At 47.2% G+C, this 122,895-nt stretch overlaps 2 protein-coding genes across 4 annotated transcripts; both read left to right on the forward strand.

Moving 5' to 3' along the window:
• The first annotated feature begins 20,170 nt into the window (after positions 1 to 20,170).
• PSMD9 (proteasome 26S subunit, non-ATPase 9) lies at positions 20,171 to 42,576 on the forward strand. 2 transcript variants are annotated; one of them, XM_046025793.1, is made up of 7 exons: positions 20,171 to 20,365; positions 24,109 to 24,211; positions 27,231 to 27,442; positions 29,777 to 29,878; positions 40,278 to 40,366; positions 40,903 to 40,946; positions 42,263 to 42,576. In XM_046025793.1, the coding sequence occupies exons 1-6, from the start codon at positions 20,228 to 20,230 to the stop codon at positions 40,928 to 40,930; spliced, it is 672 nt and encodes a 223-aa protein (XP_045881749.1). In that variant the 5' UTR covers positions 20,171 to 20,227; the 3' UTR covers positions 40,931 to 40,946; positions 42,263 to 42,576. The 2 variants fall into 2 exon arrangements, with proteins under 2 accessions (XP_045881749.1, XP_045881748.1); XM_046025792.1 differs by having other exon boundaries at positions 20,172 to 20,365; positions 40,903 to 42,576.
• A 2,447-nt stretch (positions 42,577 to 45,023) lies between these two features.
• CFAP251 (cilia and flagella associated protein 251) lies at positions 45,024 to 110,156 on the forward strand. 2 transcript variants are annotated; one of them, XM_046025304.1, is made up of 21 exons: positions 45,024 to 45,218; positions 46,465 to 46,701; positions 49,627 to 49,767; positions 51,193 to 51,302; positions 57,157 to 57,268; positions 57,536 to 57,616; positions 64,094 to 64,171; positions 65,810 to 65,860; positions 68,388 to 68,602; positions 70,946 to 71,140; positions 71,881 to 72,131; positions 72,474 to 72,625; positions 73,754 to 73,927; positions 75,106 to 75,290; positions 81,147 to 81,261; positions 81,821 to 81,984; positions 86,214 to 86,304; positions 86,515 to 86,658; positions 106,629 to 106,857; positions 108,063 to 108,164; positions 109,911 to 110,156. In XM_046025304.1, the coding sequence occupies exons 1-21, from the start codon at positions 45,156 to 45,158 to the stop codon at positions 110,045 to 110,047; spliced, it is 3,027 nt and encodes a 1,008-aa protein (XP_045881260.1). In that variant the 5' UTR covers positions 45,024 to 45,155; the 3' UTR covers positions 110,048 to 110,156. The 2 variants fall into 2 exon arrangements, with proteins under 2 accessions (XP_045881260.1, XP_045881258.1); XM_046025302.1 differs by having other exon boundaries at positions 45,073 to 45,218; positions 46,495 to 46,701.
• The last annotated feature ends 12,739 nt before the right edge of the window (positions 110,157 to 122,895 follow it).

Here is a 122,895-nt window from a genome sequence, read left to right on the forward strand (position 1 = left end):
TGCTTCAGTTTCTTTCATGAATGTTCTATAGTCTTCTGAGTACAGATACTTTACCTCTTTGGTTAGGTTTATTCCTGGGTGTCTTATGGTTTTGGAGGCAATTGTAAATGGGATCAACCCCTTAATTTCTCTTTCTTCTGTCTCATTGTTAGTGTATAGAAATGCAGCTGATTTTTGTGTATTGATTTTATATCCTGACACTTTGCTGAATTCCTGTATGAGTTCTTTTAGGTTTTCCACATAAAGCATCATGTGATCGGCAAAGAATGAGTCTGACTTCTTCTTTAACTGATTCAGATGTCTTTTATTTCATTTTGTTGTCTGATTGTTGAAGCTAGGACTTCCAGTACTGTTCTGAACAGCAGTGGTGACAGTGGACATCCCTGTCGTATTCCTGACCTTAGGGGGAAAGTTCTCAGTTCTTCCCACTGAGAATGATATTTGCTATGGGCTTTTTGTATATGGCTCTTATGATGTTGAGGTATGTTCCCTCTATCCCTACACTGTGAAGAGTTTTAATCAAGAAAGGATGTTGTACTTTGTCAAATGCTTTTTCTGCATCTATTGAGAGGATCATATGGTTCTTGTTCTTTCTTTTATTAATGTAGTGTATCACTTTGATTGATTTGCGGATGTTGAACCACCCTTGTAGCCCAGGAATAAATCCCACTTGGTCTTGGTGAATAATCCTTTTAATGTACTGCTGGATCCTATTGGCTAGTATTTTGGTGAGAATTTTGGCATCCATGTTTGTCAGGGATATTGGTCTGTAATTCTCCTTTTTGGTGGGGTCTTTGTCTGTTTTGGGGATCAAAGTAATGCTGACCTCATAGAAAGAGTTTGGAAGTTTTCCTTCCATTTCTGTTTTTTGAAACAGCTTCAGAAGAATAGGTATTAATTTTCTTTAAATATTTGGTAGAATTCCCCTGGGAAGCCATCCAGCCCTGGACTTTCATTTGTTGGGAGATTTTTGATTACTGCTTCAATTTCCTTGCTGGTTAGGGGTCTGTTCAGGTTTTGTATATCTTCCTGTTTTAGTTTTGGTAGTTTATATGTCTCTAGGAATGCACCCATTTCTTCCAGATTGCCTAGTTTGTTGGCAGATAGTTGCTCAGAATATGTTCTTATAATTATTTGTATTTCCTCAGTGTTGGTTGCGATCTCTCCTCTTTCATTCATGATTCATTTCGGTCCTTTCTCTTCTCTTTTTGATAAGTCTGGCCAGGGGTTTATCAATCTTATTAATTCTTTCAAAGACCTAGCTCCTAGTTTCGTTGATCTGTTCTACTGTCATTTTGGTTTCTATTTCATTGATTTCTGCTCTGATTTTAATATTTCTCTTCTCCTGCTGGGTTTAGGCTTTATTTGCTGTTCTTTCTCCAGTTCCTTTAAGTAAAGTTAGGTTGTGTTTTTGAGACCTTTCTCGTTTCTTGAGAAAGGCTTGTATTACTAATACTTCTCTCTTAGGACCGCCTTTGCTGTATCCCAAAGGCTTTGAACAGTTGTGTTTTCATTTGTTTCCATGAATTTAATTCTTTAATTTCCTGGTTGACCCATTCATTCTTTAGTAGACTGCTCTTTAGTCTCCATGTATTTGAATTCTTTCCAAATTTCCTTTTGTGATTGAGTTCCAGTTTCAAAGCATTGTTGTCCAAAAATATGCAGGGATTGATCCCAGTCCTTTGGTACTAGTTGAGACCTGATTTGTGACCCAGTATGTGATCTATCCTGGAGGATGTTCCATGTGCACTCAAGAAGAATCTGTATTCTGTTACTTTGGGATGGAACACTCTGAATATATCTGTGAAGTCCATCTGGTCTGGTGTGTCATTCAAAGCCCTTGTTTCCTTGTTGATTTTCTGCTTAGATGACTGTCCATTGCAGTGAATGGGCTGTTAAAGTCCCTTACTATTATTGTATTGTTATCAATGTATTTCTTTAATTTTATTATTAATTGGCTTATATAATTGGCTGCTCTCATGTAAAGGGCATAAAAATTTACAATTGTTAGATCTTCTTGTTGACTAAACCCTTTACTTATTTTATAGTGTCCTTCCTCATCTCTTATTACAGTCTTTGGTTTAGAATCTAATTTGCCTATTACAAGGATTGCTACCCCAGCTGTCTTTTGATGTCCATTAGCATGATTAGTGGTTTTCCACCCCATCACTTTCAATCTGGAGGTGACTTTGGATCTCAAATTAGTCTTTTGCAAACAGCATATTGTTGGGTCTTGTTTTTTAATCCGCTCTGATATCCTGTGTCTTTTGATTAGGACATTTAACCCATTTACATTCAGAGTAACTACAGAAAGATACAAATTTACTGCCACCGTATTACCTGTACAATAATTGTTTCTGTATATTGTCTCTGTTGCTTTCTGGTCTTTGTTACTTTTGTCTTTCTTTCTGCTCAATGGGTCCCCTTTTAATATTTCTTTTTTTTTTAAGATTTTATTTATTTATTTGATAAAGAGAGATCACAAGTAGGCAGAGAGGGAGGCAGAGAGAGGGGAGGAAGCAGGCTCCCCGCCCAGCAGAGAGCCTGATGCAGGACTCGATCCCAGGATCCTGGGATCATGACCTGAGCTGAAGGCAGATGCTTAACCATCTGAGCCACCCAGATGTCTCTGTTCCAGTTTTTATTAAAAACACATCCCCAGGGCGCCTAGGTGGCTCAGTGGATTAAGTGTCTGCCTTCTGCTCAGGTCATGATCTCAGGGTCTTGGGATCGAGCCCCACATTGGGCTCTCTGCTCAGTGGGGAGCCTGCTTCCCCCTCTCTCTCTGCCTGTCTCCCTGCCTACTTGTGATCTCTATCCATCAAATAAATAAATAAAATCTTGAAAAAAAAAAAAAAAACACATCCCCAGAGCAAGTTCAAAGGAATAGAAGGGAATTGTAGAGACCAGCTGCGGATTCCCAAAGGGGCGTCCCACCAAGGGGAATGGAGCTCAGACCATCAAGATTTCAGGCAGTGTGCCCCACTTGGTGGAAGGAAGAGAACTTTGCTGTGACTCCTGGCAGGATTCCTGAGGCATGCTGGTTGTAACACTCCTACAGCTCCCTCAAGAACTTCCTTTAATGTTTTACCTCTAGAGATTTGCTCCTGTCAGTGTTCCCTCCCTCCCGTAACCCACCCTCCTCTCCCGCCTCCCCCCCCACAAAAGATACATGTTAGCAATCACCTTTCAAACATGCAGCCCACTGATAGACATTTGAAGGGTCTCATGACTAATGTTTTACTAAACCATAAAAGCAACCTTATCTTAACAATAGCTAGCCCTCCAAGGTCCTGGAGACCTTGCTTTTAACATGCATAAATTCCTAAGAGACTTACACTGTCCCCTAACCCCCACTAACTAACAAGTCTATAATCGGTCACTCCTCACAATCCCAGTGCAGCTCTTACTGCCCACGGGTCCTGTCCCTGTACTGTAACAAAAGCACCTTTCTGCAACCAAAACGTCTCAAGAATTCATCCTTGACCACTTGTTCCTGGCCCTGCATGGCCACTGACCTGAGAAAGAGCTAAAAGTTATATGGGGCGACTGGCTGTAGTAGGGTGTCCCACCAAGGAGAGGGTCCTGGCAAATGACAGTAGCAATCCTTGTTGGGGCAACAGGGGATGTGTTTTGCCTATAGATCAAGATGGTGGCTGGATCTGCGGGAATAAAGGGAAAAGGCGGGGGGCGGGGGGGGGGGTGTTGCCTAGAAGAAGCAAGGCGGCTGACAGTCGTTTGGCATTAGGAAAGGGGCCCAAAAAGACCACACCAGGAAGCCTCCCTAGCCCGAGGACTAACCAGTTCTCGAAGCAACTGGAGAGATCATCAGTTCTCCAAGGAATCCTAGGGGCCATGCACTGAGGCAAAGTCCTGAGAAATTCCTAGAGAATCTGGGGAGAGTCCTAGGCCCGCAGAGGTCCCCCAGATGAGCCACTAAATTGTGGGGCATCCCAGCTGGGGAAGGCAGAGCAAAGGGACATAGAAGTTTATTGAACACACTGCAAGGAGGCGGTGGGCACCGGGGTGAAGGAGACACGGTCTGCCATGAGGTGGTGGTAAGGACCACAGTTAGTTACAGGGCGGGCTTCGGACGTATGGGAATGTATGGAATTGTCCCTTTTTTGCTACCTGTGCCTGGTTGTAAGTAGCCCAGTGATTATTAAGGCCTGTGGCTATTTCGAGGTGGGTGGCTTAGTGAGCCTGCTTGCATTCTGGCCCCTGGTGTGATCACTGGGGGCCTTTGTGCCTTGTGCCTTGCTCCCGGTTCCATTGCTTAAGCCTATCGCCTGAACATGGCCTCCTCCTCTGTAAAGTAGGAATTAAACTAGTACTCCTTCCTAGCGTTGTTATGAGGTTCGTCTGATCTGACGTGTGCAGAGTGAGTTGCTGGCTACCTGGCCCACAGTGAGAGCCAGTTAATGATTACTGATGATGTTGCCTATTACAAGGAATGTGGGAGGGTCTCAAATGTCAGATTACGGTATTTGGGTTTTATCTCTGAGGCAGCAGGGGAGGGGGGCTTTTTCCGAGTTTTATAGCTGCAACAGCATTAGGACTTGAAAGGCTCCTCTCTTCAAGGTCAACATAGGGAGGAGGGCTGAGCAAAAAACCCAGCTGTTCCTAGCTGCTGTGCTTGGACTGGATCGGCCCAGTGGCCTATTTGTGAATCTTTATTATATTCAGAGAACATAAATAAACCAAAAGGCTTTAGTTGCACTTTAAAATTGGACCTAAAAACAGCCAAACGGTCCTGTGCTCTGCTTCCTAGAATCAACACAGCTACAGAGCCCCCAAAAGAGAGAAGGAGGGTTCAAAGGCGCATGGATAGAACTTCTCCTTTCTGCCTCAGGCCCCACAGCCCTGCCAACAAGGGCAGACAGCAGTCTGAGAGCAGGCGAGGGCTGGCCAGGGGGCTTGTCTGTTATCCGGTAGCACAGTGCAGTGGGGTGCTGGGTGTGGCTCGTCTTTATCTCTTAGGGCACAGAGCCCACATGCCTGAACTTTGGGGGGACAGGGAGCTGTATCACCAGTTATCAGTGATGGCCGGGAGTGTCCAAGAGAGTTGCTGGCACGGGACACAGTATCCCCGGGCTCTGGACACCTTGAACTTGGGCCGCTCCCAGATCCTCTCTGATTCTCAGTGTTCCAAGCAGTGCAAATGATGTGGGATGAAGGATGTCTTCTGGGCTTGGCTCTGGGAGCACTGAGGAATATCCTGGATAGTTGCTGCCAGCGTCCATTCCTACTATGTGGTTAGAGCACTCACTTTTCCTTTCAGGAATCATTCCTTCCTCCTTCCTGTCCATGTGGTCTGGGGCTAAGCGAGCCAGGACCAGCCAGGGAGAATCCAAGTGATTGCTTCCGGGATCAGACCTTTACTCTGAGCTCTGTGTGGTTAAGCTTATGGAATAGAGCTTTGGGGGCCATCTGCCTCCATGGAGGGAAGAATGTGCCTGGGTATGAAGCCAGCCCAGGGAAAGCAGGGATGGGAAAGAAATACGCCGATTCCTAATACCTGAGCACCTTGTTCCAGGTACGCGTTTGGGTGAGCCAGAATCTTCCCTCTAATGCTTTGGCTAGTTTGAGTTGCGTTTCCAGCCTTTACAACCACTCATCCTGACAAACACTAGGAGAACACTCATATAATAACAGCAAGAACACCATCCATGAGCACTTACCCAACATCAGCTACCAAGGTGGTGGGGAGCGGGAGCTGTCTGCTCCAGCAACTGGCACTGACGTTGTTTCGAGTTTCTGGTACCAGATGATAAAACAAAGTGGCAGACTTTATCAGTTTTTATTGTTCTTTAAAAAATTCTCTACAGACAGTGTACCGCTGTGGTAGGCACACAGATATCCCATCCCAGCTCCCCTCAAGGAAGGAAATTTCTGCCCAGGTGCAGGGCACCCGGCGACCCCGTTGGAGCCGTCAGTGCGGCTGCCGTCATTCTCAAGTCTCGGGTGACAGATTTTCTGGGCTCCTCTGCCCAGAGGAGTCAACCTCTGGTTGACTCTGGTTCCTAACCAGACTTGAGGTTGGGAATGTCGGTTTGGTAAAGACTCAACTCCTCTCGGCGCAGATTGCCGGATGTGAGGGACCTAGGGAACACTGGGCAGCAACCGAGGGGCTGACCAAGGCTACCCTTTGGACACTCAAAGGCTCTTGGAGGCACCTGGTTCCTTACTCTCCCACCCAGGTATCCGAAGAGAAAACCTTCTCCTACTATTTTCTTGGTGGATTCTTCCCCCAGGAGAACGAGTGGGGAAGCCCAGGAGAGTCCCCTGGGCAAGGGACCTCACTCATAGTTCCCTGTTACCGTGAGGAACGGTCTCCCATTTCTGACTCCTCCTATCCTGGGTACGACTCGGATTCCCATCAGACTGACCACAGCAGCTGTGTGCAGGAATGGCCAAGCAGCGCAAAAGAACTGTAATCTAGGGGATGCTCCCCGACTTTTCGGTCCCACTGGGGCTTATCCCAGGTGGATTTCCCCTCCCTGGGTGTCCCATCTTGTCCCTCCATGTGGCTCTGTCAGACAGAGCAGTTCTACTAAAAGACCATTAGGTGCCTACGCCCGACACAACGTACTTGGATGCCTTCCTGGTTTTAACTGGATGAAGGCAACTCATTTTCTTTTGTTCTGCGGCATGGCTGCAGTACAAGTTGGAGGACAAGACTTGGCCACCTGAAGGACTTTGCCTTCCTGGTTTTAACTGGGAGAAAGGTGGCTCGTTTACTTTTGTTCTGATCTCAGCTTTGTAGGATCAATCCCAGCCTCCTGGCGGCTTTCTTCTGGAAACCTCCCCGCGGCAACTCTGGGAGGAACAAAGGAATACCAGATCCACATCAAAACTTGGTAGGCTGGGCACCTGGGTGGCTCAGTGGGTTAAGGCTCTGCCTTCAGCTCAGGTCATGATCTTAAGATCCTGGGATTGAGCCCGGCATTGGGCTCTCCACTCCCCACTCAGTGGGGAGCCTGCTTCCCCATCTTTCTCTGCCTGCCTACTTGTGATCTCTCTCTCTGTCTCAAATAAATAAATAAAATCTTTAAAAAATTGATAGGCAAATGGAGTCTGCAGGGGAAATCTCCACTCCTTCCTCTATCCTTCTTAGCAGGTCCCTGTACCTGTCGCACCCTATCTGGGAACCCCCGCTGGTGCTCGAGGGTTTCACCGTCTCCAAGAACAGGGAGTGCTCCAAGGGGGATCAAGGGGGAGGGGCTGCTACAAGACCTGAGATGAAGGGGGAACCTCAAAGTTTTCCAAACTTGAGCATAATCTTTCTGTTAAATCCTCTCTGAAGCAGGAAAATGTGGGATTCTGGTCACTGTTGAAAGATATGGGTGTCAAGGGATGGGTGAGCCCATGGGTGGCTTCCGTTTCCAACGGGAGTCCCCACTGTACTTCCTTAAGACCCCAGTTAGGATCCTAAGGATCTCCTTGGAAATTGGTATCGCCGTCACTCCCAAGCTCGTATCCTAGAGGGACTGAGCAGTCTATGGGGGTTTCTCCCTCATTCATTTCCCAGCTTAATGGGTACAGTTGGAGCCAAATGTGGTTAGTCTCCCTCAGGATAGAGACTTGAAGGATATTCCCAAGCAGCGGCCAAAACTCCCTTTGTTTCAGGGAAATTGCCTGTCTTCTCTGGCCTGACATGGACTGCCTCTTTCCACTTTGGTGAGAAAAAAAAAAAACACGGCATCTACTCACCTGTCCCACGCTCATGAGGTTTAGAGCTGGGAGTGATCCTGTCTTGGTTTGCTGAAGGTCAAAAAAGCTTGCCTTAAAATAGCAGTTAATCTTGTCTGTCTCAAAAGCTTTCATGGGTTGGGGTTCCTGGGTGGCTCAGTGGGTTAAAGCCTCTGCCTTTGGCTCAGGTCATGAACCCAGGGTCCTGGGATCGAGCCCCACATCAGCCCCACATCGGGCTCCCTGTGCAGCAGGGAGCCTGCTTCTCCCTCTCCCTCTGCCTGCCTCTCTGCCTACTTATACTCTCTCTCTGTCAAATAAATAAATAAAATCTAAAAAAAAAATAAAATCTTAAAAAAAATAAAATATTGTTTCCTTAGGGGGAAAAAAAGAAAATATAAGTAAATAAATAAATTTTTAAAAATCTTAAGAGGAGGGGCGCCTGGGTGGCTCAGTGGATTAAGCCTCTGCCTTTGGCTCAGGTCCTGATCTCAGGGTCCTAGGATCGAGCCCCACATCGGGCTCTCTGCTTGGCAGGGAGCGCAGGAAGGGCGAAACCGTCAATGCTGACTCCAGGTACGCCGTCCTGCTCGTCCATGTGCCACGGCACAGTGTGGAGACAGACGTGTTCTAACTGCTTTAGGTTCTCCTAAAGTATCATCAGGAATTCACACGGTTCTATAAGCCATACACAAACCTCAGAAGTAGCAGGTGTACACTACAAAGGGCACAAAAAAGGAACGGAGGGGTATAGATTGGGTGAGCCTGTAGCAAAATAGGCTGTCAGGTCAGAGACCCCTCTGGTCGCCGCCTCCCCTCCCCCCCATCAGGGATGGCTCCGTAACCCAGGAAAGACCCGGCTGTTCAGTTGAGAAAACACAACTGGCCACAGAACAGGGTTATACCCCCGCAGTCAACAGGCAGAGCCGCTAACCCATGAAAGATCCTAAAACCCTACACCAAACCCGCTGTTTAGGTCAAAGATAAAACCCTACAAATGACCCCCAAACTCTTTACAGGGAGAAATTTAGATAGGACTATTAAAAACACGTTAAACACGTGTGGAGTCTGCCTGAAGAAGAACCCATTCCCCCCCATTCACAATTCCCCGGAGGCACACAGCAAGTGGGAACTTTCCCCGGGGAAGATCAGGGAATGAACGTCACCCGTGTCTAAAATGCATGACTACGGTACCTCCTGGTGTGGGTAGATGATCCCTCCATGCCCTGGGCTGAGGCCTTCCCCTGTAAAACCGGAAAAGCCTCAGCAGTGGTAAAGACTCTGGTAAATCCCTTGGTCTGGACTCCTGCGATCCCTTCAGAGTGAAAATGGAATCATTATCCCTCTTGGATGGAACTTCCTAACTCCCAGCCCCAAAATAACCAGCCCATCCCCTTACACCCCGGGGGGACCAAGTGCTTGTTCGAGCCGGGCTGGGAAGGCCTGCATATAGCGATTTTAGCCACTCCAGCAGAGCAAAGCCTGGATCCACCATTCCAGCGTCAAATTCTGGTCCCCAACGGGGCCTTACAGCAAGGAACCCAAATCCCTCTGTAAACCCATAGAGGACCTCCAACTAGTCTGGAAGCAACAAGACACAGATAAATGTTACTTCCCCTCTGTCCCTTCAAATCGTCATCCTTATTGCATTCCTTTCGCCCACCCTCTCCTCACATTGTCGGGGGAGTTCACTGAAATACGTTTTATCTTTCACAGGACTCTGGGCCATCCTTGGTCTTGCACTGCGCTCTGGGCCTTGCCTCCTAAGTGCCCTAACCCGCTGTTTTTTCCAGAATAAAGGTCAAACTCCAAATGGTATTTCAGATGGAGCCTCACTTGAAGGTCAAAACCAAACATCTACCAAGGACCCGCTGATAGATTGGGAGGAGAGGACCCCTGACTGCCACCCCATCCAAGTCTCCTGACCAGCAGAAGGTAGCTGCCATCGGTCATCGCCCTTTTCCCCTAATAGCAGTTAGGGTTACCTCTTCACAGGGGGGAATGATGAAGGGGAGTTGGAAAGCAGGCAGGCAGGGACAAGGGCCCCCGTTCTAAGAGGAAACCCCCCTTAGGAGGGTTTTATACTACCTGGAAGGAGCCCTCCTCTCTTTCCCATGATAGATAGGTGACAAAAATCTGATTGGATAACAGGTGCCCGAAGGTTAGTCAGATTAAAACACCCCGCCAACAAGCCCGTAAAACCCCCAGACATAAAAACTCCAATGGCAACCCCCTCGAGTCCCCGACCTCTCTTTTTGGGTGCTTTGGTGCTATCACTTTGCTATCGCTCAATAAACCTTCCTTGGCTGCCCACCAGTCTGTCTGGTCTACCTCTTCACTCTTCAGTGTTCTGGAAGACACTGGCATGACCAAGCACTGTGGGCACCGACGGAGAAGAAATCTCGTAAGAATTTCTAGTGGGGGGCACCTGGGTGGCTCAGTGGGTTAAGCCTCTGCCTTCGGCTCAGGTCATGATCTCAGAGTCCTGGGATCGACTCCCGTGTTGGGTCTGCTCGGCAGAGAGCCTGCTTCCTCCTCTCTCTCTCTCTGCCTGCCTCTCTGCCTACTTGTGATCTCTCTGTCTGTCAAATAAATAAATAAATAAAATCTTAAAAAAAAAAAAAGAATTTCTAGTGGGGAAGACTGACCGGCAAGTGTGTCTTGAATCACTGGTGGGGCTGGACACCTACCGCTCCTTCTCAATCTGGTTTCCCCTCTTCCTTTCACCGAGGTGAAGCCCTAAAATCTTCTCATACCCCTGCTTTGTCTCAGCGTCTGCTTCCAGAGAACCCATCCCATGATCACGCCCTCGCTGCCTGCACCTCTCCCCCACTGAATTTGCCACTGTCGAACCCTCTGCCCGTGTTATCCTCTCAACTTAATATTATTGTTCATGTTTTTTTTTTAATTTTTATTTATTTATTTGACAGACAGAGATCATAAGTAGGCAGAGAGAGGGGGGAAGCAGGCTCCCTGCTGAGCAGAGAGCCCGATGCGGGACTCGATCCCAGGACCCCGAGATCATGACCTGAGCCGAAGGCAGAGGCTTCATCCACTGAGCCACCCAGGCGCCCCTCTCATGTTTTATAGATAAGGAAATGGAGTCTCAAAAGCTTGCCCAAATAATTTATTTTGGTCAGAAAATGCCAAGCCAGGGGGTCCCTGGCTGGCTCCGTCAGTAGAGTATGTGTCAGTTTCGGGGTCGTGAGTTTGAGCCCCACATGGGACATGGAGCCTGCTTTAAAAAAAAATAAAATAGGTAAGGACAAAGGTAGTAAATGCTCACCTTTCACCACCTCCTAGTTATTTTATTACTTTTTCATTCTTTTTTCTTTATTATTATTATTATTTGATCGAGAGCACAAGTAGGCAGAGAGGCAGGCAGAGAGAGAGGGGACTCAGGCTCCCCGCCGAGCAGAGAGCCCGATGAAGGACTCGGTCCCAGAACCCTGGGATCATGACCTGAGCCGAAGGCAGAGGCTTTAACCCACTGAGCCACCCAGGCGCCCCCTACTTGTGCTTCTGAGGCGGCTTCTATCATATCTGTGTGATATGTTGGTGCACATGTTGTTCTCAACTCCAGGTTTCAGGGACTGACCTCACAGTGGCAGCTCGAAATTGGCCATGGGGAGTATTTACAGCACAGAATTCAGCAAATGCTACAGACCAAGGCTGGATTTGTTTTATTGATTGTCAGGACAGGAGTGGACAATCTACAGTCCCTGGTCCAAATCTGGCCCACGATCTATTTTTTCCCCCTCACTGCCTGTTTTTGTAATAAAGTTTTATTGGCACACAGCACTACCAATCCGTTTACAAACTGTGTATGGCTGCTTTCACGGTACAACGGCAGAGTTAAATAGCTACAGATACTTAAAAAAAAAAAGATCTTATTTATTTATTTGACAAAGATCACAAGTAGGCGGAGAGGCAGGCAGAGAGAGAGGAGGAAGCAGGCTCCCTGCTGAGCAGAGAGCCTGATGTGGGCCTCGATCCCAGGATCCCAGGATCCCAGGATCACAACCTGAGCTGAAGGCTCAGCTTAACCAACTGAGCCACCCAGGCGCCCCTAAGTTTTTGCATTTTTAACGTTTAATTTTTAGTAGAACTTAATTTTAGATGATGCTGGTGTGAAAAAAAAAATCGGTTTGCAAACTTCCTGAAGAATCCATAATGGGCTTTCCTGAGCCCGTAGGAGTGGCTCAAGGGCTCTGGTTGCTTGAGGTTAGGGAGTGGGAGGCCTTCGTGCCTGGGGAGTGGGCAGAGGAGAGCAATGGCCGGGAGGCCAAGCAAGTGTTCTGGCTTGAGGCCCAGGGCACATCAAAGGGGTTTTCTTTATCCTTTCAGATGAAACCACTATCATCACGTCAGTGGCTCCAGCATTGCGTAAGCTGGGGGCGAGGTTACTCAAGATTAAACACGGATGCCTTCCAGACTGGACCTGTGTCCTCATCATCCAAAGTCCCCAAGCTTTGAAACATCATTCACCCTTCAGGTCAGACGACTGACTTTCCTTCTCCACAAGGGCAATAGGGGAGTTAGCTTTGGCCTATGAGTTGCTGTCAATGCACTACTTAACCTCTTTGAGCCCTCTTTTCCCATTTCGGAATACTGGGGAGAGCTTTGAGTCTCTACTAGCTATAGAGATGGGAGTGACTCTGTCTAATACTATGCATTTAACTTGACAAACTGTAAGGTGGGTATTATTATTACTATACCCATTTTACAGTTCGGGAAACTGAGGCTCAGAGAAGCTAAGCGGTTCATACTAGTAAATGGTAGAGTTGAGATTCATTCCCTTTATTCTCAGTCCCATTTTCTCATTTTTCCTGGTGTGTCCCACAGTTTGTGGAGAACCTTAGGAATTTTACAAATGAAAAGGGTCGGAGAGGTTATTAATCTCCGCAGACACTCTGGACAGTGTCATGAAAGAGAGAAGAGCTGCTTGGGGTTGTGGAGTTTTACACTCATGTTTTGTAACTTCTTAGTTACAACTTCTTAGACGTGTGCTTTGTAAACACTTTTCATAGTAATAAACACCTGTGTTCATTGTGTGTCTATGTGTGTTTCACTGAATGGCTATATCATAATTACTTTAACCAACCCCTAGAAGCAAAATCTTGTCACTCATTAGAAACAGCATCTACAATAATCTATCTTCCTTGGATATGCTGTTTCTTTAATAATTATTTTCTTTGTTAAATTACTCGGAATTCCTATTCATAAATAATCCTGTTTGTGGGTTGTTGTTTTTTTTTTTTCAATCATCTTCTCCCCTGCCCCATACTCTGCCCGGGTACTAAATATTAACAATCTCATGTATAAAATCCCCTGCCTTTCTTCTTTCTTATGCAATCAGTTTTAGTTTATGGGCTGCCGAAGTGAATACAGAGTTTTTTTTCTCTTAAGTTATGTCTACACCCAACACAGGGCTCAAACTCACGACCCCAAGATCAAGTCTCGTGCTGTACCGACTGAGCCAGCCAGGGGCCCCTCACTCTCCTGCAGTCATATGCAAGCAATTACATAGGCATGTATGGGAGAATTGACTTCGCTGTATAAAGATAGGACCATACGCTCTGTGGGGCTCTGCATCTTCCTTCCCAAGTGTTTAAATATTGACGACTGTGCTGGATATTCCTGTCCTTTCCAAGCCTCTTCCCTCCCTGCCCTTCTCTGTGTCCCATACCCTCTTGCCGTCAGCTTATCAGAAGCGCTGGCAGGAGGGGAGAGGAGGCAAAGGAAGGCTATTTACTCCAGATGTTTGAGCAGCAGCTGTGTTCCACTGAACACCACACTCCTGCTGGGTGGCTGCACCCTCTCTGGGTCCTGAAACTCTTGTCTCCCCTTGTGCCTTTAGGTCTGGGGGTGGTAACCGACCTCCAGGATTGCCAGTCCTGGAAGGTTTCTTTATCCCTGATTTGCTCGCTTAAGTTTACCCATGACTCTATAAACAGGCCTTTCGTTAAATGCCCCTTAAATAGCCTTCTGAGTGTGCCAGCTGTATCAGTAACTAATTTAAAATTCTTCTTTTTTAAAAAGATTTTATTTATTTGACAGACAGAGATCACAAGCAGGCAGAGAGGCAGGCAGAGAGAGAGAGGGGGAAGCAGACTCCCCGCTGAGCAGAGAGCGGATGCCGGCCCGATCCCAGGACCCTGAGATCAAGCTGAGGGCAGAGGCTTTAATCCACTGAGCCACCCAGGTGCCCCTAATTTAAAACTCTTAGTGAATTGGTGTGTTTGGCTGGCTCAGTCAGAAGAGCATGTGACTCTTGATCTCAGGGTTGTGAGTTTGAGCACCATGTTGGGTGTGGAGCCTGCTTTATTTTATTTTGATTTTAAAAAACCACCTTTCTAAAGATTTATTTATCCATCTATTTCAAAGATTTTATTTATTTATTTGACAGAGAGTCAGATGATTAGGGTGGGGAGGGGCGGAGGGAGAGGGAGAAGCGGGCTCCCCACTGAGTGAGGAGCCGGATTTGGGACTCCATCCCAGGATTCTGGCTGGGATCGTCACCTGAGCCGAAGGCGAATGCTCAACTGACTGAGCCTCCCAGGCATCCCAGATTTATTTGTTTATTTTAGAGAGAGAGAGAGAAAGAGAGAGAGCAAGTGGGGGGAGGGGCAGAGGGAGAGGATGAGAGAGAATCTCAAGCAGACTCCCCACTAAGTGGGGAGCCTGACTCAGAGCCTGATCCCATGACCCCAAGATCATGACCTGAGCCAAAAATCAAGAGTCCGATACCCAACCGACTGAGCCACTTAGGTGCCCCTGGAGCCTACTTCAAGAAATAAATAAAAACTCCTAGTGAACCATCTCATAACAAACACAACTCACACGATTTGGACCCTGAAGTCCCTCCCCTTGGTTTATCGCTGCAGGACTGAAGGTAATTGACTCGCTAGTTTGTCTGACTCCCAGGAATGGGAGGGGAAATAAGGAGAATGTGCCGAGTCCTGAAGGCAGGCTGTGTGAAGTATGACCGACTATGTCTTCCTGAGGTGGCTCTAAGCTTCCTGGCTCTATTTCCAAATTCTTTATCTCTTGGTCTCCTTGCTCTGGCGAGCCCAATGTGGATGTTTGGAAGAGACAAACAATTTAGATTCTGCTCGATTGTGGCAGCTTTCTAGAACAGAGGCTTTGTTGGCTGTCTGTGGCCACTGCAAATAAGATGAACCAGAACAACAGGAATAGGGAAAGAGCACTTTGTTCCCTCAGCCTGTTCCCTTGTATCCTCTGTTAAACACTCACAAGCATTTGAAGATAAGCTTCAGCCCACGTACTGTAAGAGTCCTTAGTGCATGGGACATCGGGAAAACATGCATTTACAAAGCCAGGGGGGAAGTGCAGTAAACAACACCCCTAGCTTTGGGCTGGGTCTGAGAATGATTTCCAGGGGAGGACATGTTTGAGCTGGATCTTTGTTTTGGAAGATTTTATTTATTTGACAGAGATAGAGAGAGATCACAAGTAGGCAGAGAGGCAGGCAGAGAGAGAGGTGAAAGCAGGCTCCCTGCGGAGCAGAGAGCCAGACGTGGGGCTCGATCCCATGACCCTGAGATCACGACCTGAGCTGAAGGCCGAGGCTTTAACCCACTGAGCCACTCAGGTGCTCCTGCGCTGGATCTTTGAAAGAGGAGCTGGAATCAGCCTGGCTTGAGATGGTGTTTTTGTTTTTATTTTTTTAATAGATTTATTTATTTGCCTAATTGTTACTTTTTTAAAGATTTAACTAACTTATGTATTTAAGAGAGAGAGAGAGTGCAAGTGGGGGAAGGAGCAGAGAGAGAGGGATAAGCAGACTCTCGCAGTGACCATGGAGCCCGACTTGCGGCTCAAACCCAGAATCCTGAGATCATGACCTGAGCTGAAATCAAGAGTGGAACGCTTAACCAACGGACCCACCCAGGTGTTCCCTGAGACGGTGTTCTAGAGGAGGGATGAGCAGGTGCTAAGACCCAGAACTGAGAGAGACTGAACAATAAATGTGCCAGAAACTGCTAGAAGTTCAGTGTGATTAGAAAATAAATTTGTGTATGTGCTGGTGTGTGTGTGTGTGTGTGTGTGTGTGTGTGTGTGTGTGTGTGTGTGTGTTTCCAAAGGCAAGCAGGGATTAGAAGGATCATGAAAGCCAAGAGAAGCACACTGGAAAGCCATTGAAACATTTTAAGCAGCAGAGTGACCATGTTACTTTTCCGGGATGTTGTTCTGGCTGTTAATGTGGCGAATGAATGAATGAGGTGACCTAGAAGCTAAGACCACATCAGAAGCTGCTGCAATCTGGAAAAAAATTGGGATGTTAGGATGAGAGTGGAGGAGAAGGCAATGGATGGATTTGAGAGCTAGGAAAGCGCTGGCAGACACTGGATCTAGGTTTATAATAATAACAAGATGGACAGAAACATCATATAGTGACTTAAACCATAGCTCTGGTTTCAGATCAGTGGAAATCTTCCCATATGTGCAGCACAAGAGGCATGGGTAGGAATCTTCACTCTGCCTTTTTTTTTTTTTTTTAAAGATTTTATTTGTTTATTTGACAGAGATCACAAGTAGGCAGAGAGGCAAGCAGAGAGAGAGAGATGAGGAAACAGGCTTCCCGCTGAACAGAGAGCCTGATGTGGGGCTAGATCCCAGGACCCTGGGGTCATGACCCAAGCCGAAGGCAGAGGCTTTAACCCACTGAGCCACCCAGGCGCCCCATTCTGACTTTTTTATTTGGAAAAATTTCAGACCTCAAGAATTGCAAGATAATTTCCACAAATATCCTTCCCTTACCTGCTGTTACATTTTGGCTTTCCCTCAATGTATCTCTCTCCCTCTCTATCCCCCCACCCCCACCACCTTTATATTGAGGCATGTGTATGGATAGCTTTTTTCCTGAGCCACTTGCAAGTTAGTCGCAGAAATTATGACACTGTATCTCTAAATACTTCAGCATTCATCGCTTTGAATAAGGAGATTCTCTTATATAATTACAATACCATCATTTTACGGAGGAAATTTAACATACAATACTAAAAAGGTCATATTAAACATTTCAACAGTTGTCCCGATAATGTCTTTTATTTATTAATTTTTAATTTTTATTTTTTTAAGATTTTATTTATTTATTTGACAGACAGAGATCACAAGTAGGCAGAGAGGCAGGCAGAGAGAGGGAGAGAGAGAGGAGGAAGTATGCTCCCCGCTGAGCAGAGAGACCAATGTACGCCTTGATCCCAGAATCCTGGGATCTTGACCTGAGCCGAAAGCAGAGTCTTTGACCCACTGAGCCACCCAGGTGCCCCTTATTTTATTTTATTTTTTAAACTTTATTTATTTATGACACAGAGAGAGAGGGAACACAAGCAGGGGTAGCTGGAGAGGGAGAAGCAGGCTTCCCATAGAGCAGGGAGACTGATGTGGGGCTCGATCCCAGGACACTGGGATCATGACCTGAACCAAAGGCAGATGCTCAATGACTGAGCCACTCAGGCGCTCCTCAATAATGTCCTTTAAAGCTGCTGCTTTTGATTTTTAAAAATTTAAAAATTTAAAATTTTTTAAAATAATCTTTACACCCAGTGTGGGGCTGGAGCTCACAGTCCCAGGATCAAGAGTCGTATGGGTTCTCCAACTGAGCCAGCCAGGAACCCTGCTGCTTTTTGTTTTTTAAAAGATCAAATAACCAATTAGGGATTGTGCACTGTGTTTAGTTATCATGTCTCTCTCTTTTCTTCCTTTTTTTTTTTTTAGGGAGGGTGTCTGTGTTAGAAATGTTAGTTTATTTCAAAAAGATAATTGAGGGGTTAAGCATCTGCATTTGTCTCTGGTCATGCTCTCAGGGTCCTGGGATTGAGCCCCACGTTGGGCTCCCTGCTCAGTGGGGAGTCTTGTTCTACCTATCTCTTTGCCCCACCCCTTGCCTCAGCTCTCTCTCTCTCTCTCAAATAAATAAATAAAATATCTAAAAAAAATAAAATAATAATTGAACAAAATATAGGAGGCCTAATGTAATCAATTTTACTTTTTTTTCTGTGTAAAGATTACTTTTTAAAAAAGATTTATTTATTTATTTATTTATTTATTTATTTATTTGACAGACAGAGCTCACCAGTAGGCAGAGGCAGGCAGAGAGAGAGAGAGAGGAGGAAGCAGGCTCCCCGCTGAGCAGAGAGCCTGATGCGGGGCTCCATCCCAGGACCTTGGGATGATGACCTGAGCCGAAGGCAGTGACTTTAACCCACTGAGCCACCCAGGCACCACTAAAGATTACTTTTGTAAGTTTTTATTTTGAAAGAATTTGAAGGTTACAGGAAAGTAGCAAAGGTAGTAAGGAAGAATGTTAGTATGTTTCACTCGGAATCACCAATCATTTACACTTTATCACATTTACTTTATCATTCTCTTGTCTACCAATATATATTTGTCCTTTTTTCTGAAGCATTTGAAAGTAAGTTGCCTTCTTGCGCCTAAATACCACAGCTGCATTTGCTAAGGACATCGTCTTATCTAACCACTGTACAAAGTATGAAACTTGGGAATTCCCATCACTACTACCCTATCCATATTCAATTTCCTCCAGTTGTCCCACAAATGTCTTTTATAGGGTTTTTTCTTTTCTTTTCTTTCTTTCTTTCTTTTTTTTTTTGAGGGGAACTGGGATTCAATCAAGGATCACAAGTTACGTTTAATTGTGTCTGTTTAGTCTTTAAGCTAGGCAATTGCCTAGCTTGTATATGTGTATTTACAACACTGACCTTTTTTTTTTTTTTAAGATTTTATTTATTTATTTGACAGAGAGAAATCACAAGTAGGCAGAGAGGCAGGCAGAGAGAGAGGAGGAAGCAGGCTCCTGGATGAGCAGAGAGCCTGATGGGGGACTCGATCCCAGGACCCTGAGATCATGACCTGAGCCAAAGGCAGAGGCATTAACCCACTGAGCCACCCAGGTGCCCAACACTGACCTTTTTTGAAGAGTTCAAGCCTGTTGTTTTGAAGAGTGTTCTTTAATTTGGATTTGTGTTTATTTACCATGATTAGATTTAGGACAAACATGTTTGAATACTACATAGGTGACGGTGTGTCCTTTCCGGTGCAAAATGTTAGGGGGCACATGTTTAGTTGTCAAGTTTCATCATTTCATTAAGCTGGACTGAAAATTTGGAAGCTTATTCTGTTTGAGGAAGTTGGTTACTGAAAGGGTTTTCTCAGTTGTCAGATGAGGACAATAATAAAACTGGTTTCAAAAGGTTGTTGGATTGATACATGTAAGGCGCTTAGAACAGTGTCTGGTGCGTTGTAAGTGTTTGATAAATTATTGTCACTATAAATTTTTTAAAGATTTTATTTACTTATTTGACAGACAGAGATCACAAGTAGGCAGAAAGGCAGGCGGGGGGGTGGTGGTGAAGCAGGCTCCCTGCTGAGCAGAGAGCCCAATGTGGGACTCGATTCTAGGACCCTGAGATCATGACCTGAGCTGAAGGCAGAGGCTTTAACCGACTGAGCCCACCCAGACGCCCCTATCATGATTATATTTGGAAAAATTTATAGAGGCCTTCATATGTAAGAGGCACTGAGTCATAACTCAATTCTTTACCTTTCCAGCTTCTGGGGCAGCATATGACATATAGGAGACATTCAATAAATATTTGTTGGCAAAATGACAGTGCTGAGATATATTGCAACCATTTTATAGATGAGGAAACAGGCTCAGAGCAGCGAAGTAATTTACCTAATGTCATGTATGTTGCAGTAAGTGGCAAGAACCAGACTTGAACCTAAGCTTGTAGGGTCTGTAAAATGGGGGATAAAGCGGGGAACCTGGCTGGCTTGGCCAGTGGAGCATGTGCCTCTTGATCTGGGAGGTTCCAAGTTCCAGCCCCACATTAGGTTTGGAGAGTACTTAAAAACAATAAAATCTTAGAGTGCTTGGGTGGGCTCAGTGGGTTGAGCATCTAACTCTTGATATCCACTCAGGTCCTGACCTCAGGATCGATCCTGAGATACAGCCCCCTCCCTCCCCACCGCTCCCGGCATGGAGCGTGCTTAGGATTCTCTCTCTCCCTCCCCATCTCCCTATCTCCATAATAATTTTAAAAATACAATCTTTAAAAAAAAAATGGGGGATAAGGCATCTGAATGTGTTTTGTTAACTCTGAAGGGCTGGGTAGATGTGAGGAGCGGAGCTGGAGCGCCCCGCACGGCGCTCTGGCACGAGCATATGGTAGGCACTCAGTAGATGTCTGCTGAAGGAACGCAGAAAGCAAATGAGTCACGGAGGGAGAGATCATCCTGTTCTGGCTGATGAGGGACCTGGAACCCCTGCCTCCCTATCCTGTTCTTCCCTCGTCACCAAAGGATTTGTTCCAGCAGGGTGTGGCTTCCGGCGACCGCCCCCCCCCCGCCCCCTTCGCTTCAACGCCGGCTCGCGGGTGGGGAGGAATTTTGGCCCGCGGGCGGAGCCGTAGCCGCAGTTTCCTCGTGCGTCCGCATCCAGGAAGCCGGGAAGCGCGGCGTTCGGGATCCCGCGCGGAGGTACGCAATGTCGGAGGGGGAAATTAGGCAGAGCGAAGGCTCCCCGCAGGCGGGCGTGGTGACTGTCAGCGACGTCCAGGAGCTGATACGGCGCAAGGAGGAGATCGAGGCGCAGATCAAAGCCAATTATGAAGTGCTGGAGAGCGTGAGTGTGGGCTCGGGGCTCCTGGGCGGCCTGCGTCTGAGCTCTCCGCGGTGGATCGCTACCTGCTGGGGAGGCTCATAGCGGGACAACTGCGGCCCCTGTCGGCAGCAGGCGGGAGGCAACAAACGGGAGTAACTAAGCAATGGGTGTTGGTATTACTGCAAGGGTTTATGGAGCACTTACCGTGTGCTGGGCGCTGTTTTAATTGCTTTACATCGGTTAGCTCATTTAACCCTCGCAGCAGCCTTTTGGGGCTGAGGTTTGTCATTCCCTCCATTTTAGGGGTGAGGAAACAGGCGTTACTTGACTTAAACCTGCCTCAGGCCACAGAGCTAATATATTTGCAGCGGTAGGGTGATAATCACCACCAGCTTCAGTGTTGAACGTGTACCAGAAGATCTGTGCTTTGCTAACCCACTTTACGTCAGAACGTCTTAAACTTTCATGTGTTTGGCAAGCACCTGGGGACCTTGTTAAAATTCAGTTTCTGATGAGGACGGGGCGTGCAGGTGCTGATGCTGTATTTCTAGCAAATTCCCAGCGATGCTGATGCTGCCGCTCTAAAGACCGAATTCTGAGTAACAGGTAAGGCTCATTATCATTATTGTGTAGGGAGGGAACTGAGGCCCAGGATGATGCTAACCCTTGTCTAGGGCTGTGGTGGGCCAAGTTCCCAGGTCTGACTCCCAAACCGGTAGTTTTTCCTAGGCCAATGAGTGTAAAATCACAAATCAGTTTGCAGAGGAAAAATAAGTACATCCTAGGTAGGTTGAATGGAATGCATTTTAGGTGATTGGAGTAAAATGGAAGCATCAAATGAAGGCCGGGGTACCATTTTACTCGGTGCTGGTTAAATGCCTGAGGGGCGCTGGTATGTGTGTTATATTATGAAATCCACACAACCACCTGTGAAGTTGGTGTGTTACCCTGAGGCTCAGAAAGGGGAGGTCACTTGCTTGGAGTCACAAAATGAGATTCAGATCTCAGGCCTATTGAATCCAGAACTTGTGTTTTCAAGTGTTATGCTAACAATTTTCTGAACTTTATTTTATACCTCAAACAGGGTGCTGTATCCATAATACGTCCTGTACTGCCATTCCCTTGGTATTTTTCTTCATGTTGATCCACTTTTTTACTTAAATAAGTTTATCTCTTTTTTTTAAAGATTTTATTTATTTATTTGACAGACAGAAATCACAGGTAGGCAGAGAGGCAGGCAGCGAGAGAGGGAGAAGCAGGCTCCCTGCTGAGCTGAGAGCCCGATGCAGGGTTTGATCCCAGGACCCTGGGATCATGACCTGACCGAAGGCAGAGGCTTAACCTACTGAGCCACCCAGGTGTCCCTAAATAAGTTTATCTTAAATGAAAATTTTATAACTCTCCAGCATATGAAAAAACTGGGAATTTTTTCCCCTTAAATATAAGAAAAAAATGCATATCACATTGATATAATATGTTCATTCCTTTTGGCTGTTTACCACTGTTGGCTGAAAGCTTTAAGCCTGAAGCCCTGCTCTTTGATTTTTTTTTTTTTTTTTTTAAAGGAGGTAGAGCTAGAACTATAAATCTCTTAGGAAAAAGCCTAGGAGTAAATTTTTGTTACCTTGGATCAGGCAAAACCTTCTTAGATGTGATGCCAAAATCACAAGCAACGAAAGAAAAAATAGATATACAGACTTCATTAGAATTTAAAATGTGTGTCTCAAAAGACACAGTCAAGAGAGGGAAAAGACAGCTAGCCATGTGGGAGAGGATATTTGCAGATACCTAACAACGATGCAGAAAATACAAGAACTCTTCCATCTCAATCCTAAAAAGGCAGATCGCTTGATTTAAAAAACTGGCCAAAGACCTTAACAGACGCCTCGCCAGAGAAGATCTGTAGATCGCAAGTGAGCATATGGAAAGAGGCTGCAGGTCATACGTCGTCAGAGAAAGGCAAATTAAAACAACCGTGAGGTACTACTACATAGGTGTTAGAATGGCCAGTATTCACCACAATTCCGACTCCAGATGTTGGTGAGAATGTGGAGGAACTTTTGATTCAGTGCTGGTGGGAATGCAAAAGCAGGGCAGTTTCTGGCCTAGTTAAACACACTGTCACCATACCATCCACAATTGGGTTCCCTGGTATGTACCCAGAGGAGTTGAAAATGTATCCATACAAAAACCTTCGTGATGGTCACAGCAGCTATTTTCACAGCTGCCAAAACTTGAAGCCATCCAGATGTCTTTAAGTCGGTGAACAGATAAGTAAATTGTGGTACCTCTAAACAATAGAATATTATTTCATGCGAAAAATAAGTGAGATGTCGGCAGGGGTGGTTTCTTCTGGGGCTCTGAGGGAGAATCTGTGCATGTCTCCGTCCTAGGTCATCCCTGGCTTACAGTTGGGTAACTCCAGTCTCTGCCCTTGATCACACTGTCTTCTCTGTGTTGTGGATCTCCCTCTCTTCTTTTTTTTTTTTTAAAGATTTTATTTATTTATTTGACAGAGATCACAGGTAGGCAGAGAGGCAGGCAGAGAGGGAGAGGGAAATAGGCTCCCCGCTTAAGCAGAGAGCCCGATGTGGGGCTTGATCCCAGGACCCTGGGATCATGACCTGAGCCGAAGGCGGAGGCTTTAACCCACTGAGCCAGCCAGGCGTCCCTCTCCCTCTCTTCTTTGCAAGGGTACCTGTCATTGCATTAAGAGTCCACCCTAAGTCCAAGATGATCTTATCTTGAGAGCCTGAATTACATCTTCAAAGATCCTTTTGTCCCCCTCCCCCCCCCCCCAATAAGGTCACATTTACAGGTTCTGGAGGGTTAGGACTTGGGACACATCTTTTGGGGGCCACTATTCACCCCACTGTCGGTGTGCCTTGCACTGTGCTAAGCACTCCACAGGTCAGCTCATAATTCTCATGACAGGTGGAGAGGGAGCAAGTGCCATTATTCCCATTTTATAATTGAGGAAGCTGAGGCTTGGTGAGGGGAAGGTCTTAACCAAGGGCACCCAGATGGTACACAGCAGAACAGATTCAAATCAAAGTCTAACCGACTGGAAACTCTGCCCTCCATCACATGATGCGTTTCACTGCCTTTGTGCACCCTGCTCTGACTTACTTGGAAAAGACTTTAAAATGTTAAATGTATTGTTTTGAATAGGGAATACATGTCCATGGTCAAAAATCAAAAAGTCTACAAAGGGATAGAAAATGAAAAGTCCCTCTTCCTTCCCTCTCCCTTAGCCACCCAGTTCCTTACCCCGGAGGCGGCAATTGATATCAGTGTGTCCTTCAAGGGATAAAAACCTCTTTGAAATCCCTTTTAGGTCCCTTTTTACTTTCTGAAAGAACCAAAGTCCTGCCACAGCTGGATGCTCTTTGGGGTTTTCACTCCCCTCCAACTTCCAAGGCCACCAGCCAGGTGTCAGCCGCTGTAGGAAGGAGGGTTTGGAGGAGTCCAGGAGGCTGGCCTTGGGGACAAAGCTCCAAAGAGTCTTCAGTTTTATCTGCCCTGTTCTAACTTCAGAAGAGGAAAATGGATTCTTGCATTACTTGTGTTATTAAAAGTCAATAAAAAGCAACAGTGCCCTGCCCAGAGGGTGGTTGCGGGAGCATGTGGGGAAAGTATGTGTCCCGTGCTCTGTGTGTCACATGTGACAGCTTTCGTTCCTGTCCCCCGGATGATGCTGCAAAGAGAAAAAGGTCTTGAGGACTTCATACCTTTGGAATCTGAAGCATGTTTCTTCCCTCCAGCAAAAAGGCGTGGGGATGAACGAGCCGCTGGTGGACTGCGAGGGCTACCCCCGGTCAGACGTGGACCTGTACCAAGTCCGAACCGCAAGGCACAACATTGCCTGTAAGTGGTGGGTGCACACAGCCGAGCCCCTGGCTGGTGGCAAGGGATACTGAGGCACACGAGTGAAATCTCACTCGTCCATGTTCTCTGCTTCCCTCTCTTCTACCTTCATGGGATGAGCTCACTGTCCCCATCCAGGGATTGAGACTGAGGAAATGAAGTTGCCTCTAGGGTTCAAAATTGATGGTTTCAGTGTTCATTTTGCTTTTAAAGGACTTGACTTCACTGTGGAAACTTTGCTGAAATGATGATGGAAACCCAAGTCACAAATGCCTTACAGTCCTAATCAAGAATCAGTTATGTGTTAGGAAAGACGTTCGCCTGGGAAGGTTAGTGACCTGACTGCGGTCACTCACACAGGACTGTTCCGTCCCTCAGTACAGACATGTGGAGGTCACCAGTGGGGGGCTGACCATCACATCCCAGGCTCTGCCATCCATAGGACATGTCGTCCGTCTTTAGGGTCACCATGTCCATGTGCCAAGCAGGAAGGAAGGGAAGGAAGAAGGTAGGAAGGGCGAAAGGTCCTTTGCCAGCCAGTAACTTCCCTTTAAGGATCTGTCCTGCAGGTCCCACTTCCGCCTTGTGGCATTGATTTCTGCTTTCCCCTCCTAGGCCCCTCTGCCTGCAAGACACACTGGGGAATGTACCCCGTGGTGGGCATGTCATTGTCCTAAATAAAGTCATTTGTTTGTTTGTAGTTGAGGAACAAGTTGAGAGTAGCGGTGGGGCAGTATATGAGTTTTCTGTTTCTGCTGTAACAAATATCCACAGACTCAGTGGCTTCAGAGGTCACGAATTTATTGTCTTAAAATAATCAGATATCCAAATGGGTATCACGGGGCGAAGATGGAAGTGTTGGCAGGTCTGTGTTCCTTCTGGAAGCTCCAGGGAAGAGCCCAAGCCTTATCTTCCCCAGCCTCTGGAGGTGCCCGTGCCATGGCTCGGAGCCCCTCCCTTCTCCAGAGCTGCACCTCCCAACTTCTGGTCCCCCCAGCCCTCCTCTTTCTCTCAGTCTCTGCCTCCCGCTTTCACTTACGAAGACCCTTGTGATCACAGTGGACCCCCCACCTAGGTAATCCAGGGTGATCTCCCCAGTCAGGGTCCTGAACTTAACCACATCTGTAAAGCCCCATGTTGCCCCTGCTAACATACTGGCAGGTTCTGGGGACTAGCACGAGAACACGTGTGAGGCTGTTTTTCACCCCTGCCGTGGGTGGGCAAGTGGCAGCCTCTCCCACAGAGTCCTAGTAGAGGGGAATTTATCAGGCACGTTTTCACTTAATGAGCTTTGGTTTATGTGTCTGAATCTTGATTCCATCCGTAGCCTGTTTTGGCATAAGGCTGTGCTGCTCACTGGAGACACAAGTAACCATAGGAGTGAGGTACCTCTCAAGCTGTCGAACGTTCCTCAGAGCTGCCCCGTGATCCTAGAACAGCATCTTAAAGCATCACTTTTCCTTGGGAAAAGAAGCAACCTTTTTTTGTATTGAAGCAAGTGGAAGATACATAGTAGGGAAAAACCATGTTAAGACTGGAGGGAAATTCGGGGCTTTTGGCTCAACCCTCAGACTCCCCAGGGCTGTGGCCTGCTTTCCTTGGCATTTAGGATTCTGAGGGAAATTCGAGAAGCAGAGCCTACCATGTGAGAGAGAGTGCTGACTTATTTTTTTTCCAGATGGTTCCCCTGATGTTCTAGCACCATTTATCAAATAGCCTGTTCTTTCTCCATTAATGTGAAATGCTAGCAGTATTACATAGGAAATTTGCAGACCTATTTAGGTCTCTTAGTTTTTTGTATTGTTCTGTTGATCTATCTCTTTGTTAATATCACACTTTAAAAAGATGCTTAACTGACTGAGCTATCCAGGTGCCTCTGAGCAATTCTTTTTTTTTTAAAGATTTTTTATTTATTTATTTGACAGACAGAGATCACAAGTAGGCAGAGAGACAGGCAGAGAGAGAGGAAGGGAAGCAGGCTCTCTGCCGAGCAGAAAGCCCGATGCGGGGCTCGATCCCAGGACCCTGGGATCATGACCTGAGCTGAAGTCAGAGGCTTTAACCCCCTGAGCCACCCAGGCGCCCCGCCTCTGAGCAATTCTTACTGATCCTCTTTTGAAAAACTATTCTCAAAAGTTGTTTTTTTTTTTTTTTAAAGATTTTATTTATTCATGAGCGTTAGAGAGAGGCAGAGGCAGAGGGAGAAGCAAGCTTCCCTGATCGGGGAACCCGATGTGGGACTTGATCCCAGGACCCTGGGATCATGACCTGAGCCAAAGGCAGATGCTTAACCATCTGAGCCACCCAGGCGCCCCTCTTTGTTTTGTTTTTAACTAAGCTCTACACCCAACATGGAGCTCGAACTCACAACTCTAGAGATCAAGAGTCTTGTGCTTTTCCAACAGGGCCAGCCAGGCGCCCCAGTTTGCCACATTTTGGATTAGCCATCAGTACTGCAAAACAGGATTTTACCCCCAAATTTCTAATTTCCAGCTTTTCTCCTGTTATTTCTCCCAGACTGAACATTGCCTGACGCGTATTAGCGGATTTAGGCATCCATTTTTTCCTTCCGGGGCATTAGGTGAAAGGTGAAGTCCTTCTTAGACCCAGCTCACGTCACTCATTTGCGTGGCCAGTGCACTTGCCCCATGTATGCATTTGAGATGCCGGCTCTGGATTCACCAGGGCAATTTCTTGTTTCTCTGCACCTTTCCGGTCTCAGGTGAAACAGCACTGCCCTTGGGAAGTCTCCCCTGATCTAGATTGGCGAGGTTGGTCCTGGCTGGCTTGCCCTCAGCGGCAGTCATCAGCAGGTCCAGCAATGACTTGTTCCTGAGCCGCTTCCCTTGCTGGACTGTGAGCATCGTGGGGGTGGCCCCCTGTCCTGGCCACAGGTTTGTCCTCAACCTCTAGTCCATTGGCCAGGAGTAAGTGCTTGTTAACTATTCAGTGAACGGGTGTGGGTGTCTGGTGTCCTCAGCTGTCTTCCTCGTCCCCTGATGTGGCATTCTCCTCCCAGGCTTGCAGAACGATCACAAGGCCATCATGAAGCAGGTAGAAGAGGCCCTGCACCAGCTGCATGCTCGCGACAAGGAGAAGCAGGCCCGGGACATGGCTGAGGCCCATAAGGAGGCCATGAGCCGCAACCTGGGCCAGAACGAGGGCCTCAGCCCCCCACAGGCATTCGCCAAAGTGAACAGCGTCAGCCCGGGATCACCTGCCAGTACTGCGGTAAGCCAGAACCCCATCCCCTAAATCCATACCCGGAGGGTACAGTGGGTCAGGTAGCCTCGGGTGGGGGTGTGGGGGGAGCGGACCGGACTGTGGACAGACAGACAGACCATGCCATAGCTGGACTTCACCCACTTATTTAGCAAACACTGACCAAGGCCTGGGGGCCCAGCCATGTGCTGGGACTGGGGCTCTGGAGGGGAGTCGGCCCCTGCTGCCCACTAACCTGCTCAGGGAGAGACCCGAGACGCAAGGAAGAAGGTGATAAGTATTCCGAGAGAGGGAAAGAGGCTCTCTTCTTGGGCTTACTTCAGCTGGACACTGAGTCGTACACATAAGAAGGACAGTAGTATTGCCATTTACTGAGTCCTTGCTTTGCACCGGCTGTCCCGCCAAGTGAGTTCTGGATCTTACCTGGCATATTTTTGAAAAGTTTTAAACAGCTTTATTGAGAAACCGTTCACGTACCATACAGTTTACCCATTTGGAGTGTACAGTTCCGTGGCTGTTAGTGTAGTCCCAGAGCTGGGCAGCCGTCACTGCCAACAGTTGGAGAACATTTTCATGCTTCTGGAGGGAAACCTATGCTGGTTAGCCATCAGCCCCTAGTCCTACCTCCCCCCAGTTCCTGGCAACCACCAGTCTGCTTTCTGTCTCTGAATTTGCCTATTTGGGATACTTGATCTAAATGGAATCATATATGGCCCTTTATGACTGGCTGTTCCCACTTAATATCATGTGTTCAGGGTTCATCTGTGAGAGAACATGTATCTCTGTTTCTTTCCTTTTCATGGCTGAATGCTGTTCCGTCGTGTGGATAGATGCCATTGATTTTATCCACGCATCAGTTCATGAACATTTGGTTTCCGTCTTTTGGACATGATGAGTAATGCAAGTCTGAACATCATGTTCAAGTTTTTATGTGCCTGTATAGTTAATATTTAATCCCACAGCCGCCTCCTGGGGTAAGCACTGATCTTAACCCCATCTTACCTAGGAAAAAAGCTTCTGAGACCAGAAGTAACTGGTGCCAAGACACGTAGCTCCTCAGCTATGGAACTGGGTCCTAAATCCGGATCCTGCCCACTGTCTGTAGTGATCACAGGATAGTAAGTTATACTCGAGCCTCATTTTACTTGCTCTGTCCATAGCGTCTAGCACAGGGCTGTAGTTGGCCCATGACAGATACTTGTTGGGAGTGAGTGAATCGTGATCAGTGTGTTCTTAGAGTGAAAGGGTCACAGTAGTCCTAGGTCAGCCTTGTGCCTGTGGCTGCTTGTCTGGGGACTTCCAGGGCAAACTTTTCTAAATTCTTTTTTTTTTTTTTTTTTTAAGATTTTATGTATTTTTTAACAGAGAGAGACAGCGAGAGAGGGAACACAAGCAGGGGGAGTGGGAGAGGGAGATGCAGGCTTCCCGCTGAGAGGGAACCCGATGTGGGGCTTGATCCCAGGATCTTGGGATCATGACCTGAGCCGAAGGCAGGCGCCCAATGACTGAGCCATCCGGGTGCCCCAGATGTGTCTAAATTCTGACCTCTGGGGGTGCCTGGGTGGTTCAGTCATTAAGCTTCTTGAGTTGGCTCAGGTCATGATCCCAGGGTCTTGGGATCAAGGCCCACATTAGGCTCCCTGCTCAGTGGGGAGTCTGCCTCTGCCTCTGCTCTCCCCTCTGCTCATGCTCTTTCTCTGGCTCACTCTCTTTCAAATAAAAATCTTAAAATTAGTTAATTAATTAATTAATTCTGACCCCTGAACAAAAGAGGCTGAAGTTGGTTGGCCTGCCTCTTTTCGCCCCTAACCCCAGAAAACAGCATTTGGCTTTTACTTCGCATTCTTTTTTTTTTTTTTTTTTTTTTAATTTAATTTATTTATTTGACAGAGATCACAGGTGGGCAGAGAGGCAGGCAGAGACAGAGAGAGGGGGAAGCAGGCTCCCCGCCGAGCAGAGAGCCCGATGCGGGGCTCGATCCCAGGACCCCAGGATCATGACCTGAGTCGAAGGCAGAGGCTTTAACCCAGAGCCACCCAGGCGCCCCCACCCCACATTCTTTACGGCCTGTACCGCCACCAGCTTTTATCTGACATTGAGCCGATCTGGCCCTCTTTTACTAGATCTGTCCTAGAAGGAACCCACAGGAGGAGGTGGCCCAGTTCCCCACCGCCGCCTCCCCCGTGTGAGATAGCTAAATGCCTGACCTCTTTGCTTTGCACCTGCCACTCTTCTGGTGGAAAACAAGCTCTTGGCCTGGACGTTAAATTGGACTTGGAAAGGTAAAGAACACCAGAAGAACATTTAACCTCTACCCTGGTTTTCTATTTTCTCTTTCTTTAGGGTCTGCAAGTGGATGACGAGATTGTGGAGTTTGGCTCTGTGAACACCCAAAACTTCCAGTCTCTGCATAACGTTGGCAGTGTGGTGCAGCACAGTGAGGGGGTGAGTTGGAGGTCACGTCTGCTCAGTAACCTTAGAACGGCCCGGGCCCAGGAATCGCCACCGGGGTCTTTGCTGCCTTCAGAGAGCAGTTGCTTAAGCACAGGGCCTTTGCGCTGTTCTCTCTGCCTGGAGAGCTTTTTCTTCCTTATGTCCGTCCCTCATCTTGTACAAATGACACCTGGGAGAGGCCTTTGCAGCCATCCTGTATCAATACTCCCACCCTGCTTCCCATCCCTGCTTGCAGTGTTTCTTGGAGAGCTTTGCCTTTTCACATACCTTGCTCTATTGTATTGCTCATAGCACTCCTGGTACGAACGGACCCCAGCTTGTCCATCCCCTGCCTTATCAGGGGACGGTTTGGTTATTTTTGATTTTATACTAACACGAACAGTCGTATATCCTTGTTCACATACTACTTCTTGATGTAAATACCAGAAAATAGAATTATAGGCTCTCAGTGTATTAAACACACTTACAGTAGGTAATCCAAAAAAGTTTCACTAATTTGTACCCTGACCAACAGTATGTGAGTGCATCATATCATCCATAGTACTCTTTATTGCTGATCTTCTAACATTTTTGCTGAAACAGCATCTTATTTTAATTTGTATTTTCCTGATTACCAGTGAGATGGAGTATCTTTATTTTATATGTCCATTAATGTTCCTATTTTCATTTCTGTGGATTGTCTGTTTACCTTTTTCCCCATCTTCTTTTCTCTTGGGTTATTTGTCTTTTTAAAAAAAAAATGATTTGTAGGAATCTTTTGCATACTCCAGATACGAAACCTTGGCCTGTTTTCATGCTATATATGTTTTTCCCGTTAGCTCCTTGTTTTTTAACTTAGTTTATGGTAACTTTGATTACTTGGAAGTGTTTTGGTTTTTTTTTGTTTTTTTTTTTAAGTTACTTAGATAACCATTTTGTTAAATTTGTTAAGATCACAAGGTCTTCCCTGCCCAAACCATACCTGAGAATTTAAGGAAATACGGGACAGGAATGAGTATGTTAGAATGTGATTCATGAGCAGATGGACAGTTTCAGTCCTTGAAAATACAGCAAGGCTTAGGATTCAAAATTGTTTGCGTTCAGTAGGCTTTTACACAGCATTTCCACCTGATGACCTCGGTGCATGGCCCAGTAATGTAACTTTAACAGAAGTTATCTTGGCAAAGATCCACATTTTGTCTTTTTGGGTTTTGTTTTTTTTTTTTAGATTTTATTTATTTATTTGACAGAGAGAGACAGAGCGAGAGAAGGAACACAAGTAGAAGGAGAGGGAGAAGGAGAAGCAGGCTTCCTGCAGAGAGCAGGGATCCCAATGCGGGGCTCGATCCCAGGACCCTGGGAACATGACCTGAGCCCAAGGCAGATGCTTCACTGTCTGAGCCACCCAGGCGCCCCTATTATTATTATTTTTTTTTTTTTTAAGAGAGAGAGAGGCAGTAGAGGGAGAGGAAGAGGAGAGAATCTTTGGCAGGCTCCATGCCCAATGTGGAACCTAATGTGGGGCTCGATCGCACAACCCTGAGATCATAACTTGAGCCAAAATCAAGAGTCAGCTGCTTTACCAACTGAGCCAGCCAGGTGCCCCAGTCTTTTATTTTTTTTTAATAAAAGTTTCAAGGTATAATTCACATACTGTATAGTTCCCCCATTTAAAGTACGTAGCTTGGCACACCTGGCTGGCTCACTTGGTGGAGTATGTGACTTTTGATCTCGGGGTTGTGAGTTTGAGCTTCACATTGGGTGTAGAGATTATTTAAAAAAGTAAAATCTTTAAAGAAAAAAAAGGTACATAACTTCGTGGTTTTTAGTATATTCATAGAGCTGTGCATCCATCACCACAGTCAATCTTAGAACATTTTCACACCTTGAAAATCAGCCCCAGGGGTGCCTGGGTGGCTCAGTGGGTTAAGCCTCTGCCTTCAGCTCAGATCATGGTCTCAGGGTCCTGGGATCGAGCCCCGCATTGGGTTCTTTGCTCAGCGAGGAGCCTGCTTCCCCCTCTCTCTCTGCCTACTTGTGATTTCTCTCTCTCTCTGTCTGTAAAATAAATAAATAAAATCTTTAGGAAAAAAAAAATCAGCTCCATACCCATTAGCAGTCACTGCCCCTTCCCCCTACCCACCAACCCCTGAAGCACTAAACTTTTGGTCTCTGTAGATCTGCTTATTCTGGACATTTCGTTTAAGTGGGGTCATATAATATGTGATATTTTGTGATTAGCTTCCTTTGCTTAGCACCGTGTTTTCAAGGTTCACCCGTGTTGTAGCAGGCGGCAGTACCATCCCTTTTGTGGCTGAGGAATACCCCTTTGTATGGACATACGTTACTTACCCATTTTATTTATCCATTCGTCAGTTGATGAGTATTGGGTTTGGTTTCACTTTTTGGCTGTTGAATAATACCCCTGTGAACATTCATGTAGAAGACATTGTGTGGACATTTGTTACATATACAGCAACTTAGTATATACCTCATCTGGAATTAATTCTGTGAATGGTGTGAGGTAGGGTACCAAAATTTTTCTTCCCCCAGATGGGTAGGAGTTGTCCCCAAACCCTTAGTAAATAGTTAATACTTCACCCACTCATTTATATTGCCACCTCTGTTATATATCAAATTTTTATGAGTGAGATTCTTATTCCTTATGATCCATTGGTCTGTTTGTTCTAAACCTTTCTGGGGTTGCCTAAAACAAATTCATTTGTTCTTTATCAGCTTCTTTTTTTAAAAGATTTTTTTTGTTTATTTGAAAGAGAGAGAGCGAGCATGAGCAGGGGGAGGGAACAGAGGGACAGGGAGAAGCAGGTTCCCCACTGAGTGTGGAGTCCAACATGAGGCTTGACCCAGGACCCTGAGATCATGACCTGAGCCGAAGGCAAAGGCTTAACCCACTGAGCCACCTAGGCACATGTATCAGCGTCTTTTTAACCTGTTTCCATGAATGGTTTATTAGTTGTTTATTGGTGATTTAAAAAAAAGTCACTGTAAACTTACAAGCTTAAATTTATTATCTCTCACAGTTCCTGAGGGTTGGCTGTCCAGGTGTGTTTTAGCTGGGTGGGTCTGGCCTACAGTCTTATGAGGTTGTAGTCAAGATGTTGGCAGCAGCTGCGGTCATCTGAGGGCTTGACCGAGGTTAGAAAATCTGTTTCCAGGGTGCCTGGGTGGCTCAGTGGGGTAAAGCCTCTGCCTTTGGCTCAGGTCATGATCCCAGGGTCCTGGGATCGAGCCCCGCATCGGGCTCTCTGCTCGGCGGGGAGCCTGCTTCCCCCTCTCTCTCTGCCTGCCTCTCTGCCTACTTGTGATCTCTGTCTGTCAAAAAAAAAAAAAAAAAAAAAAAATCTGTTTCCAAAAAATCTCACATGGCTGATGGCACGTCAGTTACTCGTCGCTCAGGCCTCTGTAGTGGCCCCACAACATGGCGGCTGCTCCCCACAGAGTGAGGGTCCTGGAGAGCGCAGAGAGGAGGCAGCGGAGCCACCTTAGACCCAGTGTCTGAAGACACATGTTATCACTTCCACATGATTCTGTTCATTAGAAGCAACTCACCCAAGTCCAGCCCACACTCAGAGGTAGGGGAATTAGCCTTTACCTCTTGAAGGAATATCTTTTTTTTTTTTTTTAAAGATTTTATTTATTTATTTGACAGAGATATCACAAGTAGGCAGAGGCAGGCAGAGAGAGAGAGAGGGAAGCAGGCTCCCTGCTGAGCAGAGAGCCCGATGCGGGACTCGATCCCAGGACCCTGAGATCATGACCCGAGCCAAAGGCAGCGGCTTAACCCACTGAGCCACCCAGGTGCCCTCTTGAAGGAATATCAGCGAATTTATGGGCACTTTCTAGAACCCACCACACGGGGTTTCTGCTGTTTTCTCTCCTTGCTCAGTTACCACTTGCCGGTTTCTGTTGGCTTTTCATTCTGGTGCCTTCTCTCATCTTTGTAGTCTCCTTTCATGTGATTTGTTTGTCCTGTGGTGGTGTTCCTTCGCTACTGTCGGCTGTCCTGTCATGTTAGTAAGGGTTCTAGATGTAGCTTTCTTCTGTTATGTTTACTCTGAGTCTCTCCTGCTTTCTCACTCCTTTTCCCCAGACTTTCCTAGGGTTATGGTTTTCTCACATGTCCTGTGCACCTTGCTGCATACGCTTCTAAACTTTGCAGTTGCCTGGGCTCATTGTTACTGGTTTGTTTTGTAAATATGTCTCTGTTTTTCTGGAAGAGGTAATACATACACATGTTTAAGACCGTATCGTATCAAAGAGCGTATAATGAAAAATCCCTCCTCCAGAGGTAGCCACTTTGCAGCTGTGTGTTCTTCTGGGGTCGGTCTGTTCATATAGCAGCATATAGAGCTATTGGCTGTTTTTATTAGGGTAATTTACCTACAGCAAATTTCACCCTGTACGGCGTATGGTACTGGGAATTTTGACACATGTACATAGTCTGGGAGCTGCCACTATAATGATGATACAGAACAATTCCATCATCATCCTCCCCAAAATGGCCTCATTATCTGTGGTTAACCCCCCCCCCCCAACCCCCACCCCACAATCTATGCCCTACAGTTGTTCCTTTTCAGGAATGTCTTATAAATGGAACCACACAGTCCGCGTCGCCTTTTAACTCTGGTTTCTTGCACTTGGTGGCGTACATCTGCGATCTCTTCCGTATTGCTGTGTGTGTCTGTTGTTCATGCTTTCTTACTGCTCAGACCTGCCCTGCAGCGTAGATGAGTGCCAGATGGTTTGCCCATTTACCAGCGAGGGACAGTTGGGTTGTTTCCAGTTTTTGGTGATTAGCGATAACAGCTACTGGTTTTTAGTCTGTCTTTTCTAGTTAAATATATTCATAAACTCTTCATAGATCTGTGAATCCTTTTTCTTTCTTACTGAGGTATAATTGACATAAAACATTATGTTAGTTACGAGGTACAGTGTAATGATTCAGTATCTGTATATGTTACAAAAACGAACATCACAATAACTCTAGTTAACATCCATCATCGTAGCTACAACTTTTTTATTGTGATGAGAACGTTTAAGGTTTACTCTCTTAACAACTTTCAAATAGGCAGTACAATATTATTATCAGCTATCACACAGGGCATGGCGACTATGAATCCTTTTTTACAAAAGTAGTTACTGAACATTTTTAAAGTAGTAGTACCTTTTCTTTCTTTTTAAAGATTTTATTTATTTATTTGACAGAGAGATCACAAGTAGGCAGAGAGGCAGGCAAAGGCGGGGGGGGGCGGGGGAGGCAGGCTCCCTGCTAAGCAGAGAGCCCGATGCGGGGCTCGATCCCAGGACCCTGAGATCATGACCCGAGCTGAAGGCAGAGGCTTAACCCACTGAGCCACCCAGGCGCCCCATTAGCACCTTTTCTCAAATGAAATTCCTTGGGGAATTCCAATATATCAAACTGCTGGGGTGGGGAGACCTCACCCCTCAGGGCCCTGGATCCTCCCAGAACCAGAGTCCAACTTGAGAATCAAGAGTCTGCTTTGTGACTTTAGAAAAATGATATAAAAAACCCCCACCACATTTCTGTTTTTAGATATTTAGGTAGTTTCCAATCTTATGGAAACCTGGAAATCAGTCCTGTTGTAGACAAATCTCTTTCTTTTGGTAACTTCCCAAAGCTCAGTTTCTGCATCAAATGCATGTACTTTCAAAGGAAAAAAAATCTTAAATTTAAAAAAAAGTCATCTTTATTATAAACAACACATGTTGTATTGAACTGTAGAAAAGAACGGAGTGCGACATGTTATAACATGGATGAGCCTTGAAAGGATTTGTGCTGAGTGAAAGAAGCCAGACCCAAAGGGCTGCGTGTTTTAGAATTTAGTTTATGTGAAGCATCCAGAACCATGCAGATCCGTGGAGACGGAAAGCAGGTTGGTGGTCGCCCTGGGCTGAGTGGAGGACGGAGTGGGGAGTGACAGTAATGGGTACGGGGTCTTCCGAAAATGTTCTTCAGTCAGGTGGTGGTTATGTTGTACAAATGTCTGAATATACTAAACCCCCCTGAATTTATCCTTTAAAATGGATTTGGTTGTATATTAATTACATTTCCCATAAATAAAAATCATGCATTTTTAGTGTAAAAGTAGCAGGTAGGGCAAACATTTTTGAAGAAAGAGGGTCTGTCCCTCCTAAGTCCCTTCCCTGCTCTGCTTGAGTGCTGGACAACGTGTGGGCACTGGAGTGGGAGCAGCACAGAAAAACAGAAGGCCCTTGCCTCGGGAACGCTTTTGTGGGGGAGACAAACTAATCAGACGTAGTTATACACTCTCATGAGTGTCATGAAGGGAAAGTTCGAGAAGGCTAGGTGAGCAATGATGGGGCTTGGGATCACCTTCCTGAGGACATGACCTGTGAGTGTTAGAAGTTGATCAAGGCCTGGGGTTGCCTGGCTGGCTCAGTCGGTGGATCATGTGACTCTTGATCTTGGGGTTGTGGGTTCGAACCCCATGTTGGGTGTGGAGATTACTTAGATAAAATCTTAAAAGAAGTTGATCAAGGCCAGAGACTGGCAGGGAGATGGCAAGAGGAGCCTTCCAGCAGGGTCATGTCCCTGAGGTAGGAGGGCCAGAGAAGATGGTTGGAGCCCAGAGCAAGGAGGAAGGGAGTAGGGAGAGAGGAGGTAGATCTGGGAAGTTGGCAGGGGCCAGACTGTACAAGGCCTTGTGGTCCTATCAAGATTTCATTGTCTTTTCCTGAAGAACAGTAGAGAGCCATGCACACTTCCAAACTGAGGGTAACAAATGTAGGCGGCTTTGTGTCTCGGAAGGATTTCTCCAGATGTTGGGTAGAGGTAGAGAGCTGATTGGAGGGCTGACAGTTTTAGCAGCCTGGTCAAGGGGTGATGGTGGTTTTGGTGTATGGGCTGGGGGTAGAAGGAAGTGGGTAATTTAGACTTTTAGGATGAAAGTATATGGGCTTTAATATGACGCCTATCTCACGTCAAGGATGACCTCTGCGTTTCTAGCTTGTCTAGGGATATCATTTCTAGAACCAGAAGCACATCAGTGTATCTCTCACACATTTCTTAAGTATGAATGAATATGCCTATAGTGATTTCTCTTTGAAAAAGAAGACGAACAAGAGCTACTATACATTGTGTTCTGCATTCTCCCCCCAAGATTTCCATGTGGGTATATTCCCATATTCCATTGCTTGGTCCGCCATCTTTTACGACACCATTTAGGTTGTGTCCAATGTTTGGCCATCTCCAGCAAGGGGGTAGCAAATATTCTTGTTTTGTGTGAGGGTTTCTGTCAGAGAGATTTCTGGAAGTGGAATTACTGGGTCAGAGGCAATGCACATTTACAGATTTGATAGATGTTGTCAGGTGCCCTCCAGAAAGCTCAGATCAGTTCATATGTTCTCGAGCAGTGTAGGTGAGGGCTTGCTTCTCGACACCTCTCACCTGTGCTCTTGGTCTTCTTCTTTGACCATCTAGGTGAAAAAAAATGGCATCTTTCTCTTTTCTTCTTCATGCCTTATTTTGTCAGATTTCAGAAATTCCATCGCTAGATCTGCCATAATTTAAAAAATTGTGATAAAATATACATAACATAAATTTAACCGTTTCTAAGTGTGCAGTTCTCTGGCATTAAGTACATTCCTATTCTGCAGCCATCTTCTCCATCCATCAGCAGAACTTTCTCAACTTTCCAAACTGAAACTCTGTACCTATTAAATGCTAACTTCCCATTTTCCTCCCCGCAAGCCTCTGGAGATCACTCATCTGTCTTCTGTCTCTGTGAATTTGCTCTCAGTGGGATTTGCACCTGCCAGTGGATCAGACTCTATTTCTCCTTCTGTGGCTGGTGGATGTACTTAGCATACTGTCTTCATGGTCCGTCCACATCGTCGTATGTGTCCAAGTTTCTTAAGGCTGAATAATCCGTCGTTGTGTGAATAGACCACGTTTTGTTCATCCGCTCGTCCATTGATGGACACTTGGTTGGGTTCCATCTCTTGACTATTATGAATAATGCTGCTGTGAACAGGGCTACACAAATACCTGTTCAAGTCCCAGCTTTCAATTCTTGGGGTGTTTACCAGGAGGTTTAATTGCAGGATTATGTGGGGGCATCTTGATGGGTGGCACTGTCAGTTAGGCATCTGACTTTTGGTTTTGGCTCAGGTTGTGATCTTCGGGGTCATGAGATCAGGCCCCGCTTGGGGCTCTGTGCTCAGAGCAGAGTCTGCTTGGGACTCCCTCTGCCCCTCCCCTTGCACGCTTCCTTGCTCTCTTAAATAAATAAGTAAATCTTTAAAAAAAAAATTGCAGGAGGGGCACCTGGGTGGCTCAGTGGGTTAAAGCCTCTGCCTTCGGCTCAGGTCATGATCCCAGGGTCCTGGGATCGAGCCCCACATCAGGCTCTCTGCTCAGCAGGGAGCCTGCTTCCTCCTCTCTCTCTCTGCCTGCCTCTCTGCCTACTTGTAATTTCTGTCTGTCAAATAAATAAATAAAATCTTTAAAAAAATAAAAAAATAAAAAAAATTGCAGGATTATGTGTTCCTTCTATCATCAGTTTTTTTTTTTTTGAAGATTTTATTTATTTATTTATTTGACAGAGAGAGATCACAAGTAGGCAGAGAGGCAGGCAGAGAGAGAGGAGGAAGCAGGCTCCCCGCTGAGCAGAGAGCCCGATGCAGGGCTCGATCCCAGGACCCCGAGATCATGACCCAAGCCGAAGGCAGACGTCCAACCAACTGAGCCACCCAGACACCCCTTGTCATCAGTTTTTTGAGGAACAGCCATACCGTTCTCCACAGCGACTGGCCATTTTTCATTCCCCCCAGCAGGGCACAAGGGTTCCAGTTTCTCTACATCCTCGCCAACTCTTGTCATTTTCTGCTTTTGGACAGTAGTCATCCTAGTGGATGTGTAGTGATACCTCATTGTGGTTTGGATTTGTATTTCTTCAGTGGTTAGTGATGTGATACATTGTTTCCTGTGCTTTTGGCCATTTGTTTATCTTTTTTGGAGAAATGTCTACTTGAGTTTTTTGCTTATTTTTTAATTGGGTGGTTTGCTATTGTCAGTTTTAGGAGTTCTTTACATATTCTGGATTTTTTCTTTTTTTTTTTTAAATTTGACAGAGACATATCAAGAGAGGGAACACAAGCAGGGGGAGTGGGAGAGGGAGAAGCAGGCTTCCCATTGAGCAAGGAGCCAGATGTGCGGCTCGATCCCAGGATCATGACCTGAGCCAAAGGCAGCCACTTAAATACTGAGCCACCCAGGCGCCCCACATATTCTGGATATTAATCCCTTATTGGATATATGATTTGCCAATATTTTCTCCCATCCTGTGAGCTACTTTTCACTCTGTTGATAGTGGCCTTTGATGCACAGAAATTCTAGACTTTGATGCACCTTGTTGTAGTTTGTTTCCTTCATATGTATTCTGTTTTAATTCTTTACATCAAAGTAATACATACACATGATAAAAACAAATTAATGGTATAGAAAGACATAAAAGTGGGGTGCCTGGGTGGTTCAGTTAAGTATCTGCCTTCAGCTCAGGTCATGATCCCAGGGTCCTGGAATTGGGTTCGGAGCCTAAGCAGGGAGTCTGCTTCTCTCTCTCCCTCTGCCATTTCCTCTGCTGTTCCCCCTGCTTGTACTCTCTCACTTGCTCTCTCTCAAATAAATAAAATCTTCAAAGAAAAAGAGAAAAAAAAAAAGATACACATGTCATCCTCTTTCACTCCAAACTCCCAGTGCTTCTCTCTGCAAGTAACCATTGTTAACAGGTTTTTTTTTTATATCTTCCAGAAAGCTTTGTATGCATGAAGCAATTTATATCCCCTTTTAGAAGGTATATTCAGGGGTGCCTGGCTGGGTCATTTGGTAGAGCATGCACTTCTTGATCTCAGGGTTGAGAGTTCGAGCCCCCCCATTGAGCACGGAGCCTTCTTAAAAAAGAATTAAAAAAAAAAAAAAGCTTATATTCAAAGGGGTTCATACTTCGCTTGTTTTTACTAAAACTGCTCCATTCACTGTGGTATATTTGAATAACACCTTATTGAGGGATAGTTTGGGTGTTTTCAGGTTTTGAATTTATAAACAGCCCTAGAAGGAACACTTTGTTCGTATGTCATCTTGTACGTCTGCAAAATGTATCTAGTGTTCACCTTTTTAAAGATTTTTTTTGGTGGGGAGACACGTTTGTCCAGGAAGACCCTACCAGTTTGTGACCCATCGGCTGCCCCAAGAGTGTCACGTCCCCCACACTCTTGACAACTGCGAGACTATGTTTAATACAAGCATCCTTACTACTCTGGTGTAAAAAGTCAGTATTTCGGCTTGTTAGTCTGAATCTCTTTGAATACGAACCACGTGGACTATAAAATGAGCCTCTCTTCCTTTCAGAAACCCTTGAATGTGACAGTGATCCGCAGAGGGGAGAAACACCAGCTTAGACTTGTCCCGACCCGCTGGGCAGGAAAAGGACTGCTGGGGTAAAGTATCATTTCTGCTCGCTGACAACACCCTGTCAGCTGTCACTTGAGTGCGTGTCAGCCCTAAAGCTCCGGGGGAGGTGGGGGTCCACTGGGAAATGAGGATTTCCCCCAGATCGCCTGATAAACACCTACAGCAGCAGTGAGATCACAGGTATGGAGGCAGAGGGAGCCCTGGTCGCTCTGGTTCTCGCCTTACCTGGGCATTTGCTCTAAAAGAATTAAAGAGCACAGGCGAGGGGCGCCTGGGTGGCTCAGTGGGTTAAAGCCTCTGCCTTCGGCTCAGGTTGTGATCTCAGGGTCCTGGGATCAAACCCCACATCAGGTGCTCTGCTCAGCAGGGAGCCTGCTTCCCCGTCTCTACCTCTGCCTGCCTCTCTGCCTACTTGTGACCTCTCTCTCTGTCAAATAAAGAAATAAAGAAATAAAATCTTTGGGGGGAAAAAAGCACAGGTGAAACACTTAGAGGGCTCACTTTCCGGTCTTCTGAATGGAGCCACCAAACTTACGTTGTTGCTTTTCTTTTTTTCTTCCAGCTGCAACATTATTCCTTTGCAAAGATGATTGTCCCTGGGGAACGGTAATAGGAAAACATCTTCCCTTGCCCTGGACATGGGTCTGGTTGGGAATTTCTTCCTTCTCTTCTCTCCCCGAAGCTTAAGGATCTGGAAGAGGCTGGAAGCCTGAACTTCTGGGTGTTGGAAACGCCGTGGCCTCCCAGTGTAATCTCTTGGGATTAAGGCATTGTTAACTTGATTTGTGCTTGGCATCTTTTGCAAATTAGGCCATGGCTCTAAACGGGAGTCCTCTGGATTGTGGGCAAGTGGGCAGGAGTTATTCTGGCAGGAGCTGATAGGACTTTATTCTTTTAGGAATTTTTTCCCCCAAATAAACAGTTTTCAGTATTGATATGACCATGTTATTGCCCCAACTGAATTTTTTTTTTTTAATTTTTATTTAAATTAAATTCAGTTAACATTTAGTGCCAACTGAATTTCTTATGAACCTCTCAAACCAAAGCTTAGACAGGAATTAGAACATTCCTACAGAAAGTTGACAGGTGTGCCTAGCTGGCTCAGTCAGTGGAGCATACAACTCTCGATTTCGGAGTTGTAGGTTCAAGCCCCATGTTGGGTGTAGAGGTTACTTAAGAAGAATAAAATCTTGAAAAAAGAAAGAAAGTTAAACAGAACAGGGGTACCTAGCTGGCTCAGTTGGTAGAGCATGCAACTTGGGGCTCTGAGTTCAAGCCCCACATAGGGTGTAGAGCTTATTAAAAAAAAAAAAAAAAAAGAGTTGGGACAGAACAAACGAACGGTGGTGCTACAGTTAAGATTTGACCAACGACACTTCAAGAACAGCCTTTAGTGAATGGGGTTTGCACCACCTGCATTTGCAGTGTGGCATTGCTGCTTGGATACAGAAATAACATCCTCCGGGACCACAACTGCTCCCTTGAAGAGTGGGGAAAACCAGGAGGCTCACCAGGTAACCCACTGCGGTGTCTGCCTCCTCTCCTGTAACCCACCAGAGGGCAGCAAGCTCCCTTTGTTTCTGGAATTAAAAAAAAAAAACCAAACCTGATAATTACCTCTTTTTTTTTTTTTTTTTTCCCGCAAATTGCCTTCTAAATTGACTTTTTATAATTGAACCTCCTGGTCATCCCCTCAGATCAGCAGTAGTTTGTAAACTGCTAAGGCGTGCGTGATCGCTGAGGGGAACCAGCAGTGCATGCAGATCTGACTCCTTGGAAATGCAGATTCTTTCTTCCTTTTTATTTCCTTTCACATGGCAACATGGCTTTCCATGATTCTTAGTGACCCTGTGTTTTGCTTTCTCTCTTCACCGTACAACAATGTTTATTCCCCGTTTCTTGCCCACCACTTTCTGTTTCAGAGGCAGTGTGGCCCATTCTGATGAGCCATGCCTGGGTTCCTTGGGAATGGATTTGCTTGGGTTGGATACAGAAGCCAGCTTGCCCGACAGCAGTCAGCACTGGGGTGTGCTTCCAGCCGTGGATTCTCATGCTCAATGGGAAAACCTTCCTGTTGGGTGTGTTCCTCAAAACTACATCCACGGGCATTCCCCCTTGTAGCCCTACATGTTGTGCTTACCAGCATTTGGTGTTTAAATTGTGTGTGTTCTCTTTCCAAGTGTTTTCCAATCTCTTTTATAAGCCCTAGATTATAATAAATACAGCTTGTACCATCCAGTTTGTTCCTTTTTATTTTTCTTTTTTGCAATGTATGGTAATTAATCAACCAGCATTGGGACTCGGGTGGGGGGGGGGGCGGGGAGAGTCATTAACATTCTCTTAAAATGAGAGCAGCAGAGTTTTCTGTGGCAGTGCCTTTGGCTGGTTTCCCGCAGATCTCCCTTTAGAAACCTCAGGATGGCGGTGTGTGCCGGCTTCTGTGAGATCGCAGCTGAAAGTCACTTTGAAATCATCCTCATAGGTTGAACCCAGCTGGTTTTGCAGACACATATTGTGATAGGAACAGCAAGATAACGTAGCCTACATAGTGTGTCCTCCCAGCTAGCTGAAATACTGCGCAGGACAGGTAGTGTCCCATAAGAAAGTGGGGAGGGTTGATCTGTGCTGTGTCCAGGACGCAGGAAAATTTAGTTTGCTTTTGACAAAGAGGATTTTACCAAACAGCTCATACTTAGTCTTCAGAAAGTCAGAACTGCAGGGAGCCACCAATGCCGCTTCTCAGACGTGGGCGCCTTGGGAAAAAGTTGGGGGAGGGAGGCAAATTTCGCCCCGGGGTCCCGTGGGCGCCTCTCCCCGGCGGAGCGCCTGGGGGCGTGCCGGCCCGCCCACGACAGAGCTTTGGTCACGTGACCACCAGCCGGCCTTCCCGCTTTACCGCGGCTGGCGGTGGTGGCGGTTACCTTGGGGACAGGGCTTGGGTGGCAACCGTAGCTAGGGAGCGTGTGGAGGAGAAAGCACGCAGCAGGCTGGGGAGGTGACCGAGCGGTCCAGGCGGCGGGAGGGCTGGACTTTTGAGGCCGTCGGAGGGCGCACTCCGTGAGTCGGGGGCGGGGTTCCTGGTGTGGGAGGGCCTGGTGCCCCGCAGGGGTAGGGAGCGCTCGCCCCACCTGGGAAGGGCCCTGGCGGCCTCAGAGAGACCTGAGCTGGAGGAAGGAGCCGCGCCTGGACGTTGTGTCCCCCTCCCCTCCCCCATAGACCCCCATACTTTCCTCCCCTCCCCTGGGCGCCCGCATCAAGATGCACCGGCAAAGTTTGCAGTCGGAGAAGAGCAGGCCCCTTGCTCAGGGACCCGGGCTTGCAATCTTAGCACTGCTTTTTCCACCTGGAGGAACCGAGCGTTAGAGAGGTCTGCCTCTTTCTGGCGGTGTGAGCTGATTAAGTCATTTCAACTCCCAGAGCCTCAAACTTCAGTTTGTCAGAAGAAATAAGTGAGAGACTATGTTAGAAGGCCGTTAAACTTTATAAAGGATTGCTGCATTTCTCAAGCCCTCTGCGGCAGCTGCACGGAACATTTTACGTAGGTCATCTCAACCCCAGAATGAAGGGCTCTAACTTTTATCTTGCCTGTGAGCAAATACGCACTCTGAGGGTACAGTGACTTGCCCAAGGTCTCAGAGCAAGTGAGTAGTGGAACCAGGATTGGGTGTTAGGAGAGGCCGACTGCAAAGCCCACGCTTTTAACCACTAGCCGCTGCTTCTGCCCTTATTTACATTATGAGAATTGTTGTTAATGCCTGGGTTATCATTTTGCTTGTCTGTGGGAATATGGATATATACAAAGTGAGTAACAGAGCTCTAAAATTATTCCTGGAAAGATGAGAGGCCCTGGCATCAGTATGCTTCCGATTTGGTACAGGCTTTCCCAGAAGTATGAAATTCTTTTTATTCCTGTGGAAAGGAACCAGAGCTGGTATTGCACAGTCCATGGATAGGTTCATGCGCTAGGAAATTAAAATGGGAAACAAGAGAGAATTGCTGATGGTTATGGTCAAAATTTCTCTAAAGGAAACTCCGCAAAGAAGAATGTCAGATGCAGGGGAGTACCCACTAGAAGAAGAAGAAAAAGATGAAGAAACAGAAGTGGAAGGAGAGTATAATCAATATGATGGAGAGGTGGAAAGTATGCAACCGGAATTAAAAGAAGATGACATGTTAGTACAGAGAGAGCCTCAGGAGGAGGTGGAGGAAGAGGAAGGAGAAGAGAAGGAAGGAGTGGAGGAGAAAGGGGAGGAGGGGGAGGAAGGAGGAAAGGGGGTGGGAGAGAAGGGGGAGGAAGGGGGAGAGGAGGTGGGGGATGAAGAAAGGGAGGAGGGGGAGGAGGAAGAAGAGGAGGAGGAAGAGGAAGGAGAGGAGGAAGAGGAAGGGGAGGAGGAAGAGGAAGGGGAGGAGGAAGGGGAGGTGGAAGAAGTAGAGGAGGAAGAGGAAGGAGTGGAGGAGGAAGGGGAGGAGGGAGGAATAGAGGAGAAAGGGGAGGAGGCAGAGGAGGAGGAAGGAGTGGAGGAAGAGGAGTCAGGGGAGGAGGGGGAAGGAGTAGAGAAGAAAGAGAAGGAAGGAGAAGAGGGGGAGGAAGAGGAGGAATGGGAGAAAGAGGAAAGAGTGGAAGAGAAAGGGGAGGAGGAAGAAGGGGAGGAATGGGAAGAGGAAGAAGAGGAGGAAGAGGAAGAGGGGGAAGAATATGGCCAAGAGGAAGAGGCTGTCAGAGAAGAAGCAGAGGAAAAGGCTGGAGAAGCACGGGAGGAGGAGGCTGCCATTCAGGAAGAAACCACAGCGAAGCCTCAACAAATCACCAAGTCCATGACCAGTTCGGAGATAGTTACACCGACTGATACCCAGTCAGTCATGTCAGGAACTTCCCTAGTAAGTAGTAATTTTAAGTCATTCATCTGTTCTTTCATTCATTCATTCATTCATTCATTCATTCAGAGTCATGGAATGCTTACCATTTGCCAGGCTATGGGGATAATACAAATAAGATACAGTCCATTCTCTTAAGGAGCTCTAGGGTGCGTAGGGAGGCAGACCGGTACCTGAACACCATGAAACAAGATGCTAAGTGCAGTGATTGAGAGATGCATGGTAGATATTTAAAAAACAAAAATCAAGAACACTTAGCCCAGCTAGGAGGATGGTCAGGGAAGGCCTCCTGGAGGAGGTGTGCAGGGGAGCTGACAGAAAGAGTTCCTAGGGGTTAGTTGGAATGCACTTGTCTTAGAACAGAGTCAGTGAGATCATAGTATTGTAGGCTGTCCCCCTGAAGGAGAACTCAGCTGTGGTCCCAGGAGAAGTGACTGTGACTCGCCCATCCTTGGAGATGACCAGTGCCACTTAGAAGAATGGTTTTGCTGTGCGGTTCTGCTCGTAGGCCAAGAATAAACCTGGCACACACATGATTCGTGTTAGTTAAGTACAAAATGTCCCAGGCTCCTTTTAATTTTTTAAAACTATTATTATTATTTTAAGATTTGACTTATTTATTTGACAGAGTGAGAGAGGGCAAAGCAGGGGGAGAGCAGGAGAGGGAGAAGCGGACGCCCCACTGAGGAGGCAGCCCAAAGTGGGGCTCCATCCTAGACCCCAGGATCATGACCTGAGCCAAAGGCAAACACTTAACCAACTGAGCCCCCCAGTTGCCCCCCAGGCACCTTTTTGAAACAGTTAATAGTTCCAGTGTGAGGCGAACATTAAGGCTGGCTGAGTAGGAACAGAAAGGAAAGTAAAGGAGGGAACCAAGCAGCTTGGCACTGTATTTGGAATCAAAATCTTCTTTTATTTCTTTTTTTTTAAAGATTTTATTTATTTATTTGACAGAGAGAGATCACAAGTAGACAGAGAGGCAGGCAGAGAGAGAGAGAGGGAAGCAGGCTCGCTGCTGAGCAGAGAGCCCGATGCAGGACTCGATCCCAGGACCCTGAGATCATGACCTGAGCCGAAGGCAGAGGCTTAACCCACTGAGCCACCCAGGTGCCCCTTTTATTTCTTTTTTAAGAGAACCCTTAGCGAGTCAAAGGATGCATTAGAATCAGAGCATTTGGAAACAAATGATCCTTTAAGAGACTTGAGCTCAAAACTAAAGTTTATGGATTTGGATCAAACCGGTTCCAAGGAATCAGAGATTATTTTCCCCGAAACACAGCCCTCAAGCGAGCTTGGGGAGAAAATCGACCAGATGCCCCAGGATGAACTGGGATGGGAAAGGAGAGAGGAAAAAAGATCATCAGACTTAAGTGAGCGACAAGAGGAAGAATTCCAGTCCAGAGCAGAGATGCCGGAGAAATCACTGGTGTCTACCAGCGAGGACGTACTGTTTCGAAAGGATGACCGTGCCAACGTGTATCCTTTGGTAAGTGAGTGTAACGTGCTTTTTAATTTCCTCTAGTGCTTTAAAAGCATTGTGAAATAAGGAAATTTTATGCATATGGGGAAAAAATGCCACCAGAAATATCCTTTTCGAAGTAATAATAGACTCGTATGTTTTAAAGTTCAGCGCTCTGGCGGGACATGTGTGACAGGAGCGCTGTGTCTGGGCCTGACATCTGGGTCCCACAGTGTTGCTTCCCAGGCAGGAAATTCCGAACGGGGTTTGTCTGTTGCATAGGGTGCTGTTTCTTGTGGGAGACTCAACGTGAATCTGTCCTCCCCTTCCCCTTCTCTCTCACTTCCTCCTCCTGCTCCACCATTCCTTTCCCTTTTCCCTCCTCTCCTCGCCTCTTCTGCCTTAGCTGGCTTGATACCTCTTTACAAGCTCCTAAAACCATTCCGGGCTCCTAAAACTGCACGTTCGGAGATGGACCAGAAAGCGAAAGGTATGGAAAAAGTGAAAGCCACTGAGAAAGGCACCGGGAGGTCCACAGGCATCTGCCTTTGCCGCACAAATATTACCATTTACCAAGAGAAGGAAGAGGGGAAGAGTTTTTCCCTTCTTCCTCCCTCTGCTACTGAAAATGGCTTCCTAGGATTCACCTCCCCCTTTCCCTGCAGATTCCGCCTTTGGAAGATTCGTAAGTGATCGAAGGCATGTAAAGTGTTCAATGTCGTTCCTGACACATAGTGAGCACTGGACGGGTGTTCACATCTAGATGATGATCGTGGTGGTGGCTGCAGGGATGGCAATGATGACCAGGATGACGACAGACGCCTTGTGGGCGATGCAGACAACGGACAGCCTCCTTTCTGTAGACTGGGTTTCCTTTGAGCAGTGGAGTTCAAGGTCAAAACTGGGGCTTGCCCAGTCTGAAAGATAGAAAAAGTTTTGGAGCCCGTGAAGGCTTTTGGCTTGTTTAGCCGGCTAGCACGACATCTGGTGATATCGCTAATGAGAGCAAGTGGCCTGCGTGCCGGGGGTTTGGGTCCCCTGTTAGCCTTGGGCTCACTGCAGAACTCAACTCTTCTAGACCACCTCCCTCTGCAAATTTGTTTAGCTCCTTGAGGACACACCTCCTTTCTGTTCCCGTTCCTGTATTGGTTTTTTTTTTTTCCTTTTTAAAAAAGATTTTATTTATTTATTTGACAGAGAGAGATCACAAGTAAGGAAAGAGGCAGGTAGAGAGAGGGGGAAGCAAGCTCCCTGCTGAGCAGAGAGCCTGATGCGGGGCTCGATCCCAGGACCCTGAGATCATGACCAGAGCCGAAGGCAGAGGCTTTAACCCACTGAGCCACCCAGGCGCCCCTCATCTTTCTTTTAAATATTTATTTATTTATTTGAAAGGGGTGGGTGGGGAAGGGCAGAGAAGAGTCTTTTTTTTTTTTTAATTCATTTATTTGACAGAGAGAGATCACAGGCAGGCAGAGAGAGAGAAAGGAGGAAGCAGGCTCCCCGCTGAGCAGAGAGCCTGATGCGGGGCTTGATCCCAGAACCCTGGGATCATGACCAGAGCTGAAGGCAGAGTTTTTTTTTTTATTTTTTTTAAATTTATTTATTTTTTCAGCGTAACAGTATTCATTGTTTGCACAACACCCAGTGCTCCATGCAATACGTGCCCTCCCTATTACCCACCACCTGTTCCCCCAACCTCCCACCCCTGACCCTTCAAAACCCTCAGGTTGTTTTTCAGAGTCCATAGTCTCTTATGGTTCGCCTCCCGAAGGCAGAGGTTTTAACCCACTGAGCCACCCAGGTATCCCAGGCCGAGGGGAGTCTTAAGTGGACTATTCATGGAATCCCATGTTGGGCTGAATCCCACAGCCCTGAGATCACAACCTGAGCTAAAGCCAAGAGTCATTTGCTGATGCAACTGTGCCACCCAGGTGCCCCTAAAATTTACCATCTTAGCCATTTTGAAGTGTACAGTGTCGTAGTAGGTACATTCACACTGTGGTGCAACCGACGCCTGGAACTCATCTCGCAAAACGGAAGCTCTCTACCCATTGAACAACTTCCTATTCCCCAGCCCTGCCCCTGGCAACCGCCATTCTACTTTCTGTTTCTATGGATCTGATTCCTCTTGGGACCATGTCCGCGGAATCCTACCGTATTTGTCTTTTTGTGACTGGTGGATTTCACTTATGTGATGTCCCTAAGCCCACCCATGTTGTAGAGCATCGGATCTCCTTCCTGTGGAAGCCCGAACAACACTCATTTTGTTTATCCATTCATCCGTCATCGGATACTTGGGTTCCTTTTACCTTTTGGCTTCTGTGAAGTATGCTGCTCTGAACATGGGCGTGTGAATGTCTCTTTGGGACCCCGCTTCCAGGTCTTTGAGCTTGGTACCCAGAAGCGTCATTGCCGCATGATAGGCTAATTCTGCTTTCAGAGTTTTGAGAGCTCTCCCTGGGGTTTTCCACAGCAGCTGCACCGTTTCACAGTCCCACCAAGAGTGCCCAGTGGTTCCAGTTTCTCCACATCCTCATAAAATTGACCTTTTAAAGCGCACCATTGATTCCTTTTTAGCATGTCTACAAGGTTGTGCGGCTGTCACCACTGTCTAATTCCAGAACATTTTCATCCCGCACAAAAGAAATCCATATCCCGGAGCCGTCACTCCCCACCCACCTTCCCCAGGCCCCCGGCAGCCACTGGGCTCCTTTCCGTCTCTATGGATCGGACTGACCCTGCACTGTGTGCGGCCCCTTTCACTCAGCATCGTGGATTTGAGGGTCCTCCGCGCCCTAGCATGCGGTTGAGGATGTTCTTGAAGTGATCCCCCTCACTTTGGACTGATGACGTGAAATCCTTCCCCTCCAGAGTCTGCGCCGGGGGTGCCTGGCATCACTGTTCCGGGCTCAGCGCACTCAGTGCCTTGCTGGTCTTGCCTTTGTCTTCCAGACCATGACTTGGTCTTTCGGATGGAACAGTTCTCTTCCTGTTTACTACCTTCGAGATGAAAACCAGCGAGTTCTTCTGTACGTCTGTGCTCACACCGCGGTCATCTACGATGTCTTCAGGAATACTCAGCACCATCTTCAGGTATACAAGTTTTCGTTGTTGCTTTTTAAGATTTTATTTTTGTATTTGAGAGAGCAAGCGAGAGGGAGCATGAGGGAGAAACAGACTGCCCTGTTCAGCAGGGAGCCTGACTTGGGGCTCGATCCCAGGACCCTGAGATCAAAGCCTTAGCCAAAGGCTGATGCTTAATTGACTGAGCCACCCAGGAGCCCCTGGACATATATTTCAATAAGAACCTTCCTTAAGTCAATGCCTAGGTCAAAAACATCACAGAGGGGTTCCCAAAAGCCTGGCCGGTATTCAGGGATCCATGACATGTGGGTGCAAAATTTGCATCTAGATGTCCAGAGACGCACACAAGCCCAGCAAACAGCCCTTCTTGGAGCTTCATTGAATGTGCAGAACTGAGCACAGTGCTGAGGGCAGAGGGAGAGGGGTAGTTTGTGTCTGCAGAGCAAGGAAGGAGTGGCAGGTAGAGGGGCTGAGAAATAGGGGTCCCAGGCAGGTGTCTGGCCTCCTGCAGAGTCAGGTGGCTGGGAGTGGCCTTGACCATTCATCCATCCATCCATTCATTCATTCATTCCATAGGTATTTATCAGAACCTCTTCGTTTCAGATTCATGGTCTGTAGTCATGAACAAAACAGATCTAGTTCCCCCCATCCATGGAGCTTATAGTCTCATAAATACACAATTATGAATTGCAACAAGTACTCCGAAGGAAATGTGGGCTGCTGCAGGAGAGAGATCAGGAGTGCGAGATGGCCCTCCAGTTGGGTGGGCTGGCAAACGTGCCCTTTGTGCCGAGATCTGACTGAGGAGAATGAACCAACCAGGGGCAGTTTGGGGAGGAGCAGTCCAGACCCAAGGAGCTCCAGGTTTGCAGGCCTGCCCATGGGGCCCTGAAAGAAGGCTGGTTGGTATGACTGACACAGAGTGAGCAAGGGGAGAGGAAGGAGGGAGGAAACGTGTTATTTCCTGGTAGGGAGCACTAGCATCTTGTTTGTTTCCAGAAGATTCCTGAGTTACTGGAAAAGGATTGTGGGGGGTGGAAACGAAAGCAGAGAGACCAGCAAAGGGGCTTTTGCTCTAGATCTGCTCAGAGGCTTGAGTGGATGCTGTTTAAAGGAGATGAGGCCAGCAGGGCTTCAGGGAGGCTGGAGGTGGGGCAGAACCCCAACATTTATTCCCCACCTGGGTTCAGAGTTGGGCACATGCCTAGATCTGTAGAGATCCTCTGTCCTTGTGGGGAGTGTGGCTTACCCTTCAGCAGTTTTGAGGGAGAGAAAATTGGAAAACCACTGGCTATGGAGAAATGCCAGGGAAAGGCCATAGGAGTGGAATTTTCAGCCCGATAAACCTGGAAGGAGAGCTCAGTTCTCTGTGTGGGGCCCCAGCCTCTCCGGCCGTCCTGAATGTTTCAGAGCATTTTCTCTGCATTTCTGCAGGGCCATGCTAACGTGATCTCCTGCCTCTGCATCAGTGAAGACAGGCGGTGGATTGCCACGGCCGACAAAGGGCCCGACTGCCTGATAATCATATGGGACTCCTTCACAGGGTAGGTGTGGCACAGGCATGTTTTTCCTACTCAGTGTAGTGCATCTGCAACAAATGAGAAATGCTGGTCTGGGCGTGCAGAAGCCAGCGATGGGATGCGGTGAGCACGGCCTGGGGAGGCTGGCCATCCTGTTGCCCTGAGGCCCGGTCGAGTGACATTACCTTCGTGAATTTCCCCAGTTACAATTCTTGGCTCTTTAGGCCCAGAAACTTGGTTTGGCGGTGTCCCAGAGTAGATGAGGGAGGTTGACGCTAACCCAGAAAAGTGAAGTGATTTTCCCCATCTATAAAAAAAGAGGCTGATCATACCCACTGTTTTAGTTTCCTTGGGCTGCTCTAAGAACTTACCATGCACAGAGGGACTTAAAACAACAGAAAGTTATTCCCTCACAGTTCACGAGGCTGGAAGTCTGAAATGAGGGTGCCGAAAGGGGTGGTTGCTTCTGGGGCTGAGGGAGAACCTGCTCCAGGCCTCTCTCCCAGCTGCTGGTGGTGGCTGGCAGGCCTGTGTTCCTTGGCTGGTAGACCAATCACTCTAGTCTCTGCCTCTCTTTGTGTCTGCTCGTCTATGAGTTCAGTAGTCATTGGTTTTAGGATCCATCCTAACCCATCCTCATCTGAGATAACACTCTGCAAGGACCCTATTCCCATATAATGCTCACATCCTGAGGCTCTGGGTGGGGGGCCTCAACACACTGCACTTACCTTACAGGACTGTCGTAAAGACCAGTAGCGCCCAGCACATGGCCCATGACGGATGTTCGTGTGTGTTTTCTTTCTTCATTCCTGGTCCTAGAGGCAGAGTGCCGTGCTAGATTAATTGATAAGATTGTAAGGCCCTGGTTGGGTTGTGGGGGGTGGTGACATGGGGGGGGTGGATGAGTCCAGTTGGGGACGATTAGGAAGAAGTTGTGTTTCATGCTCTTGGGTGTTCTGGAAAGTTAGGTTGGATGTCCTAAGATACAGGTCCCCCAGGTGACTGGTGACCTCCTAGGGCCCTGTTACTTAATCCTGGTCCTCATCTTATGAGACGTCTCAGTGGCATTTGACACTCTTTATTTCCTTGGTTTCTCTGATAACACGTCCCCTTGGTTTTCATCCACCTTCTGAGACTCTGCTTCCTCTGGCCCAAGATGGTGAGGCTGCAGTTGGTCCTGTTCTCCAGCTGGGAGGGAGCAGACCTGGGGTTGAAACCACACCATCTTCATCTCCATGACCACCTCAGAATTCCTCTTCTCATGGATGAGGAAGCTGCTGGAAAACATTCCACCTGGATATCCCATGGATATCCCCAAGCCCTGTTGTATCTCCTCCCAGAGGCCTTCTAAACCCACCTCTGCTGCCCCTACCCACCCATCCCCACCTGGCCAGCCTCCTCCTCTGCAGCTTCACTCTGCAGCCCAACCTCTAGGATGGTGACTTAGAATACACATGACATAAAATTGACCATCTCCACAATTTTTGGAAAAGATTTAGTTATTATTTATTTAAGAGCAAGAGAGTATGAGTGGGGGATGGGCGGAAGAAGAGGGAGGGAGAATCGTCAAGCATACTCCTTGCTGAGTGCAGCACCCGATATGGGGCTCGATCCCAGGATCATGATCCCTGGGATCATGATCTGAGTCAAAGGAGAGGCTTTAACCCACTGAGCCACCCAGGCGCCCCTGATTTTTTTTTTAATTTAAAGATTTTATTTATTTATTTGACAGACAGAGATCACAAGTAGGCAGAGACGCAGACAGAGAGAGAGGAATGGAAGCAGGCTCCCCGCTGAGCAGAGAGCCCGATGCGGGGCTCGATTCCAGGACCCTGGGATCATGACCTGAGCCAGAGGCAGAGGCTTTAACCCACTGAGCCACCCAAGCCCCCCAAAATATGATTTTTAAACTTCTAATTTGGTGGCATTAATTACATTCACAATGTTGTGCGGCCATCGGCACTATTTCCGGAACGTTTTCATCACCCCAAAGAGAAACTCTGTGACAGTGAGCTCCCCATTCTCCCTCCTCTCGGGCCCTCATCAACTTTCTGTCTCTATAAGTTTGCCTGTCATCATTTTATGTCTGTGAATCGTATGTGGCTTTTTATGTCTGGTTTTTCTCTCAGCTTAATGTTTTTGGAGTGCTCCCGTCCTGTAGCACGAGTCAGTGCTTCCTTTGTTTTCAAGATTCTATCACATGGATATATCGGTTCTGCTTATCTACTCGTCTGTTGGTTTTTAATAATCTTTTCTTTCTTTTTTTTTGGTTTTTAATAATCTTTTAATTGAAAGCTAACATCTCCTCTGGCCACCATCTCCAATCTTCATCCTCTTCCTGGAGGTAGTCAATTTGGTGTGTTTCCTTCCAGAACATTTGCTGTGGTCTTAAATACAGATACACGGACATCAGCATGTAGCATCACATGGTTCTTTTTTTTTTTTTAAAGATTTTATTTATTTATTTGTTTGACAGAGACCACAAGTAGGCAGAGAGGCAGGCAGAGAGAGAGGGGGAAGCAGGCCCCCCGCCGAGCAGAGAGCCCAATGTGGGGCTCAATCCCAGGACCCTGGGATCATGACCTGAGTCAAAGGCAGAGGCTCAACCCACTGAGCCACCCAGGTACCCCTGCGTGGTTCTTCTCCACAACATTTTGAGTGTGATGTTTTCCCAAAGGCAAAATCTGTTTGTGATACTCCCCTGCTGAACACCCTTCAGAGGCTGCCTCTTGCCGACCCAGCCTGAGTTAGAGGACAAAACGCATCTTGCATCCTAGTCGCAGGAACTCGTCCTCCAGAAAGTGGAATTCCCCCTCTGCATGGCTGGCTGTCACCTGTGGCTGTCACACGCTTCCAGCTGCAAGTAGTGGGATATCCGACTTACACGACGTTACTCCCGTGACGGAGTCCACAGGCAGGAAGGGTGGGCCCCTCACGGGTGTCTCCTCTCTGAAACTCTTGCCCATAGCTCCCCTTCCCCAGGCGCGGCTGGCCCCCTAAAAATGCTTTATTCTTTGCTTTTTTCTTTTCTTTTTTTTAAGATTTTATTTATTTGTCTGACAAAGTAGAGATCACAGGTAGGCAGAGAGGCAGGCAGAAAGAGAGAGGGGGAAGCAGACTCCCCGCCGAGCAGGGAGCCTGATGCGGGGCTCCATCCCAGGACGCTGGGATCATGACCTGAGCTGAAAGCTTAACTGACTGAGCCACCCAGGTGCCCCTCTTCGATTTTCTCTTGCTTATAAAGCTGTCTCCCCGACTAGACTAGGGGTGACTCTGGCAGTAATTTTTTTTCTTTTTAATTGCAAAGTAAAGTGCATCTGTGGTTAACAATTCAATATGTCAATACGAGTTTTATGATATAGTAAATGATGACTTTGGGACCCAGAAAAGATTACTTGGTTTAAGAATTAATATTCACTTTATTAAAGTTATAAACTAAGAACCATAGTTCTTCCTTAAGCTCTTTATTCAACTTATAAATCTTACTCCTTTTATAAATCTAGCATATTTTTACAGTTGCCTTTAAGGGGGTTTTGATTAATGTTTGGCCCCACTCACAAATTTGATTATTAATTCCTTTTAAACATTTTTAAACTGCACTTAGAAATTGAATATATTTGGTTTTATCTCTAAGTTCTTTAGTAGTCTGATTAAAAAATAAACCCTTCACCCATACTTTTTTTTTTTTTTTTTTTTTTTTTTACCCTTCACCCATACTTAAGGAATTCTTGTGAATCTAATAAATTAGACGTAACTATGGCAAATCTTAAGTTCTCATAAGTATTCTAATATTGTTTATAAACCAGTGTGATTTGAATGTAAAATCACAGGTCTGAATCAACCACGGGTTTTGAATTAGAATCACAAATTTAATCCATCAGAGGCTCTGATATGTTAAATTCTCTTAAGCATCACCCATTCCTAAGAAAAATAAACAGATTCTCTTCCCACCAATGTGTTTACAGAACAGGCCCAGCTGACGTCACTGGCTCTCTGTTTCATTCTGGAAAGCCACAGGGATAAGATGCTTTTCCCCACTAAGGACCTCACTGTGTCATTCACAGCAATATTAGGTAGGGCTGCCTTCTCTCAAATGATTTTGGGGGCTACTTCCCAGGGGGATGAAGTCCTCTCTGGTGACAGAGAACCAGCCAGGTCCTCAGCTGGGGCACAGACTTGGTTCCAGCCATTTGGGGCACTGGAGGGACCTAGGAGGCCTGCTGATATTTCCTGTACCAAGGGCTGTGTAATGAAAAACAATGGGGAACCACCAGCCCACGGTCCTGAATTAGGACGTCCTACCACTCAGCCTCACTCACATCACCCACATCTTTGCTTCTGTTGTGTTTCTCTGGCCCGCTTAGACATTGAAATATCTCATTTAATTCTGCATGTGACAAGGTTTTTCCTGCTTCTTAGGGTTCTACAGTCTTGCCAGTGATACAGTATAGTAGTGAAGGAGGGGGAAAAAAAGTGAGTCCTTCGTCGCCCAGACACGTCACCAGAGTCATCCTTGTTTAGTTTAGAATCTGTTCCTCTAGGCTCTTCTGTGCACAGAAATGTGTGCACTCTCTCTCCCTCATGCACGATGAAGCTACCTACACTGTTCAGCAATTTGCTTTTTTCTCAAAATTTTGGTCACCTTCCCACATTGCCTCGTTCTTTCTTTTTTTTTTTTAAGATTTTATTTATTTATTTGGCAAAGAGAGAGAGCATAGGTAGGCAGAGTAGTAGGCAGAGGGAGAGAGAGAAGCATGCTCTCCACTGAGCAGGGAGCCTGATGCAGGACTCAATCCCAGGACCTGAGCTGGAGGCAGCCGCTTAACCAACTGAGCCACCCAGGCGCCCCTGCCCCATTCTTTTTGCAAGTAGCCTAGTTTTTCATTATATGGTCATGCCATAATTTTTTTAAACAGTTCCCACATCCGTGGATATTTGTGTTTCGAGATTCTTTTGCCATTAAAGCAGTGCCACGATGAACATGATTTTATATTTATCCCTGTTTACTTTCGCTATTATTTTTCTGGGAAAAAAGCTGTAAAAGAGGAATTGTTGAGTCCTAGGGTGCATGCATTTAAAATTTTGTCAGGTGCAGCTAAGATGCTATCTAGAAAGCCTGTGCTTGTTTTCATTCCCACTTAGGTGGGAGAGCGCTCGTTTTCCTGAGAGCTGGGTATTGTCCTCGGCATCTTTTTTTTCATATTTCCATCCTTCGTGCCTGGCACAGAATCAGTGCTCAATAGTGGGTAACAGTTGACTTCATGAAGAGAACAAACAGCATGTTTGCATACTGCTGAGTTAGTTTCATTATTTTTTAAATTGAGGTAAAATTCACATAAGGTAAAATTTGCCGTTGCGAATCGTGGAATTCAGTGACATTGAACGTGTTTACAATGTTGTGCCATCGACGCATGTATCTAATTCCAGCTGCTGTTTTAAAGTCATCTCTATGTCCAATGTGGGGCTCGAACCCACAACCCCGAGGTCAGGAGTCGCATGCTCCACCAGCTGAGCCCACCGGGTGCTCCTAGTTCCAAAACCCCAAAAGGAAAACCCAAAGCCATCATTCATCCCTCCCATTCCCCCTGACAGCCACTGACCTGCTGGTCCGTCCCTGTGGATTTTCTAATTCTGGACTCTTCATGTCAGTGAGCTCGAGCAACGTGTGGTCTTTGTGTCAGGTCTCTCTACTTGACGTGATGGTTTTGGGGTCCACCCCTGATACAGCAGGGGTCCGCGCTTCATTCCTTTGTACAGCTGCATCGCAGTCCGTTGTATGGACGGACCACATTTGGTTCCTCCTTAGCTTTTGAAGCAAGTCCCTCCGGGGAGCAAGGCAGACCTCTGCAAAGGGGTGTTCCCCGGTCCTGTTTTGCAGCATTCCTGTGCACACAATATTTGACAGCTGCCCAGAAGGCAACGGCATCGAGGCCATAGCCATCACCCGGGATGCCAAATACCTGGCTACCATCTCCGATGCTGAAATCCAGGTACGGGGCGCTTGGAGGCGGCCTTAGCAGGCTGGCCGGCCTGTTGGGTGTGTCCCGGTGAGCAGCTCTGCTCCGGCCACATGGCATCTGTGATGCTGTCAGGGAATGACCAGACCCCATGGCCCCTCGCTGCGGGTTCTCTCCCTGGGGTTCAGCTCACGGTGCCATGTTCCCAAGCCACAGTTACACAGCTACCACGAGAGGTGTCGGGTTCGTCGGCAGCTTTCAGGAACCTTCTCATTCTCCTCCATCTGCTGTCACTCACAGGAAGTTTGCATCTGGAGGTGGACCTTAGCCGTGGAAACGCCAGTGTGTACCCTCAACCTCCTCAAAGAGTATGGTGTTCAGGTGAGCTCAGTTTGAGTGTGCAAAGCTGTGTCTACAGTCACACCGAGCCCAGGTCCAAACCTACTTTTGGTTTTGCTGGCGTTCGGTTATGTACACTAGCGCTTGTAAAAAAACACTGCCGTGTCCTTGATCTCATTTTAATCTTGATGATAGTGCGCGATATTTTCTTGAGCATGTATTATGTGCCAGGTTCTGCTAAGTTTGTTAGAGCAAGCATCTCCCGCAGTCCATGCAAACGTGCTGGGAAGGAGTTCTTTAGTAACTCAGTGGACGGCTACTGTTAAGTACTAGGTAATTTGTCTGAAGTCACAGGCCAGTGACCTTTCCTGTTCTAGACCCACACTCTTTAACTGCTCCCGAGACCCAGAAATTATTAGTCTCGGTGTGCTTGAAGCGACTTGCCAAGGACACCCACCAAGTCTACTCTTCCGTTCTGTGTGGTCTTACTTGTCCTTGTACCCTTTGCTCATCACACGCCTGCTCGGTCCCTATGATGCACCAGACACTGTGCAAAGTGGTCACCTGGGTGCAGGACCCAGAACCCAGTCAGAGGGCCTGGGTGACTGGGCTCAGCCGGGCACACGTCATGCTGCAGCTTCATGTCCATCTCGCTCCTTCTGGACCCCACCGTCCCTCTAGGTCTCCGCAAAAAATTTCCTCACAGCTTTTGTAAGCTGAGCTGATACAGTAGCTACCAGCCATAGCGAGTTTTTTTGTTGCTGCAAGAAACTGCTCTGGGACTTTTTAGAGCTTGCATTGAATCCGTGGATTGCTTTGGGCAGTTGTCCTCTTAACAATCCATGGGCACAGCGGCACCTAGGTGGCTCCGTGGGTTAAAGCCTCTGCCTTTGGCTCAGGTCATGATCCCAGGGTCCTGGGATCGAGGCCTGCATCAGGCTCTCTGCTCGGTGGGGAGGCTGCTTCTTCCTCTCTCTCTGCCTGCCTCTCTGCCTACTTGTGATCTCTGTCTGTCAAATAAATAAATAAAATCTTTAAAAAAAAAACAAAAACAAGAAACAAAACAATCGACGGGCACAGGCTGTCTTTCCATTCACTTACGTCTTCTCGAGTTTCCTTCAGCAGTGCGGTTTGCAGTGAACAAACTCTCCACCAAACGTTTATTCCTAGGTCTTTTTATGCCGTCTTAAGTGGATCGGTGTTCTTAATTTTCTTCGTGGCTTTTCATTGCTAGTCTATAGAAATGCAACTGATTTTTGTGGGATTCTGTGCCATGAAACTTTGCTGAATACATGCGGCTGCTTGTATTTAAGTCAGTTAGAGTGAGATAAAACTACAGATTCATTTCCTCGGCGTCACTACATCTCAAGTACTCCCCAGCCACCTGTGGCCAGTGGCTGCCACGTTTGACAGAACAGATGAGCCAACATCTTGGTCACAGCGGAATGTGCCATGGACAGCGCTGCAGGGCCCCAAGTCTGGAAGGACTGTGCCATCAGCCTGCTCTGTGCTCCTGCCCGCCCAGCTGGACCGAGCCCTTCAGTTTGGTCTTGAGTGACAAAGGGTGAGCGAGCGCTCAGCACGGCCCAGCTTTCTAGTAGGCTGGCTGTTTCATTTCTCGAGAGAACCATCTCACACCTTCTCTTCATCCCTCCCCGGCCCTTCCTCCTCCTCTTGGCTGATGACCTCTCTGATTTTGCGTTGAGAGAATGGGGGCCATCGGTTACAAACCCTGGCCTGTTCTCATTCCCAGCCTACAACCTGCTTCAGGCTCACCACCGCCTCCTGCCCCTCTGCGTGTAAGAGTGGCCAGTGCCCGAGATGCCACTCCTCTCGGGTGCTTGAGGCCCTCTCCTGCAGCAATCAGCCCTCCCTCCACTGGGTGGCTATACCCCAAGCAAACACACATGCGTTCGTTTCCCCCGTCTCTGGGGGACCCACTGATGGCCCGTCTCCTTCCGGCTCTGGCTCCCTGCACTTCTTCACAGTAACATGTCTCCGAGGTGCTGTCTGTGCCTGCTTTCTGACATCATCATTTCTCATGTACTCTTTGGTGCACAAAATATTTGACCTCTTTATATTTTCATTGCTAAAGGAGGCATACATGCAAAATGTGTACATTTAAAGGCACAAAACAAAAGGTGCCTGTGTGTTTACTGCCCGATCAAGAAAGAACATCACCCAAACCCTGGAAGTCCCTTTGTCCTCCTTCCCCAATGCCATCCCCAAATCAATTAGGGTTAACTAGTGTCCCAGATTTTGTGTTACACATTCCTTTGCTTTCCTATATACTTTTGTCTAGCAAGTATCTCTCAGTACTTTCCTTTTTTTTTTTTTTCTGAGCGAGTGAGAGAGAGAGAGAGAGATAGAATGTGAGCAGGGAGGGGCAGATGGAGAGGGAGAGAGAGACTTTCAAGCAGACTCCATGCTGAGTGCAGAGCCTGATGCCGAGCTCGATGTCAGGACCCTGAGATTCTGACCTGAGTCAAAATCAAAAGTCGGATGCTTAACCAACTGAGACACCCGGGTCCCCCCCACCCAATTTTTTTTAAAATAGGCTCCGCAGCCAGCGTGGGGCTGGAACTCAGGACCCTGAGATCAGGAGCTGCCGGCTCTGCTGGCTGAGCCAGCCAGGCGCCCCTCCCTCAGTACTATGCTATTTTGTTTTACCTGTTTTGTTTGGTGCATGTCTGGAATCATAATTGCTTCATTTTGTCTGCTTTGTTTCCGATATTCATCCGTTTTGAATACTGAGCTATAATTCACTAATTTTCATGCCTATCTGGTCTCCTCTTGTCTGAGTATAATATAGCTCATTTCTCTATCCTACTGGCAATGAACATTTTGGTTCTTCTGGTCTGTCTTCCACCTACCCACGGCTCTACCAAATCTGTGCTTATCACAGTCACTGGCATTTCCAAGTCACGCGAGCACTATTACATCCTCACTAGCACCGTTCCCAGTGGGCGTTGAAGACACCTTCCCTGGGCTCCTCTTGGGCTTGTCCTCTTTCACTGCATGTCTTCTAATGCTGGCCGTCCTCAGGGTTGAGTTGTGGGAGCTCCTCTTACGGCGACACCTTCTTCCTAGGTGTTCTCATCCATTCCCATGACTTTTAAGTCCTGTGCATTCCCAAGATACACCCGAAATCCTTCCTCCCCTCTCCATTTCCACTGCCACCACAACTCCCTGCATCCTTCCAACATCCTTCCAGCTGAGCCGTGTTCACTCTTGTCCTGGTCCTTCCCGCCTTCCTGCAGCAACCAGAGCGACAGTTCTTAAATGAGCCGGACAGATCCTATCACTCTCTTGCTTAAAGTCTTTCAGCGACTTCCCTTTGTGATGGGGATAACCCTAAACTCCCCCTCCACCCACCTGCCAGCACCTACCCTCCTGTTTATTAATGTCTGTTAGTTTGTATGCCCTGGAATTTTACAGAAATGGACTCTTTTTGTGGAGGGCTCTGGCTTCTTTTATTCAATTTAATTTTTGAGATTCATCTATGTATGCAAAGTAGTTTATTCTTCTTTATTCCTCTTTGTGTCCTTTCACATGTGAATGCTGAGTAGTCATCGAATGAATATGTCACAATTTGCTGATTCACCTGTTAAAAGACGTTAGCCCTGTTTCCTGTTTGTGGCTGTTGAAAACGAAGGTGCATGAACTTTCATGCACAAGTCTTTGTAGAGATATGCTTCCGTTTCTCTTGGTAATTATCTTTGTTTCTGATTTGCCCTATCTGCCTTATGTCAGGTTTCTCGGTAACTAAATGGAAATGAGACCGCCAAAACAAGCGAGGGTCCGAGAACAGATCTTTATTGTGGGCACCCTCGGGCGAGGTTCCACGACTCAAAAGAGGGCAGTGAGTCGGGGAAGTCGCGTGCAAGACAAGGTGGCAGGGGTTTACATAAAGTTGAAAAGCAGAACTATTTCCTATTGGTCGGCTCATATGCAAAGGAAGGATTGTAATCCGACCAGTCAGAGTTACTTCCTTTTCTGGGGTTTGAGGGGTATTGGGTTCAGTTGGGGAAGTCCAAAAGGAGAGGTGTAGGGGCCTGCGTCAAGCTGTCAGCAGGTCATTGATCCATTGGCATCCCAAGAGGAGGTGATGATGGGAACCTCGGCCATTTTGGGGTATCTGCCATCTTGAAGAGTTTCCCTTCCTGTCCGGCCCCAACACCTTAACTATAGGGCTGTAGGGTGGTACTTATTTCCATACTTTAAAGATATTATTGTCTTTTTTTTTTAAGATTTTATTTATTTATTTGACAGAGAGAGAAAGAGAGATCACAAGTAGGCAGAGAAGCAGGCAGAGAGAGAGGGAAGCAGGCTCCCTGCTGAGCAGAGAGCCTGATGTAGGGCTCGATCCCAGGACCCTGAGATCATGACCTGATCTAAAGGCAGAGGCTTAACCCACTGAGCCACCCACGTACCGTGATATTGTTGCCTTCAGACTTAACACCACTTCCATTGAGAAGTCAACTATCAATTTTATTGCTCCCTCTTCTGAAAGTTATGTATGTCTTTCCCCTCCTGCCCCATTCTGGCTGCTTTTAAGGTTTTCTGCTGATTGTTAGCAGTTTTTAATGATGTGTCTGTATGTATATGGATGCGTTGTTGATTTTTTTTTAAAGATTTTATTTTATTTATTTGACAGAGAGAGTTCACAAGTAGGCAGAGAGGCAGGCAGAGAGAGAGGAGGAAGCAGGCTCCCTGCGGAGCAGAGAGCCCGACGTGGGGCTCGATCCCAGGACCCTGAGATCATGACTTGAGCCGAAGGCAGCGGCTTAATCCACTGAGCCACCCAGGTGCCCCTGTTGTTGATTTTTTAAAAAAAAATCCAAAACTGGGTGCCTGGTTGGGTCAGTCAGTGGAGCGTATGACTCTTGATCTTGGCTTATAAGTTTGAGCCCCATGTTGGGCATAGAGATTACTCACAAAAAAGGATAAATAAATAAAAATTAAAATCTAAAAAAAAAAAGAAAAACCCAAAACATATCTTCTGGGGTTCTTTGAACTTGGAATATCATATCTTTCTTCAGTTTTGCAAAATTCTCTGCCACTGCTTCTTTAAAGATCACTTTTATCACCTTTTTTCCTTTCCTCTCCTTTTGGTACTCCAATTATACAGACATTGGACCCATCTTGTCCTATACATCTCTTATTGTCTATATTGTCTGTTCTTTTGTGTCTTTATCCTTCAGTCTGGATATTTCCTGCTCTATTTTATCTTCCCATCGTACTGACTAATTATTTCTTTGGCTACATTTAATTTTCTGCTAAATCCTCTTTTGAGATTTTTTGAATCTTTTTTTTTTCAGATCTAGAATTTCCGTTTGATTCTTTTTAAAAATAGAGTTACTGCTGAGATTATGCATTGTGCTCCCTACTCTCTGGCACATCGTGACCACAGTTATTGTCAAGTCTGCATGTGTCGGTGCTATGCCTGCATCTCCTGGGGTCTCTTGCTGATGATTGCTTCCCCCTCGGTTGTCAGTCATTTGGAAATGTCTCTTCCATTCACCTGGTTATGTTTCATTAGATGCCCAGTGTCATGCTTTAAAAAGTCTAGGAATAATTTGAGGCTCAGGATGGTACCTTCCTCCAAGGAAGACTCACTTTTGCTTCTTGCTGGCATCTGGCAAAGTTAACGAGATTAACTGATTAATCAAATCACAGATTGCAGTGATTTGAGGCTGATTTCGAGCCTTTGTGAGGACTTGTCCATGCATTTGCTTCCAACTGTTCTGCCCACCCCCCCCCAACCTCCCCACTCCCACTGAGGCCATTGAGCTGTCCTGAAATTACTTCTCAAACATTGGCACTGGTCCTTCACATTCCTGGAGCAGGCAAGGAGTAGGCAATGGTGTGGAGGTGGCAGGAATGGAACTTAAGTCGTGTTTCTAGAAGCTGTCTCCCAGGGTTGCCCCTGCATCCCTTCACCTCAGGCTGCAGCCACCCCCTCCCACATACATACCCTCACAGGACACGCGCCTCAGTCTCCCCGGGGAGCTCCGTGGTGGTGTGGCTGTTGTTTAGCTTCTACACTTCGTGGTTTCCTCACTTGCATAGTTACCGCAGGGTTGATATTTGGGAAGGGAGCCAGGCAGTCCAGGCTATTCACCTGTTGGCAGGAATCAGAAACTCTTTCCAGTATTTGGCATTCATTCCAAGTTACCTTGTGGCCTTGTCAAATTTAGAAATGTGTATGCAGCAGTTTTTGTCCAAAAGGACACAGAGTAAAGGTTATTAGTGAATATTATGCTACTTTTGCTTGTTCCGATGAATTATAATAAATAAGACTAAATAAGAAAGGGAACACATTTGAGACCATTAATTTTAACACTCAGTGTTTAAATTTTATTCCTATTGCTTGCAAAATGCTGTTGTCTTTTGTTTTATATTCCTACTCAGCTATTTATTATAATATAAATATTATTTATTTTTAACATTTAACTTAGCCAGAGAGAAACAGAAAATTTATTGTAATGTAATATATTTCCGTACTTTATATTTCAGAACTATCTTACTTTTAATCCAACAAATAATAAAGAACTGGTGAGCAACAGTAAAACACAAGCAATATATTATTTGTGGGTAAGTAGAAATATTTTGATTTGTCTTAAATATAGGGACAAATATGTGTTCATTCCCTGAGTACAGATGTTTTGGTAATGTAACAGTACAGTATCTACTTAGGAAGCAATAAATATGTATTAAAATGTTTTGATTTAATTATAGCATTTACTTTAGTCTCATTGGAAACTAGTGTATTAAATCAGAAGCAGATAATTTAAATTTCATTTAATTTTTTAAAGTAATGAGGCAAACATTTATTTGAATGTATTTAGCAGGTTTAGAAAATACAGGGTTTTTCAAGACCTTGGTTTTTACCCCCTTTTAGAAAGGAATTAGCAAACAGATCAGCAATGTATATACTGACATAGGGCAGAATCGTGAGATTAAAAAAAACATCAAAGTTAAACATAAAATTACCACATGACCCAGCAATTCCTAAATCCAAAAGAATTTAAAAAGGCACTCAGACAAATACAAACATACAAGCGTTCATAGCAGTTGTATGATTGTCAGTGACCAAAGGGTAGAAGCAAACCACATGTCCATCAGCTAGTGAATGCATGAACAAAATGTGGTCCATCCGTACAACGGGCTATGATTCGGCCATAAAAAGGAACGAGGCACTGAGACCCCCTACAACATGAATGAACCGCGTACACATCATGGTAAAGGGAAGAAGCCAGACACAACAAACCATGTGCTCTATGATTCCATTGATGTGAAATGTCCGGAAGAGGAGCATCCATTAAGACAAGTGCAGAATGGTGGTGGTTGGTGCTGGGGGAGGGGCATGCCTGATGGCTTAATGGAGAGGGGGCTTCCTTTTGGGGTGATGAAAATGTCCTGAACCAGATGGAGGGGATGGTGCCCAGCATTGTTAGTGTACTGGATGTCCCCGAATTGTACACTTTAAAATGACTAATGGTTGGAATGCCTGGCCGGCTCAGTCAGTGGAGCACATAGCTCTTAATCTTAGAGTTGTTTGGTGTAGAGATTACTTCAAATAAAATCTTTCTTTCTTTCTTTATAAGATTTAATTTATTTATTTGACAGAGATCAGAAGCAGTCACAAGAGGCAGAGGGGGAAGCAGGTTCCCTGCTTAGCAGGGAGCCCGATGTGGGGCTCGATCCCTGGACTCTGGGATTGTGACCTGAGCCAAAGGCAGAGGCTTAACCCACTGAGCCACCCAGGCACCCCTCAAAATAAAATCTTTATGATCAATTTAATTTAAATTTTTAAAACATTTAAAGCGTAAAATCTTTAAAAAATAACAAAATGATTAATGGTTAATGTTATGTTATGTGAATTTTACCTCAATTAAAAATGCAAAACAAAAACACTGATTAAACCACCAGTTTTCAGTGCTAGTTGTTTCTTCTGGTACTTATTGTAGCTTTAATGCCATATAAACGTAGCATATACTACCATTTAAAGTCACAGTCGTTTGTGGCATTTTTTTTTTTTTTTTGACGTATTTGCTTTTCTTTCAGGATGTTTTCAGATGTTCCTTGAGGCAGCAGGTTCTCTTATCTATAGAGGTTGCAAAACCCTGACCCTGTTTAGATGCATTTCTTTTGATTTTGTGGTTATAGTAGTTCTTTCTTTTAGAAACCAGGTCCTTTTGTAGTAGTGATTATTTTTTCTGTACCCCTCAGTATGAAGAGGGAGATCTACTTGCTCACAGTGCCCCACGTTTAACAGAAAAAGTGAGTCTGCTTCCTGCATTTTTATATGTCAGATGTTGTGGAGAGTAAATATGTGTAAGCTTAGTCACTCTGGGCTACTCTTTGCATGTCTTGATATTACACCGTGGGGAAATGATTTGACATTTTTTACTTGGGTCCTTTACCATATTGAATTGTCAGCTGAAAATAATGGAGCCATTATTCAAAATAAAATATTATGGAAAAGAAATTTGACTACCCTGAGAAAATATCCAAAAAAGTGATGGCTTTACCAATGTATGTGTACATAGGACAAAGAATGAAAAGTTATTTCGGAGTGATATAAGAAATAGTTGAACGTGAGTGGCTTGTTTTTAGGTTTCCCGGTTTTCAGAATAATAAAACACGATCTTGGGTATTTAGACGTTTCAGAGCCAGTAGAAAGGTGGTGCGGCAGGTGTTGAACAAAACAGGTTATCTTGCCTGCTGGCTCACCTGGAGCCATGTCACATCTGAGGTAGACCTCGGGTCCCATCTCCTGCCACAACTTCTGCATTTGACACCCATGTAATCTGCCCTCAGTGAGCACCTTATGTTGTTTCTTCTGCTTCCTTTCTTCCCTCTTAGTACGATTTATAGCAATTTATTTTTAAGAGGGCATGCCAAAAAAAAAAAAAAAAAGTTGAGATAGATGAACACAAAGAGAGATGATTCTGTCCAAACCTCTTTTTCATAAATCAAAGTTATCAAACAATAAAGTCAGTTCTCATTATGCGTGGCAGTTACGTTTCACAAAGTCTCCGCAGACCTCAGCGAATACAAAATCATCGCTCCTAAGAGAAGTACAGGATTAGGTTCCTGCCAGCCTCAGGTCGTAACAGTTTCCCCAACAGATAGATACATAACCTTGTCTTACTGTGTTTTCGTTTGAAGACACCGGATTTAATATATAATGTTGATGCGTTAGCGCTCACAGCCAGCAGCTCTGGAACGCATGCCTGAATGACGGTTATCTAACTCAGGTATGTGCTCAGGAAGGCACATCACTAGACTGCCTTTCAGTACCGTGTTCAGCGTTAGTTTAAATACTGCCCTCACCAACAAAAATCACCTCAAAAACGAACAACGTGGCACTAAGCAGACCCTGGAAAGGACTCATGTTTACAGTTTGAAAGCTGGAATAAGAAGGCAGAGCATGTCCTCACTGGACCTCAGCTAGGGACGTGCGCACAGGGAGTCAAATTTTTCGCACTCCGCATATGCACACGTCTGCAAACAATCATGAAAGGACCACAAAGGTTGATTTTGGAGTTATAAATAAATTTTTTAAAATATTTTATTTATTTATCTAACAGAGACAGAGATCACAAGTAAGCAGAGAGGCTGGCGGCGGTTGGGGGAAGCAGGCGCCCTGCTAAGCAGAGAGCCCGATGCGGGGCTCAATCCCAGGACCCTGAGATCATGACCTGGGCTGAAGGCAGAGGCTTAACCCACTGAGCCACCCAGGTGCCCCATGGGTTATAAATAAATTTTAGTGAGTAGGTGAGTTTGCAAATACAGAACCCACAAGCCATGAAAATGCCTTGTATGGAAGCAGAGCAGCTCTTAGGAAGAACTTGATGCCCTCCCTTGACCGGTTATTGTTTTCCTGACCCTCCTGTGTTCTAGGCAGAAGAGGTGAGCCCTAGGGTCTTCTCCGTGTCATTAGAGAAGGGGGCAGCAAACTTCCTGTATCCCGTGACAAAAGAAGGCATTTTTTTTTAAAAGATTTTATTTATTTATTTGACAGACAGAGACCACAAGTAGGCAGAGAGGCAGGCAGAGAGAGGGAGAGGAGGAAGCAGGCTCCCTGCGGAGCAGAGAGCCCGATGCGGGGCTCGATCCCAGGACCCTGGGATCATGACCTGAGCCGAAGGTAGAGGCTTTAACCCACTGAGCCACCCAGGCGCCCCAAAGAAGGCATTTCTTTGATTGATTCATTCACTGAACATTCACTGCGGGGCTCCACTCACTGCTCTGGGTTCTTTCCACACTTCGTCTCCAAGACATTGCCTAAGAAAGATGGCCCTCGTGCCTTATTTTATGTAGCACAAATTTCTTGAGGTGTCAGAGGCATGTCTGTGTACAGTACTTAATTTCTACTGATGGAAAAATAGTTTATGGGAAAAGTTTATAGTTATAAGACTGGGATAATTATTTTGTCATATCTTACAACCGGACATGCTTTTGTACAAGACAGACATTCATTTCTTTGATCAGTCTCTGAAACCTCGGTAAGAGAAGTTGAACAGGTATAAACAAGTGGTTAAACACTTTTTCATTTGCTTTAAGCAAACAGTTTAATGAACCCCGTACACAGCCCTTCACTTGCTCCTAGCAAACCTTCAGAGGTTCAGAACGGCCTGCACCATGGCAATCCACGGGGGAGAGATTTCTTAGTGATTGGTTTTTCTAATTTTATCTTTTTCCTACTGTAAATCAATGTAGTATTAGAAAATAGGCCATATTGACAAATGCTTTGTTTTATATTTATACCAACGTAACTTATAATCTGTCTTCTGACATGCAGACCTTCAACAAGCTCGTGGGAAAATTTAGCCAGTCAGTCTTTCATTTGAATTTAACACAAATACTTTCTGCAACAATGGAAGGGAAGCTGGTTGTCTGGGACATCCACCGCCCACCGTCGTCTGCCTCTGCCTCTGCGGGCTTCCCTCAAATCAAACCTTGTAAACTGGTTCATTTGCAGAAAGAGGGCATCACTGTGCTCACTACAGTTGATCGGTAATTAACTTAATTAAAAAGCAGCTATCAGTGATTACCAAAGTATATTAAAACCCTTTTGGATGTATACACGTATTTTGTATATGCAGAGAATATTTCTGGGGAAATTCCTTATTAACTGGGAATGTTTGGTGTCTCAGAGGAAAAGAACAGAGAAGCGGGATCAAGGGTGGGGGAGGCTTCACCTCTTCTTATGATCTTGTTTGTACTAATTGGTTTGCTTTTCTTTAAAAATCATGGCCATGTATTACTTTTTAAAAATCCCTTTGTGTTGGTGAAACAAAAACTGTTCTTTTTCCTTCCACACTAATTAGAGTCATTTCCACCCTAAATATTATGTACTTTAATTTTAAGAAAATAACACAAATAGCTATATTGTTTTTTCTTTTTTTTTAAAAAGAGTTTATTTATTTATTTGACACAGAGATCACAAGTAGGCAGAGAGGCAGGCAGAAAGAGAGAGAGGGAAGCAGGCTCCCCGCTGAGCAGAGAGCCCAAATGTGGGGCTCGATCCCAGGACCCTGGGATCACGACCTGAGCCGAAGGCAGAGGCTTTAACCCACTGAGCCACCCAGGAGCCCCATATTTTTTCTGATTACAAAATAACACTTACCCATTATGAAAAGGTGAAATACAACAGGACTTTATAAAGTTCGCTGACTGGAGAGGCTATGGGGGCTCAGAGAGGGTCATTAAAAGCCTTAGTGTCAGACAGAAAGGGGTTCACATTCCAGACATATCCCTTCCTTGCTGAACAACTTGGGGCAAGGGACTTAACTTGGCTGAGCCTCCATTTTTCCACCTGCAAAATGGGCATGACAACACTCTCCCTCAGAGTGATTTTATGAGAATTTTTGTGAGATAAGCCACGTAAAACTCTAGTACCTTGTTGGGCACAGGGGAGCTCTAAATGAAATAGTCGTTATCAGTATGCTTGAGAAGTTCCTGACAGGGACAGAGGACTCTGCCTCATGACAGGGACCACACACATGTGGTTGGAGTCACTGTGCCATCTGCTTTCCAAAAGCCATGCTTTCCTCTTCATTTCTTTTAATACAGAGAGCGGTGAGGTCCTGGCATGTCTTTACAAAGAGAAATGCAAATTGTCCTCACTCAGGGGTGCGGAAAAGACAGTAGTAGAATTGCAGCTGTTGGTGAATCAGCCTTTAATTAGTTGGGGGCCTAGGGCCCAGTGAAGACCAGGCCTGGGTTCCCCTCTCTCCAAGGTAAATAAAACCCAGCCAGGACCAGGGAGCCCACCAAGGATCTTGAAAACATTTGGCCTGTTTTGCCATTTCTTTCCAGCAGAGGGCAGTGAAAGATGTTCTCGCCAATTACTCTGCCCACCTGCCTCGCTTATTAATCAGAAACTGCATTTAATCACTTTGCATCTATAAGAGGAAATTCATCCCCCATCCTGCCCTCCCCCCACCATGATTAGACTTATGCCAGAAACTCTTAAAAAAAAAAAAGCCCATTAGGGATGGATCTGAGGACTGGAAATAAAAGCCATTTTGTCATGCGACACTGCCTTTGGCTGTGACGACTGGACAGGGTTTTACATGGCTCTGACAGCAGTTCCCTCCTGTAAAGAGGCTCGTGTGCTTTTGCCAAGCTGTGTGATTTCAGAGAGCTGGTGGACTGACTCTGATGTCCTCCGTGGTCTCGTGGCAGAGAATGTCAGTCACCGCCCACTGCCACTGCACGTGGCTGATGTGGGAGAGTGGGGAGAGGGAGCGAGAGCGTGTGCTTTGCGTTGGGTACACCTGGATCCCCGCGCAGTCTAGCCATGGGGCCTGATGGGGCTGCTGTGTGTAAGTCGGTCCCCAGCGGTATTTGGGACATACTTCTGCTGAAAGATTACTGCTTGCTTCACTGAAATTCAAATTTCACTGGGCATCCTGTATTTTTTATTTGCTAAATCTGGCAACCCTGGGCCTTGAGCAAATTTCTCAACTTCTCTGAGCCTTAGTCTTCCCAGATGTAAAGCGGAACAACAGTAAAATCAGCCTCGTAGGACCGTATTTTTTTTTTTAATTTTATTTATTTATTTGACAGACAGAGATCACAAGTAGACAGAGAAGCAGGCAGAGAGTGAGGAGGAAGCAGGCTCCCTGCCTAGCAGAGAGCCTGATGCGGGGCTCGATCCCAGGACCCCGGGATCATGACCCGAGCTCAAGGCAGAGGCTTTAACCCACTGAGCCACCCAGGCGTCCCTCGTAGGACAGTATTAAAGGGAAATTTTTACAATACCGCAAGTCCAGAGCCGGACACAAAATTAGCTGTTCAGTAGGTGGTACTTACTACTGTTAGTTCCCAAACAGATGTTTTTCTCCATTTCAGCTATATCGTCACAGGTGATATTAGAGGTAACATTAAGTTCTACGATCAGACCCTGTCCATTGTTAACTGGTACAGCAACTTCAAACTGAGCTCCATAAGGAGCCTGTCGTTTTCCAAGACCCCAGCAGCTCCCCCCACCGAAAAATCAAAGTATCCTCCAGACTGCACTCTAAAAGGTGACCTTTTTATTATAAGGTAGGTTGTTAATGAATCTAGTCCTTTGAATGGCCAAGAAATGATTGCTGCCCTCTCTGTCGGTTGGAATGCGGTGGAATGTCCACCTTGTTCCCGGGACACGAGACAGAGTGGGATTTCCTCTTCGGTCCTTCTCGGGGCTTGCAGGTGGATCTCCGCAGCCGATTAGAATCACCGTTCAGTCATTTTTTAAAATGAAGCATTATTTTCGTATTAAGGATCTTTAGCGACTGGAAACTGGAAAGGGCTTTTATCCCTGAGCTGCAGTCTCTGTTGTGTTTGGAGGCCTTTGCTGGAGCTTGGTATCGTCTCCCAAAGCTGAGTTTGTCCTAGCGCTGCGGTTAAAGGCATTTGATAATTAATAGCCATAACATTTCAAGACTGAATTATCAGCGAGTCTGCTTAATTACCCTTGCAGCATTTGCAGGCACATCTGTATGTGTGCACCAAACTCCATATTTGCATACACAAATGAATATTTGCATGTGCAGATTAGCTAATTGTACAACTGACTGTCCATCTGCATACTTAATGACTCCATTTACATGTAGAAATGTGGGCTTTTTCACTTGCAAATGGAGGCTGTTGGGTATTGGTAGTATATTTTTGGAGACGCTGGGTTAATAATGTCACTAAATTGCAGACGACAGAGGCGTTTCATGTGCAATTAGAAGCAGAATAGCCTCCGTGCCCCATTCGCCGCAAACACTGATACTGTCGGTTCCCTCCTTGGCAAACAGGAATCTTATCATTGGAACGTCGGATGCGACCGTGTACCACTTAACGACAGATGGGACCAAACTCGAGAAGTTATTCGTGGAGCCCAAGGATGCCATTTGTGCCATCTCCTGCCACCCGTACCAACCCCTCATCGCCATTGGCAGTTTCTGTGGGATGATCAAAGTGTGGGATTATGAGAAGAAAAAGTACCTTTTCAGCAGGGTCTTTGAGAAGGGGCTTGGCGTCCAGAGTCTAACCTACAATCCTGAAGGTAGTTTCATTATATTGCCCTATCTGGGGCTCCAAGTCAAAAACAGACCCAGATGGCTGTGCCCTTGGCTGTGACAGCTTCCAGGAAGTTTACTTTGGCCACGCTCCCCCCAGCAGGCTAGATGAGACGCCTTGTCCTGGACCCTGCGGCTCTCGGTGCCTAGTTAGTGTCCGAGCGCTCACCCCAGAGCCTCATGCTTTCCCATTTATCTCTCCTGCCGGGATCCTGGTCTGTCACGTTCATTGCTGTCTGAGCTCCTAGAGCATGGCCTGGCCTGGAGTTGGTGTTTTTTGAAGGAATGAAGTCCCTTTTCCAGCATTGTTCTCTGGCTTGTGATTTCAGGAGCCCTTCTTGGAGCTGGCTTCACTGAAGGGACAGTTTACATTCTTGATGCAATGTCCTTAGAAAACCAAATCCCAGAGCCTTTCAGATATTCCAGAACCAGTGTGACTCATATCAGCTTCTCCCATGACTCCCAGTACATGGCAACGGCTGTAAGTGTTTCCACTGGGAGCTGTCCAGGGATCTAGCAACCTTGTTTACCACCAAAAGGGAGAGAGGGCTTGGGGGAGGGAGGTGAGGGAGGGCTTGCTAATGGATTCGGGGTTCTTTTTGGGTCATGAACATGCTCTAAAATGGTGGTGGTGAGATCTGTGAATACACTGAAAACCACGGAGTCATACACTTTAAAGGTGTGAACTGTGTGCGGTGTGAACTGTATTTCCGCAAGGCCTCTATAGAGAGAGGAGGGACTGTCGGTCGAGACGAGCCTAGGCCTCAGGACGTGCGGGCGGGGATTCTGCCATCCTGACAGCTCATTTCAGTGTGTTGGTTTCTGGACCCCTTCCTCGGCGTCCGTTCTTTCATCTTTCTCTTTGATTTTTGACAAGATGACATTCTCATTTATCTCAAAGCACCGTCTTCCCCCTGTGTTTTGGATTCCGTTCCTTCCCTCTATGAATAGGGCTCTTAAGTTCAGTAAAGATTTTCTGAGACCTTTAGCCTCTCCCTTCCTGCCAGCTCTCCTGGCCTGCCATGCGCTCGTCTTGCCTTGCTGTTGGGTGAGGGTAAAGAGCCACCGCTGCTTCCCACGGCCCTGCTGCGCCCACACCCCTGCCTGTGTGCCCGGACTGTACCCTGGTCTATGTGCTCCAAACCGTCATAGGCCTGCCGCCGAGCCTCCGGGTCCCTGCAGCTCCTGAGTCAGTGTCCCTTTCCCTTCAGGCTGGTCTCGCGCACACTCCCGACTTACTGTCAGCCGTGATGCTCGTACCTTTTTCATTTTGTGTGGCTGGATACAGAGAAGGGAGGACAAAAGCAAAAAGAGTCAGGGTTTCAGATTTCCATACAGAATGAGGTGGGGACTGGAAAGAAGCCTAAGGCTCCAGTGTCAGGAAGATGCTTTCTTAAACCACCCCCCCCCCACCTTTGTGGGTTATCTACTTTTAACCTTAGTGTTCCCATCTATAAAATGGGTGTGATTTTATTACTTGCTCAGACAGACTAAAATATCCTTTTGGATAAAATATTGTAAGGGCAACATTAGTATGAAAAACATGGTGATGATTTTTAAGTTACAAAACTGAAAAAGGAATAACTTCTGCTCTTTGGCTCCGATTCAGGACGTGTATTTTACTGTGGCCGTTTACATGGTGGTAGTCAGAAATGGACACCGGGTCTGGGAATACCTGGCAAGGCTTCGTTCTCATCGCAAAAGCATCCGCAGTCTCCTGTTTGGGGTTCATCTGGACAGCAACGAGCCGAGACTGCTGAGCCTCGGGAGGGACAGGCTCTTGGTGAGCTGTTCAATGTCCATTTACCTCACCCCTGTGTTTCATTCTTGTTGTGTCCCTTGCATCTGGCCTAGAACCGGGCCCCCAGTCTGGGTCCTTGTTGGAGAAAATGAATGTACAGTGAGGTAGCATAAAGCTCTCTGAGTCAACACTTGGTCTCGAGGATGCGTGAAAGCAGTACTCCTTCCAGTAGAAACTACGCCTGGCATTTTGATTTTGGGTCTTGTCCCCAGCTCGTGACCTGTGGTCCCACCCTCTGTTGTGATGCTGAGCAGCGGCCATAGCTCCCCGTCAGCCATGTGACTGTGAGGGTGAACAGCCAGCTGCACCCACACAGCCGAGCCGTTCCGTCTGTCACGCTCGGGACAGAGTTCAATCAATCACATGGGGTAGTCAACACTTTATTATAAAACAGGCTTCGTGGTAGGTGATTTTGCCCAACTGTAGGCTCACGTCAGCGTTCTGAGCACAATTAGGGTAGGCCAGGTCAGGGTGTGGGGTCGGTAGGGGAGGCATATTAAGTGCATTTTCATCTATGACCGTTTCAACTTAAAATGGTTTATTGGAACATAACCCCACTGCGAGTCAAAGATCTGTATCTGTGCATCTAAACATTGTTCCTCGCTCCTTCCCTTTCTTCCATTCCCATCTCTCCTTTATTGGCCATCCAGTCATCCATTCATTATGGTCTGGCCACCAAAACCTGCCTATGGATGAAATTCAGCAAGCTACCAATTTATGACGGTCAAGTGTAGAGATTAGGTATGAATTTATTCCTACCCTCGAAGAGTTCCCAAGATAATGGTAAGGGAGACGGTAGGACACAACTGTGAGAATTCAGGTTTTGGGATCTGTTGGACCTAAATTTGAATTCTCATCCTACCACTTCTTAGCTACGTGACCTTGAGCAACCCACCGAACCTCTCTGAACCTCTGCTTTCTAATCCGTAAAATGGGCACAACAGTATGACTTGGCAGGGGTCAGGAGGGTTAAGTGGCGTGGTGTTTTTAGAGCAGCTCATCGTCTTTGCTTATAAGGAATGCTCATCAGGGCAGCCTGTTAGGCGTGAGGGTCTAGGCAAGTCTTCTCTTTGGGGGACCAGTACTGTCCCCCAGAACAGGGCTGTTGGCTGCCTTCTTTGGCTCAAGCCTCATGTGTGTCTCTCTGGCCTCCTCTGCAGATTGAATATAATCTTCTTAAGAGCTGCAGAGACAACCTGGAGGTCCTGGACATTCACTGCACCGACCAGGGCAACTATCCCACCTGTATGGTCTGGTACCCACCGCTCACCAAGGAGCTCTTCCTGCTCGTTTGCAACAGCGGCTACAAAGTGAAACTTTTTAATTCTACCACCAAAATGTGCCGGTAAGCGCGAACAGCTTCCCGCTGGTGTGATGCCTCCGTTGGTTTCTCCATCCCCATCTTCTTTAAATCCCAGCTTACAGACCCGTGAGCAGACCCTCACTATCCAGGGGAGGAAACCCAGGTGCAGAAGAGTTGAGTAAGTCTCACCCAGGGTCACGTGGCTGGGAAATCGCCAGAGGCAGGATATGAATCCAGAGCCCTTGCCTCTGAGCCCAGCCCTCCACGGAGATAAGGGAGCCAGAGCTCAGGGCCTGAGACCCAGGGAAGGACCCCGCAAAGTCGCTGATGCCTTATAAACTCTCCTATCTTTCCTTCCTGCGTAAAAAATGTGTTTTCACTTGAATGGTATCAATTGTGCGATGTTTAAAAAAGATTTTATTATTTTTTTTAAAGTGATCTCTATACCCACTGTGGGGCTCAAACTGAACCCTGAGATCAAGAATCACAGGCTTTCCTCACTGAGCCAACAGGGGCCCCTCATTGTGCGATTTGCCTTACTCTTGCTTCCTACAGGAGTTTTTAAGTTTACCTGATGGCATGCATGTGTTCACTCAGTGTTTACCCAGCCCCTACCTGAGCCAGGTTCTGTCCGAGGTGCTGAAGGTAGGGATGCCGACAGCTGTGTTCCTGCCGCCCCAGGACTGGCCTCTTGGTAGGGGAGTGGAGTTCGTGGGAGAGCCTGGGCTGGAGGTCCACATTTGAGGTCTGAAGCACATGTTGCTTTAGAGCCATAAGACAAGAGAAGATTCCAGAAGGGACGAGCATATAGAGGAGGGGCCAATGGATGGAGCCCAGGGCATCCAAAGCTCCTCATCTCAGAGCAGCAGCTCCTCCATCTTGAAATAGGTCAACGTCTGTGCTTGGCCCTTGTGCTGCTAGGCCCGGGGCTCCCTAGGTTTGCTCCTCGTGACAGATACAGATCGTGGTGCGTCACCTCTGCACCGGGCTCCGCATTCATCTTCAACAATTCTCCCCCTTCTCAAGTAATATCCCATTGAGGTTCAGAGCAGTGACGGAACTTGTGCTCAGGATGGGGTGGAACTGAAACCATGAGCCTAATTCTGACCCCGTCCTCTACTTGGCACTACTGGGTGGCCCAGGTGCAGTCCTGGCCGTGGGCTCCTACCTAGTCAGCCCTAGAGGGCGTCCCTTTCCATCTGTGGTTTGGCTGCCTCGTGGGTATGGCCGGAAAGAACAGAGGCTCAGAGGCTGGAGCAACAGGTGAGAACGCATTAGGGACCTCACCTGAGAGAAGGAAGTGAGACGCCAACAGCAGCTGGCCCCGTGCCGGAGGAAGATCAGGTTCTGGTCCTCAAAGGTCAGCATCACCCAAGATCATCATCATCATCTTCTTCTTTTTTAAACATTTGTTTCCAGAAGGATATAAGGAAAAACGATTGAGAAATGCCATGTCATGTGGCAGGCATAGGAGAGAAATTCAGCACCATTTAAAAAAAAATATTAAAACACTGGGAAGGAGACATTTGAAAGAAGTAGGTAGAAAAGGAATTTTAGGAAGATCTCAGAATCTTCATACATCATCTTTAACAGACACAAACTTTTTGGGAATGGAATATCCCATGGATATGCAAGTCCTGAGTAAATCCGAGTTCACCAGGCAGGTAGACTGGGGATGGAGGGTCCCAGGCTCGAAGTTCCTGCTGACAGTTACTAAGCAGGGACTTCAAGCCACACAGTTTGGAATCTCTGCCACTGACCATCAATTGGAAATTAGCATAAGGAATATTTTCATTTTTTTAATAAGATTTTACTTATTTATTTGAGAGAGACAGAGAGAGCAACAGAGAGCATGAGCAGGGAGGAGAAGGAGAAGCAGGTTCCCTGCTGAGCAGGAAGCCTGACACAGGGCTTGATCCCAGGACACCGGGATCATGACCTGAGCCAAAGGCAGACACCAAACCGAATGAGCCACCCAGGTGCCCCTTTTAATTTTTATTTAAAAATTTTTTTCATAAAGCATCTTTTAAAAAAATAATTTATCAGAGTGAAATTCAATAACATAAAACATAAAAACTAACCATTTTAGGTTTGCCTGGTTGGCTCAGTCAGTTAAGTGTCTGACTCTTGATTTCAGCTCCGGTCATGATCTTGGGATTATGGGCTGGAGCCCTGCATGGGGTTCTCTGCACTCAGGGGGAGTCTGTTTGAGATTCTCTCTCTCCCTCTCTCTCTCTGCCCCTCCCCCCCTTGAATAAATAAATAAAATCTTTTTAAAAACCTAACCATTTTGAAGTCAACACTTCAGTAGCATTTAATGCATTCACAATGTCATGCAACCATGTATCTAGTTCCAGAACACCCCCATCACCCCAAAGTAAAGCCCTTGCATAAAACATCTTTTTTTTTTTAAAGATTTTATTTATTTATTTGACACAGAGAGAGAGATCACAAGTAGGCAGAGAGGCAGGCAGAGAAAGAGGGGGAATCATGCTCCTCGCTGAGCAGAGAGCCTGATGCAGTCCTTGATCCCAGGACCCTGAGACCATGACCTGAGCCAAAGGCAGAGGCTTAACCCACTGAGCCACCCAGTCGTCCCCATAAAGCATCTTTTAAGTGGTAGGAATAACAAGGCCTCATAACCACAGCTTAATTGGGAAGGCATTGTCTCTTCATGATAAATAAAAAGCAATTTTAAAATGCACTTAAAATATTGAGAACTTGAAAGGCAGTTAGCAGAAAAAAAGCCAATAAACCTATGAGCAGATGTTCACTTGGGTATCAAAGATGGAGATGAAAACAAAACCCCATTTTTCACAAATCAGATTAGCGAAATAAAAATGACTGACAGGGCACGGTGTTGGCAAAGGTATAAGCGGGTGGACACTCCCACTGGCTGTTGGGGGGGACACGGAAACAAGGGTGTCCTTTTGGGAGAGCGCTTTGTTTCCCTTTGCTAAATCGTATCCTGTCTTCTGATGTCTAGGAATGTAGCCCACAGAAGCCCTCACACAATACGCCGAGACATAAGTAAAAGGATGTCTTGCTCGAAAAGACTTTCAAAAATGGAAACAATCCAGATGTCCATTAATAGGGGATTAGTTAAATGATGACTCGTCACTATGCTGAAACACGATGCTGCTTTGAGAAAAGAAAAAAATGTATGCTGTCTGTGTAGTGACATGGAAATAGCTCCCAAGACATAATTTATTTTCCTATAAAATTACATTCCTATAATTCATGTACTTTACACACAAAACTATATAAGTTAGAATATATAAAAGAAATTCTCGAGTCCCCGGGGACTCAAGGGTGTGGCAATGTGGGGGTCTGGGTAGATGATCAGGCTTTTGCGTGTCTAAATGTCTGAAATGGTTCTCAAGGAGGAAGTGACATTTTTCAGTCAGAAGCAAAAGATATTAACTTTACAAAACCGTCAGATACGTTTAACAAATACGAGGTGCAGTTCCATGGGTCCTCCTATGTGCCGGAAATTATTCTGAGCACTTGATGTATTTTAACACACTTACTGCTCACACAGTCTCGGGGTAGGCGTGTCATTGTCCCTATGTGCTGGCAAGGAACCTGAGGAAACGGGAGGCTGATTTTTAGTTTGACTTTTTTTCCCTTTTTCTTATTTATGATTTAAATTAAGATGTAATTTACATATCATAAAATTTACCCCTTTTCAGTGACTTTTATCATATTCCCCAAGTTGTGCAACCATCACTACTATCTAATTCAAGAGCGTTTCCATCCCCCTGAAAATAAGCCCCTATTATTATTATTACCTATTATTAAAATGTTTTAAAGGTTTTATTTATTTAGCCCCATACCCATGAGCAGTCATTCCCCATTCCCTCCCTCCCTTCCCCCACTCCTGCCCCACCCCGGGCAACTGCCAAGCTGTGTTCTGTCTCTGTGGATTTGTCTATCCTGGAAGGTTCATATAAGTGCAACCATGTAGCATGGGGCTTTTTGTGTCTGGCTTCGTTCACTTAGCAAGATTCTTCAGAGCTCATCCATGCTATAGTGCGTGTCAGTGTTTCCTTCCTTTTCTACGGCTGGATCATATTTCATGGTCTAAACCTACCCTATTTATCCCTTCACGTGTTGTCGGACATTTGGGTCGTCTCTGTTCAGGGCTACTGTGAACATTTTTGTGTAGGTTTCCAGGCAGACACCTGTTTCATTTCTCTTGGGCAAAGACCTAGGACCAGAATGGCCAGGTCACATGGTAACTCTGTTTAACCATTTGAGGAACCGCCAGACTGTTTCCCAAAGCAATGCCGCCGAGTATCATTCCCACCAGCAGTATGTGATGGTTGCACGTTCTCCACAGCCTTGCCCCTCCTCTGAGGGTCCGAGCTGGGATTCAAACCAGAATCTGCCCCTAGCTGTGCTCTCCCTACCTCTGTCCACTTGGTGATGCTTGGGGGAAGCCCTCGGACATCCCTACCCAGGGTGACCTGCAGCTAGCTGGTGCATGGTCCCTCAGGCGGCCATTTAGCATGTCTGACACCTTACCTGAGTCTCCATGTGTATGAACCTGACTGCGGATCACCAACCTGACTGTCCCCTGCCCGTGGCACTCTCACAGCTGGCCCTGACCCCCTTGCCCAGCTCACTGCCCTCCTCCTCCCGCTCCTGCCCCTTTACATTTTCTTCTGTTTCCCAACAACAGCCCACTTCCCGCGGCCTTGTGCCACCTCTGTTTGCTGCCTGTTGTCTGTCTCTTCCATATTCTCTACCTTTCCAACTTACCACAGCAGACCCAGCTCGCACGTCTCCCTCCTCAGAGCAGTCTCGGCGCCCTGCACTTGCTCGTTCCTACACCTCTCCCCTCACGGTGCTTCCGCGTCAGTCATCTCTTGTCAGGCTGTGAGCTCAGTGGCAGTGACCAAACCTCATTCACGTGTGTGTCCCAGGCCTCTCACATAGAGCCTGGCACAGGGGGGCCTTAAAAAAGACTGCTTAATGGATTTGTGCTTCATTTAGTCAGTGCACACGCCTGGAGTGTGTACTGTCCTCGCCAGACATGGGCTGGGCATGGGGGCCCCAGGACAAAAACATATCTAAACAACGAGGGGCTTATCATAAAAAAGTTTGCAATAGCCGCTGACCTCAAATGGGAGAAGATCCAGCCTTCGTAGGCTATGAAGTGTGCTCAATCTTGTGGGACCCGATGAAAAGCAAAAAGGATTCATAATTAAGAATTAAACACAGCAGGACGCCTTCGAGGCCTCAGAAGGTGCCTGTGGGAGCCAGCGGTCCTGAAGCTCCTGTCTGGGCTGCGGGTAATGTCCCAGAGCCTCGCCTGGGATCAGATTCCTAGCAGAGTCTGAGCTAAAGAAGCCTGACCGTTGCCGGGCATGATTCATCACAGTTGTTTTCACAGACGGTGTTTTGCAAGTCTGTGTGTTGCATCTGGAGTCAGGTGCATGTATTTCAGCGGTCTGGAGCCGTGGGCAGCCCCTCATTCTGATCTCCCGGCCTGCCCCTGGGGGAGGGGTGTCTCCCTACACCCTGCCAATGCGTGCCACTTCCTCACCACGTTTTCCCCGTCCCTTGTTCCTATACGCGTTCTCCAGGCATAATGTTCCCTTCACTCAGCTGTCAAGGAGGAAAGTCAGAGCCTCCACTACGGAAAGCATTCTTCACAATCAGACTTTCCCTGGAGCATTTACTGTTTGGAGCTGTTGCTCCTCATTTATGGCGGCTGTTAGCAGCGGCTGAGAGAGAGGTTCTTTGCTGAGTGACAGGACAGGAAATTGGGAATGCAAAATGTGTGCGGTCTCATGAAAGTTAGCTAGTCAGCTAGTTCAGATTTGTGGAATTCAAAAAAAGTGTTTGTTTTTTTTTCTTTTTCTTTCTTTTTTTTTTTTTGTTCTCATGCAGAAAGACGCTTCTTGGGCCGGTTTTTGGCTCTCCCATTGAGCAGATACAAATCCTCCCAGTGAAAAGCACCTTGGAACTGCAGAAACGCTACATGGTGTTTATTAACAGGGACAAGGTATCAGCCCTTGGCTCTCTGCTTCCGGGAGACGGCTCTGTGTGGTTTGGGTAGCAGTCAGCCCCAGCGAGGATCAGACTCCAGGATGCCAGGGGTCATAGCCGAGCTCTGACCTCCTTCCTCTCGGTCCACAGTGACCCTGAAAATTGCCATAAACGAGTGAAAGAAAATTGGGTCTTAGGAAGCATTTCTGAGCAGAGTTACTGCATTTTCCGTACTCCCATGAAGACACGGGGTCCCCAAAGTATTTTTTTTCTTTCTGATTTATTGACATGGAAAAAATCTCATAAAGACATGCAAACTAGCTACACTTGGTTCTACGTTTAATAAATAATCTGTTGAAAAGCATAAAATCATAGGATTCCAGAACTATCCTGGAAAACCTTGGACGTCTGACTAGGAAGACCAGTAAAAGTTTCCTTCCTGTGTTGCTACCGCAAACCTGACTTCTCTCTCCTGAGGGAAGACCCCACAGGGGTGTGTGTGTGTGTGTGTGCCAGACCTGAGCCTGGGGCCCAGTCATCTGAATCCGAATTTCCAATGACCTGTTCCTCTCTAGGTTGGACTTCAGATCTTACCAGTTGATGGCAATCCACACAAGACATCTGCCATCATATGCCATCCCGGTGGGGTGGCAGGGATGGCCCTTTCCTATGACGGCTGCTGGGCCTTCACGGCGGGAGGACAGGATCGATCGGTGGTGCAGTGGGAAATCAACTTAAGGTAAGTGATCAGGCGAGAAGCTCGACCCCACAAAGAAGGGGTCAGCTGTAGACCCCCTGTTTTTAACCAGCCACAGCAGACAGGTAGGTGTCGGGCCCCTACTTCGGGCCCAGCCTTCAGGTTTCTCCCCCACGACATCTGCCTATACGTGGGCACAGACAGAAGGTTACTGTTCTGCTTCAGGGACCAATAGGGGTTGCTGTGAAGGTGGCGTGACTCCGCCTTGTTCACACGCGGCCCCTGAAATACTTCCCGCACTGTTGTCTGCGGATTTACGCCAGCTGGAAAGATCTTGCCCAAATCTTCAAAGCAATGGTATTCCTAGTAACGTGTGTTTCCAGTCTGCTCTTCTGACTCACCTGCCCTGGGCTGAGACTCTGCCTTGGGTGAGGCCAGAGAGGTCCAGGCTTGAACACCGCTGAGTACTCGGACTTTGAGGTCAAAGAGACATGGGTTCGGGTGTGGAGCCTTCTTTCTGCCGGCTCTGACACCTAGGACCCATTTCTTAACATCTCTGCTCGTTAGACTCCTTGTCTGTGAAATGCGGGGGGTGGGAGGGAGGCACATAGTAATAGGGACTTTTATAGGATTCTTGTAAGGATTGAATAACGCAGAGCTAGGGGCTCAGTACATTAACTAGTTTCTCTCTCCAATTTATGAAGGCCTTATTAAAGAGCCTTACTGAAAAAGGGGGCGAGTGCTACAGCAGGCCTCTCGTCTACCCAGATTCACTGAGCTGCCATGGGGCAGAGCCGGTTGCCACCCGTGGGCGCCTTTTCCCAGCCCCTGCCTCTCAGAGAGCCTCCTGCCTCACGGCGTCACACTCAAGAGCTGGGTACCGACAGCTCGGAGGCCCCTTCCCTCCCAAAGAATCCTTCCTTCCTTCAATTCATGGGCCAAGTGCACATCGCCCTTTTATGGCAGACATCGAAGCTTCTTAAACAGGGGCAGGAAGAGCCAGGTAGATCTGCTCTGGGTCCACGCTGGTTTCAGGTGCAGTCAGAGCTCTGACCTTCACCTCTGCCTTCAGCTAAGACAGCAGATCTTGGGAATGTGGGAATTTAGAAGCGGGAGGTGAGCTCGCGCATTGGCACTTCCCGATGGTGTGTCCAGAAGGAGCTGCCTGATTCCTTAGCAGCTAGTCTGTCACCTGGGACAGTGGGAGTGAGCCACACCCTGGGGACAGAACAAAATCTCCTCCTTTTCATTTTGTCCTCTTCTCTGTAATCATCGTAGAGATTAAAGGAAAAAAAAAAAAAGGCACCCGCTTCCCAATGGCTTTCCTGGGCCTGGCCAGAGTCCAGGCTTCTGAGAATTTCAATTTAATCTGTTGTGGGGACAAAGGATCGTTATAAACTAATTAGCACTTCATTGCTGCTTCTGGTGTCTTAATATGTTCAGTGCTTCACTAATGGGAAGAAATGTAACAATGCTAAACAAGTAAACAAACACAATTCCCTGCTGGTCTACCGACGGGGGGAGTCATAGGGCGAAACTAAGATGCTGCGTCCTCTCACGTTCCCATGATTTCCATCCGTGTGCTCCTGGGCCAGATACCATCCCCGCGGCACATCGCCCTTCTCCCAGGCGCACCCCTCCCTCCCTGGCATCTTCTCCTAGGGTTCAGTCCACACATACTCGGCCTTTGCCCCGTCTTTGCTGGCATGCCCCTCCATCTCCTCCCCTTGTCTGGCACCTGTTTTAAAACCCCCCTTTACTTTTGATGCTCAAGCTCACACCCACCTCTAGTCCTGCTGCGTGCTCAGACAAGAGCAGAAAGACCCGATTTAAATACCACCTTTCCTTCCTGCTTGTGGCATGTCCTCAGGCTAGTCCCTTAACTCCTGGGTCTTAGTGTCTCCATCTGTTAAATGGGAATAACACCACCATTTTTTTTTAAGATTTTATTTATTTATTTGACAGAGAGAGAGATCACAAGTAGGCAGAGAGGCAGGCAGAGAGAGAGGAGGAAGCAGGCTCCCTGCGGAGCAGAGCCCGATGTGGGACTCGATCCCAGGACCCTGAGGTCATGACCTGAGCCGAAGGCAGCGGCTTAATCCACTGAGCCACCCAGGCGCCCCTACCACCACCATTTTGAGAGTAAAGGTTACCACCGCTGCTGTTCTCCCCGCCCCTGCGCCTCCTCCCCTGGGGAGCATTTGTGCACACTTAACCATGTGTCACAGTACTTGCTGCTTCCCCTGACTGAGCTCATTTCCCGGAAGTACTGTCTGTATGTCTCAGCACACAGTAGGTTTTTCTATAAACGTGCTTCCCTTTGTGCCCTAATGAACCCCTTTTTTGTTGCAAGCATTAGAGACCCAGCTTAAGCACAAAGGGGAATTCATGAGACGGTCATGGGCATCTTTCGGTCCGTCCTGTGGGAAGAGCCAGAACGGTATGCACTCAGCGTTCACTCTCTGCCCGGCTCTGCTCTCGGCTTTGTTCTCGGTACAACTGGATTTTGTCGCCCAGCACGACCATGGCCACTGACAGTTCTCAGATCCCACAAGCTGTTGCTCGCACCACAGAGACAGTGGGTCTCTTTCCCTGGCTCCGATTGGACCACCCCCGTCCTGTCCCTCTGGCTGTCCCGTGTCTGTTGGCAGTGGCCAGGAAGCAGGAGGTGCAGGACAGTCCTGACCACCAGCGAGCTATTCCCAGGGAGAGCTCTTGGAAGCTGGAGCTCTTGGAAGTCATTTCCAGGCAGTCCTGGTAGTGACAGGCTCCTCTGCATCACTTCTGGCCTTCACCTGGCCCTGTTCCCAAGCCATTTGGCTAAAAGTGGCCTCCCAGAGATCCTGGGCAATGCCCGGAGGTCACAGAGGGGGAGGCCTCTCAGCTAGACACCTGCCTCCATGACGAATATAAGAGCCGAGAGAGAGCTGGGGAGGGGGGGCTGGTCCCTGCTGCAGAGGAGGCCTCGGACCCACCTGAAGAACACACAGCCCCCCAGATGCCAACTCTGCCTGCTTACGCAGGGCCTGGTAAGGGGGCCAAGTCGGTCTTGTGGCTATTTGGAGAAAGACATCGGTGTGTACTGATACCCCATTCAACAGAGAAGAATAACCCTAACTCCCTCATACCGAGCCTTCTCTGGGCCGGGCCCTATGCTGCCTGCCTTCCATGCGCTGCCTGATTTCGTCTCACAGCCATCCTGGGAGGCAGAGACAACTGGTATCCCCACACGGCATCCCCATGTGTCCAGAAACCAGCTCCCGGGTGTTAAAGGACCCTTCCGGGCACTGGAGTCAGTGGAGAGACTGGGATTCACACCCGGGCTTTCAGATTCGACAGCACAGCCTAACAGAAGCTCCTCGCAGGAGAACGGAGGGCTTTGTGTCTGTCCAGCCCTTTATGTGGCTTCAGTCCGTTTCCACAACCACCCCGCGAGGCAGACCTGTAATCACTCCCATTCTACAGATGAGAAAACAGGAGCTCAGGGAGGCTGTCACTCGCCCGCGATCATGCCGCTTGCAGGTGTCAGGGCCAAGGCTCACGCTTGTCCCTTTGACCCCAGATTCTGGATACTTAAACCACTTCGCCGCTGTGGTCTACACTGAAGTGTGTTTTAATAACCCCACAAAGAGGCTAATGGCCTGATTAGCAGAAATCCAGTTAGTGGATTATTACGATGACTTCGTATTACGTGTATTTTGTATGGGGCAAAGTCAGTCTCATACAAAAAGTAGGTTTTCTTACCATTTACAGTGCCTATTTTTAGAAAGCCTGACCCCATGTTAGAGAGCAGAGGGTTATTTTTATCTGACTGGCGTGGGTCCCTGGTGGCCTCCCGAGTTTTTATGGAAGCAATTAGTGTTGGCAGTGTACCTGCACTTACCCTGGTTTTTGGCTCCGGCCATATGCAGAGCTCACGTTACGGGTGCAGCTGCTCAGCTGGGGAGGACTGTGGGTTCAGCACACAGGAGCCCTCCCTCACTCCCTCAGGAGAGCCGTGCTCCCCAAACACTGCAGACAAATTGCCAGGTGCCTGCCCTGTCATCAGCGAGAGAGTATCACCGTCATTAAGGTGGGTGCCCTGTACCATCAGATTCTGCATGGAGATGGGATTTGTTGTTTTCAGCCTCATTTTCGAGGGACCCTTCCTAACAGGTTTCTAGAGCCCCTAGTTGTACGGGCACTATAATGCCCTGCGAGGCCCATGGTGCTAGGCGACGCCAGCTGACCTGCGCTCGCGCCTTCTAACAGCGGTGTTTCTGTTATTCTAGAGCACTGGACGCGGCTGTTTCTCTTGGGGGCGAAGACTTGACCCCGTTCTATGGTCTGGTGGCTGGTGGCAGGGAAGGAAAATTCTACAGGGTAATTGTCCTCAGAGTAAACACTTGCTGGTAACATCTAGTTATGTTTGTAAAACAAATGTGCCTGGGGTGAACCTTCTCGATTTTTTCCCAATCTCTTTTCCCCACTGAGCTCGAAATGTACTTTTCTAGACAATGCCCTTGGAGTCCTAATGGATGCTTCAGACTAAAGCCAAAATGTGTGTTGTGTTTCCATTTTATTTCCACGTAGGAGCTGGAAGACTATTTTTACTATTCTCAGCTCCGTAGTCAAGGTATTGATACAATGGAGACCAGAAAGGCGTCGGAACACATTTGCCTGTCAGAGCTTCCTTTTGTCATGAGAGCAATTGGTTTTTACCCGTCAGAAGAGAAGGTAGGTAGAAAGAAAACAAGAGCAGCAGTGGGATCTGTTATTTATGAAAACGACCTCTGGGAACAACAATTATAGGTCAAGCTAAAAATTTAGCATCATTCTTACATAAACGGATCAGAAAGAAGGTTCTGGGCGTACCAGACGTGCCCCTTAGAAACAGACTTACCATAAAGATTTTCCGGAAAGTCTTATTCCTTACTGGAGTGTGACACAGGTAAGAGCTTGGGTTTTGGAATTAGACAGACAGGTCCGCGCTGAGCTCAAGGGGGTGATGCCTGTGAATCATGGGGCGCAGGGCTGGGCGCGTAGGGAGAGCTCAGGGAATGGGTGTTGTCAGGGTGATTTTCAGGGCGCAGTTGCTGTCCATCCCAGCCTGTGTGAATGGGGTGCCGCTGGGAGGTGGGCGCTCATGCTGGGCTGTGGGGCTCAGAAGAAGCCATCAGTCCTCATGACCCTCACAAAGCACGCCCCAGCTGCGAGGGGCTCCCAGGGACAAGAAGCACCGCAGGGAAAATGGTCGTCCTAGAGACCGTGTGTGATTCACAGTGCACTTGGGTTTTCCTTCAGATGCGAAAGGTTACCACATTTTCATTGTGGGAAGTTTGGAAAAGGTACACAAGTGTGAATGAAGAACATAATTACTCATCATCCCACATACACAGATGTAACACTTACATAAAATTTTAAAAAACAAATGGGTACCATGTTGAATACATATTTTTATTCTATATTTCCACTTGCTGTTCTAACCACTTTGCATTTATTAATAATTCTTTGAAAACATGATTTTAAAAAAAGATTATTTATTTATTTATTTATTTGAAAGAGAGCAGGAAGGAGAGAGAGAGCGAGAGCATGAATGGGGGGAGGGGCACAGGGAGAAACAGGCTCCCCACCCAATGGGGAGCCTGATGCAGGGCTCAGTCCCAGGACCCTGAGATCGTGACCTGTGCTGAAGGCAGATGCTTAACCACCTGAGCCACCTAGGTTCTCCTGAAAATGTGATTTTTAAAGGACATGTCTTTATTTTTTTTATTAACACATAATACATTATTTGCTTTAGGGGTATAGGTCTGTGAATCATCAGGCTTACACACTTCGCAGCACTCACCATAGGACATACCTTCCCCAATGTCCATCATCCAGCCACCCTATCCCTCCCCCTCAACCGCCCAGCAACCCTCATTTTGTTTCCTGACATTAAGAGTCTCTTATGGTTTGTCTCCATCCTGATCCCATCTTGTTTCATTTTATCCCTCCCTATCCCCATGACACCCTGCCCTGCCCCTCAAGTTCCTCATATCAGAGAGATCATATGATAATTGTCTTTCTCTGATTGACTTATTTCACTAGGCATAATACCCTCTAGTTCCATCCATGTCATCACAAATGGCAAGATTTCATTTCTTTTGATGGCTGCATAGTATTCCATTGTGTATATATACCACATCTTCTTTATCCACTCATCAGTTGATGGACATCTAGGTTCTTTCCATAGTTTGGCTATTGTGGACATTGCTGCTGTAAACATTCAGGTGCATGTGCCCCTTCGGATCACTACATTTGTATCTTTAGAGTAAATACCCAGTAGTACGATTGCTGGGTCGTAGGGTAGGTCTATTTTCAACTTTTTGAGGAACTTCCATACTGTTTTCCAGAGTGGCTGTGCCAGCTTGCATTCCCACCAACCGTGGAGGAGGGTTCCCCTTTCTCCGCATCCTCGCCAGCATCTGTCATTTCCTGACTTGTTAATTTTAGCCATTCTGACTGGTGTGAAGTGGTATCTCACTGTGCTTTTGATTTGTATTTCCCTGATGCCAAGTGATGTTGAGCACTTTTTCATGTGTATGTTGGCCATTTGGATGTCTTCTTTGCCAAAATTTCTGTTCCTGTCTTCTGCCCATTTCTTAATTGGATTATTTGTTCTTTGGCTGTTGAGTTTGATAAGTTCTTTTTTAAAAAAAATTTTTAAAGATTTTATTTATTTATTTGAGAGAGAGTAAGAGAGAGCATGGGGGGTGGTCAGAGGGAGAAACAGACTCCCCATGGAGCTGGGAGCCCGATGTGGGACTCAGTCCTGGGAATCTGGGATCATGACCTGAGCCAAAGGCAGTCACTTAACCAACTGAGCCACCCAGGCACCCATGTTTGATAAGTTCTTTATAGATTTTGGATACTAGCCCTTTATCTGATATGTCATTTGCAAATATCATCTCCCATCCTGTCAGTTGTCTTTGGTTTTGTTGACTCTTTCCTTTGCTGTGCAAAAGCTTTTTTAAAAAAAAATTTTATTTATTTATTTGACAGAGAGAAATCAGAAGTAGGCAGAGAGGCAGGCAGAGAGAGAGAGGGGGCGAAGCAGGCTCCCTGCCGAGCAGAGAGCCCGATGCGGGACTCGATCCCAGGACCCTGAGATCATGACCTGAGCTGAAGGCAGAGGCTTTAACCCATTGAGCCACCCAGGTGCCCCTGTGCAAAAGCTTTTGATCTTGATAAAGTCCTATAGTTCATTTTTGCCCCTGCTTTCCTTGCCTTTGGCGGACATATCTTAATTTTATAACTTTTTCTGATGTAGAAAATAGAACTTTAAAAAAGAAATAGAAATTCCTCAGAGATGATCACTGTTCACATTTTGGTGGACTTCCTTCTGTTGTTGTTGTTTTTTTTAAAGATTTTATTTATTTATTTGACAGACAGAGATCACAAGTAGGCAGAGAGAGAGGAGGAAGCAGGCTCCCTGCCGAGCAGAGAGCCCGATGTGGGACTCGATCCCAGGACCCTGAGATCATGACCTGAGCCGAAGGCAGAGGCTTAACCCACTGAGCCACCCAGGCGCCCCCTTCTGTTGTTTTATATATGGATATAGATACATCTCTATTTTAAAATAAAAAATTGGCATTATATGGTATCACACATGTATATGTCCATGTATATCAACAGTTTACAGATGTGCATGTGTAGATGTAAGGATTCGTGGGTGTATATAGGTATATATGTGTATATATGGATATATTTATATCAACATTCTTAGTAACTATTGTTTTGTGAGCATGATGATAAAAATTCCCTGACAATATACTTCCCCCCCAGCTTTATTGATATATAATTGACATATAACTTTATATAGTTGCAAATATACAGTGTAGTGATTTTATATATGTCTTATTGCAAAATGATCACCACAGTATGTTTAGTTAACGTATCTGTCACCTCACACAGTTACATTTGTGTGTGTGTGTGCGGTGAGAACCTTTTATCTCTTTATTTTTTCTTTTCTCAATTTTTTATTTAAATTCTAGTTAGTTCACATTTAGCATAATACTAGTTTGAAGAGTAGAATTCAGTGGCTCATCACTTAACATACAACACCCAGTGCTCATCGCAACCAGTGCCCTCCTTAATGCCCATTCCCCATCTGTCCCATCCCCCACCCACCTCCCTCCATCAACCCTCAGTTTGTTCTCTGTCATTGAGAGTCTCTTATGGTTTGTTTCCCTCTCTCCTTCTTTTTTTCCCCTTCCCATATGTTCATCTGTTTCTTAAATTTCACAGATGAGTGAAATCATAAGGTATTTGTCTTTCTCTGACTATTTCACTGAGCGTAGTAACACCGTAGCTCCATTCATGTCATCGCAAGTGGCAAGATTTCATTCTTTTTGACGGCTGAGTAATATTCCACTGTGTATATATACCATATCAGTCAATGGACATTTGGGATCTTGGTAGGAACTTTTAAAACCTACTTTCTAGCAGCTTTCTTTTTTTCAAAGATTTTATTTATTTATTTGACGCAGAGAGACACAGCGAGAGAGGGAACACAAGCAGGGGGAGTGGGAGAGGGAGAAGCAGGCTTCCCACCAAGCGGGGACCTCAATGCAGGGCTCGATCCCAGGACCCCGGGATCATGACCTGAGCCAAAGGCAGACACTTAAGGACTGAGCCACCCGGGTGCCCCTCTAGCAGCTTTCAAATAAATATACAATACAGGATTGCTAACTGTAGTCATCATGCTGTACGTAATATTCTCCAGGACTTTTTCATCTTGTCACTGGAAGTTGGTACCCTGGCAACCACTGTGTGTTTTGTGTTTCTATGAGTTTGGGGTTTCTTCTTTTAGATCACATACATGTCTTTCTCGGTCTGACTTACTTCACTTAGTAAAATGCCCTCAAGTTTCATTCCTGTTGGCCTAAGTGGCAGGATTTCTTTCTTTTTTATGGCCGAATAATATTCCATTGTGTAGACAGAAATCACATTTTCTGTATTTATTCCCACCAACAGTGCACAAGGGGCCATTTTCCCCACATCCTTGCCAGCACTTACCTTTCGTCTTTGAGGAAAGCCGTTCTAACAGGTGGGAAGTAACAGCTCATTACAACGTTGACTTGCATTTCCCTGATGATGAATAATGTCGAGTCCATTTTCACATCTCAGTATCTTTTTTGGAAAAATACTTACTCAGGTCTTTGTCCCAGTTGTAAATTGGGTTTGGTTTTGTTTGTTTGTCTTGCTGTTGGGTTGTGGGAGTTCCCTATATATTTTAGATAGCAACCCCTTACCAGAGGTGTGGTTTGCAAATATTTTCTCGCAAGCCGTAGGTTACCTTTTCATTTTGTTAATTTCTACGGCTGCGTGGAAGCTTTTGGGTTTGATGTAGATGACGTGATTTTGACGGGCTGCGTACTTAACTGAACCAGTCCCCAGCTGACAGAGACACTGGCTGTCTGAAGTGTTCAGCTGTCTGAGAATGGCTGCGATGAGCATCTCTGGTTCCAGTTTTCGCACACTCCTCTGATTATTTTCCAGTCTCCAAGTCCTAGAAATAGAATTACTGGGTCAGAGAATAGGAACTTCAAGGCTCCGCTGCCAAACAGCTTTCCAAAAATGTCGCATTTCGCAGCCCACCATCAGGCACACAGAAGGCCTGAAACCCAACTACGCTGTGGTGCCCACATTGCTGGCTGGGTGCATTTCAGGGAGGGAAGCTGTGGTCCCTGTTACTTCTCCTGGCGCACCTAGAACCACCTGTTTTCATGTACTGTTGGTCTGACCGGAAGGTGACTTTTATTCTCCAAATAGCATCGGGAAAAAATGAGCTCTGAGGGCCCAGAGACCCATGCAGAGACTTGAACGAGTGCCTTCAGCACAGCGGGTTTTCTGAGCTCCTCAAAAGGCCTTTTGACCAATGTACATTTTGTAAAAGTACATGCCCAGAAATGGCAGCGACTATGGCGAAAGTTTGTGCAACCCACATCAAAGTATGGCAGAGAGCTGCACTTCCAAAGCACGTTCCTTCGAACGGCCAGTTCCCAAACCAGCAAACTGCCTCAAAAGTACAAGGGGCACTTACAGGAAGAACAGATTCCTGGGCCCATCCTGGACGGAGCCGGTCAGACTCTCCAAGCAGGGGGCCTGGGAGTCTGCATTTCCCCCTCCCCGGGCTGTAGACACTTGCCTTGGAACACTGGCCCAGTGAGGTGTTTCCCAGGGCCGCTCCTGCTCAAAGAAGGATTAGACAAAGCGAAACAGGATTATTAGTCAGGACCCTCCTTTGGTTACAGGTTACCGAAACCTAACTCAGATTAGTTTTTGGTTCTCAGGATTCCAACTAGAGGTAGAGGTAATGCCCAGAATGACCTAGGTTAGGCCCGCATGCTGCTGCCAAGAAGGATCGTCCCCCCAGGCCTCTCCTTCCTCTGTGTTGCCTCGCTTCTCAGTAGGTCCCTGGGCCCATGTGCAGCGGGCACAACTCCAGAGCCCCGGTCATTGCCCCCAGCCTCCTCCTGCTGTCCTCGGGGCAGGCGCTCCTCAGGCTGGCCAGGCCTGAATGCTCCCGTGAGTCAGAGGCAGGGTCAGCCACCTTGACCACAAGGACTCTGGGGCGGCTGGAGTGGACTTCAAATGGAATTCTGCAGAGGAAAAAAAAAAAATGGGTCCACAATACTCAGGCTTTGGGAAGTTCCTGGACATTGGGAAGTGAGGTGTACACAAGCAGGACGGCATCCCCCAACTGGACTGAGTATGGAAACCTCTTTCTTTTTGCACTTTGGAAATAACTGCTTTCGACTTCTCACCTGGGTTCCGCCCTCCCCCCTCCCCCGCATTTCATCTTCTTTATTGTATCTGTGGTTCGTCTTCTCCTTTTTTTTCCCACGCACTGATCTTAAGTTACCCCCCATCTTCTCGGGGTGACTGGCTGGCATATCGCCTTCCAGACTGAGGAAGGGGAAACGAATACGTTGGTAGGAAGTGCGGGGACCCAGAACCTGGCTGACCTAGCTGACTCCTTGCAAGTCATTTCAGCGAGAGTCTGAGTTCCTGTGAGCGCATCTGTCAGACGAGGCTGGCGGCAGCTGGCACCATCAGCGTTGTTTCGAGGACTGACGGACGTGGGTCCAAGGGACCCCCCACCCCGTGTCACACAGAGTAGCTACCGATTAACCCCTTTTCTCACTTTAGTATTTCCTGTCAACACGGCGTGTTCTGTTTAAGAAGTACATGAGACAACCTCTCTTTTACTTATTTTTAACTTTTTATTTTCGAAAATTCCAAACAGATGAAAGCAGAGAAAATAGTGTAATAAACTGTCGTGTACCCATCAGTCAGCTTCAACAATTACCAGCTCCTGTTACATCCAGACCCACCAACTTCCTCTGCACCTTTGGCCTGTTCTGAAGCAGGTGCCGCACACTCTTACTTCACGAGGAGGCCTCCGGACCTGGGGTGTCCCTTACTCCGTCATCTAGCCGGGGAGAGGGTCCCTCTTCCGCCCCTGTAGGTGTCTCAGGGTCACCATCACGCATGTCCTGCGGGCGGGCATCAGATGTCTCTCCGGTTCAAGCCATCCGTGTAGGGAGGCAGCGCCTCTCACGCCAGGTGGCCCCGGGGCGGCCCTGCCTGGAGCCACTTGGCAGCTGCGCGATTGGGTCGTGTCCCTGACTTCTCCAAGTCTCTGTTTCCTCATCTGTGAAATGGGAGTAGTAGCAGCGCCTCCTGGGGCGGGTGACTGAAGAGTAACCGCGCATCCACTTAGCATAGGCCACGGCGTGTTAAATGTTTGGAAAATACCATCGAGTATCATTGTTTTCATCATCGTGTCCTCATCTCTGGACGTGAGCTTGTGAAAGGCCCTGAGGCCAGGGCTTCCCTGACTGTGCGGTTCTTTGTTCACAATTTCCTTTCTAAAACCAGTTTCTTATTTCCTTGACTCATCTGGTAAAGGCACTTTGCATAAGTGACTGAAAGTCATCAAACTGACAGCAGTTTTCTCATTCAGGATTTTTTTAAGGGATTTTTTTCTTTTCCTTTCCCCCTTCCTTCCTTCCTCCCTCTCTTCCTTCCTCCCTCCCTCTCTCTCTTTCCTTCCTTCCCACTCCTTCCTTCCTTCTTTCCTTCCTTCCTTCTTTCTTATAAGCTCTACACCCAGTGTGGGGCTCAAACTCACAACCTTGAGATCAAGAGTCACATGCTCTACTGGGAACCGGCCACGCAGCCCTCCTCCAGGATCCTTGATTCTCAGCCCTAAGCTCATTTAAATGTGTCGTCCTCTGCAGTCCTGCTTGGCTGGTAGGGGAATTCTCGATGTTTAGCCTCGGTGACCCTCACTACTGCCATATGAGGTGTTACAGACAGATGGAGGGCACAGAGTGACCGGCCTTGTCCTGCTTCCTGTAGAAGCAAGCTCGTGCCATGATTGAAGGTACTCAGTCAGCCCGTCATTGGCAAAACAAACTAAGACCTAACACCCTCTCCAGGTCTTGCTGATGAGTAAACCGTCCAGAAAAAAACATGAGTCTGCAGCAAATGTTGTAAAGTGGCATCGAGCCTCAGTTATACACAAAAAGAAGTGGAAAAGGCGATTGTATGGTTTCCAACGGCTGTTGGAGACCTCTCTCCTCACTGTCACAAAGGAGAGTTTCAGTGTCCCCTGGGAGGTCTTCATAAATCCCTTGGCCTCCAGGGTTTTCCGTCCACCTAAATAAACACACTCACTCTTTGGAGATGTTTTCCGAAGGTCCCTGGCCCAGATGTGACCATATCAGTGTGCAGACCTCACGAGCTGGTGAGTCTGTTTCTATCTGAAAACTTTTGGGTCTCTTGTTTTCACATTAGATTTATAGGGACTTCCATAAGAACGTTTTCAGGGCTTTGAAACTTTCAAATTCAGGCTTTGTTGCGGTTAATGAAACATTTCCCATTAAGATGCAGCTGTTCCCCCGCCCCCGAGAAGCCGCAGGAAGGACACAGAGCTAGTAGAATACTTCAGCACTTGGTTACATAAAAGACACAGTCACAGAGGTTCATACCAGTGTCCCTCCCCCGCCCCAGGCTATACGTTACTGTATTTCTCTTACGTCAATTTAACTGCCTAGGGGTTTTGAGTCTAGTCAGTGTGGTAAATTGAAGCCAAATTACACAAGAATATAACCCTCCCCGAAAATTCCTAACCCCTCCCATCCTTTGCGGAGCACTGTACTTGGGCATAACACAGCCAAAGAGTGTTTGGGGAGGGCCTATTCTGCTTACAGACCTTCATTTTTTTTTTTTTAAGATTTTATTTATTTATTTGACAGAGATTACAAGTAGGCAGAGAGGCAGGCAGAGAGAGAGGAAGGGAAGCAGACTCCCCGAGGAGCAGAGAGCCCAATGCGGGGCTTGATCCCAGGACCCTGGGATCATGACCTGAGCTGAAGGCAGAGGCTTTAACCCATTGAGCCACCCAGGCACCCCCAGATCTTCATTTTTTAAATGAACTGTTTGCATGGTTTGTAATGTCATAGAGGGAATCAAAACTTCGGCGTTACGGTTTTCTACAGCTGCGTACACACAGGACAAAGTTTCGTCGTCTAGCTTCATCATTTTCTTTTCCTGCAGGACTCTGGAGTGCCCTGTTGGGGACTTGCCTGTGCGTCACACGGGTTCTCTGCTTACTGGTGGCTACGTTTCTGTTTGGCTTGCAGAGCAATCATTGTTTAATCCTGATAGGTTTTCGCATTGAATTAACGTCGTGTCACCACTTAGTTCTATAAATGTGAGCAGAGAGGGGTGTGTCTGGCAAGTGTTCACAAAAGGGACACTCTGCAAATGCTGGTCCGATGAGTGAGTGAGTGAGGGAGGGATGGGCTTTGGTCAGATCTGGCACAAAGACAACAAGGAAAAGAGAATCCCTGACATTATTATTTGATTTCAGGGTAATCAGTAGTAGCATTTGATAGATTCAGGAACTTAGTGTTATTTAGGAATATTTAGAGAGGAATAAACAATCACTTAACTTTAAAAAAAATTTTTTTTTGGTAAAGATTTTATTTATATAGTTGACGAAGAGAGAAAGAGCACAAGCAAGGGGAAAGAGGCAGAGGGAGAGGGAGAAGCAGGCTCCCCACGGAGCAGAGAGCCCGATGCAGGCAGGGCTCCATCCTGGGTTCCTGAGACCATGATCTGGCCAAAGGCAGAGGCTTTAACCCACTGAGCCACCCAGGCGCCCCATGACCAATGTTGTTTGACTCAAAAAGCACGTACAGGATTTGTGATTAAAGGGAAAAGGGCAAGTCACAAGACCACGTGTAAAGCATGAGCTCATTTCATTAATAATAATTTAGATATTCGTACATGCCTAGCAAAACTCTGAAAGACCACGCCCCAAGTGCTTAACAACTTTGACTTCTGAGGGGTGGGCTTTGGGAGAATTTTTACTTCCCACTTTGTGCACATAAGCCCGTGTCAGCAGGGGCCTCTGGTACCAGCTGGATCCTGGCTCTTGTCCATGAGAGTTGGAGTTTTGAGGCTCCCCTGGGGACTCCCGTGTGTGTGTGCAGACTCTATCTACCCCATGTCTACCCCACGTCATTCCAGACCTGACACTCAGCTCATTCCTCAGTTTCCACAAAAACACCAAGCCCACTCGTGGAAGACAACTTGCTTGAAAATTTGGGAATCATCAGAAAGAGACACAGAACTGGATTTCCCAGCAATGTACCAGAAACTGCTTTTAGACCTTTCTCCCTGGCCTGCCAGTCACTCTGACAGGGGCTTCCTTGCTGGCCTTCATCCCACGTACAACTCAGTGCTCTGCTCCCCCTCTGTCCTGGTGCATGCCCAGGAACGCCACGTTCTCCTTGTGTTAGCCATGGCAGTTTGGCTCTCTTGGCTTCTGTGTCCAAACCTGCAACATAAGCCCATCTTGAGGGTCTATAAATGAAAAATTTCCCATTTAGTAGTTTCTGCCTTTCTTAGTGACAGTTGTCATTATATGGGGATGGGAGCTTACAATACACAGTTCTGTAATGTTTTAATTTTTCTTAGCTACAAGCATGTGGCTTGTGTTGCTTTTGTATCTAGAACAAAACCCAGGAAGATAAACAAACAAATCCTCCCAAAGCCGTTTGTGCTAATCTTGTGGCTAAACCATGGTCCCAGCTGGGATTGAGGGCCCGTGGCCAACCAGCGCAGCTTTCCCCATGCAAGGAGGAGAAATCCGAACCAGTGGTCATGGGCACAGTGTCTGCCCCGATCAAGACCCCATGGGAATTGGGAGATTTGCATGTTGAAAAGAAGCCCTCACCGTGTTGGGTTTGCTCTGAAACAGAAATGTCAGAAGTTCCTTCTGTGGCCCACTGCTCTAAGGAGGACTTCCGGGTCAGCTGAGAGCCCCTATACCAGGGAGCAGTGTGCGCCCCTGCAGAGAGATCAGGGCAAGACAAAACGATTTCCGTTGTTCACACTTTAATGCATTTAAAGAAAGAAATTCTGAAATGCCACGCAGCCGCTAAAAAAAGTGCAGAGGATGACAATACCATAATAACACCAGCACCACTAGCAACAACCAGGCCCTTCTCTCCGGGGCTCTCACCACACGCCCAGTTTTATGCCGACCCCACCGGTGTCTAACCCTCAAGGCAGGGAGATGCTTTTATGGTCTTCATTTTACAGATGGGGAAGTGGGGCTTCCCAGGTTCTGTTTCTACACGTACGCGTTAGTGCGAACAAGGAAAAAAAAAAACCCTAAAAATCGTGACATGGAACACTGGTTATAGCTGAGGGGTGGGGAATTATAGGGCATTTTATTTCGCTTCATATCTCTTTTCTCTTTATATATCCTTGCTTGAATTTTTTTATAACAAGCATGTATTAATCTTTATTGGTTTTATGATTGTAACAGGATAGGTCATAGTGGTGATGGAAAACATATTCAAAAAAATACTAGTGTCATTTGCTTCGTTCCTTGCCTTGGCCATGACTTGACCTCCCATTGTTTTTCTCTCTTTTTGGCAACTTTTGCAGAGCTCTATCACATCCCCTACAGTTCATGCATTTGAAATGGCTTTTAGTTCACAGAGTTGTGCAGCCATCACCGCTGTCCAATCCCAGAGCATGTTATCACCCTAAGAAGAAACCCCACACCCATTAGCACACATAATACGGTGACCCACCAAATACGGACCCCACTCCCACCTCCCAGCTTCCGGCACCCACCCGTCTCCTTCCTGCCTCTCTGCATTTGCCTGTTCTGGACATTTCATAGTGACGGTCTCATGCACTATGCGGTCTTTTGTGTCTGGCTTCTCTCACGGGAGAATCACATTTGCAGGTTTCCTCTGGGTTGTAGGAGGTGTCCACGCTTCCTTCCTCTTTGTAACTAAATAATATTCCGTTCATTCATATGGATGTGTTGCGTTTTTTCATTCATCGAATGATGGACATTTGGGTGGTTTCCACATTTTGGCTCTTAATGAGTAATGCCGCTATGAATATCGGTGTATAAGAGCTGGGTTTTAATTTCTCGTGCCTCTGTACCTAGGGGGTAGAATTGCCAAATCAATAACTCCCATGTTCGAGGAACGGCCAGGTTGGTCTCTATTTACTATTTCTTGACTGAGCCAGTTTCTGGGTGCATGTTTCTGGGTAGCTACAAGGAAGCAGGATTTTGAAGAGCGGTGAGTGCTTGGCTGACACACCCTCGACTGTGGGTCTGGGACAAGCTGGAGGACTTCACATTCAGATTTTAAAGCCCTTTCCTGGAGGGAGAGCCTGGAAGCGTTTGACCCCGGGGCTCTGATGAGGGCCTGGGGTAAGGTCCTCCTAAGGGGCCCCCGAGTGGGCAGTGCTCTCGTTTTTGGGCCACCCTCACCACAGACAGCAGGGAGAGCGCGAGCACGGAGGCCAAGCACCAAGGGCTGGCCTGACCCTGCCACTGGGTCCCTCGGGCGTGGCCCGTCTCCCTCCTGGAGAAAGGCAGCCACCGTCCAAATATAGTTCCTGGAGGAAGCAGGGAGCGGCCGTGAGTCACGGAACCCAGCATAAATAGCGGAGGTGTCTCCAGATGCGAGTGTGCGGCGGGGCTGCCCGGCCTGGCAGCCTGCTCTCCAGCGCCCTCCTTCCCTGCCCGGGACCCCAGGAGAGCGTCCCGGGTGAGGACACGCACGCACGGGGACAGTGGGCTCCTTGGCTCCTCATCTGCTGGGGCTGCGCTAGAGGGCACCTGGGGCGGGGGACAGGGGGCCTGAGCAGGTGGAGAGTCCTCCCGGCTGTTTGAGCCCGTGAAGCCAGCACAGCCGGCAGCCTGCTTGTCCACCGAGGGAGGCCTGTGCTCAAATGACGCATGTTCCTCTCTGTCTCACAGGGAGGCTAGAAAGCGCGAGTAGAAAAACGGTGCTAAGGCCATCGGTGGCTTCCTGCTGCCATGGGAGTGAATGGCCGAGGCAGAGTAAAACAAGCCTGAGCAAGGGGACCCAGGCCACCAGGACCGGGCCTCCCTTCCGTCACGGGCCCGCAGAAGCCCAGGCGCCACGTGGCTAAGCCTGGGAAGCTACAAACCAAGCAGCAAGCTGTTAATACTCTGTCCTGACAGTTCTCCCTCTGGTTTGGGCTCCTTCAAATTCTGGAGCTCCTTGCGTTTCCCACTTGGATGGACAGCATGAGGAGAGCCAGGCCAGTGATGACCACCTGTCTTCCTGCCCGGCTCCCTCCTTGGCCAGCCTTCAGCCCCATGGGCATGGTCACAGTGCAGGTCCCTCTTGGAGGATGACTTCAGGAGACCTGCAGGCCCTGGAAGTGGATTTGGGTTATTTGGGGGGTGGGGAGGAGTCCTGGGGTTCCGGGTTCCCAGAGCATGGTCTGTGATGGAGGGCATGGCGTCTAGGTCCAAGACTCCTTTGAGGAGGGCGTTAGCCAGAGGGCCCCCCCCCCCTTGCCTGGATACCGTTGTGTCCCTGCTGGAGAACACCTCTCTCTAATGGGGATGGTTTCTTCTCAGGTCTGCGTCTGGAAATGCAGGCATACCATCATCAGACTCCTCCGACTTTCCAAGAGAAGTCTGAAAGCTAGATTTCTTTTTTTAAGATTTTATTTATTTATTTGACAGAGATCACATGTAGGCAGAGAGGCAGGCGGGGTGGGGGGAAAGCAGGCTCCCTGCTGAGCAGAGAACCCGATGCGGGGCTCGATCCCAGGACCCTGAGATCATGACCTGAGCTGAAGGCAGAGGTTTAACCCACTGAGCCACCCAGGCGTCCCTGAAAGCTAGATTTCTATATGAAATCTCCTAATTCTGGAAGTCCCACATGAACCCTGCCAGTGTGCCGCCTCTGACCTGCCGATAGCACCAAGGTCCTCGGTGCCTCATCGGAATCCTGACCGGCCGGCCAGGTGGCAGGAGGGATAATGCTCCCCAGAGGGTTATCTGTGTCTTTATTCCTGCAACCTGTGAATACACTACTGCACATGGCAAGAGGATGTCACAAGTATGATTAAATTAGGGATCTTGAGATGGGAGATTATCCTGGATAATCTGGCGGACTGGGTGTAATCACAAGGGTCTTTAGAAGAGGGAGCCAAGAGGTCAGGGTCAGAGTAGGAGGCATGAGAAGGGAAGGAGACGTCAGAGCTCGTGATGAGGCTGTTGGCTTTGAAGATGGAAGGGCCAAGGGCCAAGGAATAGTGGCAGCTCTAGAAGCTGAAGGGAACACAAGCAGATTCCCCACTAGAGCTTCTGGAAAGAACGCAGCCCCACGCACACCTTGATGCTGGCCCTTCAGACCCATTGCAGACTTCTGACCTTGAGAACTAGGAGACCAGCTTGTGTGCCTTAAGCCACTCCATTTGTCGGTGGTGGTTCCAACAGTGACAGGAGACACGTGGGAGGGGCACGCAGCCCCCACTCATGCCCCCTCCTCACACGTGCTCCCCCTCACCTTAGACTGGCTGGATGCTCGCTGGCTGTCCTCCCCACCCACCTCCTCCGTGAGGCGTTCCCGGGCCCACCTCGCTGAGGGCTTCTGCAGCCGAGCGCCTGCATTTGGCACCGAAGGTCTGAGAGCCGCAGTATCCAAACAGATTAAGCCACTCGTGCCGGTGCCTGGGCCGCCCTTCTGAGCAGTGATTCTAGGAGTGGAGTCTGGGCTCAGCTGGTGAGGAAAGCCCCCCAGGGGTGCTTCGCGGGCAACCAGGGCTGAGAACCAAACCGCAGTGACAGACCTTCCTTTTGGTTCACTCTCGGTGTACGTTGTCTCTTCACAGGGCCCAGACCAGGACTTGGCACCTAGCGGGTGTTTAATAAATATTTGCCGCCTGAGAAGTCCTAGAGTGCAGGGCTGTCCTTGTCGCAATTAAGTGGCTTGCTTTCCATTCACCTAGCACGAAACGAAGTGCTCAGTTACGGCTACTAAACTGAACTAAACCAACTAGGGCAGCAAGTGGTTATTTTATTTATTTTTAAAAAGATTTTATTTGTTTATTTGACACAGAGAGAGAGGGGACAAGATGGGGAGTAGCAGGCAGAAGAGGGAGAAGCAGGCTCCCCACAGAGCAGGCGGACCCTGATGTGGGACTCGATCCCAGGACCCCAGAATCATGACCTGAGCCAAAGGCAGTCGCTTAACCGACTGAGCCACCCAGGTGCCCTCAAGTGGTTATTTTAAAGAAGCCTTTTGTGTATTTTAAGAAAAATTCTCCCATGACCTCCCTTGTGCCTGCATCGTGTGCTTTGTTTCGTTTCCTTTCTTCTCTGGGTCCCTACAATGTGCCTCTCTACTGAACACCCCAGGCCAGGTCCCAATTCTTCTGGGGGCTGGTGTCTTCCCTCTGCCCAAGCTCTGTGGTCTAAGAGCTCTTGTTCCCAAAGAGGTGCCCCTCCCAGCCAAGCCAGCAGCGCTGGCCTCACCTGGAGACTTGTTAAGAAAGGCAGACTCTCTGCCCCCCGCCCCCAACAACCAGACTCACTGAATCAGAAACTCTGGGGGGGACATGCAGTGTTTTTTTAAATAAGCCCTCCTGCTCCTGTTGACCCCCTGACAAAGCTTGAGCACTCCAGATTTGAAGCCGTGCTTCTCAACCCTGGCGGTACATTCAGATCCTCCGGGAAGCTTTTAAAAAATACGACTGCTTAGGGGCGCCTGGGTGGCTCAGTGGGTTAGGCCGCTGCCTTCGGCTCAGGTCATGATCTCAGGGTCCTGGGATCGAGTCCCGCATCGGGCTCTCTGCTCAGCGGGGAGCCTGCTTCCCTCCCTCTCTCTCTCTCTCTCTGCCTGCCTCTCTATCTACTTGTGCTCTCTGTCTGTCAAATAAATAAATAAAATCTTTAAAAAAAAAAAAATACGACTGCTTATACTGCCCCCCACCCCACCCCCGACGAATGAAATCAGGATCTCTGGGAAGGGGCCCCAATGTTTAAAGCTGCTCGAGTGAATCAAATGAAACACAGCCTTCGTGGAGGAAGGGCCAGAAAGCCGATAAAAGGCCTGGCCAAAGCCAAGCACCGGGCAGGGTGCTCCGGGCAGGGCGGCGGGAGCCTCCGCTCCTCCCCAGCCGGCCTCGCACTGGGGCACGGGGAAGGTTCGCAGCGTTCCATTCTGTCTCTGGGGCTCCTCTCCCAGCGTGAACTGTGTCTCGACATGTAGCGAAGTCTGCCTTTTCAACTCACGCAAAGGAGGCTCAGGAAAGAGATGTCAAGGGTGCCCTAACTGCCAACTCGATTCTTGATCAGTCGCATGGGAAGAGGGTAAAGAGGTGAATCACCTGCTCGCTTTGTGCTGAGAACGTTCGCTGAGGTCTTCGGAACACTCTGGGTATGAGTAACTCCCGCTTTTGAGCTCCTTTTTGTTGCTTTTGGGTTAGTCTTCTATTTCGGAATTGAGTTAAATCGTGTATGATGTTTATAATTCATATTTATCATGTATATTATTTATGTAATTATAAGTCATACATATACTTTATGTAACTATAAATTATAATTTATATAATAAATTACATAGGTCCTAATTAGCAAGGGCATAGACAATATAATAATCACCAGAATAGTTACCGCCTTTTGAGAGCTTACAATGTATTAGGCATTACTGTTTAGCACCTTAAATACATTGTTGCAGTAAACTTCAAAACTTTGTTACTCCCTTTTTCAAGATGAGGAAACTGAGAGTCAGTTCAGAAAGAAAGTGGGAAAGTCAGGATTTGAACCTAGGTCTATCATCAATGATCAAACTTTGAGCCCTAGTCTCTACTGGCTCATAGTTAAATAGTAACACATGTTTATAATACAATTATAATTAATACAGTAAAAAAACTAAGTAATGTTATCCTGGGTAGTGTTTTATATATACATAAAATTATACATAACTTGCAATTGTACATGATATAAACTAAATAAATGCTCTATATGAAAATGTTACCACTTAAAGTTACTTATGTAGTATCATTTAAAGTTTATTCGTATCTGTAACCAATGATGTTATGTCTAAAGACCATCCCTAGGGGGTGCCTGCATGGCTCAGTCTTTTTTTTTTTTTTTATTTGACAGAGAGAAATCGCAAGCAGGCAGAGAGGCAGGCAGAGAGAGAGGAGGAAGCAGGCTCCCTGCGGAGCAGAGAGCCCGACTCGGGGCTCGATCCCAGGACCCTGAGATCATGACCTGAGCCGAAGGCAGAGGCTTTAACCCACTGAGCACTGAGCCACCCAGGCGCCCCAGCATGGCTCAGTATTAAGCATCTGCCTTTGGCTCAGGTCATGATCCCAGGGTCCTGCGATGGAGTCTCGCATCGGGCTCCCTGCTCCACGGGAAGCCCGCTTCTCCCTCTCCCACTCCCCCTGCTTGTGTTCCCTCTCTCACTGTGTCTTTCTCTGTCAAATAAATAAATAAAATCTTAAAAAAAAAAAGACCATTCCTAGAATGTTACATTGAAAATAAATGGCTTCTTTGAAAATACTAATCTAAGTACTAATCTAAATACTGATCACTAAGATACAGTGTTTCAGGGAAAAAAAACAGGATACATAGTTATGTACATATGTGATGGGAATTTTGCAAAACATATACATATATATATTTTGTATGCATGGGAGGGGAATGGAAAGAAATTACCTCAAATCTTTCACAGAAATTACAGTTGGTTGGTTGGATTGCAAAAGACTTATTTTCTTCTTCTTTTTTCTTTTCTTTTTTTTTTTAAAGATTTTATTTATTTATTTGACAGAGAGAGAGGTCACAAGTAGCAGAGAGGCAGGCAGAGAGAGAAGGGGGGAAGCAGGCTCCCTGCCAAGCAGAGAACCCGATGTGGGACTCGATCCCAGGACCCTGGGATCATGACCTGAGCCGAAAGCAGAGGCTTAACCCACTGATCCACCCAGGTGCCCTATTTTCTTCTTGATACTTGTGGCCAGACCAAGGCACTAGGGTGTCCCAGACCAGCTGATATTTGGTGTAGGTTCAAACGGGTGCTCTTCCAATTTTGTTTTCTAAAATGTAATGGACAGGGAAAAATTGGTTACCTATTGATAAATGTTGTATGCAAATACAGATTCTGTTCCCGATTTATTCCTACAGACCAAAGCTGAGTTCGTGTTCAGGGGAAAAAAAAATATTTCCCACTTTTCTGTGGCTCTTATTCTCTCTTTCTGTAAAATTCCAAGCCCCACAATATATTAGGAAATGTATCAGTTTAAAATGTAAATATTAAAATAAATTGCTAATTTTTAGCCATTTGCCAGACATAACTTGGGTTTCTGAATTTCCGCTGACTGCAGTATGTATGGTACAAAAATAGTGCAGAGAGAGGAGGAGGACAATGAGGAGGGGTTTTGTTTGTTTTTATATTTCTCCCTTTCTCTCATTCTGCCAATTCCCTAAGGAGACCCATTGGAGACCTGCACTAAAGGGCACCACATTTTCTTTCGAATCCATAGACGGGTCAGCACCCTTTTCTCATTCTAGAAAACTTGGCAAATGCATAATGAATTTCCAAATCAGGAAGCAGTCCTCATTGAATGAATTGGGAAGTGTTCCCTTTTCTTCTGTGTTTGGGAAAGTTTGTGGAGAATTGGTATTTTTTTAAGTATTTGGTGGAATTCACCAGTGAAGTCATCTGGTCTTTAGCTTTCCTTTGTGGAAAAAAAATTTTTTAAGGTTTTTTTGGTTTTTTGTTTTTGTTTTGTTTTTGTTTTTGTTTTAAAGCAATCTACACCCAACATGGGGCCCAACTCACAACCCCAAGATTGAGTCGCATGCTCTTCTGACTGAGCCAGCCAGGCACTCCTCTTTGTGGAAGTTTTGATATTACCAATTCAATCTTTTCACTTGTTATAGGTCTATTCAGATTTTCTATTTCTTCTTGAGTCAGTTTTGGTCCTTTGTTTTCTTTCTAGGAATGTGTTCATTTCGTCTAAGTTATCCTGTTGACAGGCTGTTGTTCATACTTTATTTGGTGCAAAAAGGTGGTTTTATTAAAGCACAGAGACAAGACCTGTGGGCAGAAAGAGCTACCCTCCTTTTTATTTCTGAAAAGTTGGTACTGGCATCTCCTCTTTCAGTCCCAATTTTAGTATTTTGAGTCTTTTCTCTTTTTCTTTTTTTTTTTCCCTTGGTTATTCTACCTAAAGATTTATCAATTTTGTTGAACTTTTCAATGAATGATGGCTTCTTAGGTGTTCATCTTTTAATCAAACCCCATAAGTTACATGTAATATTTTGTATATATAAAATATTACACACTGAAAATGGAAAAGAGAGGAAAGAAAACAAGAATCATGATGCAGTTAATTGAAATTTACTGGGCCCTTGGTCCTATATTTGAGTTTCACATGGAATTATTTGCTTATTCTTATAATTTCCAAGTTTGTGAGGATTCTGCGTTCTAAATGAAATTAAGCTCTATTTGCCAAAGCAAGGAAGTCGTTGAAACACTATGAGATGGGTAGGTAAGTAACAGTGCTGATAGGATTGAAAAACTGGCCATCTGTCTTAGGGCTGTTAACAAGGCATCACACCCTGGTGGCTTCGAACAACAGACATGTATCCTCTTATAGGATAAATCCACTTGTCAGCAGAGGCGTGCTCTGAAATCCTGCCTTCTTCCTCACCTCCTCCAGCCTCTGCTGGCCACCAGCAGTCCTGGGCTTGAAACAGCATCGCTCCTCTCCCTGCCTCTGTCATCACATGGCTGTCCCCTCCCTGTGTCTCTCCCCCCTTCTTATAAGGACACCATTCACAATGGATTAAAGGCCCATCCCACCCCAGTATGATCTCATCTTTACTAATTAGGGCTGCCTTGGCCCTGTTTCTAAATAACATTCTGAGCTCCTGGGGGTGAGGACATCAACATCTTTTTCTTGGGGGATATAAGCAACCCTCAACAGACAGGTTTTCAGGCTAACTGTAAACATCTGTCTGTTACTGTCCAATTTTTAGAAATATAGCAAGGTGTCTTTTCATTTTTTTTTAAAGATGTTTTTTAAAGGTGTCTTTTCTTTTTTTAACAAAAAGGTGTTATTTATTTATGGGGGGGCGGGGGGGAGAGGGAGAACCAGACTCATTCCATGCGGAGCACAGGACCCAACACAGGACTCGATCTTGTAACCCAGAGATCACAGCCTGAGCCGAAACCAAGAGCTGGACACCCCACCAACCAAGACAGCCACCCAGACGCCCCCGAAGTGCCTCTCCTGCTCACCGTGGTCTTTTTTTTTTTTTTAACCCTCTTCCCTAGATTGAAGATATGTTTAACGAAGTCAGATTTAGTGAATATGTGGACACTGGAAAGCTAATTGACAAAATCAACTTACCAGATTTCTTCAAAGTTTACCTCAATCACAGGCCACCTTTCGGTAACACCATGCGTGGGATCCAGGAGAGCTTTGACATTCTTGGTTTTACCAATTCGAAAGGAAAAAAGGCCATACGAAGAGAAGATTTCCTGAATCTGCTTCTAACAAAAGGTAAATCCATAAATAGGGAGTTTCTTTTTTTTTTTTTAAGATTTTATTTATTTGCAGACAGATCACAAGCAGGCAGAGAGGCAAGCAGAGGGGAGGGGGGAAGCAGAGGGGAGGGGGGAAGCAGAGGGGAGGGGGGAAGCAGAGGGGAGGGGGGAAGCTCTCTGCTGAGCAGAGAGCCCGATGCGGGGCTTGATCCCAGAACCCTGAGATCACGACCTGAGCCAAAGGCAGAGGCTTAACCCACTGAGCCACCCAGGTGCCCCAATAGGGAGTTTCTTATCACACCATTGGGCTGTTGCCACTGGAGAGGAGTTGTTTGGGGGAGGCGGCAGACCCCCTGGCATCTTTAATCAGGGGCGATGTCTGCCTCCCCCCAAAACCATGGTTTCAACCATGAGGGATGCTACCTGCTGGTCCATAGAGCTGGCAAACTCAGGGTGATGGGAAGGGCGCCATCCTGGGTCCCTAAGAACGTGATTTAGGCCCCAAACTGCCGAACCCCTGAGAGGATCAGTATCCTCACTTGTAAAAGGGGAGTGGAAGGGTGAGCCACCTGTGTCCTGGGGCTGCGATGACGTTGGGACGCAATGGTGAGGTAAAAGAACGCCAATGTAAAATTTTCCGTTTTTCTCCACTGTTTTCCTCATTATTGTACATGAGGAAGTCAGGTAGGCTTTCTTCCTCTCCGTCAGACTGGTGGTCCCGGCGTGAGGGAAGGGGAAATGAAACTGAACGCAGCCTTTATCAGAAAGTTGTCTTCTGGGGCGCCTGGGTGGCTCAGTGGGTTAAAGCCTCTGCCTTCGGCTCAGGTCATGGTCTCAGGGTCCTGGGATCCAGCCCCGCGTCGGGCTCTCTGCTCAGCGGGGAGCCTGCTTCCCCCCTCTCTCTGCCTGCCTCTCTGTCTACTTGTGATCTCTGTCTGTCAAATAAATAAATAAAATCTTTAAAAAAAAAAAAAGAAAGAAAGTTGTCTTCTTTCTCTTTACGAGCCCCAACAACCTTCCCCTTGTGGGAGCACCGTTCTTCACCCCAACATGAGAAAGGATATATGACAGTGACATGGGACCCCGTAGATTGTTTTCGTGTCTCGAGAAAAGGAAATCGTGGAGTAATTCTCTTTAAGAGCTCGGGACGATGATGCTAAGCTCTGACGTGAGGCGTCGTCCCGGGAGCTGAACAGACACTTTTTCCTCTATGATTCTCAGGTGAACACATGACCGAAGAGGAGATGTCTGACTGCTTCGCTACCCTGTTTGGGCTGAACCCTGAGGGGTGGAAATCCGAGCCCGCAGCCTCCTCCGTCAAAGGTACTGTGGCTGGCTCTGCCTGGGCGTGCAGCCTTGGCTCCCCAATTTGTTGGAGACTTAAGTGCATTTATTTCCCCTGACTGGTGCGAGCCTCTCTCCTTAATACCATGCACACAGCGAAGTAAGTCAGCAGGGACCCACCATGAATAAGTTAGGAAAGGACCAGCGGGCGGTGATCATGCCTGAGAGATGAAGCCTTTGTTACCTACCATGTGCTGTCCGTCCTCGGTGCCTTCTGCTCGCATGTTCCCTTAGTTCCGTGGACCCGGTCTCCATCTTTTTGGCTGGGGTGCATGAGTCCTGACCACGAGAAGATACAGCCTGGAAAGGTGTTTTCCAAGAGGCGTCCTCGGGAAACTTGAGTAGACACAAGGCAAAGAGCACACATCAGCCCGACTTTAAGCCACCAGGGCGTGGAAGTTCCTAAAGCTCGCCCTCCTCTCCCCTCCTGCCATTGGATGGTCCACCTCCTTCTTTAGTCCACCCGAGGGAGGACAATGGACCTGAAGTTGGGCTTGTGAATTTAAGTGCTGGAGAATCCAGTCTAAACCGTTCTCCTGAGGGGCGCCTGGGGGTTTGGTTGGTGAAGCGTCTGCCTTTGGCTCACGTCATGATCCAGGGTCCTGGGGTTGAGTCCTGCATCGGGCTCCCTGCTCAGCTGGGAGTCCACTTCTCCCTCTCCCTCTGCCCCTCTCCCTGCTCATGCTCTCTCTCTCTCTCTCTCTCTGAAATAAATACATAAAATATATATTTTTAAAGATTTTTGTTTATTTATTTGGCAGAGATCACAAGTAGGCAGAGAGGCAGGCAGAGAGAGCGGGGCGGTGGGGGGAAGCGGGCTCCCCACTGAGCAGAGAGCCCGATGCAGGGTTCCATCCCAGGACCTTGGGATCATGACGTGAGCCCAAGGCAGCGGCTTTAACCCTCTGAGCCACCCAGGCGCCCGATAAAGTATTTTTTAAAAAATTAAAATAAGCAGTTCTCCCGAGCCTGTGAGGGTATCTCCACTGCCAAGCCCCAGATGCTGCCTGGTGCCCTGTGGTGGTCAGAGCCTGCCACCATTACTGACCCCTTGCCAGGCTCCCTTCTCCCTCTGCCTCCCTTTTTTTCTTTCTTTCTTTTTTTTTTTTCCAAACAACCTCGTGAAGACTTCGGATAGCTGGAGGTGACTTTTTTTTTTTAATATTTTATTTATTTATTTGACAGCACAAGTGGGGAGAGGCAGAGGGAGAGGGAGAAGTAGACTCCTACCGAACAGGGAACCTGATGTGGGACTTGATTCCAGGACCCCGCGATCATGACCCAAACTGAAGGCAGACGCTTAACCACCCCGACACTCCTCCCTCTGCTTTCATTGTTCATCCCCAGTTTCACATGTAACAGGGTTCCTGATCTCAGACTGTTCTAGACTCCAGTATCCCGTGGGTCATTTCCAGCCTCCAAGCTCCCCTCCCCCGTTCCTTGTGTACTTGGGACCTCAGGATGTAATGCTCCCAGTTGTTACACATAAATCAACCATACCATGTGGTTAAGGCTTTCCAAAGAAGTTCACAGAGTGCTCCAAACCGTAAAGATGGGATTTCAGCCAATATCCACCCAGGGGTTTTTAAGGACTCGCAGCCAAACCGTAGCACAAAGCACCTCTCACTTTTGTCTAGTATAGGTTCCTTGTATTTTTGGAAAATGCTTCTAAGTTAGAAACCTAATCGTTATGAAAGCATTTGTTTTCTTTTCTTGTTTGGCTAGGTTCAGAAATCTGCCTTGAAGAAGAACTTCCAGACGAAATCACTGCAGAAATATTCACAACGGACATTCTTGGCCTAACCATTTCACAAGATTTCAGACGAGATTCTATGGTCAGTGAAGTTGTAAAGAATGTGTGAAGCACAAAGGACTTTGTGTGTGCGGGGTGTGCCCCCCACAAGAGGCACTACTTTCCCTGCATTTCCCTGCCCCCACTCTAATCTTTGGAACATTTAGGCATTAAAAGCAAATTTCTGTTAAGCAATGGAATTCACAAAGTTGGACATTCCACTGTTTCTGAAATAGGAAAGTGGGTGGAGGCAAGAAACGCACTGGCAGCTGGATGTACATGGTGGCTGGGTCCCCTGGCCAGTCTCTCTGCCTAGTGTAAGGCAATGCTACCAAAGCAGAGTTGGAAAGGACCTGGAGGTGGGCTGGTGCTAGGGACACGTGTGACCCTCGAGGGCCACCTGGACCTTAGACCTCTTGTGGGTCACCCCTACCTGCGGTTTGACTAGGGGAGAAAGGGGGGCTGCAGGGGTGCTCCGGGCTCCTGAGAGGCCCTGCTTCTGGGTTCTCATCAGCAAAACTCCTAAGCGGTTGTGTGTGGCTGTTACGAAGGGCATCACTGGCCATGCTTAGCCCCAGTGGCAACTGCCAGAAAGAATGCAAAAAAGCTCCGCTGGGGCCCTGCATGCTGCACCTGGGCCAGAAACCACCTAGCTGGCCCCATAGAGGGCAAAACTCACCCACTAGAATCTGTGAGCCTCCCCCTCCGCCACACCGACCCCCCCCAAACCAGCGGGGGACATTTGCTGCCTCATTTTCTGCTGGGCTTCAAAACACTAGCAGGCAAAAACAGGGCCCAGTTGCCCAGCTCGGGGGATGTTTGGGGAACATGACTGAGTTTTCAGCGGTGTTTTGACCTTGGGAATAGAGCACCGTCATTGTGTAAACAAGTGAAATGACGGTCTGATTTTAGAGATTTGTTACCAGTAATGAGTTCTCACGCAGACCCGTGTGCCAAATGTGATTCTCTACACATGCTCAGTCCTTCGCACCCTCACCAGGTCCGTCCCCAGAGGCCCTGGCGTGGGAGATGACATCTTGGCTCCCCCAAGAGCCCTTCCTCCTCAGGAGCGGAGTCCCTGTGAGAGAAGTAAATGAGAGGGGCGCCGTCCCCTGTGCACAGAGCCCTCTCCACTGCCTGGCATCCACTTGGAGACTTGGCTTCTTGAGTCTTTGGAACACTCTGAAACATAGAACAGAACTGTCTACCCCAAAACAGGCTGTGTCACGGTGACCTTGGGACCGACGGCATGGGCCGGTTTTCTGTGGCGTCTGCTCATCAAATTGTGGTGCCAGGCTTGGTAATCAGGTTTACATTTTGTTTAAAAAAAAAAAAACAAAAACAAAACCCAAACAACCAAAAAAAAAAAAAGAGAGAGAGAGAGAGAAGAAAAAAAACAACAACAAGATTTACGAATCAATTTTGCAGCTCCTAAGGGCTTAGGAGATATATTACCAAGCTGGTTAAAAAGTTCCTAGGGACATTTTAGGGAACAGAAAACTCTCAGATGACTTGTTGTCTTCAAAAAATTGCTCAGAATTGGATGCAGTCAGGACACCAAGCAGAGGCTTCTTTCATTAAGCTGGGCACGCTCTGATTTTGTTCTTAGTGACTGCATGTTTTGGAATCACTGTCTTAAGCGGGACTGGCCAGCGGCCTGACCCACTGTGGCTGGACCAGTGAGCTGGAACCATGGCCGCACCGTTCCTGCAATGCTCCCACTGTGCCGGACCAGCTCCCCTGTCTCCAAGTCTCCTCCGAGAGGGGAAGCCAAAATGGGACAGCAGGATTCCTGTCAATAGCGTTCCAACCACTCCCAGCCCAGCTTGGTCAGGGGTTCCCCATCTCACCTTTGGAGCCCCCTTCTGCAGTGCTTTTGTTTGGGAATCTCTCAACTTGTTTGACCAACATGGAGAAGACCTGTGTACCTTTCAGCCGCAGGAGACCCTTTGCCTGCTATCCCTGGCAGGCCCCACCTGCTGCACACACAGATGTTGGAGGCGTAGGAAGGGGTGAGTAGCCCTCCTGCAGAGTGAGCAGAGCCCCCAGACCCTCCGACAGCATGCACGGCCGAGCAGTGACACCAGGAAGGGAGCAAGGAAAAGCCAAAGAAGTTTGGTTGTTGGGCTCGTACATCAAGACTTAAGGCCCAAACACTGAACACTGGGCTGTTCCTTTGGAAGAATACAGTTTCAGACGGGGCCTCTGCTGATCAACCAAACCATCCTGGTTTGTTGCTTCTAGAGTTCAGGAAACTCCAGGAGCCTCCCTGCCACCTCTCCACCTCGCCCCTCTGCTCCAGACCCCAAGGTTCCTCCCCAGCATGGCGTGTGTCGTCTTTGTCCGGCATCTGTTCTGGAAGCCCATGAGCTTAACTGGGCTCATTCTCGCTCCTGCCCTTCAGTGACTCCCTGTGCGCCTGGGGGTGTGGCTCTGAAACCTCGGTTTCCTCCGGGAACAGCTCCTGGCTGTTTGAGAGGATTAAAGGCGAGGGCGCGAGTAAAGCGTTACCAGCACAGGCAGAGCTCAAACTAGGGCAGCAGCTATTATTATGGGACACGCCGCATGGAGACCCGGGGAGGCTGCTGATGGACACTGACCTCCTCCAGTTCCAAAGTTTTGGCTTCCTTAGCGCTTGCTCAAATAGGGGTCTCTGCTGGCTCTGACGGTGGGTCCTCAGTGGTATCCGTGGAATGACTGGACAGATGAACTTGGAGCTCTTTAATAGCTGGCTTTGCTTTCAAATGAAGGTGAACGCCAAGTCCTGCCAGGCTCTCCACATCGAGGTCAGCAGACTTTCTCTATAAAGGTCCAGAGAGCAGATATCGAGCCTCTGCAGGTCAAATGGGCTCTGCCACAACTCCCTGACTTGGCCGTTGCAGTACAAAGGCAACCACAGACAATGCAGAAATGAGTGGGTGTTGCTGCGTTCCAATCCTGTTTACTTGCGCACACTGAAATGGGAATTCACGATAATTTCCATATATCATGAAATTACCTTCTTTTGATTTTTTTAAGGTTTTATTTATTTATTTGACAGAGAGAAAGAGATCACAAGTAGGCAGAGAGGCAGGCAGAGATGGGGGGAAGCAGGCTCTCCGCTGAGTAGAGAGCCTGATGCGGGGCTTGATCCCAGGACCCTGGGATCATGACCTGAGGCGAAGGCAGAGGCTTAACCCACTGAGCTATCCAGGCGCCCCTACCTTCTTTTGATTTTTTTTTTTTCAACCATTAAAAAATGTGAAAATCATTCTGAACAATTGCAGACCTCATTTGTCCCTCAGTCCATAGGCCACTGAACTTCCGAGGCCAGGCTCACTCATCCCCACAGATCTTTTCAAACACACTGTATTTTTTTTTAAATAAGATTTTTTTTTAAGATTTTATTTATTTGTTTAACAGAGAGAGATCACAAGTAGGCAGAGAGGCAGGCAGAGAGAGTGAGAGGGAAGCAGGTTCCTGCTGAGCAGAGAGCTGATGTGGGACTCGATCCCAGGATCCTGAGATCATGACCCGAGCCGAAGGCAGCGGCTTAACCCACTGAGCCACCCAGGCGCCCCCTGGAACACACTGTGTCTCTACGAGCCACCTGACCAGCGCTCTTCAAACCTATCAAGGTCATGACAAGCAAGACAAGACTGAGAGACCATCACAGACCAGAGGGGACTGGGGAGACACAGCGGAGAAATGGAATCCCAGAACAGATTTCTGGAACAGGAGGAGGATGTTGGAGAAAGCATGCAATCCAGGTGAGGTCTGTAATGTAGTGACCAGCATCACACCAGTGTTAATTTCTTAGTTTTGATCACAGTATAGTGGTTACATTGGGTGTACACACCTGGGAAGCAGGCAATGCAGTCCCTGGGAACTCTGTCTTCTGCCTTTGCAACTCTCCTGTTAATCTAAAATTATCTTGGGGCGCCTGGGTGGCTCAGTTGGTTAAGCATCCGACTCTTGACTTTGGCTCAGGTCATGATCTCGGGGTCATGAAATCGAGTCCTGCATCAGGCTCCATGCTCAGTGGGGAGTCTGCTTGAGATTCCCTCTCTCCCTCTCCCCTCTCCCTTCCCCACACTTTCTCTCTCCCTCTAAAATAATAAATAAAAACATATTTTTTAATCTAAAATTATCTCAAAATTAAGACTTAAAAAAAAAGAAAGAAATCTGCACCACCTTTCTGACTGAGTCACCCCCAAATTGCTTCCGTGATCTGCCCTGCACCTCTCCATTCTTAAGCAAACACTCCTGAAGCCAGTCGGGGCCGACTGCTTTGGGCTCACCTCACTTGCTGTCTATCCTCTGTAAACTTGAGCCTCTGCTGCGCTTCCAGGCGATGCGGACAAGAAGGGCCTTTTTTCTAAAGATCTGTGTCCTTAAGCCACGGCTCCCTCAACACTGGTCTTTTCAGCCTCAACACGCTCTTTAGGGATTTGGCCAACAGTTCCCCTGCAGGCAGCTGCTTCCAAATTGACTGTAATAAATAGATACAGGGCATTGGGAATCAACAGCAACTTGCCACCCTACTCGTATGTCACAGAACTATCCGCCGGTAGCTTCGCTTGAAGGGAAAAACAAAAACCAAAAACCAAAAAACAATCCAGGCTCGCCTGGCTGGCTCAGTCAGTAGAGCGTGCAACTCTTGATCTTGGGGTTGAGTCCAACCCCCACACTCGGGGTAGAGATTGCTTAAAAATAAAATCTGAGGGTGCCTGGGTGGCTCAGTGGGTTAAAGCCTCTGCCTTCAGCTCAGGTCATGATCCCAGGGTCCTGGGACCGAGCCCCAAAATCTGAAATGACACCCCGGGTTGATGTGACATTCTTCAGTGAGAGTGCAATACAGAGTATAAGGACCGACTGACCTCACAGGACAGTTCATAGCAAGGTCCCTGTGCCCTTTAGCTCGTTACCCTGAGCTGCTGATAGGTGAGGCAGGCCTCTGGACTTTCTAGATCATGATGGGTATTTATCAACGCTCAGGTGAGAAGCATCAGGCCCAGGAAGATCACTGGCCGCTGCTGGTCCCACTGTCGTTCTTGGTAGTTTGCAACCAGCAGTGGTGTGATGGGGGGAGTTTAACATCAGGTGCGGCCGCAGAATGGGATGGAACCACCGTGGCCTTCCCAAATCCTTCATGTTTGCTTGTTTTGTCGATCGGAAGTCACAAACCACATTAGTGCACACATGGCATTTATTTCTGTTTATCTTACTCTTTATTTTTTTATTTCTTTTTTTTAAAAGATTTTATTTATTTATTTGACAGAGAGAGAGATCACAATAGGCAGAGAGGCAGGCAGAGATAGAGGAGGAAGCAGGCTCCCCGCTGAGCAGAGAGCCCGATGAGGGGCTCGATCCCAGGACCCTGAGATCATGATCCGAGCTGAAGGCAGAGGCCTTAACCCACTGAGCCACCCAGGTGCCTCTCTTTTTTTTTTTTTTAAAGATTTTATTATTTGACAGACAGATCACAAGCAGGCAGAGAGACAGGCAGAGAAAGGGGGGGAAGCAGGCTGCCTGCCGAGGAGAGAGCCCAACGCGGGGCTTGATCCCAGGACCCTGGCATCATGACCTGAGCCGAAGGCAGAGGCTTAACCCACTGAACCACCCAGGTGTCCCTATATCTTACTCTTTAAAGCAAGCAGGGTTGCTTTCTTTGGGAGGGGAAGCAGTCCAGTTGTAAGCAGCTAGCACAGACTCACCAGCACTTGAAACAGGACGGAAGCGTGTGCTGCAAGGGGTGAGTCCCCAGCCGGCCCAGCAGCACGCCTGCCCTGGAGCAGGGAGCCACGGCTCTGAAGCACCATGAACACATCGAGCTCACGCTCCAACACGAGGGAGAGAGGGGGTCGTGGCAAATCCAGAGCACACTGTCCTATTGAAGGGGCCGGCTGCTGTTCTGTTTCTCCTCTGCAAGAGCCTGAGTTCACAGACGGGCTTCGTCCATCTATTTGTCCATTCATGAGTCCAGCAAATAGTTACTGTGCGCTAGTGCTGGGCATGCGGGGGTGAACAAGACAGGCATGGCCATTGTCTTTAGGGAGCTTATGTGAAACAAACCCATAAATATGTCATTGCAAATTGTGCTCGGAGCCTTAAAGAAAAAGCCCAGACCCTATGACGTAGAATACCAAGAGGGGAATGTGCTTTACTTAAGATGGTCGGAAAATGGGGCGCCTGCGTGGCTCAGTGGGTTAAAGCCTCTGCCTTCAGCTCAGGTCATGATCTCAGGGTCCTGGGATTGAGCCCCACATCCATCAGGCTCTCTGCTCAGCAGGGAGCCTGCTTCCTCCTCTCTCTCTCTGCCTGCCTCTCTGCCTACTTGTGATCTCTGTCTGTTAAATAAATAAAATCTTAAAAAAAAAAAAAAAAAAGATGGTCGGAAAGCATCTCTCTGAAGACGAGACATAGATTTTGAGAGCCAGTCATGGAAAGAGATAGGGGAGAACATTCCAGATGGAGAGGACAGTGTGCACGAAAGCCAGAAACATTCAGTGACCATAGAGGCGATTGTAGACTCAAGACAACATCCTCAGTGGTCTAGAAGTTTCTTCTATATGATTTTTCCTTGCGAGTCTGAACAGGAATGTTTTCGTGTGAACAATCAGCAGGAGGCATGGAGGCTAGCCGGGTCTCCCAAGTGGAAGATCGGGCCGCTCTCCTTTTTTTATATCCAGAGTCTTGGTGTGAGATAGAGGATCCCAAGAAAGACCCTAAGTCACATGGGGAGCCAGCCCTGAAGCTGACACGTTCTTTTACGTGACACCAGCCAAAGGTGGAAATACTTACAGCTGGTTCCTGCCAGAAACCTTACGGGCCAAGCTGGCATCATTCCATCTTCCTTGGTTTCCCAGAGATTTCAGTATCTTAAAAAATGTAACCACAATGCTCTCCACGATCTTGTGCCTTCACCAACAATCATGTTTCACTCTTCCTTGCCCCTAGCCGCTGGTAACTGCCAGAAGGCAGCCTGCTATGCAAAAGAGCTTCAGTGAAGCATGCCACTCACCCCTTCCTCAGTGCCCGGCCGGCCCCCTCTACCTTTTTTTTACTTTTTTAGAATAAATGATGGAATGGCAATAACCGGCAGCCTACAGATCCTCTTACGAAGTGACCTCAGTGTCAACACAGCGCGGTAAGCCCTGGATACAATGTGGCGCAGAGCCTGGTTCTTGCCCTTAAGAAGGTTACATTGTAATGAGGGAAACACATGTCAATGATAATTACAGTATCTTGTGATGCCATGTAGGGGGCATCTAGAGCAGATGGGGTGGAAGGAGGAGGAGATCAGGGTAGGTGGAGAGGAGATTACATAAATGAGGCACTCAAGGCCAATCTGAGGGGTCCCCGGGGGTGGTGGCAGGAGAGCAACCCAGAGAAAGCAGTGTTTACATTATGGATGGCCCCATGCACTAAAACAAGGAGGTTAAACTTGAAGATTAAAGGAGAAGTGGATTGCATTTGCATCTCAGAAGCATAGGACTGGGCGACAGGAGGGGATGGCTGGGAAAAGGGACAATAGCGAGGAGACTATTACAGCAGTTTGGGGAGAAGAAGGGAAGGATTACAATAAGACAAATTCAGGCAAGTTTAAGTGTCAAGACTAAAGGACAGCTTAAATATAGTATCAATCATGATCTTTGATTTGCAGCGAAAGAAAGTGGATCAGGTTAGCTTAAGCAGCAAGGGACTTTATTTGAAGCCTATCCAGTAACTCACAGAAGCAATGGAAAGATGGAGAAACGAGTTCTGAAAATGAGCAGGAACCAAAGGCGGCCAGATGCCATGGCCTTGCCACACCGGGAGCGCAGTGCCTCCAACGCGCTCTTGGGCTCTCCAGTGGCCACTTCCGCTGTAAGTCATCTTCCCACTGCTCCTCCGCTCCCTGGAAAAATCAAAGTCCAAATCAAAACCCCAGTGAGATGCCACTTCACACCCACCAGGATGGCGAAAATAAAAAAGACAAAAGAACAAGTGTTGGTGAGGATGCGGAGAAGTTGGAAGCCTCGTGCACTGCTGATGGGAACAGAAAATGGTGTGGCTGCTGTGGAAAACAGTCTGGCAGTTCCTCAAAATGTTAAACAGCAAGTTACCATATGGCCCAGAAATCCTACTCCTCCGTATATATACAGGCAAGAGAGAGGAAAAAAACACATCTGCACAAAAACCTATATGGTAATGCTCATAGTAACTTTGTACGTAAGAGCCAAACAGGGGAAACATCCCAGGGCCCATCAACCAATGACGGAACAACCAAAATGTGGTAAACCCACACAGAGGAATATCGTTCCGCCATAAAAAGGAATTGAAGTGCGACGTGGATGAACCTTGAAAATATGCTAAGAAGCCAGACACAAGAGGACACACATTGTATGATTCCCGTTTATGTGAAATGTCCAGAATAGGCAAATCCATAGAGACAGGAAGTAGATCTGCGGTTCCTGGGGCTGGGGTGGGGGTGGGGGGGGGATGGGAGGGGAAGGAGCGGCTGTCATTGGGTAGAGGGTTTCTTTTTCAGATGAAAAAATGTTCTAAAAATAATTGTGGTGATGGTTTCACAACTCTGTAAACATACTAAAAACCACTTTAAAAGGGTGAATTTTATGGTATGCTAATTATATTTCAATAAAGCTATTATTTTAAAAAACCAACTGGCTAAACCATCTGCCATCTGGCTAAGGTTGGGACCCATGCCCAGGACCTAACGCCCTGGCAGAAGAGGGAGACAGGCCCCACTGCTAGCTTCTGTAGTGGGGGTGGGGGTGGCCTTCACCCCCAAGGGCTCACCCAGAACTGGGACGGATATCCAGATGCCGGGTAGTGTGCAGGAAGGAGGCAGAAGGCGTTTGGGCAGCCTTCTAAATTCCTGACCAGAGAACTCACCAAGCCTGTTTGTGGACAGGTCTCTGATTTTGCTCCAAGTCATTGGGTCCTGAGCAGACACCCTGTATTTAATCATTATTGTTAGAAGAGCATCTGGATTACACTGACTCACCTTCGAACGCATCAGTATTTCAAAGGACTTCATGTCCACTATCTCTTTATTTTTAAATAACCTCCAATGGCCCAATTTCTGGGCAAGCCAATGGTTGCATGGATGGATAGGCAAATTGCCCATATACTGGAATTTGAGCTGGCGACCATTTTTATAGTTGTAGTTTTAGGCAAGAAAGATACGGACGGCAGATTACAGTATCTGGCTTGTCAAAAAAAATTTTTTTTTCAAGACCTCCCCAGTCTATCATAAGGCCCACATTTCTGGGGAGATGTCCCTCACTTTTGTTTAGGACACGTTAAAGCTCCAGCAGCGGTATGTTTGTAAGTGTTTACCAGCCAGCTCTGGGTGGAGGAGGGCCAGGAGGACAGCACTTGCCAATGTCCATAGCGTCAACCTTCCCGCCATGCTGATTTCCAGCCTCGGGATGGATGTGGAGCTGGGAATCCTGGAGACCACAGCAGGAGAGCAGGGTTCTGGCCAGAACTCTGCTAACTGGCTGCGTGACTTCTGAGTTTTAGTGTCCTTTTCCGCAACAGGAGGGGGTTTCATACCCTGCAACATACCCTTCGGCTCTTGTCTCGGAGAGGGGAGAGGGAACATTCTCTTCAGTACTCTTCCTCTGCTAATGACCTACTCCCCAAACACCAAAGCACCACTGTTTATGAAAACAACTTGCCGCTGCAAGTTGCTAGGTGAGGACCAAGGCTGCCTAGAAGCAGGAGCCGGGCCTGAGCTTCCGCACAATTACGTATCATGCTCTAGAGTTGGAAACCTCCTCACCACCCCCTTCCCCGTTCACAGTGGATTAAGGGTTGAATTTAGCAGCCCAGGAAAGAGAGGTAGTTGATCCTGTGTGGCTCATAATGATGAAGGATCCCCAGGTCCTTTATGCAACAAATACTTCCTGGTCTCTAGCACTTACGATGTCTCTAGCACTGTTCTTAGTCCTTGACAAATACTGTGTTTCATTCTCATGATAGTTCCATGAGGCAGGTGTTCTTTCCATTTTCCCATTTTGCAGATGAGGCACAGAGAGGTTAGGACACAAGCCATAACTAAATAACTCACTTCTGTAACCCTATGATCTCTCTTTTAACATTTGGAACAATAACTAACATTCAGAGAGAGCCCAACTTCCCAGTTTCTGGTAACCAGGGATCCAGATGAACTCTCAAGCTAAAAGCAACTTAAAATGGTAGAAAAGTATCTGAAAACATTCTAAAAGCCACCACATGCTGATAAAATAAGAAGGAACAGCTGAAATCAAAGGAAAAAGAGAACCCGGAAAGATAATCCAGCAAAGAAGCTATCTTAACCTGACAGATATCTGTCAAGTCTAGAATATTTGAACTCTAGCGTGAATGGTTTTTGAGGCAAGAGGCCAGAAATAAAAGTCCAGGTGGGAGATGAGACTTATCCCACAGTAATTTGGGAGACCCTATTGGTGTGCTGGTAGAGTTTTGCCAGTCAGCTCTGGGTGGGGTTGGGAAGAGGATCCTGATGTATAGCCTTTGCCAATTTCCATAGTGTAAATACTCCTGCTACAGTTGATTTCAAACCATCAACATGGGGTCACTGTTGGGAAGTGCAGGCCTGTCATCCAGCTGCTCACATCACTGATTACCCCCCCTCCCGTGCCTCCGGAGGCTACAATAAGGAAACCAGACTAACTCAGTAAGGCAGCCTGTATTTGCAACACTTTGGTGGTCCAGGCACCCATAAGCCCCGAACTTGGATATAGATAGTCCTGGAAGAGCAGGGTCCTCAGAAGCCTGGCAGAAGCAAGTGTAAGTCATCTCTGGAGGAAGGTAACTTCATCCTAGGCCTCAAATTATCCCTATAAATCAATTTAAAAATACAGTGTCCACTGGCCAAAGAGAACCAGGCAGATCACAAGGAAATAGGACACCATGAGCAAAAACTAGGAGAAACTGACCCTCCAATACTTCAAATATTAGAATTATCAGACACAGACTGTAAGATAGCCGTGCTTTGTTGAGAGAAAGGTTAAAAATATCTGCAGGGACAGGGAACTATAAAAAGTGACCCACTAGATTTAGAACGAACATTTGTAGAAAGCTTTATAGTTTAATCAGAGATCATAAACACAAACACCTTCAGGGGCCTCTGGTACTGCAGATGAGTTAAGTGGCCTGGTGATACACTGGTGACCTGGAAAGCTTCGTCTGACGGGCAATGGGTTCCTCACCTCCAGCTGATTGTTACCATGTGGCACAGGGGGACCAGTCTGCAGATTTTCTGCTCTTTCTGGAGAAGCTGGACGTTGGGATTTCTTCTTCTTACAGTAAAATACACATAAAACTGACCACCATAACCATTTTAAGGTATACAATTCAGTGGCATTATGTACATTCCCAGTGGTGTATGGCAATCACCATTATATAGTTCCAGAACTTTCTCACTACCCCAAAAAGAAACCCCATACCCATTGGAAGTCACACTCTATTCCCCGCCCCCACCCCCAGGCCCTGGCAACCACCAATCTGCTTTGTCTCTATGAATGTGCCCAGTCTAGATAGCTCACGTAGGTGGCATCATACAATATTTGTCCTGTGACTGGCTTGTTTTGTGTTTTACTTAGCGTGTTTTCAAAGTTCACCCATGTTGTGGCATGTATCAGTACTTCATTCCTTCTTAATACCTGAATAACATTCTATTGTGTGGACATACACATTTATCCATTTGTCAGTTGATATTTGAATTTTTTATACCTTCCTATTTTATTTTTTTTTACGGTTGTATTATTTAAGTAATCTACCCAATATAGAGACTCGAACTCACTACCTGGAGATCAAGAGTAGCATGCTCCTCAAAGGGAACCAATCTGGTGTCCCAAATATCTTCCTATTTTTTTCATATATATATAGATATAGATATATACACAAACATATGTGTGTGTGTGTATGTGTATCCAGATTTTTAAAAAAATTTATTTACTCATTCATGAGAAACAGAGAAAGAGAGGCAAAGGCAGAGGGAGAAGCAAGCTCCCCGTGGAGCAGGGGGCCCAATGCTGGACTGGACCCCAGGACCCCGGTATCATGACCCAGTTGAAGGCAGATGCTCAACCGACTGAGCCACCCAGGCGCCCCATAAATTCAGAAGTTCTTTGTGGTCCTAAGCCATCAGAGGACCAACAGTAGAGACCTCTGTTTTATAACTTTCTGTGACATATTTTCCTATATGACATTCAGAATGACTCGCTGAGGTACTATCTTATTTTTTTGTATCAGGCATCCCATTTCTCCAGTAGCTTTTCTCCCCCAAACCAGAATTTCAGGGGAAACTGCTTTGTTCCAGAATGAGTGGGAGTCGGGTCTAGCTTAAAGCTATGACCTTGAGCTTCCCTGCGATTCAATTCCCCCCCAGAAAAAGACTGGTGTTGGACTAGTTTATCTCCAAGACACTAGGTTTGCTAACAGGGTCACTCTCACTTGCCCCTAGCCACCATCTGGGCAAGAAGCAGCTCTGGGCAAGTCAGTGTAGTGGCAGCTGAACACAAAGATGTGGCCACCGGGGTTATCCTGATAATTGCAGAGTCTTCCACAGAGCTGTCCTGAGGCACCATGGGGGAAGAAACCACCTCAAAAGTTCTCCTTGTAGACCACCCAGCCCGTTTCACCTGCTAGGGCCATCGGTGGGGTAGCAGCACCTGGTCTGAGCCTGGGACTTCCGGGCAGGAGTAGCTTCAATTTAAATCGGGCTTTTCTGACAGCAACCCCAGAGGGAAAGGAAGCGCCCCAGTTGAAATGCTGATAATCCTTGAGCTGTTCCTTCCCAGAAAGCTATTTAATAGGCAAGGTCGAATGTCTCCTGGTCGCCTCGCCCCTGGCCCCTTTCCTCCGATTCTAGTTTTCCAAAAGGACGAGGGAAAGGCAAGCGACGTCCTAGCTCGCGTGTTTGCA

Source organism: Meles meles, chromosome 12, assembly GCF_922984935.1.
Source record: "Meles meles chromosome 12, mMelMel3.1 paternal haplotype, whole genome shotgun sequence".
NCBI classification, from domain to species: domain Eukaryota; kingdom Metazoa; phylum Chordata; class Mammalia; order Carnivora; family Mustelidae; genus Meles; species Meles meles.

What these genes read in the sequence shown, in the direction of transcription:
- PSMD9 (XM_046025793.1), top strand. Translation starts at nt 20,228, where the DNA reads ATGTCGGAGGGGGAAATTAGGCAGAGCGAAGGCTCCCCGCAGGCGGGC. An exon ending in ATTATGAAGTGCTGGAGAGC is followed by an intron (nt 20,366 to 24,108) that starts GTGAGTGTGGGC and finishes TCTTCCCTCCAG; the next exon opens with CAAAAAGGCGTGGGGATGAA. An exon ending in TGGTGCAGCACAGTGAGGGG is followed by an intron (nt 29,879 to 40,277) that starts GTGAGTTGGAGG and finishes TCTTCCTTTCAG; the next exon opens with AAACCCTTGAATGTGACAGT.
- CFAP251 (XM_046025304.1), top strand. Translation starts at nt 45,156, where the DNA reads ATGACCAGTTCGGAGATAGTTACACCGACTGATACCCAGTCAGTCATG. An exon ending in TCTCCGATGCTGAAATCCAG is followed by an intron (nt 57,269 to 57,535) that starts GTACGGGGCGCT and finishes TGTCACTCACAG; the next exon opens with GAAGTTTGCATCTGGAGGTG. An exon ending in GAATCTGCTTCTAACAAAAG is followed by an intron (nt 106,858 to 108,062) that starts GTAAATCCATAA and finishes TATGATTCTCAG; the next exon opens with GTGAACACATGACCGAAGAG.